Source organism: Colletotrichum chrysophilum (genome assembly GCF_026319265.1).
Source record: "Colletotrichum chrysophilum strain AFK26 chromosome Unknown scaffold_144, whole genome shotgun sequence".
Lineage (NCBI taxonomy): Eukaryota > Fungi > Ascomycota > Sordariomycetes > Glomerellales > Glomerellaceae > Colletotrichum > Colletotrichum chrysophilum.
In genome coordinates this window covers 1-119,809 of record NW_026517431.1, presented here as the reverse complement: position 1 = coordinate 119,809, position 119,809 = coordinate 1, and the positions used below count along the sequence as shown (strand labels likewise).

The 119,809-nt window shown below is 54.0% G+C and overlaps 23 protein-coding genes across 23 annotated transcripts; 11 read left to right on the top strand and 12 right to left on the bottom strand.

Annotated features, from left to right (window-relative positions):
* Window positions 1-38,541: 38,541 nt before the first annotated feature.
* COL26b_011592 (uncharacterized protein) lies at window positions 38,542-40,142 on the bottom strand (the record flags this gene model as incomplete). The annotated part of the gene is made up of 2 exons (XM_053184256.1): window positions 38,542-39,911; window positions 39,989-40,142. The coding sequence occupies 2 exons, from the start codon at window positions 40,140-40,142 to the stop codon at window positions 38,542-38,544; spliced, it is 1,524 nt and encodes a 507-aa protein (XP_053031821.1).
* A 1,782-nt stretch (window positions 40,143-41,924) lies between these two features.
* On the bottom strand, window positions 41,925-43,645 carry COL26b_011591 (uncharacterized protein; the record flags this gene model as incomplete). Its single annotated transcript, XM_053184255.1, has 5 exons — window positions 41,925-42,413; window positions 42,471-42,906; window positions 42,957-43,089; window positions 43,143-43,256; window positions 43,315-43,645. The coding sequence occupies 5 exons, from the start codon at window positions 43,643-43,645 to the stop codon at window positions 41,925-41,927; spliced, it is 1,503 nt and encodes a 500-aa protein (XP_053031820.1).
* A 2,129-nt stretch (window positions 43,646-45,774) lies between these two features.
* Window positions 45,775-46,532, top strand: COL26b_011590 (uncharacterized protein; the record flags this gene model as incomplete). Its single annotated transcript, XM_053184254.1, has 3 exons — window positions 45,775-45,813; window positions 45,902-46,235; window positions 46,294-46,532. The coding sequence occupies 3 exons, from the start codon at window positions 45,775-45,777 to the stop codon at window positions 46,530-46,532; spliced, it is 612 nt and encodes a 203-aa protein (XP_053031819.1).
* A 66-nt stretch (window positions 46,533-46,598) lies between these two features.
* COL26b_011589 (uncharacterized protein) lies at window positions 46,599-47,477 on the bottom strand (the record flags this gene model as incomplete). Its single annotated transcript, XM_053184253.1, has 2 exons — window positions 46,599-47,324; window positions 47,385-47,477. 2 exons carry the CDS (start codon window positions 47,475-47,477, stop codon window positions 46,599-46,601), a joined length of 819 nt encoding a protein of 272 aa, XP_053031818.1.
* An 859-nt stretch (window positions 47,478-48,336) lies between these two features.
* On the bottom strand, window positions 48,337-49,881 carry COL26b_011588 (uncharacterized protein; the record flags this gene model as incomplete). Its single annotated transcript, XM_053184252.1, has 1 exon — window positions 48,337-49,881. The coding sequence occupies one exon, from the start codon at window positions 49,879-49,881 to the stop codon at window positions 48,337-48,339; it is 1,545 nt and encodes a 514-aa protein (XP_053031817.1).
* A 768-nt stretch (window positions 49,882-50,649) lies between these two features.
* Window positions 50,650-51,853, top strand: COL26b_011587 (uncharacterized protein; the record flags this gene model as incomplete). Its single annotated transcript, XM_053184251.1, has 2 exons — window positions 50,650-51,352; window positions 51,408-51,853. The coding sequence occupies 2 exons, from the start codon at window positions 50,650-50,652 to the stop codon at window positions 51,851-51,853; spliced, it is 1,149 nt and encodes a 382-aa protein (XP_053031816.1).
* A 9,283-nt stretch (window positions 51,854-61,136) lies between these two features.
* COL26b_011586 (uncharacterized protein) lies at window positions 61,137-61,584 on the bottom strand (the record flags this gene model as incomplete). The annotated part of the gene is made up of 2 exons (XM_053184250.1): window positions 61,137-61,213; window positions 61,383-61,584. The coding sequence occupies 2 exons, from the start codon at window positions 61,582-61,584 to the stop codon at window positions 61,137-61,139; spliced, it is 279 nt and encodes a 92-aa protein (XP_053031815.1).
* Window positions 61,585-63,394: 1,810 nt separating this feature from the next.
* COL26b_011585 (uncharacterized protein) lies at window positions 63,395-65,206 on the bottom strand (the record flags this gene model as incomplete). The annotated part of the gene is made up of 2 exons (XM_053184249.1): window positions 63,395-64,643; window positions 64,704-65,206. The coding sequence occupies 2 exons, from the start codon at window positions 65,204-65,206 to the stop codon at window positions 63,395-63,397; spliced, it is 1,752 nt and encodes a 583-aa protein (XP_053031814.1).
* Window positions 65,207-66,461: 1,255 nt separating this feature from the next.
* COL26b_011584 (uncharacterized protein) lies at window positions 66,462-67,615 on the top strand (the record flags this gene model as incomplete). The annotated part of the gene is made up of 3 exons (XM_053184248.1): window positions 66,462-66,692; window positions 66,754-67,552; window positions 67,599-67,615. The coding sequence occupies 3 exons, from the start codon at window positions 66,462-66,464 to the stop codon at window positions 67,613-67,615; spliced, it is 1,047 nt and encodes a 348-aa protein (XP_053031813.1).
* A 2,810-nt stretch (window positions 67,616-70,425) lies between these two features.
* Window positions 70,426-72,369, top strand: COL26b_011583 (uncharacterized protein; the record flags this gene model as incomplete). The annotated part of the gene is made up of 1 exon (XM_053184247.1): window positions 70,426-72,369. One exon carries the CDS (start codon window positions 70,426-70,428, stop codon window positions 72,367-72,369), a length of 1,944 nt encoding a protein of 647 aa, XP_053031812.1.
* A 2,432-nt stretch (window positions 72,370-74,801) lies between these two features.
* On the bottom strand, window positions 74,802-78,519 carry COL26b_011582 (uncharacterized protein; the record flags this gene model as incomplete). The annotated part of the gene is made up of 4 exons (XM_053184246.1): window positions 74,802-74,828; window positions 74,866-75,351; window positions 75,573-76,894; window positions 77,022-78,519. The coding sequence occupies 4 exons, from the start codon at window positions 78,517-78,519 to the stop codon at window positions 74,802-74,804; spliced, it is 3,333 nt and encodes a 1,110-aa protein (XP_053031811.1).
* A 911-nt stretch (window positions 78,520-79,430) lies between these two features.
* COL26b_011581 (uncharacterized protein) lies at window positions 79,431-80,381 on the top strand (the record flags this gene model as incomplete). The annotated part of the gene is made up of 1 exon (XM_053184245.1): window positions 79,431-80,381. One exon carries the CDS (start codon window positions 79,431-79,433, stop codon window positions 80,379-80,381), a length of 951 nt encoding a protein of 316 aa, XP_053031810.1.
* Window positions 80,382-81,527: 1,146 nt separating this feature from the next.
* On the top strand, window positions 81,528-82,445 carry COL26b_011580 (uncharacterized protein; the record flags this gene model as incomplete). Its single annotated transcript, XM_053184244.1, has 1 exon — window positions 81,528-82,445. The coding sequence occupies one exon, from the start codon at window positions 81,528-81,530 to the stop codon at window positions 82,443-82,445; it is 918 nt and encodes a 305-aa protein (XP_053031809.1).
* A 1,252-nt stretch (window positions 82,446-83,697) lies between these two features.
* On the top strand, window positions 83,698-84,150 carry COL26b_011579 (uncharacterized protein; the record flags this gene model as incomplete). Its single annotated transcript, XM_053184243.1, has 1 exon — window positions 83,698-84,150. The coding sequence occupies one exon, from the start codon at window positions 83,698-83,700 to the stop codon at window positions 84,148-84,150; it is 453 nt and encodes a 150-aa protein (XP_053031808.1).
* A 744-nt stretch (window positions 84,151-84,894) lies between these two features.
* On the top strand, window positions 84,895-86,364 carry COL26b_011578 (uncharacterized protein; the record flags this gene model as incomplete). Its single annotated transcript, XM_053184242.1, has 2 exons — window positions 84,895-84,986; window positions 85,065-86,364. The coding sequence occupies 2 exons, from the start codon at window positions 84,895-84,897 to the stop codon at window positions 86,362-86,364; spliced, it is 1,392 nt and encodes a 463-aa protein (XP_053031807.1).
* A 429-nt stretch (window positions 86,365-86,793) lies between these two features.
* Window positions 86,794-88,293, bottom strand: COL26b_011577 (uncharacterized protein; the record flags this gene model as incomplete). The annotated part of the gene is made up of 1 exon (XM_053184241.1): window positions 86,794-88,293. The coding sequence occupies one exon, from the start codon at window positions 88,291-88,293 to the stop codon at window positions 86,794-86,796; it is 1,500 nt and encodes a 499-aa protein (XP_053031806.1).
* A 4,466-nt stretch (window positions 88,294-92,759) lies between these two features.
* COL26b_011576 (uncharacterized protein) lies at window positions 92,760-93,988 on the bottom strand (the record flags this gene model as incomplete). The annotated part of the gene is made up of 3 exons (XM_053184240.1): window positions 92,760-92,847; window positions 92,960-93,444; window positions 93,626-93,988. The coding sequence occupies 3 exons, from the start codon at window positions 93,986-93,988 to the stop codon at window positions 92,760-92,762; spliced, it is 936 nt and encodes a 311-aa protein (XP_053031805.1).
* Window positions 93,989-94,646: 658 nt separating this feature from the next.
* Window positions 94,647-95,682, top strand: COL26b_011575 (uncharacterized protein; the record flags this gene model as incomplete). Its single annotated transcript, XM_053184239.1, has 2 exons — window positions 94,647-94,841; window positions 94,900-95,682. 2 exons carry the CDS (start codon window positions 94,647-94,649, stop codon window positions 95,680-95,682), a joined length of 978 nt encoding a protein of 325 aa, XP_053031804.1.
* A 2,426-nt stretch (window positions 95,683-98,108) lies between these two features.
* COL26b_011574 (uncharacterized protein) lies at window positions 98,109-99,003 on the bottom strand (the record flags this gene model as incomplete). Its single annotated transcript, XM_053184238.1, has 2 exons — window positions 98,109-98,187; window positions 98,228-99,003. The coding sequence occupies 2 exons, from the start codon at window positions 99,001-99,003 to the stop codon at window positions 98,109-98,111; spliced, it is 855 nt and encodes a 284-aa protein (XP_053031803.1).
* A 1,188-nt stretch (window positions 99,004-100,191) lies between these two features.
* SPM1_1 (Subtilisin-like proteinase Spm1) lies at window positions 100,192-101,938 on the bottom strand (the record flags this gene model as incomplete). The annotated part of the gene is made up of 2 exons (XM_053184237.1): window positions 100,192-101,418; window positions 101,561-101,938. 2 exons carry the CDS (start codon window positions 101,936-101,938, stop codon window positions 100,192-100,194), a joined length of 1,605 nt encoding a protein of 534 aa, XP_053031802.1.
* Window positions 101,939-106,606: 4,668 nt separating this feature from the next.
* On the top strand, window positions 106,607-114,707 carry COL26b_011572 (uncharacterized protein; the record flags this gene model as incomplete). The annotated part of the gene is made up of 5 exons (XM_053184236.1): window positions 106,607-109,214; window positions 109,263-110,186; window positions 110,233-113,676; window positions 113,724-114,619; window positions 114,675-114,707. 5 exons carry the CDS (start codon window positions 106,607-106,609, stop codon window positions 114,705-114,707), a joined length of 7,905 nt encoding a protein of 2,634 aa, XP_053031801.1.
* Window positions 114,708-115,129: 422 nt separating this feature from the next.
* On the bottom strand, window positions 115,130-115,453 carry COL26b_011571 (uncharacterized protein; the record flags this gene model as incomplete). The annotated part of the gene is made up of 2 exons (XM_053184235.1): window positions 115,130-115,176; window positions 115,264-115,453. 2 exons carry the CDS (start codon window positions 115,451-115,453, stop codon window positions 115,130-115,132), a joined length of 237 nt encoding a protein of 78 aa, XP_053031800.1.
* Window positions 115,454-115,993: 540 nt separating this feature from the next.
* On the top strand, window positions 115,994-117,517 carry COL26b_011570 (uncharacterized protein; the record flags this gene model as incomplete). Its single annotated transcript, XM_053184234.1, has 3 exons — window positions 115,994-116,135; window positions 116,219-117,033; window positions 117,092-117,517. The coding sequence occupies 3 exons, from the start codon at window positions 115,994-115,996 to the stop codon at window positions 117,515-117,517; spliced, it is 1,383 nt and encodes a 460-aa protein (XP_053031799.1).
* Window positions 117,518-119,809: the final 2,292 nt, after the last annotated feature.

The window sequence follows — 119,809 nt, the reverse complement described above, 5'->3', positions numbered from 1 at the left end:
ACGTGACCTGTACTATAGTTCTTCCGTTCCGAGTGAGTCCCTGTTGTTCCCGTGATCCTGCAGTACAAATGTCCTGTCCTAGCCGCCCGACGCCCAAGTGGGTCGGTTAACTGTTATCCATGCATAACGGGTCGTAACATTAGAGTAGCCTTTAAGCTTAGAAATACTATATATAGGAGGTAATTAATTAGATAACGCTCAATTTAAGGAGCGGGAACAGTGTACAGTAGATTTATAGATATATAGGCCTGCCCTACACGACGTATACCCTAGGGAGCGATCGGAGCCTAGCTCTGACGTCGGAAAATAGAACAACAACAATAACAACAACAACAGTACAGTTCTTCTACGAAGAAGTAGATGTTATGTGGATCGTTGATGCGATAGAAATAGTGTTGTTGTAGACGAATCGCCTTGTAAGGTGGTGACATACGCGGGGATTCTTGGAACTGTAGCTTCTCAGAATACATGGCTTGTTTGGTTTTCAAACAGCTTTACTGAACGCCTAATGGCTTCCGCAGCTTCCCCGAGGGGCGGCGGACCGAAGTTGCAATTTCTTGCGTAATATCCACAGGTTTCTAACGACCTCATGTGAACTCCGTGAAGGCGAATGGTCAGCGTCATCGCTGATCATCTTGTTTGCCTGCGCGACTGCGACCGGGGGGCGGCAAAGTTCCCACTGTCATAATACTCCCCCGGTGGAGAAAAACCAGTCAAAGTCTCCGTTATCGCCAATCACAAGACCACCTACGTGCTAACCGACAAGCATCTAAGAAGAGCTTCATCTGTGGCAAGGCGCATACGCCCGGCCATGAACGAGCTTCGCCCCCTCTTTTCAACTGCTGCTGGGTGTTGTCACTGTATCCAGGCTGGTTGCAGGCGGGCATAGGTACACCGCAAGTACCTTAGCGGTTGCGGTGACGAGAAAGCTATAGCAGATGAGTGCGTAATAGACCTCGTTGCCTGGTATTGACGCATCCCTTCGTGCTTCTTTTCGTGGCGTGACTATCGTGTCGAACATATGGGAGATCTTAAGAGCGCTGGCCTACTCCGAAGCAAATGCCAGACCTAAGACCGAGACGCCTAGGATCCCCACGACAGAAGCTTTCCGCGGCGCGAGACGCCAGAAGTGTCATTAAAGTCGAGTTTCCCACAGTCTATGCAAGATGTAAGCCATCGCATCCTTGAGCAAGGGAGCTTAAGGGGCGTCACGCTTCGCGGCGGCTTGTTGGAACCAGAGAGGGCCCGAGTCTACATAGAGCTTCCTGGCCACCAGCGACACGAGTTCGTTGTTCGGGCCCAGTGTATCTTCTCGTAAGGGCATGTTGGTAGAATCCGCACGATGGCAAAGAAGCGCAAATAATCATGTGACAAAGCCTGACGAAAGTGAGGAGATAAGAGGACGACGAGAGGCATGGCGACAATGAGACAGGTACAATCCCGAAGATCCCACATGCGAAGTTAGTTGATCCGAGCGAGCACATACAGTATGTTGAGCGCAGCCAATGATCCAATCCGTTCTCTTGCGCTTGCCCTGTCTCGTTCACGATGCCCATGAAGAAGAGATGCAGCGCTGACACGTTTACCGAAGTAGGCAATTGGGGCGTCCAGAGTTGCCTTGGGGCCCGGGATTAATTGACGCAGATGATGAGTTGTCGTTATGCTCATGGATGTGGTAGAGAAACAAGGAAGCACAAAAACCGTTGGACGGAGATGGCGAGTCCTAATGCCCTTGCTGAGCCAGATTGGGAGGTAGCAAAATGTGCCCCATTTCTAGATCTCATTCAAGATCCACGAACCATTGCATCTCCATTGTCCCATAGTCGGCAGGCCGATCCCCTTCTTATTGAAATAGGACTTCTTCAGCGTCCGCTAGGGCCCGAATGATGGGGTCCTGTTGTTTCGTCTGAAAGCAAGACATGCTGCACTTTCACAACACGGAAGTTCGTCAGCAACTTCAGCGAGGCTGATGTTGCTATTAGGGCAGACAGAATTGAATAGTGCTGCTGTTGCGGTGGCGGCGTCGAGCAACAGGCGTCATCGTAGTATGTCTGAAAGAAAGGTTGCCGCGCAGCGTGCTCATGAGCAGCTTGTATAAATCCCGCTCATGCGGCGGTAGTTAAGGTTGCCATGTGTAAATAGTGTACCCTGGAGGCCTCTGTTTGAATGTGCGGGATATGGTTTACTTGGGATCAAGAATAGATTGGCCAAAATGAGCAGCGCCAGCAGAAACATGCCTCCTCCGAGGCAGCGGATAAACCGGAGAAAGCTACACGGTCCGCTTTGTGACAGACTCCGTGTGTGACTCCCTGGTGAAAGCATTCAGCAAGGCCCTTAGAAAAGCCCACGGAAGAGTCCAACCCTAGAGTCGAGGAGCGCTCCTCGGATGGACAGCGTGAATCCTGGCGGGAGGCCACACTGCGAGCGACCCAGTCCACGCGCGAGGACTGGCAGCAAGGCTTGTTATAGGAAAGCTAAGTTTCGCGCTAAACGAGATGATGTGCTCCGGTTGCTTGATGTTGCCTACCCGAGATCGATGCGGAAGTGCAGTTATTACCGAAAGCAACGCCGGCGATAACGCATTCGGGAGACGCTCGAGGGCCCGGCCTAGTCGCAGGCGTATCTGCGCGCTCGGCCATCATCGCCGTTGATCCCACCTGCGTTGCCGAGGTCACGGCTTTTGTACTATTGTTGAAACGCCAAGAGGCGGAGGAAAAATGGGTAGTTTTCTGGTGAGGTCCTTTTTAACTGGACACTCAAGTCAAAAGCTGATGAAGTCGTCGAGTCCTTCATCACTGAACGGCGGTAGAGATCAGGTGGATGAGAAAGGCACTCAAGTGACTATATTAGACCCTTAGGGTCTCTGGCATTCTTTGTCTTTGACCATGCCGCATGATGCTGCACATATGATACTGGGCACTGAGGTGGTGGAAGGAGAGGGTTTGGCGGACTTGACCTTGTCGAGTTAGTGAAATGGTTGACGGTCAAAGCTTCAGCAACAATCTCCCAACATCCATCAACGTAGTTACCAGGCTGACTGTCTCTGTTGGTAAACCTAATAAATTCTCTTTGACGGTTTATGTGCCATTTGGGGCACATAGATAATATGTTGAAGTTGCGGCAGGACAGGTGGCATTCAGATAGGAACTGAGAGCCCTCGGTATGATGAGTGGTATGGATCCGTCTTCAAGAAGACATTTCGCTTACGCTGACGATACTCGAAGACCGAAAGAGGACAGTCGATGACGTCCACATCCTGAGTCGCAGAAGTTGCTAGTCGGCGCTATGCTGCTGTGCTAGGAAGACTGACTAGTTCTCACAATCAGTTGCTGCGTTGAGTCTTCAAGGATACGATGAGCCATAGAGCGAGGTATGCCGCACCTCTGGCAGATGAAGTACAGTCGGGGTGGTACCGGCGGACTCGAGGGCACACCTGCAGCTGCCGCAGCGCTAGCTTGGGTACCGGGACCTCGCATGAGAGTGGACAGGAAGGGTGTGGGAGATGGCTCGATGTTCGATCTGCGAGCAATGCGATGTTCTCTCTAGATGTTGATCTCTATACACGAAGGTCGCCACATCCATGCCCCGAGGGACGTTGAGGAGTTTACGGCGAGCTTTCATGGCCTTCCTGACAGACAGGTTGTTGTAGAACCGGTCTGACTCCAGGTTGGGCAGATCACCCTGGCGCTGGCTGCTGATCACAGCTGCCTGGTCGAACAAGCACAGCCCGTCCTCCCACAATATGCTGGCCAGTTGGTCGTGGACCGGGCTGCAGTGTCCAGCCAGGTGGCCCAGCAAGGTCGTCTCTATAGCGCCTCGAGGAAGACTGAGCCAATACTGTCTGTCAGCTCAACACATCGGATATGATGTTGGAGGATGTAGCCGAGCACCTGCATTAGCAGGTGCAAGTTGCCAGCGTTTAGTGGAGTTGCCTGACGAGCGTTCTTGCAAACTCCCGTGCAGTTGGGGTTATGCTATATCTACAGAGTATTAGCAGTGAGCTTGCTTCAAGGGAACAAGTTAGGGTACCGCCGTAGCACTCACCGTTGCCGAATTGCGTCACTCTCCGCCCTTCCGGGCTCAAGCTCAGCGTTTCCGGCGCCTTGCTCGGCGTCTTCAGCGCCTCCCTCCTCCGCCGACTCCTCAGCATCGCTGAGATCGAGGGAAGGCGGGGTTGGCGGGGCCACGCCCCCTCTTCTAGGCCTATTATACAGGAATCTGATTAGTATTAAATTAACTCTGCCGGTTAAGAAAGTGCAGGTCCCTACCGTCTTTTGATCCCCTACTCTCTCATCGCCCTGTGGGGCTCAAAATCGCTCCTATACTCATCGTCGACCTGGCCTTAAGGCGCCATCGCGAACTCTGTGGGGCTTATACTTGTTGTGGTTTCCCACAACTTCCTGGGGGCTCTCAGGGGGAATGCAGCATCAACTCCAGCCGCCATTCCGCAAGCTCAGCAAGAAAACAACCGCGCGTGATTCCCTTTCAACTGACAGGAAAGATTGTTTGTCGATGCACTCCGGTAAGCCTGTCATCCCCAGGAGTCCTTATTGAACCAAGTCGGCAACGAAGATGCAAGCCCGCGTCGAATTGCTGGACCAATGGCATCCCACCCACACGCTCAGTCGCCGCCATATTTCTTCCCACACAGCGTGGTCTCTCGCAGGTCCCCTGGACTCCAGAGGTCCAATTCACGTAGGCTCAAGCACGGGATTGGGCGCCGATAGGTTCTACCGATGGTTTCATCTCGACCACGGCGAGAGGTGACGAGAGAGGAGCTGGGAGATGGCTTGCGGTAGCTCCGCGATGTGGAATCGAGATATCGGGCTCAGCAGTTGAGCTCGCGCGCTTCAGGGCAGCTTCTCGCTCTCGATTATGTGTATCACGACATTGGCCATCGAGTACTTTTGATGGAAAAAAGAGTCATCAATTCGATGACCGACTAGTTGTCGAGCTTCGGGTTGCTTCTGATGTGTAAAACCCGCCGACAGCAGGATTACATGCCAGGCGTACCTCACAGACTGATACGCCGCTTACAACACCCTTCCCCGTTGCTAAGAGCATCATTGACGCAGCAGGAGCCCTGATGGCTCTTGTATGCCAACGCTCGAGTCGTCAAAGGGTGGCATATCATGCTGGACACACGAAGAGGAGGGCAACAGAGTCTACTCTGTAGCTAACAGCGGGCTGGGTCCGGCGAAGTAGTGAACTCGTCTTTGTCGAGACCCATGGCCTCAAAAAAGACCGAACCAATATTGTCGGTTGACTACATGGTTCATAGCCAAATCGTTGCTTGAGCAGCTGCCCATTTCCGGCGAGAAATTAAGAAGGCGAGTTGCCTCATAGACGTTGTTACAATACCGCCGGCTCAGATTACCCCTATTTCCGTGCGGTAACCGAGCATGAAGGCGGCCAGGACTCCTTCGCAAGGTTCTTACTGGGTGTCCCGGGTATCGTCAACCTCATTAGAGCCATGAACCCCGAATCACTTCATGTTAGACCAGTCAAGATTGGTGGCCAAATGGCTATATATGCGATCGAGCCAGTCCAAATGGGCGCCGCTACTACTGTAGTCGCGGTCAACAGAGTGCCGATTGATTCGGTGTATCACGCGTCGGTTGAACCTGATTTCTATGAGCTACGCTCTACGCGAGGCATTCTAGTGTTGGTATCCGTGGTCCGCGTCAGCCTTTCTTTCGTTCTCAGTAGAAGTTTGATTGACGAGGTTCTCTGCCTGGCTGGATGGACTGGAGGCGACGACTTTGGCGGTGTCGACTGATTGCCACACAACCCGTATCTCAGCGCGCGTACATATCCAGTGCGGCGTAAGACAAGCCCTATGTTTGTCAGGTGTATCCTGGGCGGAAACTGAAATGCTAGGTTCTTCTTTTCCCGAATTGATGGGGAGTGGCTTATAAGGTTACCATCCCCTACTACGGACCATCCAAACAGCCCCAGACCAGCCCGCAAATGTATGCGGTAGCAATACTAGTCCGAGTTAGAGGGACCACCGTACGCTCACCCCCAACCAAGCTCATTGGGCCCCAGGATTTGTAGTCGTGCTTCACAGCAGACTAATGGCGGTGCAAGCGAGTTCGGGCCCGAGTACAAAGTGGGAGAACCTCGAGTCTTAGAACGACCTCGCCGACTCACCAAACTCCATAGCTGGCCTACGCACGTCACACCGGCCAGCATCATCAAGCTGGTCCGTCGAGAGGACCTGACACTTTGGCCGTAGTTTACAGAGCAGTAACAGGCAGCGGAGCAACGACAGACGCAACCCATTGTTGGAGAACTCTGATGAACCAGCTGTCGCGTGGGCAGCAACACCCATAACATGATATGGGCGACGTCGGGGACTAGATAGGAGAAAGTTTTGGCAGTGGAGGGTACCAGGTCCAGACCCATGCGGCTTCTCCGGACCCCTCGCATATCGCGAGACTTACTCCAACGATAGCGAGCGCTTCTAGCCGCAGTATTTTAGAGGTCAACCCCGCAGTGATATACATCATCTCTCTGAGAGCCAGGACTGCAATAGTCGGTCTTGACTACTCGGTTCTGCCCTTGAGCGTCTTGCCTGTATGAAGGGGACGCCGGTGGATATAAGGCGGTGCACTTCCAGCTTGTTGCGCCAGGTCAGCCTCCAGAGTATGGACAAAATCTAGCAGCTTGGCCTTTGCTCACGCGGGTTTCCACCACCGCGTAGGCAGACGGTATTGCGGTATCAAGCTATTTGTCGGGTACATTGAAAGAGGGACCCAACACCGCCTTTTACAAATCGGTGCTGGGTCTTCTAACAAGCCACGCCGGCCAGTGACCGCGCGGAACCTGTGGTCGAACCTGCGATCGCTCAAAGTGGCCCTGGAGGTAAAAGTACGATGAGTAGGGGCGGCGGTCTGCGAGGAAGAAGCAGAGATGGCGGGAGTTGGAGATTGTTCGTATTTGCTCCAGCAGAGGTGAAGTTGCGATGGAAGCGGAGGGCGTAATGAACAAGGGAGTCGTACGTAACGGATTGTTAACAATAGCCTGCGATCCTTCTTAAATCAATGAGCCTGCGATGGAATCGGAAATTGTTGCTGAGTAAGGGAAGCGTAAAGGATTGTTGATGAGAAGTTTGCGACGATTCAAAAGTGTGAGTACATGGGTGATTGATCCACATAACCTGTGGCAATGTGCTTGCCTTCTAATGCTGAAATTGACATCAATCTTCCATGAGATCCACGAGTAAGCCTCGAGACTACAGACATAACATGCCGTCATCTTCATGGACAGTCCCTACGGCAGACCAGCGACAAAGAACCAACATATGAGCCTGCTCTCTAGCGTCGCTGAGCTGTACAAGTCGAAGATGGCATAGTCCGAATCTCGGTCGCACCAACATCCCCGCGCTTGAAGGCCGGTCTCCAAAACCAGGGCCGTAAGGATGCAGATGTATTGCTGGCCAGCCTTTGATACACTCAATCAGGCCTTAGCTTAGGAAGGGTTGCCGGTCGCTCGAATATTACACATTTCCAGCAACTCTCATATCAGAAGAGGCGTATGGTAGGACTGGAAAATGCGGTCTCCAGGTCGACTCTCGATACTTCCACCAGTTGTAATGGGATCAAGATTTTGGGCCCGGGGGCAAGACCCTCGCACAAGGTTACCAGAGAGGTAAACCTCAACCCGGGCCCCAGAACGGTGTCTTCGGCATTCATCGTTGGCCATGAATTGCAAGTCAATGTAAACGCAGTTTTGATTTTGTCCTTGGCCTCAGATCGATCAACCTTAAGTTGCATGAACTGAGTCTTCGCGAAGGCTTCGACGGAGTTGTCTGATTGTGAACTCTGTTTTGAGCTTCCGTTCACAGAGTTGATCCTTCAGATGCGTGTCAGAGCGATCATCTTTGGGGTAGCTCAGTTATCTTCATTGTTGCGTGTCAACCATACACCCGTAGGGTAATTTCCGGACGAAGAATTGGCAAAGAATCTGCTGAAAACCTCCTCGACAACGGCCTCGGAAAGAAGAAAATCCTCGTTTTGTTCGACGGTTTTAATGGGTCATGGACCTTCCCCCAACAACAGAGCCTGTATCGAATTGATTCCTGCTGTCGAAAGCTCTTGATGAATTCTTGCTCGTTGAACGCGGATTTCGAAGCTCTAGGCTGGGTTGCTCGATGCTCCTGTCAATAGGCGACCTGACATGAACGGACCCTGGTTCGAGACTCGCGCTGTAGCGCTGGGCTCATGAGCGACTAGCTTGGGCTTATTGTTGTCGCCAAGCGGGGTTCTCGACACGGAAAATCCATCAGCATCTGATCTCTAGTTTCCGCGCTACTGCCGACCTGGTACTGTCGGTAACGCGGTTCCACTCGAGGCCCTTGTTCTTCATGAACGTTCGTTAGACCATCGACGTGTGAGTGCTGGGAGACGTGCCACAAGTCTGTTACCTCCACGACCGAAGACGAATGAATACTGGGAGAGCCTTATGTTGGCTGTCGCCCTGCACTTCCTGGCGCAGTGTTTGTGGAGGATGGGCGTTGAGGCCTTTGTGTTCCCTGATGGCCTCCGCGATCTCCGCTTTACGCACCTCCTGACGCAGCGCCTGGTCTTGATATGACCATGAATGCGTTGTCAACAACTTTCACACCAAGCTCATCCAACCATCTAGGAATTTAAGCTGAAAGCGGTAGGTATTGCCTGTGGGACCTTTCCGCTTCTGCTGATACTTGTGGAATATAGTCGTAGCGACGAGGCTGGGAGCTCGTCCTCGTGAGGCTGCGTCTGCCACAGGTAACATCCAGCCAAGGGCACAACCTGGATCCACCGAGGTTTGAAGACATGGATATGCTCCACCCGGCATTGTGTGCGATATTACGCTGTCTCTCAAACAGTAACGGGGGGATGGCTGAGACAGTCGCGACGTGTTGCAGAATATCATAATCTCTTATTGGGCTTGAGCCACGAGAGAACCATTTAGGCAACTGAGGCTGGTAATATGGAACCAACAGGCCCATGCAAGTCTCCTGTCATCAAAGATCTCGGAGTCTAGAGGGGCAATATCTCCTGGCCACTTCAGATGACTTGATCCTGAAGAACCTCGTTCTCGGGTAGCGTCTCCAAATCAGTTTCCATGGGCGTGTGTGAGCATCTCATATCTCATCATAATCTTGGCCAAATGCGCGCCGCCAAGTATCGTGTGTGGCAACTCCGTCGGTTGACCCGATGTCTTCCCGGGAGCGGCGCACATGGATTAGCCACGATCTTGGGCTGCCCCCCTTCTCCAATCCCCAAGCCCTTCCTGATTCCCATCGATTATCTCATCGGGTTTGACGACTCAGGATAGCACCTCCAAAACGCGGTCCTGGCATGATCGTCGACGAGAAGATAATCCGAATCTCGGGAGGACGTAGCCAAATGAAGAGGCCGCGCAGCCTTCCAATTACAACAGTCGCGATGTAATTACGGCAAAGTCTCCACCTAAGAAGAGTGCTGGCACTACTTCCTCGGGATGAATGGTGATGGATGTGACGTTTGGAACAATCTGATTGTCCCCATGGTCAGTCTATCACGTGGCGAGAAGTAGCCGAGGACGATCGGGGCCCGGGGGAGGCTTTCGAGGGAGTTCTGTTGGAGATATACATCTCATTGGATTATTAGTATTTGTACGATCGTCTTCGCTTGCGCTGCTATACTGGTGTGGTTGGCCATCTTGAGATTCGGGTCGCCTGGCGGCCTATCCTCCGTGTCCTGAGCAGAACAGAAGTCTCGCAATTACATTTCTGTTGGCGCAGGCAGCCCAAAGCAATCGCAGTAGAATATGCGGACAGGAGTGGGCTCGATTGTTTACGCTGCGACGCTTACTCCTCTGTTCAACTATCTGCGCCTCTTCGTACCCCTGGGTGATGTTGCTGTTCAATCGCCAGTTCGTCCTGGTATCAGACACAGGGCGTCCGCATTTAGCTGCATAAGATTGCTGTTACTGTGGCCCGCGTCGATCCGCATCCCCTTCGCGGGCGATGTGAGGTTGCCGGCGGTTGACGTGACGTTGGCGCCGTACGGGTGGCGCTTGTGCCCATTACCTCATTGCCCATCTGCAGACGAGCTTCCAGACCGCCCCAGGTAACGGACTTTAGGTTGGGTGGGGGGGCCAACTATGAAGACGCCGTATTCGAGACAGGCGATCAACAAGATTCTTTCTTCTGATTTGTGCCGGTGTCCCCGCCGGGCCAGTGAGCTAAGCAATATTGTAGCCTTCAGTACATGTGGTTTTCGATTTTTTGACGTAACCATTGAGTTTTCTTCTGGTATCCGGAAGGGACCCGGCAAAGACCGGTATGGCCGACAACAGCGAACCAAGGGAACCTAGGAAATTTGGGGAACTTTCCCCAGAGATATAGGCGCGTGATGAATTTGACACGCCGCAGCGCGCATGGAAAGGTAAATGCAGTATTCTACCCTAAAGTCCCCCGGGATGATACAGAGAAGATATGTCTTGAGAGTTAAAGGCCACCGCAATAGTGCAGTCGCAGAAGGTGGGACTCGGGGAATTGGGGATGGGATGGCGTAGAAAGAGCCGCATATTTGCTTCTTCCATCCTACGGTCTTTGGACATCATTTCCATGTCACCGCAGGCAGACACCCCAGAAATAGCAAACTGGGCAGCATCGCAGCCAATGCAGAGCCAGCGAGATAGATGCCATCGACACCGAGCCAGCGGCAGACCTTATGGTACTGGAACATGTCCAGGCCTCAAGTGTCTCGTGCTCCGACAAGGCTCGAGAAGTCTTTGATATACGCCGAAGATTGCGTTTCAAATGACGCATTTTCTGCTTCCTGCTTACTAGCCGCCAACTTCCGTTTTGCAAACGAGGCCTTCTGCGGCATGACACTGGAAGGGTCTACTGAGGGCTCCAATGGGAAAGTACCGTCGTCCGTCTAGCTCAGACACTTCTATACGGTGTCCCTTGGACGCGGCTCTGGAGGCCTTTGCGTGTTGTTCATGTCGACCATGTTGACAGGGGCATTCGCGGACCACACAGGAACATGATCTCAGGGAATGCAACGCACAACATTGGAGTCCCGAGATGGTAGTCATTGTGGCCCGGGGACTAAAGATACGTCGCCCGAGACAGAGCCAGGTGGGATATTAGCTTCTCTTCTCGTGAAGAGGGCATTGGCCGATTCCCATTGGTTTGTTTGTCTTCCATTCTCTTCGCAGTGACGCCTCCACGCCAGGCCGTTAGCCACATTACAAGCCATTTGCAGTCCTAAATCCTGGTCCTCGATCAGAATCAGTCTGCGCTGCATCCCTCTTGGCTTCTGTGCAGATTCTCTCTTCGCCTTTCTTTCCAATTGTGAAGATGAGAACCGTGGATTGCAGAAGGCACCAGGGTTGGCTTGGTTGTTTGCTGGAGGTTATTTGGAATACCCACATATGTCCGGCGGGTACACCAGCCTCCCTGCGAGATGTCTTCATCTCGTAGCCAGCCGCCAAACCAATGACGAAGCGATGCCATGGGGAGCGATGCCGTGGATAGCAGCGAAATAGCCTTCACAGAGGCTAGAAGATATTCCCAGGCTCTCACCTTGTGAGCCATGGGCTAGAAAGCCCCCACATCAGCAGCTATGAAGCTCTTGAGAAATCCGCTTGAGGTTCCCGGGGAGGCCAAACATAATTGCGTGGACGTATGGCTGCCTTCGGATTGGACATATCGGAATATTAGAAAGCCTCGACCTTGTTGCCGGATTTGACCATCGTCATTTATTTTCTCGATGTCGGTGACTCGGTGTACAGGCGGTGTATACCCATAGAACAGCAGACCTTCGGCGTGAATCCGAGCAGCGCTTCTGCGAATCACATCCGAACTTCACATCACAATGGCGGAAGTGCACGCATGATGTCTTCACCTGTGTGAAAGCCCTGAGCCGGAAACAACGACGAGTCCCAGCCGGGCTAGGTAATCACGTTGTGCGTAGCCCATAGGGTTGCTGTCGGTGTCTTCAAGACAGCCAGGCATCAAAGATGCATGACGGGAACCTGGGGTGTACCTGACTGGCCAATGCTTTTGTGAGAATTGGGGGCAGCTCTATTGAGAGTTAAAGACATGCGAGGTCTGGCGCTAAGAAAGCACAATCGGCCGTCTAAAGCTGATGCAGAGCTCTCCTAGGAATGATGGCCATCAAGCTCTCAACTGCATCATCGTCTCGGTGAAACAGTGTCATCATCCAACATTAGACAAGAACAACAAGAGCGAAGCCGTTATAGATGACTGTGCTTCCAATTTGCTGAGACGTTGGGGAGTCGGAGACACGAAGTTGTCGAAAGTCCAGATGATCGCAATTCAATCTTCGGGAGTACCATCCTCTTTCTTCTTAGGGCTTAGCCATACGCCATACGTCAGGTCCTCAAGTTGTGGAATTTCCTTATGCGGAATATCCAGATTCCATCTTGTAGTAATCTGCAGATAGGAGCTGGAATCTGTCGGGGACAATGTAATCCGGATGATTCCAGCCCAGACACCTAGATCCTTGACTTTCGCGTACGCCTCGTCATAGATTTGCAAATACATTGCAGAGAATCCAGAGTCGTATTGCGGCTGTAATTGGCGGCCCAGAGCTAGCATCTCTCTTCTTCCATTGACGGTTGCAACTCTCCAGGGCCCAGGGGCGGAAATAAAGTTTGTTGCTTGGTGTTAGCCAAGGCATAGTCTCAGGAGTTCCAGGCGTGGAAGCAGATTGGTGTCTTTTGATCTGATTGTGAAACGGTGGCCGTCATAGATGCGGTGTTGAGTATTCGTTGAGACGAAGAGGACTTCAACATGTCTCGATGCTCCTTTCGTGGCGATTTTGCTTGTCGGGTTCATAGACTTTACCCATAAGGACAACCTAGTAAGGGCGCTTGCATTCGGCCGAGACTGCATTGGCCCCAACCACGGCCCAACCGATTCGGCTCCCACTCTTCGCTTGTAAATGCAGCGATGGAGATGCGAATAAACCAGATAAGGTACATGATTGTCTGTGTACGGTCTGGTTGCCGAGAAGATCAACTGGCTTCATCATGTCGAGACACACGGGCTCGGGGGAAGCCTACAGGGTAGTGGTGATGGTGCCCACGGAAGGCAAACAACCAGCGACGCGGCGAGGAGCTGTAGCGCGCGAGAGAATTGTTAAAGGCAACCTGAAGCTCACTGCAGAGCAAACCTCGTCAGGTTGGTTGGTTCTGTGTCCGCGACGCACTGAAGCAGGGCCCACCGCCGGACCAGAGCATGGCATAGCTAAGTGAAAAGCAAATCAAACCCGAACGACTGAAAAAGCTTGATCCTCGGCCGCCATTGTATCTGGCCGCCATCGTTTGCGGCCGCTGTTATCTTCATTGTCGTCTCTACTGTTGTTGTAGGCTTTCTTTGAGGCGACCCTGAACATACGACTGACCGGGATACCCACTTCACGAAATGCATCATCGTATTGGTAATGAAATTGTTTGCACAAGGGCCCCGAGAGACCATGACTACAGCCGTTCAGTTCTCGCAATACTGCGTCATGATGACCTCCGCGCAGCTTGTCTTGTTTGGGCGAGGCTCGTATCGGTCTTGTCGGTGGTATCGCACGGAGTGAAGAAGGTTTCCCCGCCATAGCCAGACACGGCTTGGTTTCTCTGGACAAGTAATTCCATCATTTCGTCGTTGGTACTGATACCGAGACTGAGGTACGCAGATGTAGTCACCAACTGGAGGAACAGGCGCGATGGGGCGTGTCCAGTTCGGCTCCTAACAATAATGATAGTATCGAGGCAGGTAGGGGTTGGCTTCGAAGCGTTGTGGACGACTTAGACTGGGCGATTGGAGTGTTACCGCAAGGCCCCAGGTCTAGGAAGGCTGCATTTGGTCTCGGGGCGTGATCGACCGGTGACGGGTAGCTGTTGCCTCGAGGGTATCCAGGGCAGCTTCGGAGGAGGCAGCTCCTCTGGTCTTATTGATGGGGATAGACTTAGCAAGAGCTATATCAACCGCCTACCAAGTGCCTGCCGATGCGAGTGCCATGGCTGCGGCCGCGCCTATGGCCGGCGTGCTTTGGTCCGTCTTGCTGGAGCAGCGGGCCCGCGCATCAGCCTCGCCACGTATGCTCCCTCAAGTATTCTAAGGCCCGGGGTATTTTCTCTTTGCTGCATCGGAAGGTTTTACTGCATTATAGCAGCCGGACACTAAAGTTGTAGTGCCTTGTTGTAGTGCCTTTTAAGTGTAAATATGGCCGGCCATTGAGGGAGTCGAGTAGGTGGCTGAGCCTTTGAATAAATTGTTGTGCCTGCCCGGTATGAGGTGATGTCCTCCAGAAGGCTACTTTAGAGCATCATCTAGTTGAGAGCTCGGAAGACAACCTAACGGGCTTTGTAGAAGGTTCGGCAAATGCATCTGTCGTGCTTTGTCGGAGCTGGGACACATCTCTAATGGCGGCCCTGACGACCTGGGGCTAGGAGAAGTAAAACCGGTTGCCCTTCCTCGAGACGAGAATTTGGAGGATTGTCGTGACCAGTGAAACCACCACCATGAGGGAAAGGCCCAGGTACCCATTTGAAGTAGGTGACAGACTCGTCGAGTTCCTCCGCTGGAGAAGCCGAATATGGGAAGCTTCCGACGCACCCTAGCCTCAGCGACTGGCTCTACCTCAGCTAGTGGCAATGGCAGATCGCGTAAGCCGCCATCGGGTACCTTGTGATGGTTCAGTATCTCGTCATCATGAAAATCGTCCCCAAACGATACAAGCGGCTAGTTTCCATGGAGTGACGAGCTTCAACCAGACATGGAAGCGTTTGACAAAGACGAAGGACATTTCTACATCTTTCCCACCCTGGCAGACGCGGCCTTCTGCATATTTGCGGTGAGGCTCAGCCCAACGTTGGGTGGCAGATTGGGAGTCCCAGCCTGCGTTTGCTCTCCTGGCGAGGTTGAGCGAAATGAAGCACCCGCCGTTTCGTCTGGACAGGCACGAGCGACAGTGTGTCATGGGAACTTCTGCGCAAACGCTTGTTCAACCGAGATATTGCAATAAATGTCCCAAGTCCGAACGAGTGGTGTAGCTAGCTGTGGATATTCCGTCCCAAGCCGCCGAGATAGATGATCGCCGAGGTAGCGTTGTCTATCCTGCTTAGAAGCCTGCACCACATGAATGTCTGGGGTTGCCGGCTGCCTACAATCTTGTAGTCTCTGTCGTTGCCACGTGCGTACGCCAGGTCGAGCCAAAATAGACTATTCATCCCATGAGAGGACCGCAGGAAACGTCGAGAAGCTTGGGGGCCAATTGAAGTAAAGCGGGCAGCTCTACTGAGCCACCGAAAAATGCGGCAACGGCCGTCGTGGCCGAGGAGTATATTGTGGCCATGACCAAGCGTATCTCAAAGAGAGGGAACAGGTCATCCTCATGCTGCGGTTGTCAACTTTGTGAGAGGAGGCGTGGACGATAAAGCCCACGCAAACGTCTATTCCTCCTTCACTCACAAAAGCCCACCAACGGACGCGCCGATGATAGACTCAGAGGAGGTTGACGGCGTCAACGAGCGTGCAACCCGCCCTCGTCATCTGCAAGAGCGAGCTTACACATTGGGCGGCTAATACACTGGGAAGCTTCCGAAATGGAAGTGGATGATCATCCCGTAGAGTTGTAGGCCTGTGGTGTTGCTCAGCTAGGGGGCCGATGCTTCTACTAGTTGGCAAGGCCAGCAGAAGCAGCTTCTGGAGCAGGTCGTAGTCGACGCACTTGACGTTCCAGCCTACGCAGAGCCCGCGTCTTTTGGTCGCCCGTTGCTCCTCGCCCATACTGAGTGATCGAGGCCACTACATGAGGCATCGCAAGGTCTCCTGACCAAAGACGCCAGCGAAGACAACCATACTACAAGTCGTCATGGGCCCAGGGTAGTCGATTGCATCACGCACAGCGCCTTGTGACATCACTGCTTCGTAGGTTAACAAGTCGACTCCAGATGGAGAAGGATCCAGAGTGGTCCCCCATAACGCCATCTGCGACCGAGCTGGTACTCAAACCCGGCTTCCTCCTCACACGGACACAGTTGTAGTCTGCTTCAAAGGCCGCCTTTCAGGCCATCTGGTAGATCACACACTTTCCTGCTTGTCTAGTAATTATGCCTCCAGCAACGGGTCGAATGTTGCTGTCTCGGCGGAGCTAATCTTTGCATCATCTCGAGCAGCGATTTCGCATAAGACTTCATGAGCACGAGGGCCCACACAATAATAACAGAGCCAAACATGCATATCTACGCGAAGGTAGATATTTCCCCAAAGGTCTGAGTCGTACCAGTATGCGGTGTCGCAAGGCTGGTCGAAGATGGTGTCCGTGAGGTACCGGTAACGGTGTCCTCAGCCGCGGAGGGCTGGGAATAATACGTAGCGGGCGACCTGAATGGCCTCGGGATCGATCTTCGCCGCGAAGAGCTCGAGTCGTTTCTGGCCGTCTGCTCCACGTGCCCTCTTCTGCTTGTTGCCCTAGTGGTAATGCCCGCAATGCCGCATGATGTAGGCCTCGGCGCCGAACCAGTAGCATGCCTCTCGACCTGAAGGTCGACGTGCTCTGCTACTGCCACTAGCCAGTTATATATGGCGGATAGTGATACCCAGCTTTCAAGCGCGAAGTAGCCCTTCCCAGCCTCAGCCTCGCTCTGCGTTCTCGAAGCCTTCGGGTTAGGGACCCCTCCCTCCCTGATTCGTTGGGTTTGAGAGACTGTGCGGCGAGTGGCACAGTCCTCTACCCAGGCGCTTGAAGATTCGAGGTCGAGGCAGATGTCCATACCAGGATATAACACTGGTGATTGACTTAGACCAGATATCAATACGTTGGGCGAGCAGAGAAGGACGCCGACGTAGCCTTGCATCTTGGTCCCGGGGTGTAAGTGGTTGATGTAAGCGTTTGCTAGGTCGGTTATGTCTCGACTATAATCTCGATAGGTTTCTGAAAAAGGAAGCAGTAAACTAGCGAAAGATAGAAGGCTAGAGCCCCTGGGAGTAAAGATCGTGTATGATTGAGTCATGAAAAGACAGTATTATAGTATTAGGTAGGTATATCCTCATAACGGGAGATAATTTCGAGTTGCGTGCCTCGACGGCGTTAGGGCCAGCAACTTTCAGAATAAGCCCCGGTATTGGTCAAAATGCATCGGGCCACCGTCAATGCCCCTCTCTGCTTGCCGTACTGTCAGTGTCTTGGGCTTCCTTCCAGCTGAAGTGATCAACGGCAACAGGACGGTGTAAGTAGGGCCGAGCTGCACGATTGAGCTCTTTTCAGCGACGCGCTTAGTCTGGCTACCGGTTTCGTCCTCGGCAGTAATGTTGTCCTCGCCCGTGATACTGTTCTCAGCCGTATCTTCGCTCATGTTCTTCACGGCCGCCTCATTGCTCCCGCGACATCCAATTGGGATACCAGGCCTTTTCCTCAAGGAGTCTGAGCAGCACACTGACGCCCCCCGCTGGATAGCACTGACAATTGTGTATCTGCATCTGCGTTGAAGTATTGTAACGCATCTACTGTTGCGCTAACCGGTGCTGTAGCATCTGAAATAGTATCACAGACATAGGGGGCTACTGGAAGCCATCCGTCGACAGGGTCGAAAGTTGAGTATGTCTCGGGGAAATTGAAAGAGCCGGTTGAATGCTGTACTGATACTGTGCCATGAAGGACATCATTGAAGCCGTTTACGCCTGGGGATGCATAGCCTGTCTTAGGAGTGTTGCCCAGGCGAGCATCTCGTGGGTCGGATGCTTGCCGTGGTCGAACTCGAGCCAAGTTTGAGATGCGTACTTTTTCCAACACAAAGCACGCGTAAAGTCGAACATCCACAGCAGCGACCCCTTGTTTATTGCTCCGACGCCGGCGATAATTGAGAACTAAAGCTCATCTTTGATGCTGCCAGGTACCTGATATTTGGCTTGTTGTGGCGGGCTTGTCGCCGCGGGGGAGTCGGGACGGAGATTTGACAAGGGTGATGGGATATCGAGAAAACCTCCCAGAGTAAGCCATGGCCTGTTCATCTCATAGAGGGGTCGGGTGGTGTTGTATGAGGGTTTGCTGGCTGGAACACCTGGGCTAGTGGCCAGGCCAAACGTTGAAGCTCAATCTATGCCTCCTCTTGTAGCTATCGGTGTGCCACGTTGGCTGTTGAGACGTCGGAAGTCGTCGCATTTCCAGGGGGCGTGGCATCGTCAGAGATGTCAGGTGCCGCGAAAGTGAACCATCGAAGCTGGCAGAACTTTCAGTGGTTCAGAGTGAATTCCAGGTTCGCTTTCTTCGTGAACGGCTGAACCTGTTATACAGAGAATGCCGGTCCCTGGCCTACATGAGGGCTAGACGAAAGCAGAGACAGATGCTCTGGTACTGATCAACGACATTCCGGGCCCGGCTGGAGAGTGCACCGCGCACAACGACTTGTGTCGAACAGCTCACAGTTCAGTACACTGATCTAGAGTCGCGGCAGCCATCTTGTGAGGCTTCGTGTCCCAGTACGAACGTTGTTCGAGGCCCTAATGAGCGAACGCTACGTCCGCTGATATTACTAAGTCCGCACGAAAGCCCATTGTTTTTGATTCTAAACGCGAAGTTCTTTTCCGGCGCCTGGGACCTTTGATATGTGTTGATCGTAGGAAGATATGAGGGGAGGTGACGATGCAGATGGTCGGGACCAGACGGTCGGGTTCGTGGTGGTCGTTCTGTTTGAAGCTTGTCTTGTGTTGCAGCTATTTACTCCTCAGGTCGAGAGATCGCTATGCCGGTCCGACCCGATTCTCATGCCGTAGGGGAGGCAGCAGTTCACGTACATAGTTACGCTATGCGATGTGTGGCTTAATTGGCCCACCTCAGCGCATGAGTGCTCAAGAAGTTGCTCCCGAAGGCTAGCATTGGGACGTGATTCCTCGCATTCGTACCTCCTAGGCGGCAGATGGATAATCAGCGGGAGGAAGTCATTGCGGATAAGCGCGAGTCCTCAAGTCGAGAGACGCTTTGCCCCATTTATAGTCGGCGAATTGATGTGACTGAAGTAAGAAGCGACAGTCGACTGCATCTCCTGAGGCCACCACCTCCTGAGCCGATATTCTTTGTGCTAGGCTAGACCCAAGAGCACATGCAGAAGTGAAGTAGCTCCGCTCGCAGGGTTGTCTTCTATTGAAGATTGCCTGAGGTACGAACCGGCGAAGTGACAGGAAGCCAGTGGAAACGGATTTCGATTCCGTTTTCTATCTCCAGAGGCTCCTCGTCGTCCCCAACATCTCCATCTCTCCAGCCGTGCTCTTCGCCGAAGCAGAAATCTTCCTGACGGGTGTCGTATATTTCGACTGATCTGATTCGGAAGATCACTTGATAGCCTTCGCATTGTGTGAATAGGCCGAGGGCCCCAGGTGCGAGATCCACGGGGTGCTTGGGGTCCTGATCACTGCCGGTGAGGTTGTAATCATGGTTGTGGCTGAACCACTTGGACCTGCGAGGGGATAATTGGATGCCAAAGTTGGTTGGTGGAATCTGTCTTAACCATTCTGTCAACAGTCACCTGAAGACGAGAGAGGACAGGAAACCGCATAGGCTGGGTCTGACGAGTCGCTCTTTCAGCGGCTTGAGTACCCGTCATGAACTGGCAACATTGTTCACTCCGGCAACGCGGTCTTCGCCGATGAAACGTGGGTGAATTCTTCCTCATTGTTGGGTCTGGGGACGAAGGGATGAATGGGTTGAAGACGCTCAACAGCATAGTGAGCTGGACTAAGGTCTGTCCTGCTGGCCAAGAACTTGAAGAGCGGGTGTGACTTTTGGCTGTTAGCCGTGGTGTGTGAGGGTTGACTTGACCAAGAACTTTTGGTTCCGTGGGATCATCTCCTTCATATGGTTCGAGACAGGTGGCTTTTCGGCGTGTCTCTACTCGGCGAAACGCACGAAAAATGGTCAACAACTGATCTTCCGAGGGCTGAATGACCCTGTTGACTTGGGGAGGCGCCGGGCGATAGCCGGAGGCCGAGGGCCCGGGAAGAACAGCACCGCGACTTATAGTGCCTGGGATCAGGCCAGTCAATGAGTGATGTGGAAGTTGGCATGCCACTCGAGGTGGCAGTAGGCATCCTGAAGGGCATGCTGCTGACTGACACGGATAGCTATCTTCTCCAGAGGTCTACCTCTGAGGGGACAGTGCCATAGCCCGCCCCTTCGAGAACACCAAGGGACCAAAAAGACTCGGTGGCCTTTTCAAGTCTCCCGCTGTCCACGAATCCACGAGACAGAGTTATGCGATCTCTTGATTGAGTCGAGGACGATGACCGCCATGTGCTCTAGATAGGATAGGGACCGGGGCCGTCTGCCAGGGCAACAAATACGCGGGTTCCCATGGCGGCGCCTGAAATACTGAGAAGCAATATAGAACGACGACGACGATCGATTGACACGATAAAACACAACCGGTGGTATTGTCGCATCGTCCGCAGCCAGTGCTATTAGATGATCCTCGGCGGCGTTTGCATCGTCGGTTTCGGACTTTTTGAGGAGCTTGAGGGATTGCTCCTACGTCAACTAAATCAAAGGTCGAGTTGGTCGACGAAGTACGCGAAACCTCGGTCGGGGAAAGGTTTAGCACTCCTGGAGAACTGTAGCCTTCTCCATTGTGAACGGAGAGACCGATGGGAGAGTTGCGTTGGTTATTTTGACTTTGGTCGGGGCATGCGGAAAGTAATCGCAACAGTGGGGTGATCGTCAAGATTGCCGCCAGGCACGCTTAAAGGCCGAGGACGCGCGAGCCACGACGGCGGTAGGAGACAAACCGGAAGGAGTGCGCCTTTACTGAAGATTTAACCGCTGGGCATTAAGAACGGCTGATGCATGATCCCTGTGTGCGAAAGCGTCGACCGCTCCGGACAGCACTCGCGGACACCTCGACCGCGAAATGCACCCTGAGAGTCAAGAGGGCAAGCAACTGACGGCTCTCCCGTTTGCTCTTCGATTCGATCCGTGCGTCTCCATGACCTCGATGGTTCCAAGGATCTAAGTCGGAATGCTGCTTGTGTCCAAGTCGTGACAAGCTTGCGCGGGATGAACTGAGACTGCGACGCCAATACCATCTCGGCCCAACTGTAACCCACGCGCAGAGGACGCGTTTGGGAGAGGATCGTTGGCACACCAGAACCTGCAGCAGAGGCAAAGAAATATGCCACGACGCCTCAAAGACAAGAGATAGCCTGTAGACGACGACAAAGCACAGCTTCGAACGTTCTCCTGCGTCCCGTATGGCCGGACGAACACGCCGAAGGAGGAAGGCTCGTGGCCCTAATGAGCCCCGTACAGCGGCCACATCGCTGAGCTTTGTGCGTCTCCTTTTGTTGGCTGGCGTTGAAGGCGCCGGCGGCTTGATGTGGTCGTTCACAAATAGTGTGCGTCTCGCTGGGTTGAAGTAATACTGCGGTGGTCTTGCGGGTTTGATGCCTGCGTCTTCCAGTAGCCCCGTGACCCCAATATCTTCGCCTGTTCGTCTTGAAGCAGCCTCACCGCGTAGAATCAGTGGAAGCCCATTCCAACCTCTACCCGGGCTACGACCGGCTCTGCGCCGCAGGTCACATTTTTGGTGGTGTCCCTGCATAACATCCTAGCTCAGAGGTCTGCCTCTGAGGAAAATCGATTGCAGAAAAATTCTCAACGGCTGTATGTATAGTTTCGATATCTTAGTGTTCAAGATCTGTTCGTCTTTTATGATGACCATTTCTGGAAGCTGCGCCTGAGCCGGACTGCTCTATGAGCAAACCACAGCCGCCGCCGTGTTGTCCATCCCCGAGACGCTCGATGCTGGATGGCGAGAGACAACCTGATGTGATACTCAGCGCCTTAGTAGGAATTCCGCCCCGGGCCCGGCCTCAAAAGTTCGATAATCTTTGTCTTCCAGGCCCCGTGCGCCAGAAACACTGCTCGGGTGTCATCGCGTGTTCAGAACCCATCCTCAAGCAAGATAGTAAGCGTTTGCCTCGCCGCCGAAAATAGTCGCCACGATGTGTCAGAGCCGAGAGCTTGATCATGATATGATACGTCAAAAGTTGACTTTCGTTGGATTAATAAGATACCGAACAATGTTTGTGCAGAAAGCGGTCGAGGCATTTGAGACAGCTGGCTGTCGAGCTTGCTGTCAAGCTGCCCATCGAGCTGGCTGGTCGCCGGCATGACAATGGCCGATGGCTGGTACTTTACTCCCGGGATACCGTGGTTTGCGGCCGCCGTAGCCATCGCCGTTCCCGCCAAGTACCCAGAGGCGAAGCAGGGCTAGTGCGATCCATAGGCTACCTTACTGTTAGCCCCTTCTCCCACGGGCTGGGCTCCGCCGTCCTCCCGCGTGGCGAACGGTAGCTGCCAGTCGTCTGGCTGGGCGATATCGACCTCGGGCCACTCCCCCGCAAGCTGCGGGTAGTAGTGGAGGCGCGTGGACGCGCCCAGGTCGACATTAGCACCATGCCTGGCTTGGCTACAGAGGGAGGTGCTTTAGGATGTCCCACCAGTGGTTAACTGCTCCCGGGGAGCACACCTCGTACGAGGGAGCTATCTCCCGTTCCGGCATCACGGAGCACACCCACCGCAGAGAAGACCTACTCCTCCACAGGGGCGTGCTCGCCGAGATAGTCGCCATCACCGGGACAATGATAGCACAGCCGAGGATGCGTCTACGCGTGCTGACGCCCATAGAAACGCGGTGTCGTGGATTACATCGACCATAAGGCAGGGCAAGTTCGCGATCCTAAGTAAAGTTGGTGAGGGCCCGGGGTACATTTGTCTTCAGTGTCATCCCCTCTAAGAGCTGCGTCACCAGTCTCACAGATTGAGACTGGCGTTCTAGCATTGGCTTTGAGCGATGTCGGCAAGGAGGACGTCTTCCCAGACGCACGCCCTGTGCATCTCTTCTTGAATTCCAGCTGGCAGGCAGCTTCTTCTGGAAAGACGAACTCTGGCTTTATGTATAGACAAACGCCATGCAAGGACTTGAAGTCTTTGATTCCCTATCGTAGAGGTCTGCCTCGGCGAGAATCGCTGCAGGTGCTGGTGCTACTGCACAGTTGCAAATGCTTTCAAGTCCTGCGGTGATTCTCCATTGGGGTACCTAGGATTGAATGGCTTCTTTGCCTTTGGGGCGAACTTGCGCACAGCGATACGATAAGCGAGTTCATCGATTTCCTTGCCGTCTTTGAGCAGGAAGTCCTTCGCCAAGTTGACCTGGGTCATCGACGGAAATGCGTTTCGTGTGTCTGGGTAAGGGTTAGGGAGAGGCGGAGGTTTGCATCGTCCAACACAAAACCATCTCTCACCCGTATTTCCGACCAAGCGTCTCAAGACGTCCCCATAGGTTCGCACGTACCCGGACGGCACAGAATCTCATCGTCTCAAATTTAGCTTCTTCAGCTTAGCGAGGCCGCAACCAAAGAGCAAGCATGACGTGTCTTTTCGGCCATCTCATCCGCGCCCTTTCATATCGGTTCTTGAGATCCGCCTCGACTTGTGGCGGGCATCTTCGACAGAGTAGCGTAGCGATACCAGCGATCGTAAGCCACATGAGGTCAGTCAGCCTTCGATTACCGATGTCTGGACAGGCCGATGGCTGCAATGGCCGTGACGGTACGGAATGCCACCGTCTCCTCTAGCTTGCCTGCGCCAGAAACCTAAGGGCTTTGGGTCTCGGGTTGCTATGGCCACCATTCGAGAATCATGCATTCGACCCCTGTATGCCTGTACCCGCACCAGAGTGTATTCGATTGGTAGGGGGACAAGGCAACAGTCATATCCACGGGGAATTCAAGGACGGCTTTCCGTAGGTGGGGGAACACTTGACGTCCGGAGAAACGCTCTGTGTTTGCGGTTGATAGGTGTGTAGCGATGGCCACACAGGGAAGCAACCATCTGCTGATACTGAGCCTGCTGTCGATCAGCAGTCCACCTATGTGCTCTTCGATGGTTGGCCACTTGTGAGTCGAGGTTTAGTTGCGACAGGAGAAAGAACAATTCATCTCGTTCTGCAGCTGATAGCCCAATGTGAATGCCTGCTTGTTGGAATAACCTCACGCACTGCTATAGGCGGAGTTACAGAACGACGATGGATACTTGGGCAGGTCGACGGCCAGCAGGGGCAAAGGCTTTTTGGCATCGTTATATGAGCCTTCGGGGCCAAAGTGTGGAAAGAGGGGAAGTGTCCGGTGTGAGGCAACTTCCACAGATTGTGTCACATCTCTCCAGGCCCGTCTCCCCGTTGTCGTCGCGTTTTATCTTGCCATCGTTAACACAGTGGTCCATCCCGTAGCAGCAGCGCTTCTGGATACGATTGCGCACGCCATACCAGCGAACCAGCTAGAGCTTACATTCGTCGGGTGCTCGTTCCTTGTGAAGCTTTTATGTGAGATCGATGGCCAGGGAGCTGTCGTCGACCCAGATCAAGTCGGGCCCGGGGCCGAGGCCCGAATGACGGCCCGAATCCTGTCTTGAAAGAGTTAGCAGTCGTAGCACCTAGCATTCATAACTAGGCCCAGACTGCGTGGGAAGCCGAGATGAGCGCTCATTGCCGATGTGTGATGCTGTGTGATACTTGGATACTGGCCAATCATTCCGTTTGGGAAGATGACAGCTGATCGAGCACCGGTCTTTGCATGTGGCTTGCCAAGAGCTTCCGGGCATTTCAAACACATAGTGCGGTGATTGAGCTACTTAACGCGCCTAAAGAAGACGATGATAACAATCTTCTCGACCGCTGGTTTCCAACTTGCCACATGGGAAGGATCCTCGTAGATAATAAAAGCATCCAAGAGGACATCCAAGGAACAGAGGTTCCGTGTTGATAGTCTCGCCCTCACTGATGCCCGGCTTCTTAATTGCCGGCAGTTCAGTCTGCTGAACAGTACCGGCGACACTCTATCCAGAGGCACCTCTACACGACCCATATCTTCCATGGCCATTGCAATGGCGAGATAATCAAGCCAGAAGGACGCCTACATTAGTGGGGCCCGCAGTCCGACGCGTGACTAATACCCTCAAGGAGCTAGAGCGATGTCGTCTCTGACTGCTGTCACGACTGCCAGGAGTGAGACCTGTGAAAGGAGTATGCTTGGGTCCATGGTCGTAGTACTCAGACGGGAATTATGTAGGCGTTGATGAAGATGCTGGCCAACCTTAATCCAGAAGCAAACATATGTTGCTACGAAAGCAGCTAAAACCAACAACATGCAGGGCAATTCTCGAGAGGGCGGCTACGCATGTAACCAGATCGGGCCGGGCTGCTCTGCCAATCTCGGGAACATGAACCTCGCCGAGCATATAGGCCGAATCACCGCGTGGTTAGGGCGCTTGATCTACCAGGCGATACGACTGAGATTGGGGCACCATCATTTGGTCCTTAAGGGACGACATCAGAGTTGAGGACGACTTCAGAGTTGAGGACGACTTCAGAGCCGAGGACGCAATTAAGAACAAGGAGAGTCGGGACCGAACACTGTCTTGTCTTCAGCTCTCACCCGTCGTCGCGACAGGAACGGGCCCTGGGCGCGAAATTGCGAACGGTGACGAGTCTAACTCATGAAGGTCCCAGCCAGCCTGGGGGGTTCCGGCAGATGTCCGTTTCCAGGAAGCGAATGGGCAAAGAGAAATGGCGTTACTTCGCCGTACATCTCTTCTAGCAGTAGACTGTTCATGCGGATGACCGCATCGTCTTTGAAGTCTTAGTGCTTTTTGGAAACGCAAAGTGAAAAGAATGTGGCTACCACCAGTTGATAGTAGTTGCGAGCTTGTCTAACATACCAATCCGGGGGGCTTCAACGCCTCCGGGCATACAGGCCGAGCAATCTGACAGTAGCGCGGTCATACTCCAGGTCTCCCTGCATAGCCACAGCAGTGATGCCCTTGATCTCCCATGCGACGTGAAACAGATTTGAGCGACCAGCCGTCTGTCGAACTGTCGCCGATAGTCGTGACAGACGCGGGCCCGGCGTGAGGAACCGCGATCGGTGAGAAGACCATGCTACAGAAGTCCACTTCTGAAGGGTATTGGGTATCATTCCCATCCCAGAGCGCGAAGCAGCCATGGCCCATGGGAAATTCCATGTTCTCTTGCTTCGCCTTCGCCCGCTGTCAAAGACATCCTTCGAGCGTCCGCGGTTAGGCCAGCGTTTGGGTTGTCCCGGTTGATCTTGTAAGAGCATACGAAGGTCTTCGGCTCCTCATCGAAGTGGATACTGTTGAGTTCGTCGTCACTGGCACTCGCCGGCACAATATGTGGCCTCTCGGTACCATCGACGTCTGTGATGGTTTCAAGATTGTGACATAGTTGCCATTCAAGGCCAGCCGACCGAAGGGCTTTCCAGCGTGGAGTTCTTGACGTGCTGAAACTCAAGGGTGCAAGCCGCGCGGAGTCGACGCAGAGACTTGAGCAACGAGTCTGTAGCTACTATCGACCGTACTGAAACCATGAAATGGGATTGATCTCGCAGCTCTATGGAGCCTGATACAGCGGCAACACGTAAGAGAAACGAGTGAGAGATGTACGTTTCAAAGAGGTCTACCTCGAGGAAATGGGTCGGTCGAGCGTCAGACGCCGTTGTGATCGGCCGTGGTAGACTTAGACCGATACGCAGGCCTTGTAACATTCTTCCACGGGATGCTTCGTGGAACATGACCCTTGCTCGACCCAGATGTAGCATCTGTTGAGGGAGTGTTGTTCAAAAAGCCGTTCAACTTGGAAGTGCGTAGACGTCGGCTGTTTCTCAGGCGGGCCCTGGGCTGTTATCAAGTCGATCGGTCTATTTCTGACTGTCTTGGGATATTTGACCGTGAGATTCTAAGTATTGTCTTCTGTAGGGATAACGATTGCTGCGCCAATTTGGCTGAAAGTGTCTCGCACTTTAGCAGGTTGGCGTCGGATCGCACCAGCCCATTAGCTGAAGTCCTTCAACATGCGGTCACATACGTCCGCACAACGTATCGGTGCACCCCTCAGGAGCCCGCCCGTGCAAACAGCCAACCCGAGCGAGCATATAGGGCATGACGAGGGGATCCACCTTGAGCTCGCAGCGTCTTCTCATCTCATTCACGATGCCCACGGACTTCACATGCGCCACTAGTCGTCCGGCCGGGATCCGGTCAGAGGAATCACGCGCATCGCAACGTCAGAGTCTACCAGGTTGCGGGCCTGGTGTCGGTATCTCTCACACGCAGCACGAAAGTCTTCATACATAGGCCGCAATTAGGAGCGTACTACCTCGCTATGCTACCCCTCACGGTGACCTGCTATAAAGCGGGAGGCGGTAGTGTGCTTGGACACAGAAGTGTCTGAGACGTCCGAAGGTAATGTGCGGCGGTCAGGAACGGGTTCTGGGGATCGTGGAGGCGTTCGTCGTGACTGAGCTCTGCTCTGCCAAGTTTGCGTCGGGGTGAAGCGCGTAGTGTCACGCCCCAGACTCTCCCGGGCGAGTGCCTGGAGTTTGTCGTCGGTACAGACCTCGCAGTTCCATCGGTCGGGCGGTCTGAAAGGGTGAGACTGGTAAGTGAGTCGGCTCGCGAGGAAGCCCCGGGATCTAACGCCGTGTCGTCGTCCGTATTTCAAGTAATCCTCACCCGCAGCGGCACGCGCATTTCTGTGCGCTGCTGAATAATCGTGTGCACGGCGATCACGATGAAGCCATGGAAGATTCGGAAAACCAGGACCTCGTCGCTGGTGATGCAACTTGCGCACACGGCGTCTATACTCGTCATGAGCCTCTATTTCAGGCCCTTGAGAGAGCTGTCCTCCCGAGAGCGTTATACAGATCCTCGCGCAAAACGGCAAGCGTTGGCTTAAGTCTTGCGGAGCACAGCGGCATCCATGGGCTCACCAAAACAGCTACAACTCTTCCGACACGGTAAGATGCGTCACGCCCCCATGAAAAGTCCGTGTTCGCTGTGACTGTGTTGGTTGCTTGAAGGAGCCCGTGGCAAGACCAGGATGAGGCGGAGGATGCCCAGGCTGCGACAAGATGATTATGACTTGTCTGAGGAGGGCTTCGGTTGGACAAGCTGTCGTAGATTCTGATTATGGATCGCGACTGGCGACCGCAATTAGTTGCCGAAGTTCCGATCGTCAAAGCCGGCAGCAGCTTGCAATGTCAGTTGCGAGATAGCCAACTGATCGTATATCAACGCTGCCCATGAGGGACGGATAGTATTCCTCGATCTCATAGACCCGGGACTGTATGTTGAACACCAGACCGGCCCGGGGTCTATCCTCGGCAGCTGGTTCACTCAACAGGCGGTTGATTCCCCAGTCAACACGAGGCCGACTGCAGCATTGTCAATTCATTGAAGACGCATCGCATTAGTCGAGAGGTTGTACAGGTTGATCAGGTGAGACGACTGGTTTTCGATTCGGAGTGATTACGGAGGCGACCACAACAACAGAAGTGAACGAGGGTAACGATGGGATCCATTGAATAGATGGCCCTTGCTGCGAGTGGAAATACTTTCAGCAGCGGAGCCTCTTCCGCTCTATTGAATGCATTGTGGAAGTTTTCGAATTCCTCATCGGTATGCAGGTACGTCCAGAGCCGGCGTGCCTTGTCTCAAGAGTCCGGGAACAGCATGGTCGGCTCGAGATGTCAAACCTATCCTCTTGCTGCAAAGCGCCTACGCCACAGTTTCAGGACAGTCCTTTTTGAGTACTACGCCGAGACAATCGTACAGTGTTTGTCGATGTAGGGGAGCCTATGGACAAGGTTGATGCCCTGGAGATACGGGTGTGCCGAGGACGCCTGGCTCTACCGAGCCTTATTGCAGGGCGCCGAATGATGAAACGGGGATGCAGAGGCCTACCTCTTGACGGATCTCTGATGTCGGCATACGTGCACTCTGATATCCCTGCGTGGGCCCGATTCCGATTCTAAGTGCGTGGTTGAGGAGGGGGATCGCTGCTTGGATCGAAGATTGTCTACACAACTATCCACACAAGCGAAAGCCGATGACCCGTAGTCTCGCTCGGCAACTGCACAGTCCCGGGCTTTTCTATCCCCTTCGACTTGCCTTGAAAGGATTTCACCACCCGGTGATGCACCTCTCTCTCGGTGGCAGGCTGCGTCCTTGGTAGCCTCCCTTTGCAGAAACGTAAAGTATGCAGGGATAGCAAGGACACAGCCAAATAGCTGGACGTTGGAAGTTTTCTTTCGGATACGGCAAGCAGGAAGGTAGATATCTCTTCGGGCAGAATTGTCTCGCCTAGAATATCGTAGGAGCCCCCTGTGGTTGACCGCGGGAATATTCGACGAGACTTTCGTCCTCTACAAGCTTCCCATCGCAACTCGTTTGCCTAGCTATGCGAGTTGCCCGCATTGTCGACGAGGTATGTAGCAGGCTGGCTAGCTTGGCTTGTCTTCGGATGTCCTGATCTAAGAGCTGGAGACCTCGACATGGCTCAGAGCGGGAGCATAGCTGCGAAGACCACGCTCAACGCAAGACCATGCTAGCCCACCACAAGCGAGACGCTGAGTGTGATGCCTGCGGTTATCCCGACCCCCGCGCAAGGGCAAAGCAATCCGCATTGTCGTCCATCATTTGCTGACTGAAGGCCGCCACGAAATCTGTATCGAATGGCCCCGTTCAAGCCGACAAGCCGCCCCAATAGACTCTTCGTTCCGGCGAGCCTGTCTCATAGATCACGCCTCGCAGAGCCACGTGCGTTGGCCAGGAGAAAGTGGTTGGCACCGAGGACTCGCAAAATCGCCTTCTCCGTCGCGAAAGGGCATCCGGGATGAATCTTGAGAATGTCAATGGCGTCGAATACTCTACCTTTCATCAGGGTCCCGCTGACCAGAGTCTTCGCCTTGGCGTCAAGCGCCGCAGATGCCTTGTTGAGGGTCGCTTCGGGAATTTTGTATGTAGCCCCGTGTGCCTCATTCGGCTCTACTGAGTCTTATGATAAGACGCCAGTCAAAGGCCTGTACGACGTGGGAAGTCGCAACAGCCTGGAGGATCATATACCCTGTACACCCGTCGAAGATGTGGAACGATGCAAATCCAGCTCATGCGGAGCGATGACTACGTGAGCAAATTGGAGTGCGGCGCTTGTGGCTGTCTAAAACCGCGCAAGAGCACAACAATAAGTCAGGTACGACAGAGAAGGCGGCAGCCATGCTCTGAACATCTGACCCAAGACGCGAATTCGCCACATCATTCAAGGAGGGATGTAGGTCATTCCTTGGTGGGAGCTAGGCTGCTCTCTGCGTAAGGGTGCTCCAACTTCATCCACGGGAGCTCGTCCTCGCCATCCTTCGAAATCTCCATATATTCTGCTGTCGCTTGCAGGTATCAGGGTATTGACCGACGTAATGACAAGGGTTAACCGCGTCTTTGAGTCACGTTCCTCGGACTTCTACTTCCGTTGTAGCTCAGCGAAACTCATGCGACCCTTGACGGTGCATCTTTTGCGGTTCGTGGGCGTATTGTCTTCGTCCTGATAAAGTATATGAATGGTGATCTTGTCGCCAAAGAATTCATTGATAGCGTCGAAAATCTGATCAAGAGTAGCTGCGGGACATGACCGATACGATGGTCCAAACTTGTGTCCAGAGACTTTTCAGGATTCGCCAGTACCTCGGCTATCACGTTGAGCATCGCTTTGTACCATGCGCACAGACTAGTCAAGGTCCTCCCGGTACCGCATTCGTTTGGTTTGACCCCACTATGGATAGACGAGCACATGCTCGAGAGGCGAGACTGCGATGCCTCTTCCAGAGGAGTGATTTGACGCGCCAGCCATCGACCAAGTATGAAGGTAGTTGTTGGTAGATGTTGATGGATGATGGTAGCTATTGCCACGAAGGCACCAAGACGCAACCACAAGCATTGGTTCTGGGATCTGTTGCCAAGCGACGTTGCCGAGCGTCTGTGGCGGGCTCATTCTTCGCGGCAATTCTGGCCTTTGGACTGCTGCCCGTAATGTCACCCATGGTTGCATCTAGGAGAGATGCGCCGTCTGCCATGAGGACATCTTTGTCGTGGATCAAGTTACCTGAGGGCCGGGTGGTGCTTGTTTGGCGACACTTGGATGTAAAGCAGTGTAGCAGAATGCGAGATCTTGACGGGTGGGTGACCGAAGAGAAGATCGCGGCGGTTCAAGGAGAATTGTGTGCCAGCGCCTCGCATCGCGAACGCATATCGTAGCATCGTTGCTGTCGGTGTAGATGAAATCTGAATACTGGGATGCTCCTCTTACCAGTCATATAAAATCAGGTACCCATAACCTCGATGGGATCCCCGCGCTGCAGTGACAGGGACGGCAAGGCAGACAGTACTATCTCGATACAGAAGGTGTTCTCGGGAAGTGCTAAGATTGGAAGTTCTCTAGCTCTGCTGAGGATCTATAAGCGCCGACGTATTTGGGCATCGGCGGTAATGGTCCCCCTCCCTGCTGCCTCCGGTGATTCGGTAGTCATTGGCGCAAAAGGTCGAGGCGGCGGTAACCCGAATCGCATCGAAACGACTATTGATGGCTTAGCTTCATCGTGCGAGGCCATCACTGAACGCTGACAGAACCATGGTCGTGCATCTGCGAGCGCTGCCCACCGCCACCCAACAGTGCATGATGTTGAAAGGGTCGCCTATGAGTTGCAACAGCGGTGATGTCAGGTATAGTGGTGTATCCTTCTTGTAGTGCGCGTTGATAAGGTGAAGTCTGACGGTATCATTCCTGGAGAATGTTTCGTCGCAATGAACACACCGAAGTATGTGAGCTCTTCCGGGCGGTCTGCGCGAGGCACTATGCCTGAGGTGTGTTCGAGATGTACTACGTTACACCTAGCTGCCATTACTGGCGGTGGCAGCCATATACTTTGGACGTCAAGCCCAGGGCCCGAGTCTGCATGGCCATCCTGGTCCCAGAACCAATGCTTGCCTTGGCCTGGGATGGCTGATGCTGGGTTGGCCACGTTCCAGGGACATCGTTAGCTGTCATGGTCGGCGGCAGGACTTGGAATAGATGCGGCTCAATTTCGGATGGCTGTGACTGGGTTTGCGAAGATTCATAGATAGTGCTGGTTGCCATGGCCGCCCGGGGGAAAGGGTGTAAGTGACCGCCATGGCCTGCTTCCATGGATTGTAGCTGACAGAGCCCTGAGCAATCGGCTGTTTGTTGCCCACTGCTCAGGGTGGGCCATTCTTCCTCTCCTGAACCCCCTTAGGAGATGCTAGCTACAGGCTAGTAGACTTGACCGTGATAGCGAGAGGATCCTATGGCGTGAAGAATGGCCATGTAACGCACAAAAGTCCAAAGGGGTTCCCTGCCCGTAAGCGACGGTAGCGCCAGCGGAAGTCTCTTATCGTTCCGTTCTTCCCTCCTATCTGAAGCATCATCACGGTCTTGAACTACCTGTCGATGCTTCCAACGTGAGGATGATTTTGTTTGTGTCCCTAATCTTGATAAGAGAGTTGAAACAAAGAGCTAGGAACAGGTTTAAGCTGTGCTCAGGGTCGTGAGCCACTTTATAAAGGACCCTCGACATAGCCCTGCTAGCGTGCCTAGACGATCGTGGACGAGGCAAGTCGCTGGCTTCAACGATAGCTACCGCGTACGCCATGATGTCCGAAGGGATTTCTGTGAGCTCCAGCGCGACTCGAACCTTGCCTCGAGGACGTGACGGAGGATGGAGCCTCCGATTTCGCGGGATGCCCACTCTGCGAAGGGGATTCGCGGTCGGAGACTCGCGACACTCAACAACACGAAGGCTCCATAGGTTGCCATCGTGTTGCCAAGTCCGCAGATACAGTAGAGCGATGTGGCCTATACTGAGCCTTTCTTTCTCGATCGACGAATACCGCAAACATGCGTTAATCATGCGCCCTACGCTTGTCATCTCACGAAGCTGAGAGAGGGCCCGGCGTCAGCATGGATGGCGATCCTTGCATAGTTCTTTTTCTCCTGCCTGCCGGTCCCGCAGCGCCAACTAGACGTCCGCAACACCTAACTTCCGAGCTAAAATGTCGTTCAAAGGTTCCCATAGCTTTGGAACCTGCGTTGCTAACCTGTAGGACAGGCAGTCCCGGTATGCATCGCAGGTATGGTGATGATGTTTGTGAGACACACTAACCACATATCCGCGACCGTGTTGAAATTACAGAAGCGAAAGTCCAGATGTATGACCGAGCGAGAAGAAGGGCATGACGCCTCAGACCGAACCATTCATCTGTGCCACACCAAGGAGACATCATGATGGTCCTTCGCTTCTGCCGTACACAGGCCAAGATGTCGGTAAAGATATGAGGGCCCGCGGCTCTAATGAGCCTGGCAAAGCAGCGACATTGATGCTTGAACAACCTCCGTCATATATCTCCTTCCCAGAGGTCTGCCTCCGGGGATTCAGCGGTCAACGGAGCAAGGCAATGAGACGGCGGCAATCAGAACTGCGTCTAAAATGAAGGTTGGTGGACTGATGGTTTCCGGCGCGAAAGAACCAGTTTGATGTTTTTCTGTCTCATGAGAATAATGTGATCTAATTACCGATGTTCAGCTGCTATGTCCTCTGCGGTCGTCCTGAGCTCACGAGTTCTCCGGTGATACTCGTTCATGAACTGCCCGAAGCAGAGTACACGGGGCTGTCTTCGATTTTGGCGAGGACCCAGCCAAGCCAGTGCTCGCACAGCCATGAACTCGGTGTCTCGATATGGAGAGGGTCACACCGATGAGCGCTTCGGTCTCATGAGTCCATCCCCCGACGGTGGCAATGCGGGACCAGTGGGTGGACAGACCATCGGACAGGAATACTTCTCCCACGCAACATCGTAGAGTTGGATGACGGTAGCAGCAACGACCATAGACAGGTGCGCAAGATGAAATACGTCACACCTAGCTACCGTCTCTGTGGGCGTGGTAAATAGTAGATATCAGAGAACCAGGAAGCAAACACACGCCGACATGTGCCGGGGTAGGATGCTGGTAACCAGCCAGTCTTGGCGATGGGTTCGGCGATTAGCAGTTAGAACAGCATCCTGTTCTTCCGGGGCCCTAATGGTGCCTCTTCGTGTTGCATACTTGGCGAACTGGCATCTCAACATATGTCCTGTTGCGCAAGTGACGTTGCCTCTACCGCCACATCGATTGCCGTGTCTCTTCCGAGGTGGTCAATTCCAGAAGTGTATTTGAACCTATACGCCAACACCCAGCAAGCCATTGGGTTATCGCCGATCGTTGATGCACTCCAACCCTCTGAACTCTTGCCAAATGCTACCAATAATCCTTGGTGTTGCACAGCGGGCAGCCCAAAGTGTAGCGGACAACCCAAAACGTCTGGGAAAAGACGTATGCTCCCAGCGCGTTGCGTCTGTCGCCACATTCGTTGCAGCAGATGGCCACTTTGCCAGACGTGCGTTTGGCAAAGCCCTCCGTTGCCCAACTAGCGTAGGGAAACGAACGTCAACAACCAGCGAGCCTTGCGGATGTCTTCGACCGCCGGTACTCCAACCCTCTGAATTCTTACCAGCTGCCACCGATGAGCCCTGATATTCAGCAGGAGGCAACCCGAACAGGCCGATGGGACGGCGCAAGCTCTGCAGGTTATTAGTTTTCCTGCTGCCCGTAGACGCGAATGTCAACCAGGTCTGCCTAGTGATACTCCTCAGCTTCTTCCGCGAAGCGCAGACTCTCCACAGTTGAGCAAGTGACACTCACGGCGAGATAGAAGATGAGTCCTGGGTACAACCCGCAAAGCTTTACAAGCTGCAGAATATGTCCTCGCCGACAAAGACAAAGTATTGCGGCGCAGGATGCGGCACAAGAGTGTCTACCTCCAACCGCAACATCGCCGAATCGTCAACCGGCGCAGGATGTGCATAATATCGGAGAGTAGAAGGGGCCCGGCAATCGGATGCGAATTGCCAGCTGATATACCAGCTGTGCGGGCAGTTCTAAGTGACCTCAGCCCCAGCAGCCAATACCCCGACGCCGAATGTTTGGCAAGCAAAGAACACTGATGTCGCAGGCCATGACATACTTGGAATTAGGATGTCCCGATCATGGTCTGCTTCGTAGTAGTGGCAGCGAATGTCCGCAGACTTGTGAACACGGCGACCGCCATAACAAAGCCTGAATTGTCGGGTACGGACCCCAACCAGGACGGAATGCCAGTAGTCGGTGTATGATCAGCATTGATGGCGTCTCTGGTTAGACCAGCCCAGAACAGCACCAAGGCGTGTCGCTGGTTGGTTGGGCCGCAGCAGTCTGTATCTCCGAGAACCCTCATCCGCGATATTGGGCTACCACTCCGACAGGCGAGAGAGCCATAGTAAGCCACTTCGGTGTGGAATTGGGCCCGGGGGCATTCGAAGGAGTCCAGTAGCATACTCAGCCTCCGGACCGATATAACGAACATCGTCCGCAATGCTGTCACTAGTACCAGCGCGGCAACGAAATGGAGTACCTGGTGTCGCGACGCGCCTCCCGAGGAGAGACACGGTTAGTCTACCCTTCATTGGCTGTCTCGGTGTGAGTGACTTAGGACATTGGCCGATATGGGCTTAGCTCTCTTGGCCAATTAGTTGTGAACAGGCCATGGTCGTATATCGATGACGACCAGAGAAGATCGTATATAACGTGTCGCGAAATATGGAAATCAACGCGTGGCGGAACTTCGCAGAGAAAAGACACACAGAAGGCCGTAACGATAAGCAGTACTCCGGATTCCTGGCTTCCATCTTTAGGTTGCCATAGTTGGTGGGATCTGGGTAAGGTTTCGAACGCGAAAGCACGAGACGTCACACTTCCCACAAAGCGAAAGCGATGAACTGTACCGAGTACCTTCACCCCAAGAGCCAGGCAATGCAGTCGGACTCATTGCACAAGCAAAGAGACCACACTGTCCGTCGAACTTGCTGACATACTCGTTGTCAGGGTTACCTTCAGGGAGAGCACCAGTTGCATTTGTCTGGATCCCCAGGGGCAGCGAATCGGGATGGTAGTCGCCACGCCTCCCCCCAAGCGAGATGGGCTGCGTGAAACAGCACGACGGTCTGATGATCCACGATTTCGTCGCTCGCCAAGTAGCATTTGTCTTCCATTCCCTCTTCATAGAAGGTTGTTGAAGTTGGTATCATCTTCACGATGACCCACACGCAACAGCAGCGGAACGCAATCACGCGCCACGAGATGCCAATCGTACTGATTGAGCCAAGCCTCGCCGGGGACAACAACGCCAGAGAGGCCATGGTACTGGGTGGTAACGCAGCCAGGACCTACGTGCCATCCTTCGGCACACTCTTCTGAGGGTCAACGTCATACTTGACGTGACCATGTACCCAGCCTAGATCGAGCCAAAGCCGGCGCAGCACTCGTCTGTCCCGGGTGTAGCTTTCCTCGAATTGGCCTTCCACGCGAGGCGCAGTCACCAGTCCGTGGAGTGGTGCAAAAGCTTCAAAGGCCCGTATTATTGGCCAAATCGTGATCGACCTCTTGTTCACCGACGTCTTCGCCGGTGTCAGCTTGAACGACTTTGGAGTCTGCTCCCTTGTCGTAAATTTCGACTGATCCGACAGAGCCGAGGGCGAAAGCCAGCACAACATTGCCTTGCCAGGTTTTCGCCGTCGGCTGCGCTCAATGTCGCTGAGGTACGGGCCCGGGGCTGATTGACACGAACACCACCGTCTTGTGGTAATCGGACTGGTCAAGCAGTCCCAGCTCGGTTTCCCCGTTGAACAGGAGGTCGAGGGGCATGAGTGAGTAGACTGACCGGTGACGAACGAGATACGCATAGGTCCGCACGACGAGTGCGTGAAGCAGCGAGTAAGTGGGACGAAAGTAAGAGACGATGGTGACAAGTAACCCGGAAGCTCTTACACAGGCGAGCTTTTAGATGTAAGCCGAGGTCGTGTAGCATTGAACGTAGTTTCCACTGAGGCTACCGAAGTATACAGGGAGAGCAATTTGGGAGCAGGGGCTTGCTTGGTGAGCGAGTCGAGAGTCGGACACCGTCTTGTAGCTTTCCTCAACAGACTCGACTGAACTGAATGCTAAAGCCGGCGAAAGACGTAGGATTCATGCGACTTGCGTCTCTCGGCCTTCGCGGCCTCTTCCTAACGCTCCTGGCATTCCATGCCTTTCGCGAAGGAACGCCTTTCCCTAGCCAGCTTCCCGCTGCCTGCTACAGCTCAACATCACCGAGGCATGGGCTCGGAGCTGAAAGAGAGCAATCACGCGCCGTTATCGCGGGATGGCTCGAGGAGTCAAAGCTGAATGCGATAGCCAGGCCCTGGAAGTCCCAAGACACGAACGGCCAGGACACCGATGACACTGGATGCCGCGCGCAGTCTTCTGCGCGTGGACAGTGACGCATATTGCACACAGTGATACGACCGCGATCGAGCGCAGTAGCTGCGTTCGAAGGACCCCACGGGGTTGGGAGCAGAAGCTAGAACACCGCGGTGATCTGGCTCTGTGACTTCACATCACAGAGGCATGGGCCCGGGGTTTTAATAAAGAAAACATGCGCTATGGCATTGGAACCTGCCAGGTTGAGCAACCAGTCGCAACTGAAATGCCTCAGCAAGCCCTGGGAGCTCCAGGGGGTGAGTAGGAAGAGCAGTAATGGCTCTGTATGCCGCATCTGCGGGTTGACAGTCAGGCATGTGCGACGCGACCATGAGCGGATCCATCCATGCCCTCGTTTGAGATCGAGCCGCCGCGAGGTGGACACCGGGATGTAGTGTCGGCCTTATCGTAGACTTGGTTGAGCCGACGGAGGGAGCCAGCACAATACTGCTCAGCAAGTTCTCACTGTCGGCACCAGTGCATGCTCCCAGCGGGAAGGGCCCCGGGACTGTAAGGGGGCAAACACCCGCCATGGCATTATTGTTGGCATCGTTGAGCGAGTCTCAACTCAATTGATCCCGCATCGTCAATCGCGGGGCTGAGGCGACTCCTTAGATACCAGCCCCAGAGCAACCCGCCATTGCCCGCACATGTTTTCAATGGCCCTTATTCTCGCCACCATCGCCTTCTGAGTTGAGCCCGGCGTGGGCCAGAAAGGCGTAGAGGACCTTCACACTCTGGCTGCCGCTCCCCGGGCTGCAGATGGAAGTTCCGAGAGGGTCAAAGGCAGAGCGCTCTTGTCTCGCGATGCCCGGCGCAGTCTTCTGCGCGTCGACGATGAGGCATCTCTATCACAATCATGTTTACGGCCTCATCCGGCCGCAGCTGGCGGAAAGAGCTGGAAACCGTCGCCCTGGCAAGGACGGCCAGCGGCCAACGAAGTCGACGAAGCCGGGGGAAGAAGCCAGAACACTACCACAACAGGTACGTGCTGCGGCTCGACATCACTGGGCCTTGGGTCCGGGGTTGGAAAGATACGTAAATAAGTAGACATCAACCGTCATGTGGGTGATACAGACACAACGTGCACATCCGAATGGACGAAGTAATGGAAAGATGATATCAAGGCATGTTGGGTATAGGTATAGTGACAAGGACTGACTACTGCCATCAAAGGATGTATGTGGATGTGTATACTTTTGCGCAAATGGATTGCTAGGATCAAAAAAGGTTGGAATGGTGGAATTGGTAAAGAGGTCATAGCTTGGCATCATCCGGCGTCTTCTTCTCTTCCGCTTCTGAAGCCTTTGGCGGCGCCGCCTCCGCCGTCTTGTCTGTTGTTGTGTGTACGTCCTGCGTCTCCTTGGATGATGTGGATGGGGTGTCAGCGGGTGTGGACTCCGATGTGGTAGCCGGCTCTGAAGATGTCGTGGGCTCGTAGCGCGCTGGGCCGGAGGTAAGTGCCTCATCCGCGGCGGTGTCCTTCTTGGCGGCAACGGGCGCGTTAGGGTCAAAGACGACGGCAACCTCGTCGAGGGGTGTCGCGGCACCCTGCGCGGCAAGCTGGATCTTCTTCTTGGCCTCGGCGCGGAAGTCGGTGGCTTCCTGCGGTGCGCCCTCGGAGCCAGAGACGGTATGCCCCTCGCGACCGCGGTCGTCCTTGATGTCAGTGCCGACCTCCGCCTCGAGCGCCTTGGTGACACGCGAGACGGTACCCTTGGGGATGGTCTGCTGCGCATCCTCCGTGTCGCTGCCACCGTCCTGCCGCAAGGAGGCGCCGACGACATCGGGCTCCTCTTTGTCGTCGTCGAGCTTGAGTGCAGAGCCGACGTTCTCGGTGACCTTGCGGATCTCCTCCTCGAGGTCCTCGTCACCGTCAGCGGCAGCAGAAGCAAGCTGCCTCTCGGCCTCCTTCTCGCCAACGATGCCGCGCCACATGTCCTCGAGCTCGTCGCGCCAGCCAAGGAGAGAAGCAAGCTTGCGCACGCCAGCATCGCACGTGCCCAGCTCAACGACATCATCCGCACGGCGACCCATCTGGCCCACGCGCTCCCTGTTGAGCAGCAGCCTCGGCACACCCGACCGCGACGCCTCAGCGAGGCCGGCGAAAGGGTAGACAGACAGACTGGTGCCCATGACGACAATGAGGTCTGCCATGGCGGGGAGATGTGTGTTGTTACGGAAGGCCTCGGGGAGGGCCTCGCCGAAGAAGACGATGTCGGGCTTGACGAGGCCGTCGCAAGTACCGCAGCGGGGCACGATCTCGGCCTGGACGTGCTGGAGCATCTTGTCGTCGGGGAAGGGGGTGGCGCACTCGATGCAGCGCTGGGTGGCGAAGGAGCCATGGGCCTCGATGATCTTGTCGTCCGGGACGCCGGCGCGGCGCTCGAGGCAGTCGATGTTCTGGGTGAAGTTCATCTGGAGGAGGCTCTTCTTGGCGAGGAGGGCGATGAAGACGTGCGAGACGGTCGGGAAGAACTTGCCCGGGTAGAGCTCCTTGGCGAGGTAGTAGAAGGGTTCGGGGTGTTTGCGGAAGTAGCTGATGTCGAAGACGGCTTCGGCGTAGGGGAGGTTGAGGCGGGCGAGGTTGGCATAGAGGCCGGTGCCGGGGGATCTGAAGTCGGGGACTGGAGGGGTGGCATGTTAGCTGTGGTCTGGAAAGCGAGAGTGCGTTGGCGCAAGGAGGGTAGTGGGAGGAACATACTGCCTGCGGCGGTCGAGATGCCCGCGCCGGTCATGACGGCGATGCGCTTCACCTCGCCGGACTTGATGTAGTCGGCAATGGCGCCCAGAGACCTCGACTCGAGGGTCTTGGGGTGGACGCTGTCGTCCAGCATGGTGGATTCTTCATTGCCCATCTTGTTGCGCGGCCGGTTGGAGTTGGGCCGGCCCTTGGGGTGTTTGTCGCGGCGTCGGCGGCCTATGGTGGGCGATGGTGGCGGGGTGGTAGTGGGGGAAAGAAAAGAAGACCAAAAAAGTCTGCAGGCGTGGGGGCTGGTCGCAGCGTGATGGGATGTTCGTATCGATGATCAGCGGTGATTGAGAAGCGTCGTCGCCGGCTTTTGGGCTCGTGGAAGGTTGTTGGTGCCTGGGAGGATGAGAGGCGACAGTTGTATGTCGATATTGATGATGGTAAGAAGCGGTTCGGGTCGGTGGTGGCTGCCTCGCCGGCCGGATGGCTCATCGCTCAAAAAAGTCCGATGGCTCGTTTCGGTGTTACATCATGCGGCAACCCCACCCCCGCCATCCTGGAGCTCTTATCGCACGGTGACCCTTATCGCTACTTGCGCGGACGGACCAACGGGCGTGAGCGGGAATAAGCAAGCGAGTTGGGGGCGATGTGAAGGATGATCTAAGGAAAAGGGTCAGTGAGTGGTCATCATGGAGGGGGAGAGAGGGTCTGACCAACAACTTCTGTCGTCAGGACATGGGCAAAATCATATGTCCAACACCATGGAATCGGTGATGAAAGACGAAGACGGCGATGAGAGAAGAAGAAACCAAGCCACGTAAATGGGCAACGCGGTCCATGGACTGAGCAAAGGGGTCAGCGAGTGCTCATCACAGAGTGCAGGCAAGAGAGGAACTTTACAGTGACTGCTGTCGGCAGCTTCGTACAATTGAGGGCGGAGGATGAAAACGCACCGGTCGCAGGTAGAAGACAAAGCGAGAGCGAGTGGCAGAGAGATGAGACGAAACTGGGCCGATGGGCTAAGGAAAGAAGTTAGCAAGTGCTAGCCACAGAATACGGGACACCAGAGAAACTGACCAAATGCTGCCACCAGCAGCGCTTTGCAGAGGGCAAAGAGGGAGGACCAGACAGTAACCACTGAGTGGTACCAAAAAGAATAGGGTGACGAAGAGTGACGGCAGGAGAAGAGAGTTTGGGCCAGACAGAGGAGACAGGAGTTGCGCTGTTCTGGCTGTGTTGCTGTGAGGTTGGTGGGCTGTGGAAAGTAGTCAGCTATAGCTCATGACAATGGGGAAGAGAAAGTCTAACCCAACACTTATCGTCGCAGATGAAAGAAGTGGGAAACAGGATGGGAGAGGTGAGAAGAAACTTGGTCGGTATGCTGAGGAAAGAAGTCAGCAAGCGCTCACCACAGACGATGCAGAGGGAATCTGACCATATACTGCCATCAGCAGCGTGTTCAGCGAAGGGAGGAGAGGAGCAGAAGAGCAGGTGGACGACCACAACTTAACGGTCTGAGATGGAACACGGAGAGAGAAAAAGATGAGAGAAGGAGAAAGTCAGGGACAACTGTTCGATGGGGGTTTTACACATGAGGCAGATGGCTCTCTCCTCCGGTCATCTTCTGGCTTGTCAGGGGCTGGTAACAACCGCCTCATCGCGGGCATTTGCATGCAAAATACGAAGACAATCTGATTTCTCATAGTCCGTGTGTCCTGGACGCGATTGCACTTCAGCTTGCAGACACAGGATGACTCTGGCTTCCAATCAAGCATACCCAAATCAGGACATCATGGGCCATCGCCCTCACCGACGGATAGCCGTCTGAGACCAAGCAGCCAGCACCCGCACCATCTCCACATATCACAAAACAAAACATCTAGATTCTGCATCTGTAGCCTAATTACCGCGCCACGCCATGCATGAAACCAAACCCAATCCCAACCTCTCAAAGCAATTTATCCCCCGGCAAATGGTACCCAAACACCAGCACCGTCCCGCACACAGCCATCACCGTGGCCGCCATATACGGCAACCCGACCCACGCCCCTCCAATCCTCGTCCCCGCGCGCAGCAGCGCGGAAATCACCGGCGCCGAGACCAGCGTGCTGAGCTGCTCGACCCAGCCGATGGCCGTGTTGAGCGTGCCGATGGTGTGCGGCTCGACGACGGCGTTGAGCACCGCGCGGCAGATGTTGGTGTACGTCGCGCCCATGCTGAAGATGACGAGCGCCGCGATCAGGAACCACGGCTTGTACGCGACCGCGACCATGAAGCAGCCAAGGCTGAGGAAGATGCCCGTCATGCGCACGAGCCAGAGGTCGCGGATGAGCGGGTGCAGCGCCGTGCGCTTGGTGATGTACCAGCTGAGGAAGGGGAGCACGGCGAGGAGCATGGTCATGTTTGTGATTGTAGAGACGGTGCCGAGCAGGGTTGCCTGTGTGTTGCCGTTAGTGGCCGGGATGGCATTCCGGAGGGAAGGCATTTTGCTTACCTTTGCCCAGGACCATCCAAACAGGTTGTGCACGTACTGCGACGTGATTTCCACCTTGATGTACTTGATAATTACAGTGAGGTTGAAGCCCAGCACCAGCGGGAGGATTCGCTTGGACTTGATGAGGAAGTTGTAGACGTGGTTCATGTCGTTCTTCATCGAGTAGACAATCTGCTCCCGCAGCGTGCGCTTGGCGCTCTCGGCGCCGTCCGCCTCCTCCGCCCGGTGGAGCGTTTGCTCGACCTCCACATCGGCAGCCCGCCGGAACTCGGACGTCTCCGGGATGAAGGGCGGCAGGCAGGCGCCAAACGTGAGCAGCGCCTGGCCGAGACAGAGCGGGAGCCAGGGGGACTTGGTGAGCAGGGCGGCGCTGATTGGGGCGACGACGAGCTCGCCTGTCAGGGCTATTGTGCCGACCTTGTAGTACACGGATGTCCTGGCGGGGTATTAGATGGCTGGAAATCAACACTCGTTTGCGGCACTTACAAGTTGGAGATTGGGACAACGTCAGAAATCATGGTCCACACCATGGCCTGGACTATGGCAGCGCCGCCGCCGATGAACTGGAAAACTGCGCCAAACCAGACCGTCCAGAGAGGCAGCACGTTGGGCCACAGCACTGTCTCGCTTTAGCAAACGAAGCAAACGATACGTCTCGGGTAGTGCACTCACGCGGCTGCAGCATCCACATAAACTCCAGGCACAGACCAAACATGGCCAACGTCAAGACGGGTCGACGGCCGTACTTATCCGCAATGATGCCGTACGGGATGGACGTAATGAGCGCTGGACCACGTCAGAGGCCGTATTCTTCACACATGCAGCACGGCACAGGACAACTCACGCGGGATACAGTCAAACGAGTTCAACCAGCCCTTCACCATGGCCAGCTCGCCCGCCACCTCGGGCCCCTTGCACACATCGTCCGCTGCGTCCGTCGCGATGTGGCCGGGAAAGCGCTTCTCGCAGATGATCTGCTCCATAATCTGGTACGTCGGCGGGACCTGCAGCAGCGCGCCGACCTCGACAATCACGATGAAAATCATGGAAATCGCAATAACCTTGAACTGGTATGCGCGGCTGGGCGCGACCGTCGCGGGGAGGTCGTGCGCCAGCAGCGGCGTCTCCTCCTCTGGCCGGCGCTCCACGTCGCGATCGAGGGTTTTGTTCGTCATGTTTGCGCCTGTTTCTGTAGTTCTCTGCTCGCAAAGGCGAGGTGGGCCAAAAACAAGCAGCTCAAATGCTGAAAAGCCAGCCCAGTGGAGGAAAACCAACACCCAAAACTATTAAACCAAACGAAGTCGAAATAATCAGAAAGGCAGGATAGAGAGTCGGGTATGGTGGTGAGACTCTTCCTAAAGCAGTAATGCAAACCGCTTGTCGCCAAAAGTTCCGACACAGGCTAGGACTGCACCACGTATGTGAGAGGGAGTGAGAGAAATGGCACAGCAGCTGGCGTGGCGATTCCTGCGTCCCAGAGAGGAAGCTCATTAAAATAAGGGACCCAACCAACAGCAGCAGAGCCGTTTGCGATTGTCGCATGCGCTGCGGATGCAGCAGATACAGACCCCGGCCGTTAGGGGTCCAACAGGATGTCAAGACCACTTCGCGGCCGGCACACCCCTGCCGCGAGGGAAAGGCTCCTCCCCTGTGGCCGGCTAGCCAGCGGTTGCGAGTCAGCCCAGCATCTCCGATGTGCTGTTGCCGCTGCTCTCGCGAAATCTGGGAGGGCCGCACGCAATCGCGAGTGCAGCTGATAGCGGATTCCGATGTTGTCGTTGGCCTGCTGGCGGGAGAAGTAGCGGTGCTCCCTGCATCTCTCAACCGCAGCGATGGGCCGTTGCGGTTTTGGGTCGGAGTTGTCAGCGAGAGCCGAAAAAAAAAAAAACTCCCGGGCAGCTGGGACGCGCCAATCGACCGCATCGCAGGTTGCTTCGCCCCAATCAACGGCCAACACCGTGGCACAGGAGCACACCCGCCGCAACCAAGGCTCCTCGTCATCGCCCGTCGTACAACCAACTCAGATGCATCGCCAGCACCTCGCGAACCCACAACAAAACATCCAAGATGACCAACTTTTTTCTCGTTTCTTCTGCCTCTCGTGACTCGGCGCGTCGCACCATCTCCTCTTCATTCTTGCACTTCGGAACTCTGTTCCTGCAGAAGCCTGGAAGGCTCATTCTGGAAGGCTCCGGCTGAGGGCTGTGGGTGTGCTGGCCGGCTGTCATGTCCATGCCGCCTGAAGGTCAAGTTCGTCCCATCGTCCCAACTATCAGACGTCCGGAGGAGGGCCAGCAGCGATCGGCAGCGTGGTGTGATCTGCCACTGACAGTGCTGAACGGCGCAGCCTGTGCCCTCCATCCCCTCTCAGCACGATTGTTGCCCGTCTCTTTTTGCCGGCGGGCAGCCGAGTCTGCCAGGGATCCCTTCCACCTCGTCAGCCTTGAGACGAAAAAGCCCCAAAGCTTAAACCCGACTGACGCGGCAGCGGTGCAATCTAATGCGATGTCGTAAATAACACAACCCACCCAGAATAATCTCGGACCGAGCTGCTTCGAGCTTGTGTATGCGCGGGTGGGGATTTCGAGTGATTGCACATACAGATCCTCGGAGAAATAGCGACGTCGTTGATAAAGGTCACTGACTCGATTGCCGACCGGTGTGTGTTGTCTTCGTGGGGTTCTGGCGTCGATCCGCTCTGATGTAGGCCGTACAGCCGGTGGAATTTCGAGATCCTTGGCAGGTGGGAGTTGGCGGTATCAGGTCGCCGGCGGGTCTGGCGGAGGTTGGATGAAGAGGGGATTCGGTGCCGTCGGCAACCTGCCTGCCACACATTGACAGTCCGCCTTCCATCCATCACGATCCAGCTTGCATTATCGCATGCTGTGTCTCGCCAGATGTCGTTGAACGGCACAGATTTCTCAAAGTAGAAAATCTACTAAGAAAGGAAAGTCAACTCATCATACATCAGACTGCAAGATGCCCCTAAGTAAAGAAAGGAGATAGTCTGCAGACGTTACTTTCTGCCAACGTCCGCGATAAGAAGCATAAAGTGTAAAATCATATTCAGACCTTTCCTTCTGAGGGCATCCCCCAAAGTCTCCCTCCCTCCCAGAGTCCCACTGAGCTTGTGTCGGCACTAAGAATGGCTGACTCAGCCTATGGACCGCGGGGTCGTCCCCGCCAATTCCAGCGTCAGTGAAGCGAAGCCAAGCTACCCCGCCAAAGCTCCGTCTCCGACTCCGTACCTTCACGTCACCCTCCAACACCGCGACACACGATACCGAACCCGATATCGCCCAGCATGTCCGGCAAAACCAAGGTGACCGCCACGGGGCCTCTGGTACGTCATATATCCTTCGGGCAATTGTTCCCACGCTCTCCCGCATCTGTCCTTCCACAGGTAGCTAACCAAAGCCCCAAACCGACAGCCCGACGCAGAAGCCCGCTGGATCAAGCTCTCCAAGATCAACTACACCGACCAGAACGGCACCCCGCGCACCTGGGAGTCCGCCGAGCGCCGCACCCGCCCCAAGTCCGGCGACATCGACGGCGTCGGCATCGTCGCCATCCTCGAGAAGCCCTCCGGCCCCGAGATCATCCTGCAGAAGCAGTACCGCCCGCCCATCGACCAGATCTGCATCGAGGTCCCCGCGGGCTTGGTTGACGAGGGGGAGACTGCCGAGCAGGCTGCGGTCAGAGAGCTCAAGGAGGAGACTGGGTACGTTGGCGTCGCGTCGGAGACGACGCCCATCATGTTCAACGGTATGCTACTTTCTATTGTCTATTGTTTGCTGGTTGATGCTGATTACGAGTGCTTCAGACCCCGGCTTCTGCAACACGAACCTCCGCATGATCCACGTCACGATCGACACCTCCCTCCCCGAGAACCAGAACCCCGTCCCCCAGCTGGAGGAGAGCGAGTTCATCGAGGTCTTCACCGTGCCCCTAACCGACTTCTGGTCCGAATGCGTCCGCCTGGAGAAGGAAGGCTATGCCATCGACGCTCGCGTGGGCACCATCGCAGAGGGCATCGAGCTAGCCAAGAAATTCAAGCTATAAACGCCCTCTCCTTATTTCGCTGTCTCGGATACTTCTTGTGATGTCGTGACCTGAGGCCCGTGAGAATCACACCTTGCCTTCCCTCCTCAGTCCCTCCCACAACGCCACCGCAGCAAGACACTTCGCATCCCTCGCCCCCTCCCTCCAAAGCTCCCCCATCGGCACAATCTTCAACGTAATCTTCTCCCCCTCCTCCCTCAACCCCGTCAACTTCCCGCTCCACTCCTTCAGCTGCCCCCTCGGCACCCGCCTCTCATGACTATAAATCGTAATAAACTCATCACACCCGCCCGCCGACGGAAACATCGCCTCCGCAAGCCCCTCCTCCTCCCCCTCCGTTGCCCTCCCCGCGCCCGCCAGCTCGCTCAGACACGTCAGCTCGTCCTCGTGGATCTCAATCCCGCACTCCTCCTTCAGCTCCTTCGCCGCCGCGCCCGCGAAGCTGCCGCTGTCGTCGACCATGCCCGCCGGCAGCTCCACGAACGACAGGCTGCCTGCCGGCACGCGCGGCTGCATGGTCAGCACGGCGTAGCGCTCGTCCGGGGCGTCGTCGGGGACGAGCATGAGTAGCATCGCGACGCTGGGCCCGCGCAGGAAGACGCTTGCGGGGAGGGTCTCGCCGGCGGCGTTGGAGACGTCGGCGGTGAGCTTGAGGAAGCCGATAGGCGAGGAGCCGAAGATGTCGTAGGTTTGGACGGTGATGCTGCGCAGGGCGTAGGGGTTGGCGTGGAAGGGGTGGGTGGCGGTTTTGGATTGGAGGGTGAGGGAGGTTGTGAGGCGGGAGAGCCAGTTCTGCGGTGTTTGTTAGAATGTGCTGCTGATGAACGAATTAGAAAGTGGAGATGAGCTCACGTTGAAGGGTCGGAAGGAGAGAAGCTGGGATTCGGAGAGGCCTTCCGGCAGCTTGACCTGGATGCCGTGATCTTTGAGGGTGATTGTCGACATTGTTCTGACGAGTCGGGAGTGAACCTGGTTGACGCGTTGAGAAAATGTGGCTGGTCTCAGAATATTCCTGGGTGAAGGAATGAAGTTATGTGGAAAGCGTTTTAAAGCAGGCGCGAACGTGCTCATACTGCCTCGCAATTGACCTTATTGAGTTGCACAGGTGTTGTCGAATGTAAGTGTAAGTGAATGAAAGGCTGACTGACGTCAGACTTGAAGTGTTGGTTTAGTGGGGTCTTTCTGCCGATGGCGTTGCGCCAAAGGAAGGTACGAAAAAATGTAAAAAATGCAGGATGATAGTTCGCCGCGGTACATATCATAAAACAGATTGATATGTGTGTGTATTACGATTCGTAGAACCTTTCATTCATCAGTTGTGCTTTTCCTGCCTGCCTTATGCTGTTTATGCTATGCAAATGCGAACCGCCCTCACCCCTTCCTCCAACTCCCTTCCTACACTCGCGATGATGATGTAACAAAAGGAAAAGAATCATTTCCCACACACCGCAACCACCCGTAATCGGCTTCAAACCTATTCCCAGAGGTAATTTGAACCTCGTAGATCACTTCGGTAAAAAGCAAAATTGCAAAAAAGACAAAAAAGTTCGGAATTGAACTGGGCGTCCCCAGTTCATTCCTATGAAAAACAGCCGAACTGTTTTTGCGCCGAGGGTACGTGTTCGGCCACCCACGCCCGTCGTCAACTGCGTGCTAGTCTCTGGGGTTGCGGATGAGAGTGATTCACTGCTAGATAAAGCCTTCTGCGGGTCGGATGGGATGAAAGGGTCGACGGGTGGCCGGAGAGGTGGTCGACTTCAAGGTGCGCGCGAGTCTTGTTGTCCAAAGGTGAGGACCCACCCAATCAGCCCAAGAAGTTCTTCAGATTTCCGCCGATGTTCTTGAGGTCCAAGAGGAATGTATCGTGACCGAAGAAGCTCATCTCCTCGCTCAGCTCGATGTGTGCCACGTTTCGGTTACCCGCCAGCTTGAGGGCCTGCGCAACTTCCCTCTGCTGCCACGCGGGGAAGAGGATGTCGCTGGCAACGCCGATGACGAGGGCTGGGGTGTCCCTCAGAGGAGAGAGACCAGCGATCAGGTCCTCGGGAGGTCTCGACGACACTTCGACGGGCTGATCTGATGCACCGGCGTTCGACTCCGGTTGTTCCTCGTAAGGCTTCTCGGGAAGTGTCAGACTGCAAGCAGCATCGTTCCTCGTGGGCTCGACACCAGACTGCAGCAGCTTCTCACGCTCCGCTCTCCTTGCGCTGGCAGCCACCTGGTTCTCACGTCCGAGGTCGAAGAGATCCATAGCCTTACTGACGTACAGCAAGCTGTTAGGATCGTAGGTCAGGCAGAATTTCTCGCCGGCATGATCAAGATACGTCTCGATCAAGAAGTCTGGGCACAGCGCTGGTGGCTTGCTGGGATCTGCCCTCCTCCTTCCGAAGCGCTGCTCCCACTCTGGTCCCGAGCGATATGTAACCGTCGCGATCTCTCGCGCCAGCTTCATACCAGCGTGGGGCGGCACTCTGCCGTAGTAGAAGCCTCTGTTCCAGTTCGGGTCCATCATCAACACCTGTCGCTGCGTGTGGCGCATCGCAATGCTGTACGGGTGACTCCTCGCGCAACCGCTGATGGACACAATCCTGCCTACGCGGTTGGGGAAGAGTGTCCCAGCAGCAAGCGACTGCATCCCACCCATACTAGAGCCAACGCTGGCATATAGCTTCTCTACGCCGAGGCCATCCAGCAACCTGAATTGCGCGCGCACCATGTCCTCCATTGTCAAGATCGGGAACCGTGTCGCATATCGCTGGCCGTCCGCAGGATCAATGCTACTCGGTCCTGTCGAGCCATAACATCCTCCAATTACGTTTGTGCAGATTACGTGGTATTTATCCGTATCCAGCGCAAGCCCTGGGCCGATGAACTTCTCCCACCAGCCAGGCTTCGGGTTGCTCTCCGTAGAATGCGCATGCGACGACGCAGACAGACCGGTGTGGAGGAGGATTACATTCGACTTGTCCGCATTCATTTTACCCCACGACTCGTACGCGATATCGAATTCAGGCAGGACACCGCCCCAGTCGAGGAGGAGGGGCTCTTCACAGTGATACGTCTCCGTCGCGCCGGCCGTGTACGAAGGCTCGTTGCTCGACTCGAACTTCGCTTCTAGTGTCGCGGACCGGTTCTCGAGGGCGTCGAGGCACGGGAACGCCATCGCCGGGTTCGAGGCATCGCCGGGGCTGTTGGACGCTTTGCGCGCCGGCTTGGAGTGGAATCGGCGCGTGGGTTGTTGGGAGCTGAGAGCTGCGGCAGAGCTCCGAATTGCGGCGGGGGTGCTGGTGCGGGGAATTGGGGCGCGAGCCTGGCGCAGGGCCGCTGAGGCGAGTCTTTGGCACTTCATGGCGACAATTGTGACGGGATTGAAGCTATGGAAAGGCTCGAGAGAGGGTCATGGGCCCTTAGCAAAGATATAGCGGCGTTTCTTGGTGTTTCCCGCGGCCGGGTTTGTAAGCTGGAGTTGCTTAGAGCTCCATTGTCGGCGGCGACGATGGTGCAATCTCACGTGACGATAAGCGATAAGCGTCGCGATGAGGGGCAGTTTGACTTTCTTTCCAGCGGCGTTTTCTCAAGGTTTCTAACGAAGACTGTCAGTACAGAAAGACATGTCTCAGCCAGCCACCCGACGCCAGTAGCTTTTCCTCGGTGACCGGTGACGTCGTGTGGTAAGTTCTCTCCATAGGTAAGCAGATCTGACGATGTTGGTGATGTACGCGTGGCCGTTGCTCCATAGGCTCCGTTGTAGGTATGCTTCGGAATGGAAGACCAGTCAGCTACTGCTCGGTAGAAACAATAGCCACGATACTTCAATGTCCAAATCACAATGACTTTCACCATGTGAAGTTGTAGCATGTGCTTGTCGCAGGTTCCAGACCGCAGCTTCCCCGCTGTGAATCCCCACGCCGCACTGACGTCAATTTAACCTTCCCGTTTAGCTAGTGGCACCAGTGCTCTAGCGGCCTCCCATCGACCCTGAAAGTGGCCAGCACAGTGATGAACTGACGTCGCCTCCGTCACACGTCAACCGACGCGTACGCTACTCTGGACCGTTACCTACATTCACTACCCCTCCATCCGCTCCTCAAAAGCACCTCTAGTGACATACATACCCATGTCGAACTTCTTCTCGACTTTACAACAATACGCCAGACCTCTCGCGACAGTTGCAGCAGGTGCGTTCCTCGCTAGAGCCATGGCGTTCCCCGACAACAACGGCCCCGACGGCCAATCTTCAACCCAACAAGTTCCCGGCGAATACAAACCTACGTTGGCCGATGTCCTCGTTGTTAGAGTCATGCTGGAGAAAGCTGCCAAGTTTCCGCCCGAGCTCCTCGACCTCATCTTCGACCAAGCCGAGTACTGGCCGCACTCCGAGGCCTCCATGGCATGGCAAGTCAACGTGCCCCGCGGTGGCGCCGGAATCGTCGGCGGAGACCCCAATGGCGAGAACAAGCTCCTTCTTAGATGTCCCCCGATCGGATTTACCGACTACCGCAAGGTCGGGGAGGCATTCAAGACGGCCCCGCTCCCGCCCAAAGATGTTGACGGCTCGGCCGTGGAAGGGCCTCTGCAGAACTTGACTCTCATGGAGCCGAAGTCGAGTCCGACACTGCCTACGCGCGAAGCACCGAGGGAATACTTCGAAGGGTCCATGACGCAGCCGCCCGCGCTGACCCACCCGGTTCGAAAGATTGTGTTCAAGTTGCGGAGCAAGGACCAAGGTTGGGGTGGCAGCCACGAAGATAAGGGCACGTACAGGGGATCGTGGACTTGGTTTGAGGCGGGATTGGAGAAGTTCGACGAGGGGCGCAAGTGTAGGTTATTCCTGTTGCCCAAAAAGATGACAGCACACTGACATTTTGGATACAGGCGACGGTTCTTGCAAACGATCATCACCGAGCCCAACCCCCGAACCCGAGGCGTCGGAGAGCAGCAATACACCTGGTGGTGGGGCTTCGAACTTCTGCACCTGCGGTCTCCAATCCGTGTATCCCCCCGTTGTTTCCACTTCTTCAATGACGGCCTACCATCACCACATGCACGCCCTGGATAACCTCAAGATCCAGGCCAATAAGACAGCGCATAGGGAGTTTGTGGACCATGAGGTGATCTGGTCATGGACGGACGATATCCACCCAGATTCGCCCGAGGGCGACCGTCTGGCGGAAATCGGTCGCGGGAAGGGTACGGGCACAGGCAACTTTGTCCGCAGCTTGAAGCTGGGCGATGTTGTCACCGTCTGGGGCAAGGCTCGGTTTGGTGGTTGGCGCAATAATGTTGAGAGTGTCAAGGTGGAGATTTACTGGGCGATTTGAGCGTCTTTCGCTTCCTTTGGACGGGGTCTTTTCCTGGAAACAATTAGTTAGTAGTGCTTATCTGGCATGGCGTTTTGGTAATGAGAAGAATCAGATATGACCGTACGCGCCACAAGACCACAACTAATACTTTCCGCACTACATTGAACGTGCTGAAACAGTTGTCTGCTGGGCATACTGCATCTGCTAGAATCGCAGAGGCGTGTAGGATATTGAGACAGTGTGCGACACACGGCAGACACATTACTAAAGTGCGTTGGTGGTGTGAGCCTATGGCGTGGCGCGAATTCACGCGTACCGTACCTTTTGGTCGGTCGGCTGTATGACGCAGCTCAGCTGATATGACCTAAGCCACAGGGTGGTTTTGAGCAGGCTGGTAAAAGCCTTTAACCCCTTACCCCGTCACCTCTCTGGTATCAACCGCAACCTTCGATTCATGCTCAAAGCCCATGGCCCCGCCGCTTTCGGATGGCGACTCTGCGCGATGCCCTCGTACAAGAGCTTTGCTGGCAGATTTCCGTCTGTCGGGGTACTAAGAAAGTGCAACTGGGAACAGAAACGGATGGCCGAGGCATAATCATCCTCCAGAATGAGGGCGAAGATTACATCCGACAGCTACAGGATCTACGAGGTTAGCTCTTTGTGGCGTCTCCTTTCTGTGCCGGAGGCTTACATTCGCACAGGCCACTTGCTATCTAACGACCTCTATCATGCGACTTCTCTCCTACGTTTTGAGAAGGATCTTCTATGGAAGGTCCTTACATTTTGTAAAGCGGACTTCCGTTTCATAGACCCTGTCTATGTCAAGGAACGACTGACGGCCTTTATCGATGTCGTCGAAAGGCGGGATTCGCTCCTAGGTTCCCAGCTCTACAACCAATTGTGGGCGCATCCATAGATTGTCGCCTGGTTGAAATCATCCCGGCCGCAGGTCACTCGTGTTGATATTGAGATGGATTTGCGCACACGAAGTTTTGCTCTCGAGCTCATAGGACATTTGGGTGCATCCCATCCAGTTCTTTACCTGCTGGATGGCCTACCGCCTTCAACCGCGCCAAACTCACGTCAACCTAAGCTGAACATCCGTGAGGCTTTCGAACAGCTCACTGGCCAGTGTCTTCGTCACATGCAGCCGCTGGATCCCACTGGATTTGTTCATGAAAATATCCAGTCATTCAAGCATGCTAGCTGCATAAACGATTGCATTTCCCTGTTTCAGCTGGTGTGTGCGAATTTGCGCAGAATATCCGTCGTACTTGACCGCAGCATACTTTCTTATGGTTGGGAAGAGGGCGTGGAAGATTGGGAGGAGAACCTTCAAACCGTGGCTTCGGAAATTTCCAACAGGCCAACAGCCACGCTACTTAAAGTTTTATTGATCGGACCCGAAAACGTTCCTCAGAAAACCTCATCTAGGAGACCCTTCGATTCGATAGAACCTCCATCTTACCATGGCGCCGAGGACGACATGGCTCCTATGCTTTCGGCTTATCTGTCTTCTGAGATTTTTCCAGACAGGTTGTTCAAATCCATTCGACATTCGCCTCCAAGCTACGAATTGACGAGGACGCCAGAAAGAGACACTAGTATCGACAGGGCAATCCCACAGACGGATGCAAGCAAACTAGACTCTTCATTCCCACCGTCATCGACACCTTCATGGCTTCCGAGGACTTCACCTGAAGTTCCAGAAGGCTCCGTCTCACGTCACACCATAGATGTTAGCAAAAGCCGGCATCATATCAAGATTGCCATCATATGCGCCTTGACTCTGGAAGCCGATGCCATCCATGCCCTCTTCGATGAGCACTGGCATGTTACAACCTCAATGCAAATGAGGTCACCTGGAGATACTAATTCCTACTCGTTTGGTGTCATATGCGGGCACCCTGTCGTGCTTGTGCACATGCCCGGTATGGGGAAAAGCAATGCTTCAAGTGTCGCGACCAACTGCCGAAGCAGTTTCCCCAATGTCAAACTCGCCTTAGTCGTCGGTGTTTGCGGGGCTGTCCCGTTCTATGGCGATAAGAAAGAGATTATACTCGGTGACATTATAATCAGCGAGGGTTTGGTGCCCTACGACTTCGGCAGAAGGTACGCTGACAAACTCATCCGGAAGGAAGTCCTAGCGAAGCCACCTCCCGAGATTAGGGGTCTCCTCAATAAAATTAAGGGATGGATGGGTCGGCCACGTCTGAAAGCAAGAATAGAAACGCATCTAAAGACCCTTCGCGAAGCTTTTGGAACAGGCGCAGCATATTTGGGTGCTTCTGAAGACTGCCTGTTTCAAGCGACATACGTTCACAAGCACAACGACCCTGGAACATGCGACGTATGCGTTATCTCGGACAATGTTTGCTCCGATGCTCGAGCTGCCACATGCAGTAGCCTTGGATGTGATCAAGAACGGCTCAGTTATCGAAGCCGACTTGATTTAATCAAGATTACATCAGCTACTTTCCCTCCTGAGGTCCATTTCGGTCAGATAGGCTGTGGCGATCAGGTTATGAAGTCAGGAGAGCATCGAGATCGCATTGCGAAGGATGATGATGTAATTGCTTTTGAGATGGAGGGAGCAGGCGTATGGGACAAGTTTCCGTGTGTTGTCATTAAAGGGGTATGCGATTACTCAGATAGCCACAAAACTAAAAAGTGGCAGATGTATGCAGCCTGCACAGCAGCTGCTTGTGCGAAAGCCTTCTTGCAAGAATGGTTTTTGTAAAGGGAAAGCAGTTATATTCGCATGCGTTTCACCTAATTACTGATGTACCGAAAAACCCGAAGAGCGCACTGTCTACTACACACCAACAGAGAAAAGAAAGAAAACGAAACCTCTCCGGTTCTTTTGTCCTAGATATCACCGTACTGAAGCCGAGTCCGAGCTAATCACAAACTTGCAGGACCCTCAGGAAGTGGGCCGACTAACGTCGCAGAACTGTCATGGAGTGCTGAGACTTCCAGTTGTTTTCTGAACGCAACTTTGCTTTGCCTTCGTGGCAAATATACCGCCTGATCCGACTTCACTGACTTGCCCAATTTACGAGCTGAAGACCTTCCCGAGCTGATTATGTCTGTGAGTTGATATGTGCTAGAAACCATCTTCTGGTTTTGAGCACTCGATGCCGAAGCCGCATCTGTGGCCGACTGACCCGGAAGTTCTTTGCCGATCGTAATACTCGATGGCTCTATGTTGGACAGAAAGTGCGGCTTCATTCCTGAACGGAATTTATATTTACACCACCTCTGGAGTAGTGGCGTAAAGTCGACTTTCACTGGACGTATTCTCCGACGTAAAACTCTTCTGCGCAGTCCGAGAAACCAAGGGTTCGAGTTGTCCTGAGGGGATGCCCCAAGAGAGCGCGTCTTCGATGCCACAGGCGCAAATTGCGCTACTTTACGAGATTCACCGTCATTTGTGCGGTCTCTTGAGATCGTGTAATGAACAGCTTGTTTCGGCTGCATATGTTGACCCACGACGGCGTTTAAAGTAGATCCTATCCGCGAGTTGTGTGTTGTCCATGGTCGGTCTCCGAAAGCAGAAACATGCCAAGATATACTGTCAGAAGCCAGTGGACTAATTGCAGCAGCATGGGCTATTTCCGGCCCTCGACCGTTTCCGAGGTGGGCGACTAATATCGCGTCGCCTTGAACAAGTTCGAACTTGCGGGGACGGCCGGACCTTTTTCGCTTAGTGCTGAAATCGGGGTGGGAGCTGCTGTGGCTAAGGTGTCCGGGGAAATGAGACAGCTTCAAGGGGCGTTGGGCAAAACCAAAGACGGCCTCCGTTCTAATGAATAGCAGAAAGACCTTTCTGTACGAGAGCGTTGCGTGGATGAAGGGTCATGTCGCAAGGCTGCGTGCGGGCATGGATTCATAGGCAAATGCTGGGAGACGGCCGATGTAGACCATTGCTGCAGGAGGCCACGTTCCTTTGGTGCCTTACGGTTAGGCCCTGGTAACGTGACCTCTGGAGCGAATGGCGAATGACCTGCCGCTGCTTACGCATTGAAGGTTGCAGACCAATCGTCATGATTTACAATGAGGCAGTGACACTATTGAAAGTTTGAACTCATGGATGATGACGAGCAACAGTGTTAACCCAAATCACACGAATAATATCAATAAAGTGCACTTGGTACCCGAAGCATTGTATCATTCTGACTATCGCTCGCCTCGACCCCTCCGAATATCATCAGCTGTGTAGCCCTTGCTTATCTCTCGCAAGTACTCATCGAACTTAGTCGCCTCTTTGATCACAGAATTGATATGCTGGTAACCTAGAGGCTTTCCCTTGTAAACGGCTAATTGACGAGCAGTCGAAATCGCGTTTCGGATCTCTCGGTCGTTCAAGTTTGTTTTCGCCAGTTCTGTAAGATGATGGCGGATTTCCTCAGCGTCTATTCCGAAGTCTTGCTGTTGACCGACGTTGGCTTTGCACAGGCCTCCTGAAGGAATTCTCTGGGTATTGAGCTTCTCAATCCGATCTATAAAATTTGTCCAGATCTGAAAACGTTGCTGTTCATTCAAGTTTTGATACCTGAGATTGAGCTGGATGCGAGATTTGAAGGCTTCATCGAACGTTCCAACCCGGTTGCTCGTCAAAATCAAGATACCTCAAGAGTACGTGAGCGATCTTATCATATCTATCTCATCAGCAGATGACATACCATCGTAGTATTCCAAGACGCGAAGGAATACTGCAAATTTGTGAGCTCAGAGAATATGACATCCAGTAGATAAGTGGGCACAGGTGTTAACGACATACCGGATACAAGAGCATTTCTCTCAATATTCTTGAGCGACCGTTCCTCTAGGAAAACATCCGCCTCGTCTAGAAGGACCACTGCAAGATTCAGCACCACCAATATAATATAACCAATTTTGGGATGTGTTACCGCATCCCCAAGTTTTTCCAAGCAGCAGGACGGACTCCAGATACTACATGGCTGCATTAATATCCAGCACTTCCTTTAAGAATTGGCACTCACCTTCTCCACTATCTCCGCTGAAGTTCCAATATCTCCACAGGTGACTCTGTACAGTGGCTTCTTGGCAATCTCGGCCACACTGCGAATGTTAGATATGGAGCATGAAACTCCAGCTGGTCATTGATCACAAACCTTTCAGCTGTCAAGGTCTTCCCAGTTCCCCGGCCCCTTGAATGCTGTTAGAAGGTGTCGGGCTGTGTTGAACGGCTTAGTCTGTTTACGTACCCATGCAGTAGTATGAACAACCCATTTCCTTTCCCCCGAATAAGATCTGTGTTCTCTTCAGCTTTGAGTTGAGTGGTGATCACTGCCTGTACTAGCTCTTTGGTGTTAGAGTCAATCACCAAATGCTTAAAGGCTTCATCATTCCACCGCACATCTTCTAGGAAGTCGGCTTCCAAATCAACTGCATGTAGCCGTCAACCTTATTCATTCCTTTCATGTTGTGGAACTTACCCCACTCCTTCTTGTGCATGTTCAACCCAACCGTTTTGGCAGGAAGACACATGAAGAAAGCATCACCGAGGTTAGGCTCATCCTGGGACATATCTTCATCCCCAAGAATAATCGCACTTGGCTTCTTTTTCCTTTGAGGGTGCATCTGGTTGAAGGTGCTGAAGTCTATCATGAATCGTGATTCGGCCTGGTCGTGGTCAAACTCTAGTCAGTAATTAATAGACCCTGTCATAACAAAATTGATGTCATACTGAAGGTTGCATGCCATCACCGGCGAAGCCAGTGTATGATACGTAATGTTGAAAGCGACATCTCCAAATCATTTCCCCGCGTTGTTTTAACCGCTCGACGATTTCTGGAGTCGCATACCTGATTGGATAAGCTGGGAAAAGATCCTGAATGGCAAAGGATCCGTCCGTTTTCGCTGTTGGAAGGGATGCAAAGGATGCCTTTTCTTCAGTTCTGAAGAAGGAGCCCCCAAAGTCCCATGAAGTGACATTGATGGTTGCAAAATCTCGTGGGTCGGATGGGTCTACGTGGATCCAGTCGGTGACAACGACTCCTCGGAGCTGATGGCGTTCGACCCCTTCAGCCTTGGACACCAAGATCCCTTCGGGAACCTGCGAATATTAGCATAGCCTAGAATCGGCCAAGAAAAGCGTACAAAAAGGTATTCGAGGTACTTGGCAGTAATTCTGCCTTCCATAAGCCATGAGTCGACCTTGCGCCAGTCTTGTCCCAGTCGATCTTGTATGTACTGCTCTACTAAGGCCACATGAGTTCGGAATTCGGTATCGAGACTTTGAATAGCAATTCCAATCTCAGTTCGGCGATGAAACCACCACAGATACGGAAAAGCTATGGCCTCGTCATCATGTAGTCGTCTGTTGAACTTGGGATGCTGGATATTGGCCAACGCTAACTCGGCCATTGCTCTCAGGCTTTCAACTAATTCCTTGGCGGAGGCTGCCCGCAACATTCGAAGTTGCGGTAAACAATGAATTTTATTTCCTTGTTTCTTTCCAGATGAAGTTCAAGATGAGAAACCTTGCGACTTCCTCTGAGATGAGCTTTGTATTGACCGCTTTCTACTACCCAGGGCTCGTCTAGGTAGAGAATCTCTGATCTGGCCTCACGACACCAAATCTTGTTGATGATCTCCCATCTCAGTGGACCATGGTGTTTCGAAACCGTGTATCTAAGCCTTTCAGCCTCTCTCAGTGTTTTCGAGGCAAATTGTATCGCTTTCAATAGCTCTTCGTCTGTCTTGTCTGGCAATAGATCGAGTAGCTGGCACAGCTCGCGTCGCCAGTCAATTGTGGTATGAGGGTAGTACTTTGGTTGTTGTTCGCAAGCCTCTGAATCTGCCGCCATCCATGTGTCAGTTTCAATCAAGGTCTTGTGTGCTCACTTACCTGATCCCGGATCATCAGGGGTCGCTTCGCGACTGGATGGGACCGAGGAGGTTAACGGGAGTTGACGCTTGTCTCTACGGCTAGATCGACTTTCGTGATTTTTCGGTGAATTCGAAGCAGACTGGCGACGTTGCGATGATTGCGAGACCCGTGGCCTCTTGTGAGGCCTGTCTGAACCCGTCATTTTGAGCCTCAGACCGCGGTTGAAGTTGAGAGGTTTTGCGGATATCCGCAACCCGTTTGTCGTGTTGTGCTACATGATGTGCCTAAGCCAAGCCTTGGGCGCCTATCGTGTCGGCCTCCCATAGGAGCACGTGCCGGAGCGGATGCACACAAATGTGCCGCATAGCTGCAGGCGAGAGAGAGCGCGCTGTTCATGCAGCTGGTGTAAAAACATTATTCCGGAATGTTTATGTCGATCTGCTGACCAGTAGGCCATTGTTGTAGAGAATCGTTTTCGGCTACTTGGAACACGACGACGCCTAATGAATCTCTACTTCGCATGATTACCGCACGACATTTTACCAGTATCAGAGGAGTTTCTGCAAATGTTTCTGCTCGTGGGCTCGTGATCCACGCGTGCAGCCGGTGTTATCGTTATGACGATCTCAGACCGTCCTCGACAGTCTTCACGTTCTACCAATCCGATCGGTCCAGCGTACTCGTCACCGCACTTCGCTATCTTGGCCCTTGGTGGATATTGATTGCGGACCGTACGGGGCGAGCGCCACCGTTATAAAGTGTTCCAGACAGAAACATATGGTACCTTCATAACGCAAATAGATGTGATCTCGAAGGCTAAGTGGCTACAGAATAACCTACCGACTTAGCATGTGCATCGATACGGGCACAACTGAATCGAATAACGCCATGATTTTGCGAAGGAGCACCAAACCTTTGCAGCAAGTTTCGAAGCCATTTAGCGATACCTTCCCTAACCCGACATCAGAAACCAAAAGAACGAATACCTAAGGGCTGTCACACTGAAGAAAAGGCACACTTGGTGGAGGAAATCTAGTGTAGAGGTCTTGACGGGACCAGGATCGAGCCTCAGACGCTACTCCTCAACCAAGCACTGAGAAGGCGTGCAGACGGCAGCAGAAGTGCTTTCAAATCCTTCCGTACGTAGCACCACGTCTGGATGATATCAACATGAAACACAGCATGAGCCAGAAAAAGACTACCGAGTTCAAATCACATGAAAACAACACGTTCTCGCAGCCGAGAAACCGCTCTTTAAATACCAATAGGGTATCAAAACGAGAGAGTTCGAGTTCGTTAGGCCGCTTGACGAATTCGTCCCATAGCCCGGTCGAGCTGCGTTCTAGGTTTCTGGGCCGTTGGATCGTCTCAGCCCTCCGAGAAAACCCCCAACAACGTATTTACACGTCCGGCTCATTCAGCCCCGCCTCACCGCTTAGCCGCCTAGGAGACGTCTCGGGCTTTGTTGAGGTCGATCGTACTATTTCGAGAGACAATACTGGTGGGGATCGTGCACAAGCGGCTCGCCTAGCTTTATGTCAACTGCGCAGGCAAGAGTTCCAACTAAGCGATGCAGTGCCAAAAACAACAGTTGCCGATGAGCGGACTCCTGTTATTCCAAATGAAGACGAAGAATACCATTTCCGGGGTTATACACGCGATGCCTTTTCATCACCTCAGAACACCAGTCCGGGTGTTACTTACACTGCTTACGAAAATAGCAATAATGCCCATGTACGTGAACGCCGCAACTGTTACCTCGACGTTTCACCGCCGGTTTGTACTAATTTGGTTAACAGGATGGCTTCAATGAAAGCTTTAACGGCAATTCTGGTCGCAGCCTCCCCAGGAGAATGTCCGGCAGACGGCCTGGGATTCTAAAAAGACCTGGTCGACATGCTGAACATAAGAACTATTACAGCAACATGGGAATGAGAGTTCCACGACCACCGCCACCGCCACCTCAAATGGGGCATCCACCACCACTACTACGACGACCACCGCCACCACCACCACCGCCACCACCGCCGCCAATGGCGCGTCGAGCGAAGAGTATCAGGGCAGGTTCCGACTCGATTCCTTTGCGAGCTTCTTCTCGCTACTCTCCAGTTCATCAGGCAATTTGAATGAATTTATAAATTTACCTGGCCAAGTACAGACTCCTCCACGACCACGACAGAGCCGAGAAGTGGGGACTTTTCGCCGCTTGAGGCAACCGGCGCTCGCTTCCCAGGGGCAGCAACACCACCAGATGGCGTGACATGCAGAACGATAATAGAATTAAGAGAACGAAGGAAGAAGCCTGCAAAAACAGCGATGACAAGCAAGCACACCAGTGTCCTGTATTGACACCATACCAGTAATGTGAGCGCGCCGGGTTCTTGAGAATACAAATTCCATCCTGCCATCAAAGCCACAATTATCCATGTAGCCAGTCAATATCTAAAAAGGCTCGCAGTCCTTGCAAGGGCCCTGGAAGTTGGCAACAGCCCCAAGGCAGGCGAGATCAGCCACCGGGTCTAGACATGTCAGTTTTCAGTCCCATAAAATATGGAGTTTTGGCTTACTGAGAAAAAGCTCGTCAACAGCAGCTGCGCAAGTCGGAATGACCGCGGCAAAAGCTCCAATGCAGGCTACGGCAGGATTCAGTAAGCACCATGATCACACACTGCAGGAGCCAGAACTCACACCAGACGTCACAGCCTCTGGCCTCATGGCCTCGAAGTTTGGTGATGGCGCTGTTGCAGGCACCAAGATCGTTGGAAGTCTCGCACTGGTACTGCCTCTGCCTCTTGGCAAGACTGGCGTCAACGTTTCCCTCAGAAGGTGCGGCGGCTACCAAGGGCATGGCGATGGCCAGGAGAGACACGGCGTTGAAGTTGATCCGCATGTTGATGGCGAAAGAAAAGGGGTTTGAGATGAAGTTTTCAATTCAATGAGACCGCAAATTTTTGATGCAAGAAAATAGGTTGATCATCATGGAAACCTCCGGAGTATTAATAGTTGTCGATGTCGGAGCAAAAGCTCGACCTCAGGAAGCGGGCTCTTCGGACGAGAAGGCACAGTCTGATTTGGATCACAAAACTCGGCATCTTGGCATAATTCCAGAATGAGGCTGATGAGCTCGTGTTCAACCGACTGATCGCCAATCACAGCCTGGCATTTGTGCCCGAGAAGGGAGAATGGATTGAACGAAGTCTGATCAGGCTGAGATGGTCTCTAAACTAGACGGGTTTGGACGCCATGGTTGATAAAACAAAAACTCTCTTAAATTCCCAGCGCTCTAAGCTTGCTTTGCAAACTTTCCGTGGTATCCGTTTCGGATTCAATTGATCATCGATGGGTATTACACCGCTCTTTGACAGACTCTTGGTTTGTCATTCGATCTGGTTGTTGATCTGCGCTCTTGGCGACGTCTCCGTAGTTCATGATTGTCTTTCCGAGGGACGTGTTCAACGTGGTGGGATGCCGTGAATGGAAACTAGCACAACTATAATTAATTAAGACTGCACGGGCCTTACCCGACGTACTCCAACCAATCAAGCGTTCTGTCTCTCTTCTGAGAAACCTCAAAACTTTCGAAAGTCTTCAAGTTGCCTTCTGTTAGATCCAATGCAGCCGATGCACGACTGGGTCCGTCGTTGAGACTTGATTGTTGCCGTCCATAACTTGGCGCCAAGTGCCGCCTCGGCCTTTCTCTCAAATCACTATTTTGACTCGGAGTCCTCGGAGGCGAGAGGTGAGTTTTCCGAGTCATGAGTTCCCAGGAGTAACGCATGTTTAGGTGACTGAATGGAAGGATGGCGTGAAGTAGGAATATCCGTGGAATCATTCGTGTTTGAAGTGTATACAAAAGGATTACCTCTCACCAACTTCGTGACCAAATTCCCTCAACCATCCCAAGCCCTCGACTCATTTTCTAACCCTTACCTCTCCCCATCTCAGATTCAGCTCCTAAAATGAAGTTCAACATCGTCGGTCTCGTTGCCGCGGCATGGTGAGAATGCATCCCGCAGCAGACAATGAAACATGTGTTGACCGATTCCAAGGATGCCGCTCGTAGCTTGCCAGTTTTCTTGCCACTGCCAGGTCGCCAACAACGGAAATGCCGTCATTGCTGCTATTCGACTTTGCGATGAGGTCGGTGGAACAATCTGCTACAACTCTGCCGGAAATTACAATGTTGTACGTGTCATCCTGCCAATGTGCCAACTTTTTCACCTTGGTTTTACGGCCAAAAAAGGTGTCAGTGCTAAGAGACCTCTTCGAACAGTGCAAGACTAGCGCTGCGTGGACCGATGAGCAGTGCAAGAACACGTTCCAGGGTATTGACCAGCCGAATGAGAGATTCAGGGCTGTTTGCACCGCGTACAACGGCGGAGGATGCCCTGCGTAGTTTGTTGTGCCGCGTAATAGCTGGTCTACGGACTTGGACACCACGCCTTGCCACTAGGTCGTTGCATGAAAGCAATAAATTTTGACTTAGCAATACATTTCTATGCTTAGAACGCTCATTGACATGCCCGGTCCGTTGCTGTTATTCTGGAATGTGTACATATGGCACTTGCAGATTGGAATATCGCCACAAAACAACGTTGAATCTTCCGGTAGATAACCACAGAACCTAGACGCTGTTTGTGGTATGTGGCAAAGATCTGCAGCTATTCCAATAACACCCATGCTTTGTCTTCAAAATCTTCCTAGTCATCTCCCCAAACCTTATCCCATGTTCTCAGGATTACATTCTTCTTCACAAGCTCTTCGTTTCGATGCTCCTCCTGCAGACCTTCTTCCCAGAGGCGGCATTCGTGATCAACCGCTTGCTTTCGTCCCTCGGCGTAAATATCTACAGATCCGGGATCAACAAAGCTTGTGCGCTTGTATATCTTCCAAAACACGAACATGCCAACAAACCAACCAAGACCAAAATAGCTTGTAATGAACCCTTTTGTAGACCACGGGGAGAATATGTCGAACCCAATGAACAAAGAGATGATCGAACCCAGGATCATGCACAAATAGGGAGTCCAGGAAGCACCGGGTGCAATGTAGGGGAAGATGATTGTCTCCGTCTGCGTGACCGATTCCGCGCTGTTGTCTCTGTCAAGTAATGAGGCCAGCCAACTCTTCTTGCTCGTGCTGATTTGGCGAATTCCTTGGGCTTTCAAAGCTCGGCGCCAACCAAGAAAGACCCAGGACATGCAGGTGAAATTGACGACCAGTGAGACGGTTGTCAACTCCAAGAACCAAGAGAAAACCTCACTTGCTTCATTCGACGCAACCAAAAATGACAGAAGAGAGATGAGAGTGACTGCTGTCACACAGACCCATGGTACCCCGCTCTTGGTGCATCTCAGAAAGATCTTGGGTGCTTGTCCATCCTGAGCAAGAGAGTAGAGGGTGCGACTAGATGAGTAGAGAAAGGCGTTTCCACAGGACCAACCCGAAAGTAAGATGAGAAAGTTGATTAGTCCTGGCAGAAACCCTGAGATGCCATGGCTGAGGAGTCCCAAAACCCATGGTGACGCGGCGGCTCCAGCATCGCCGGAATCGATCGCGCCCAGGAGGCGTTCATCGCGCGAATTGCATATTATGCCAACCGCGAGAATACCAAAAATGTAGAAAAACAAGATGCGATTGATGATCATCTTGGAGACTCGCGGGATGGTCTTTCGCGGGTTCTGAATTTCTCCAGCTGCGAGAGATATGGTATCTGGTCCACCGATTGTGAAAGCAGCGTAGCGCACTGATATACAGACGCTGAGGAAAACGCCAGTGGCTCCATCTGCATAGTAAGCGTGCGCGAAGTTTCCATTAGACCAGTTTCGAAAGCCATAGGCATCGTGCTTCGGATTCCCGCCCACCATGGTTATGAAGGTCGCCATCATAAGGCCGAGAAGCAGGAGGACCTTAGTCGAGCCCATGACAAACTCACTTTCGCCGAACCATCTGTCAGGCTAATTAGCAAATAGAGTTTCTCGTGTCAGAATTTCACCAGCCTTCACTTACTTGACAGCTGCCATGTTCAGGAAGTAGCATACTGCCAGAACCATGGCAATCCACACTGCTGGATTGACGTCGACGTTCCAATAACCCATGACTGTGGCGACCGCTGAATATTCCGTACAAACAAGCATAGCGCCGGCGAAGAAATAGGTCCATCCCATGGCGAAGCCGAGTGCGGGATCCACGAAGCGAGCGGCAAGCTCGTAGATTGAGCCTCTGATCGGCAGCCAAGCCACCATCTCAGCAACGTTCAGGGTGGTGGGCCATATGAACCCCACGCCGTAGATGATGTACCCGATAATGAGAGGCAGGGGTCCCGCCTTGGACAGGACGCCGCCCACGCCCACGAAGAGGCCGACGCCAATGCCTCCGGCAATTGTCATGAGCTGAACATGGCGTGGAGAGAGACCCCGTTGTGTTTGGGGAATCGTGGCCTCGGATGTTTGGCCCAGGCGGGTAGATGAGCTGTCATCTGCGATGGCGTCTTTCACTGCCGGTCCTGCCATTCTCGCAGATGGATTTGGCGAGGAGGGTCGCTGGCATATGGTAATCAAAGAGAGAAATTTGAAAGAGCGGCACAAAATCCAAGCGTTTGGGAGGGGCTTTACAAGCGATGCGACTCTTAAGTTTTAGCTAACACCTGTTGCGATGGTGGCAGTGGCCAACTTATGAGAGAATCCAGGCAAGTACCGTTCATTCCCACGGCAAGAATCTGTGATACCGTATATCGGATGAGCCTTCCTATCTCAAGTCGTGACCCATGACAGCACCAACCGACCTATGCATAACAACTAAGATAACATATCACCCGATATCATCACAGCACTTCTATCTGGTGTGACCTTTGCTAGAATGCGATAACACAGTAGCAAGACGGAGGGGTCCATTAATAGCATCTGGAGTGGGGACGCAAATTGGCCAGTTGGAAGTGGGAGCTGACGACCCCTGAAGATTAGATCGTATTCGATTTCCTAGTTGGGATAGCCGATAAACCACGGCTCAGATCGTATTCATCCGCCTCTTATGGAAAGCAACTAGACTTGGCACAAGCTCGGAGTTTGACTGCCGTTGATTTTGAGAATTCTCAGTACGCAATGGTTGCAAGAGCGAGTGACAGCTTGGACAAGTTGCCGAGGAGGGGAAATGACACACGCGCGTCGCAAGACATACAAGTCAGCGTGCAGGCGGACGCCGATGAAATAAATTAAAACATGCGTCGCCAATGTGTTCTGCAGAATTCATAATTACCTATTTGATTCCGAATACGATTTGATTTTATACTTTGCTGTATCGAGAGTCGCCGCTGGGCCAGGCAAAAGTATGGCTGATACGAGAACTCGGAAGGCGAAGGACCGGCTCTTGGCTGTCGCCAAAGGCCTCCAACCGCAAGACTCAATGCCGAAAGACTTCATTGAGAGACTGACCGCGTGCCTTGTGGCTGACCCTCTACTTCCGAGGCCTAATCCATCGATTTCACTCTGGCAAGAACCCCCTCACCCCACCTTGGCAACTGTTCAGTCCACCAATCTCCCTAGCTACGCCGACTTCGTTGTCATAGGCTCAGGGATCACTGGGTGCAGCGTCACAAAGGGCCTATTGGAAAACGAGGTCTTAGGCTCCGGTGATAATCCAAGCCAAGTTGTTGTCCTAGAAGCTCGGAATCTTTGCAGCGGTGCCACGGGCCGTAATGGGGGCCAGCTCGTCAGTCCCGTCGGACATACGTTCGCGGGTCTGGTCGAACGCTTTGGCACAGCGACTGCGATGGAGATGGCTCGATTTAGCCTGATGAATATTGAGCGTGTGATGGACATGGTAAGAGATATGGGACCGGAGATCCAGACAGAGAGCGAAATTCGAGATCTGGTCAAAGTTATGGTACCTGAGACCGAGTTCGCGTGGCTTGAATCACTGAGCTCGTTGGAGGAATTCCGCGAAGCGTTTCCAGAGCACAGATATCTTCACAAGGTTTTCGAGCAGAAGGAGTTGATCAAGGTTTGTCTTCTACACATCAGTCGATATTGACGATCACGGACACTGATGAATGTTCTCTCAGGAATGGAATGTCAAGGTTGGATTTGGCACGATCGTTCACAAAGCAGGTGCCATATGGCCATATCGATTGATCACTGGAATCTTTGAAAGTCTTCTGGGCCAGTATCCCAATCGCCTGTCCATCGAAACGAACACTCCAGTTACCGCCATTTCCCAGTCTTCCTCTCCTCAAGAAGAGACAGCCAACACGACATATAAGTACAAGATTACAACTCCTCGAGGAACTGTGCATGCAAAACAAGTCATTCACTGCACCAACGCCAACGCTTCGCATCTTCTGAAGCCTCTAAGAGGTAAGATGTACCCGTACAGAGGCACGATGTCAGTCCAGAAAGCCGGCAAACATCTGGAGAATGTCGGGAACAGCGCCTCCTGGAGCTTGCTGAATAAGCCTACGTTGGATCACAACACAGGATTGTATGATGGCGGCCTGTACTACTTGCAACAGAACGGGTTGACGGGAGACATTTGGGTTGGAGGGGGAAGCTCGAGCATTTTCGGCACACTCTCGTCTGATGACACGTCGGTGCCCGGTCAGGCTATGAAGGATCTGGCGAGGTTGCTTCCTAATTACTTTTTCAAGGGATGGCCCCAGGGAGAGGAACCCGAGATTCGGGGGATGTGGACCGGACTTCAATGTCATACATCGGATGGGTTACCCTTGATCGGAAAGATTCCAGGGTCCGCTTCAGGTCGTGAGAGTAGCGACGCCGAGTGGATTTGCGGAGGATACAATGGATACGGTATGGACAAGGCCTGGCTATCAGGCGAGGCACTTGTGAAGATGATTGCTGGCGAAGGTGTGCCTGAGTGGCTTCCGAAGGTATTTTTGATCACAGAGACCAGGTTTGAGCAAGCCTTGACCCTCGAGAAAGCACTTGATAGATGGATTTCGTTAGCAAGAGAGTCGAAATAGTAGGAAGTGTCAATTTGGTATATTTTAAACCAGACAGCGTGTTGGTTGTATATCGGGCGTCTATCCAAAGAGGGTACTCAGCCTTTTCTCTACGCAAACGTCCAACCAATACACATTCTTCTTCCCCGAATCTAGCGCTGCCCAAGTGTGATGCACCAATTCCGAGATGTTCATCACCTTTCGCAAAGGCAGGACATTACGGTACGCTGAAAGCCTTGCTGTAATGAAGTTTCGCGCGGTTGCTATTCTTATTGCGTCATTGCCATGAAATCGAGCTTCCTCGTTATCAGCGTCCATCGATAGGACTGCTTGAGTGCCAACGCGAAGTTCGCCGGCAACAGCTACGAAGATGAAAGGCTGAACACATCGAGTTCGAGACTCGAACGGAATGTCTCGGAGCAGATCAAGTGTATACATGGTCAAGCTCGTCAGCCATGCGTTTCTCTCTGTTTCTGTTGGCCTCTTGCAGGGTGGCGGAGCGTCGTAGAGGTCAACAGCATTCCATGGGTTATATCTGTCAGACAACAAGTCTGGAAAGACGCGATATAATTGCAGCAGTCCTGAACAGATATAGGCTTCGTCTAACTTGGACAGATGAGCTAGAGTAGTTCGCGGATCTTCCGGATCGACCATTTCGGAAATTTTGGGTCTCTTGTGAGCTAGCAGTCTCCGTTCGACTTGCCGAGCCTGGCGGATATCCTTTCTGAACGAGTCGAGAAGTTCTTCTGAGATAAACCCGCTTGAAGCTTTTTTCCTCCGGTGGTCATGAATCAGTCTTCCCACGCGGGCTAACAAGCTCATTGTATCGTCGGATATGCCTGTGAAAGGGTGGGGTAGATTGCCACACGGTTGTGGCGGGCCTATGAAGCCGGGTGAATCAACTGTAGTTGAGCAGGTTTCAATGAAAAATGATAGAAGCAGTTCCCAGTACTCGACTGCAGATTTAAAGAAACGGAATGTAACAGCCGTCTTGGAATCTGGCACCCAGTTTCGGAGTGTGTCTTGCGTGGCTGTGAACTTCTCCAATTCCAGGTCTGAAGGGTCATGCCAGCTTGCAGTGTGTCCCAGCAATAATCCAGACATGAGATTGATGTCTTGTTGATGCCAAACAGAAGATGCATACCCGTTATCGAAGACTTGAAGAGCAAGATTCCTCTCCCTTACAGCGACACAACCGAGTTCAGGGAAGCTTTTCATCAAGCAAGCCGCAGCCATACTCTGCATTGTATGGAAGAGCACTTCCGACGATTGCCAAGAGCTCTCCATCAGGATCCGCATATAGTTATGCTTGCTATCCCAAGTACAATAAAGTGGTATCACTTCTTGCATGAAATAGTCTGACAGAGCCGTGGGGAGGTTGGTCAGTCTGCGGGGCCAGCCTAGCGGATTCTGAGAAACGCTGTCTGAGCTTTGGAGAAGATCGTCAGGCTCTAGACACCGATGGCCGCTTGATGGATCTCCATCCGGGGCCTCCACAAACAGGTAATCTAGACTGCCTGTGTAGTTGAAGTCGGGAAACTCGAATGGGGATGACGACGTCGAAAACTGATGATCTGAGCTAACCACATGATTTACTGTTTCTTCAAAAGATAGCCATGATGGGTTCTGACATCCAAGAAAACCATCAGCAGGGCGTAGAACCGATTCCAAGTCTTTCAGGAGTGAAAGACTTAGATCAGCATGGCTATCACCATTCCTCTTGCTATCACTGACTCCATCGGGAGGCGAAACGGCTGATGGCTCGGTAGACGGGAGGCTCGAAGTATTTTTGGGTCTTTGATTGCTGTCATTCATTCCTTCCGGGCTTCTTGGCGGAGCTGATCTTTTCGCATGAAGTTGGTTAGCTGGGGCCCAGCGCACGTTCAACGGGTATCCAGGACAATTCGAGCCATATTCCTCGCAGCGGACGCAACCAGATTTTCGTTGGTCACATTTGATCTTCTCTAACAATTTAGCTGCATGAAACGTTGAGCTGTATTTATACGCTTACCCGTCTAGTTTTGCACAGTGTGCATCCAAATCTGCTCTTCTTGTGGGATATTCTGGTTGACATTTTCAACTCTTCACGTATGATGCTAATTGCAAGGCGGGGGAAGGAGATACCGAAGTGAGATAACAGACGGCAGATTCACCCGGGGCGGCTTATCATATCCGTGTTGGAGGCGTTCATGCTACATCCCTACCTCATTTGGCCAACCACCGTTAGTCAGCCGGGAACCCGAGAAGAGCTACGTTGGTTGACAGCCAAGAATCTATAGATGACAAGTGACAAGCCTGCTTGGAATTGGTGTCCTTTGAGCAAGATAAGTCATAACCATTCATTTTATTGAAGTCAAAACCCGCTGAAAAAGTGGACGTGTCAACCCGCTCAAATAATCTTGTCTCAGGGCAGTTTCCAAAGTCATTGCATTATTCTGAATAGGGGTCAGTGATCTCAACCAGATTCGCATTTCATGCTCAGAAAGAAGTTCCTAGGTTCGCCTTAGCATCAGTGCTCTTCATGGGGGCGAATGTTACTTCAATCATGCACTTTAATCCGTAAGGTGACAGATGCATGCTGACATCTTGGTGGCCTGATGCAATGATGCCCGATACGGTGGGGCATGTGGCCGCATGTTGTTGGCCAGCAACCCCTCGTAGGATCTCTCCCTCCCGAAAAGAATTCTCTCATCTGCATCTATGCTTGTCATTCTGTAAAAGACGATGATCTGAAAACACTTCTGTCATCTGCATTTGAGAACGACATACGACTCAATCATGCCTGAGGCGGCCTCGAATGGCGGCCACAAGCGGGCGCTACTGATCGGCTGTCCCGTTGCGGGACTCAGGGCCCCCGCCCAGGACTTGGAAACTATGAGAACAATACTCGAAGTTTACGGATTTTCCTGCGAGACGGTACAAAACGCCACTAGAGCTGACATTCTCAACCACTTGGAGGATATCATCGAGGCCACGAACGCAAGCGATGCTGTCGTGGTCTACTTCTCAGGCCATGGAGGCCTTGTAGAGCAGACAGGCGAGATCAACGCGAAGCGCCCAGTCCAGTTTCTCATCCCGTATGACTTTTCAGACACCACCGAAGGTGACTTCAGAGGAATTACAGACGTGGAGTTGTCACAATATCTGCGCCGAATCACCGACAAGACCGAAAATGTCACCCTGATACTGGACTGTTGTCATGCAGCCCGCATGGCCCGACTCAAGGCCACCGTCAAAAAGATTGACCCGCAAGTCTATGCTGTAGTTTTCTCACACATTCAAAAGATGCTGCGAGATGGCACGCTCAACGGAGGCGGTCATCATGAAAGAAATCCCCGACTTCTCACCATTGCAGCGTCAGCGCAGACTGAGAGCGCTTACGAACAGGCCTTCGGCGAGGAGCAGCGAAGTGTGCTCACAGAAGCTCTTGAGCGTGTGATGCTCCGACGGGATGCGTCTGGTAATCCGTCAATAAGTTGCTGGCGCAGCGTCATGCGCAGCGTTCGAGACCGCATCAAAGCCACCTGTCCTCAGCAATTTCCGCAAATTGAAGGAGACGACACGCGGTTCACCTTCAGCCTTGACAAAGCGAGTCTTAATGCCGCACTTCCGTTCTCATACACTCCGAAGGATGGTCCTGTCTTGGAGGGTGGGAGGCTTCACGGTGTTGTGGCGGGAGATACTTATGCCGTCTTGCCGGGGCTTGATGAGCGATTTGACTTGCGTCGCCAGATTACTGAGATCACCGTTGATGCTGTTGGGCCTGTGAAGTCGCGGGTCATCAAAGACAGCGACCTCATCAGTCGGGTTGAGAAACATGCTGGATCAGACATGAGAGCTTTTCCAAGAAAGAAGATTGGTAGATTGCCCGTCGCAGTTCAGCTTGGGGAGGCCTCAGAGCAGTTAAATGGCCGCATTGATGGATCGCCTTTTCTCTGCAAAGCTGAAGACAACGATCCGTCCCCATTCGCCACAATCGCGCGCGGGGATTCCGAAGTCGAGCTCTGGAGTCAGGAGACTGGTGAATCCTCTCTCCTGGGTTGCTGGCAGGCGACAGGGGAACATGTTGATGCCCGATGTGTCTCCGAGATTATTGACAGACTGGAGTCCATGGCGCGGTCGAGACACCTTCTCTCGCTTGCTCGGCAAGTCGAGCCGATTGCACTGTCACAACAAGTCGGTGTGCAGGTCGGCCGAGTCAGATGTGGCCAACCGGACACCAGCGGCCAAGAAGGAGGCCTCGTGGTCACCGAAGGGGACAGGATATTCATCAAACTTTGCAACAATGGCCGATCACCAGTTCTTGTAACGATTTTCGAAATTTGCGCTGGATCTGTTATGATGCTTACTTCCGCAACACCAAGCGGCCGAGAACTTCGTCCCAATGAGGAGTACATCTTTGGCGAGTTGGACATGATATTCGGAACCCTTGAAGGGTCTGAGGTTGATTGGCCCGAGAGGGTGCCAAAGAAATGCCCCAGGCTTTTCGAGAACATTGTTGTTGTGGTAACACCTAATCGACTCGACATGGATCTTCGGTGCCTTGAGACGGGCCCTGGAGCGGCCAAGGGTGCAGACAGGGGGGCTCAAGAACTCGATGCGCCAAGTCTCAGTGATTTCATCGATACTGTCGGCTCGAGCTCTACCAGAGATTTCAAAACTCGGCAGACTTATGTCGAATTTGGCATGCGTGTAGTCTCGTTCGAGCTGAACCACAACTGAAGCAGCTATTTCTCAATCATCATACATAGGCACAGACAGCTTGCACAAGTTATCTCTTCAAGCAGAAGTACTCATCGTGCACCTGAAGTTATAAGCACTTTCTTGTTGGTTTGATGGTTAATGTCGTGGTTTTGTGTAGTACTGCGTCAGCGATGGTGATCGGTCTCCTCCAAGGTTTTGATCCTTCGATCAGCTAACGTCGACCCGCACTTCAGTTTCACACCAATTAAGACCTACTATTCCTCGGGATTCTATCAAATGAGCTCACTTAACCATTGCGGTTGCAACAACGGCGACCTGCAGATGCAGCTTTACGTGGCAAAAATGCTCCGCCCGCTTCTCGGTTCCATCCCCCAGCTGTTGCCATTTGCCTCTTGCCACAGTACCATGCTAGTAAAATGAGACATTATGAGGCGATTGAAAATCTTGCTCTCGTACAAGATATTTCCGTGGCTCTCAAAAGTCACCCAAATTTGCACTTCGTACTTCATTCATTCTGGTGTTCGGTCGTCTTAGGGTCTTCAACATGGAAATACTGAAAGCTTTACCCGTACCACAGGAGAACATCTTTCTCCACACCACGGATCTACCCGTCGACGGCTGCGATCTTCCCGGCCCCGAGAACCAAGTTTCACAAGAAGACGCTTGGTGGGGGGGTGACATCCCGGCTTCCGTCCCAGGGGGCCCGGTTCCCAAGGTGAGAGAACACACCATCTTCTTCCGGGTTATGCGTCATGCGAACTGGCGAACCGCTGACAAGGCATCCAGGGGTCCTTCGGAGCCTTGTTAAGGAAACTGAAAGGAGTGCCGGCTTGCGTGTGGGTTGTGAACCAACATGATGAGGAGATCACTGTCGTTGTGTCCAAGCATCGTCCTTGCCGGATGCTCACGGGTTTTGAGGTCAATCTGTCAACAACAGGGGGAGGAATTGGTTTGAGCCAAACAGTACGTTTCCCAACTTCTGTCTAACCTTCTCTTCGGTATTGATATTGATAATTGGGCCAATAGACATACGTAGGCCCTGCTACAAAGAAGACTCTCCAACCCGAATCGAAAACCAAGTCGGAATCTAGAGCTACGTTTCCTCTGTGGACGAGCAAAGACGGCTTCGCTGTGATCACCGTATTCATAGGCGAGGAAAAAAGGTTGCATATTGAGAACGATCGAATACTGGCTGGCGCTACGGCATATGTTGGACATGGGCCGGATTTAAGGATTGAACCGTATGGGCAGGCGTCGGATTAGAAAAAGGGATTTTGCATTTGTATTTTGGACACAAGGCTAGCAACTTTGACATCGTTTTCAAGGACCAAAGTGAACGTAAGGAACCCACCATGACCTCGTGACTTCAGGCCTCCTTCTTCTGATGTCCCTTGTAAGACCGTTTCCGTCCAATTTGACAGGTGCCTCCATTTCCACTTCTTCCTCGAGTTGAGTTACCGTCTCTTGCTCCACATTTGACCGGCTTACTTTTGACCTATTGCGCATTTGATGGCTATGAACCCAGTCGTCGCGAAGATGCCGGATCGTGTGATGGAGACTTTGGCAAACGGAATCATCAGTCATGCCCTTTTCCCACAATCCCTCGTAAGTCATCTTCGCCGTATTCACACATAAGCTATCTTCAACTTCCCACAGTGTCCCAATTACATGTCGAAAGCCAGCAAGCTGAAAGGCGCCGGCCAAGTGAATGCTTTCGTCAACTGACTTATAATCAAGGATCTGGCTCGTTCCACATGCCGATAAGTATGCCAGAAATGGAGAACTTTCCCTCAGATTTATCTCCAAAAGGTTGCCAGCTGTCAGAGATTGATCCTCCCAGTCTTCCAGTAGCAAGCGACTCTGCAGAGGGTCGACGGAGTGCGTGTGGCCGTGTCCAGCAAAGTGGAACACCTTGCAACCACTATTTAACGCGGCAAGTACATCTCTGTATCTTCCAGCCGCGTGAGTGCAGCTGATTCCCCTGGACTTGCAGCCCAACTTGACAGCATCAATTTCGCTTGCAGCATACTGCAGCGTTTTCATGCCCGGCGTCTTCGTCATGGAAACGAGAACGAATTCTGAGGTAGAAGTGCCGTCGCCTTCCTCTCGTATTGCGCCCCCTGTGTCGTTCTGGATCACAGAGCTGTAGGTGGTTGGCTTTCTAGCGTGGAGAATGGCATGAACGGATGCACTGTAAGACGATATCACCCTGTCAAGCGCTGTCCGTTCTTGACCACCAAAGTGATCACCAGCAGCATGCAGAGGAAAGCCAACCAGCGGGCCGGTCAGAATCCACCAAATATGAGGCCAAGCTTTTGCCGCGTTCGGCGTGTCCGTAAAACTCAGATACTCGAGAACAGGTCCAACAATGACATTCCATAGCCAGATCAGAATGTAAGAATCCCTGACTTCACGAGCCTTTGACTCGATGATTTCGTAGGTAACGTGGTTCAATGGTAAAGTTCGTACGTGATCTTCTTCGACAATGATAGCATCGCACCTGAACCGACTAACATTGACAACAATAACGGGGCCTCTCGAACCTGCTCGGAGCATCTGGTCCTCAGACATGGTGCCGAGAAACCCTTCAAAACCGGGCTGTTGCTGTATTTTTGACAGCAGATTTTCCATTCGAGCAGTGGCAAGGTGGCGGGTGTCGGCCTCGATGGACGACTTGCCGGAATCACCATGGCTCGCATTGGATGAATCCATGAGATTACGGAGTTGGTCAAAAGCCTGGGCCAACTTTGGATGCGAGCGGTGCAGCTCCGATATGTCTGCGCGGATCTTCTGCAGGGAATCGGCGATGATGCCTCGGCCAGTCTCAAGCAGTTTGAGGGCCTCGGTCGGGCCTTCGCCAGTCTCTATGGCAATTGCAGCAGCATCTGAAGCTAGTCCGACAGCCTGAGTAAGCAGATACTGTTTATCTGCTGGACGCAACGAGAGCGGTGCTGACACCGGGACCAGTGAAATTATTTGCTTCGCTATGTTGAAGGCTAGCTGTGTATCGTTCAAGGCATCTGGAGTTCACAGGAATTGTCGGCCAGCATCGATACGCAAGCTGATCGGGGCTTGCTTATGGCCCAGAGTCGACACAAAGTTTGCCCTTGCATTCCGCAAGTCATCTAGCTCTCCGACTTTCGAGTATCTGTCCCAAAGCAAGCGTCCAAGATTGAATGTTGCTGCAGCTCGTCAGGATGATCATCGGGGCAGGTATTTACCGCTTTGTTGGCAGCGCTGATACCCAACTCAAGGTCATCCAAATGTTGCATTTCAAAATGTCGAAATTTGAGACCGTAGAACTTTCCCTGGTTGTTCAAGTACTTGACCCGATCGGGGCGGCCTTCAGGCGTGACTTGCACAGCTTTGTTGATGTGACTGATTGCCATGTTGAGATCTTCGACCTGTCCGCGCTTCGGATGGGTCTCTCCGGAGTATCGGTCGATCAGTCTGTTTCCAATGGTGCTCAAGATTGGTCCTTGGTTGGGGTTATTTTGTGGAACAAGTGTTGCCAAAGCTTCTTGGGATACAATGATAGCTCTGTCAAGATCGGTTATTTCTCTTTTGCGCTCATACCTATCACTCAGAGCATTTCCCAAGTTGTTCAAATAGTCTGCTCTGTCGGGATGAGTAGGAGGCACCGTTTTGACCGCCTCACCATGGAACTTGATAGCCTCTTCGAGATCATCTAGCGCCCCGGCATGAGAGTATCTGTCAGAAAGCCGGTTTCCAAGGTTGTTCAAATACTCCGCATGTCTAACAAAGTGGTCTTGCGTGCCCACTAGCGTGGCCTTCCTCGCGAATGCGATGGAGTCGTCCAAATGTGAGAATACATGAGAACGGGCATATTTGTCGCCCAGTAGACTTGCTAGCGCATTGAGACGAGTACCCTGAGCTGGGTGGCCTTCAAGCGTAGATTGAACGGCTTCTTTAGCAAGTTCAATAGCTTCTTTCAAGTCCTTTTCTTCTCCTGTTCGCTGATATCTATCGCCCAGTCGGATTGCTAGATTAAACAGCTGGTCGGTACGTTCCGGGGTCTCCGTATTCGTAGAAGTGGCTTCTGTTGCCTTCCTTGCTAGATCAACAGACTTATCGAGATCTTTGGTCTCACCAGTCCTCAAGTATCTGTCTCTCAGACGGAGTCCCAAGTTGTTCATCCTGATTGATAACCGAGGACCATGTTTTGTAGTAGCCTCCAAGGCCTCCTGGGCAAGTTGAGTAGACTCCGTCAAATCATCTTCGTCGCCATTGTGAGTGAATCTGTCACCGATGCGGTTGCTTAGATTGATGAGAAAGTAACCGCGGTCTGGATGATCCGATGGTGCAATCTTCATGGTTTCTCTGGCAGACCTGATGGCTTCGTCGAGATCCTCCCTCCGTCCATTTTCATAGTATTGTCGTCCGAGGTTCATGCTAAGACCATTCAGGTAGTCTGGGCGCATCGGGTGCTTCTCGTGAGTTGCCTTGACAGCGTTTCGGCTCATCAGAATTGCTTCACTCAGGTCCGATGCTGCACGCATCCCGATGGCAGAGTAGTGCTCGCCTAGTCGAGGCCCAAGTTATGGCAGCGTGCTGTCCAATATGGGCTAGATTCCGAAGTTTCAGCAAGAGCTTCTCGCGTGAATTGAATACATCCGCGTAGATCATCGGTAGTCCTGGTGTAGAAATACTTGTGGTCGAGATGGTGACTGGGAGTATCCAGGAGTTCTGGACGCTGTTCGTGGCCTTTCGGTGTAATGTTGATAGCCTTCTTTGCCGCAAGGATACAGTTTCCAGGTCAGACATCGCTCCGGTGCGCGAGTACTTCTTATCAAGAAGGTCGTGAAGGACGATGATGCGGGAAATCCTGTCGTTGATTCGGATGTGTGGCCCCGCGAATGCATCGTGAGCTTCTCTAGCAAATCCAATGGCTTCGTCTAATTCACCGGCGTCCAGAGTCTGAGAGTACCGCTTTCCGAGTAAAGCTCCGAGATTGCTCAATACACTTAGTCGCTCTGGTACGTCTCGGGGAATGATCTCAAGGGCCTTCCTCGCCGCATCTATAGCCAAATTCAGGTCAACCAGGGAATTTGAGAAGAGAAACTTCTCGCCAAAACGAAAGACAAGGTTCCTCAGAAACGTAGCCTGGTCGAGACTGTCGTTTGAGGTTACCTTGAGACCTTTCATGGCGATCTTAATTGCCTCATTTAGGTACTCCCTTTTGAGAGTGCTTTTGTACCGGTCTTCTAGCAGGCTCCCAAGGAGATTAAGACGGTTGGGCAACTCCAGACTTCCGTGCGGAGTCAAAGATAATACCTCTTGGGTTATTCGTGTTGCCTCATTTATGTCGTCCTCGGAAGCTGTCAGCGAGTATCTAGCTCCGAGACGTACAGCTAGGTTAAACCACCGATCAAGTCGGCTAGGATGGTCCGGAGGCACAGCTGCAGTAAATGCATCAATGGCATCTTTGGCCAAGCTAATAGCCTCTTCCAAATATTGGCGCATGTCCGTGTAGACGTATGTAGAGTATAGAACGTGCCCAAGGTTGTTCAGTCTATTCGATCTCTCACGGTGGTCAGCGGGTGTGGCTTCGACCGCCTCTCTGGCATGGCGAATCCCATCTTCCAAGTCTTTGGACTCGCCGGTATGTGGAAATCTTGCTGTAACTAGGAACGCAAGGTCACTCCGCCATCCAGCGCATGTAGCTTCATTGTGTATGCCCGGGGAAGCTTCTATAGCCTGGTCCGCGGCTTGGATCGCTTCCTGTAAGTCCGACAACCGGCCCAAGCGCTTGTATCTTGTATGAATCCGATGTGAGAATTCACTAAGTCTGCTGGCCTTATATTCGTCATCTTCCGGTGTCAACTCTGCAGCTTCTTTGGCAGCCTGAATGCTTTTGTCCAGATCCATGATTTCGTGAGTTTCGTGATACTTTTCCAGCCAGAGGGAGTGCAAAGTGGCGAGGAAGTCTGCCTGGTTCGTGATCAGGCCCTTCTCTGCCGTGACCTTCACCACAGCTTCAGAGACTCCAATAGCTTCCTCAAGATATTGCATGGACTTGGTTTGGCTCCATGCCCAGTCGAGCAGACCTCCGAACTTTGCCAAATTCCTCCATCGATTCTCGTCGTCTTCAGACACTCCCTGCAGCGCCTGTCTTGCGCGATCCACAACGTCGTCAATACTCTCCATCGGAAAGAGACTTTGGGTACGCAGAGCACTTGGTACTGTGGTACCAGACGAATCTTTGATGATTTAGCTTCAATAGTGCCGACAGAATTCAGGCGTGAAACATTGCGTGATGTGGGACGGGAGCCTTGCGGCTCACTTGCTTATCCACCCCATATCTCCCTCAATCGCCCGCAGAGCCATTCTTTCCAACGGAAGCGCCAGCCAATCTCCATGCAATTCGCGGGAATGCTTAGGAGCAAGTGACAAACCTATGTACCCAATCGCAGTGCTTGAAACACCCCTGCATATGCATCCTCAGAACCAGGCCTATTTTGTTCGACCGGCAAGCCTGTTCTATCTTGTGTGTTGGTCCTACGTATATGTGGAAGACCGTGAGAAAGGGGCTTTAAGGCCATGAGAAACGGTAGAGTGGACGATACAAACGCTCATTAGGACGGGGACGGGTGCCACAAGCTCCACATGCGACGTATTGCACCTGCACTGGCGGATCGTATCAGATGTGCACGCATGTCTGAGGAAATAATCGGCTAGGACTATTGAAAATCAAATGTAAAGATATCTTTCTGGTGAAACAAAGATCACTTCTGTTGGATTACCAAAGTCCGCGTCTTACATCTCCAACTCCGCCTTCCCGGCGGGATAAATCTAGCGGAGCGCCGCTTGCATTTGTAATCGTCATTCAGACTAATTGAATAGTCATTTTCCGCCATAACGTTATGCGACCAGCTTTTAGAGCTAGAGTCATCATAAATCTCATGATTTAGGTCGATATCGACAGAACCTTTTCAGATCCTGGTGAGGATAAAACCAGGCACACTGCATGACTTGATTGACGCGATCAACCCGCCCAAAAGAACGTACACCAGTCGCACACTAGCCACACTCTTCCTTCTACTGAATTCATTCAAAACATGGAACCAACAATTCTTGTCGTTGGCGCCACCGGTAACACTGGCCGCGGTGTCGTCGAGACTCTGTCAGAACTTCTCAAACCCAGCACCACCTTCTCTAACCACAGAGTCCTTGCTCTCACTCGATCGCTCAGCGGAACTGTCGCGCAGAAGTTCGCTCAGCTGCCGAATGTCGAAGTACTTGAAAAGAACTGGGTGGACATCACCGCGGATTGGCTGCGCCAACACAACGTTGTGAGGGCCTTCATTGCCGCTCACAACGAGCCCAACCAATTCTCCGAAGAGTCAACCTTCCACGTCGCTGCTCTCAACGCTGGTGTCGAATACGTGGTGCGAATCTCGACAACTGCCGCAAACGTACGGCCCGACTGCCCTGCGTACTACCCAAGAACCCACTGGGCCATTGAGTCCATGCTGAGCTCGCCGGAGTTTCAACGTCTTCAGTGGACCTCGCTGCAGCCGAACATCTTCTCGCCTCTCTACCTTTACCCTGCGGCGGAGCTGGTCAAATCATTTCGCCAGACGGGGAAGCCGCACACGCTGAAGTTGATTGCTTCTGAAGACGCTGCGGTCGGGATCATCGATCCTTTCGAGGTCGGATATCTAGCGGCACACCTTCTCACTGCCGAAGATGTGAAGCCTCACGACAGGGCTAAATACGTTCTGAACGGTCCCGAAGACGTCACCGGGCGTCAGATTGTGGGGATGGTTGAGAAGTCGCTTGGCACAAGGGTTGAGGATGTCCAATTCAAAGACGTGTCCTTTGTTGAAGACATGGCAGCTCAATCTCAGCAGTCAAAGAGCGTCATTCGGTCGATCAAGTACGCTTTAGAGACGGCTTGGGAAGGAAAATGCAGCACCTCCACAACAAGCCGAGAAATATTCGACATATTTACTCCGAAGGTTACGCTGGCCGAGTCTTACAAGAGGCTGCTGGAGGAGGAGGATTGATTGCCGCCATAGCAACTTTGTTGTCTTTTCAGTCTTCAGAAGAATTGGAGTTTTAATCTTCTCTTTCTTGCAGACTGTAAAATGATTATTTTACTTCAAGCCAAATACAGGCTGTGCTGGAGAGTGGAGGAGTTGGAGACAAGTTGACCAGGAAGCAACGTAGAACCAACTTGCGATAGATAGTCGGGCTTGCGAGGTTGTCGAGGTAGTATGTAGGACTCGTTTGTAACAGAAAATCAAAAGACGATTACTTGCATTGGCATTTACCCTTCTTGACTAGCCAAGTTCTCAACTAAAATTTCACCGCCTCCTGGTACTCACGCAGTTGGGTGAGCTGTTGAAAGCAATTGCTGCGATAAAACGATTGAATTTAAGATTCAGCCCCTGCATGCTTTACTTTCTTTTCCTTCTTGATTAAGGGATGTGACTTCCATCCACCCACTCATGAACCAACGACTGCTTGTTTTGCTGAGCTAGTCGTCTTGGCGGCCCCCAAAGCTGAAATTCAAAAGCCGTCATCTTCTCGGTTGATTTGGTCCGAGGCAGTGCAGGTCACGACCAAGGTCCCTTTGGCCGGCAACAACCATTTTATGGAATATCCGGGATATGACCGACCCGAGGGAGCGTCTGCCTTGAGAATTTTACGAAAGTCCAAATCCATGAATTACCCCTGAATCGATCGTTCGCTTAAATTCTGGAGATCGATATCACCACCTCTTTGTTCTCATTGTTTGCTGCGGGACACCCCTGCACATGCATCCTGCGGCGGATTCGCTTACCAGGACTTTATCAACTTGTTTCTTGCTTCTTCCTTCTAGGCAGAGAAAGCTAGCAAAGATGCGTGTGGATCCCTCAGCCGACACCTTCAATCTCACCAAAGTTCGCACTTTCTGCCTCCCAACCGACGATTGAAGCGTTCTCGTGGCGATGACGAGACTGCTCGTGATTGGACAGCATACGATGATTTGCGAGAACCGATGACTGTGGAGGTGCCGCGCCAGTCCCGAGTGGCGGCCAGCGGGCGTTCAATATCGGGATGGGAATATGCTATATAAGTCTAAACCTCGTCCTCATGCCAGTCGTTCGATCTCATAGGACCAGTCCAGCTGCAATCTCCCATCTTTTCAACTTTTCAACTTGTCAAACATGCGGTCTCTTTTCATTGCTACTTTCGCCACTCTGGCTGCTGCGCAGAGCACTCCGTGGCCTTCCTTCGGCAACTGGACTGAAACCGCTGGTGGCTACGACTTCACCCTGTCAGGTCCCGCAAAGCTTGGCACCAAGGCCGAGTTCGAGCTGGACAGATGTCACTACGTCTGGAACTTACTCAACGAGCGCACAAACTGCGACGAAAGGGCCCCGAGTGATGCCACCGAGTGCATGGACCAGCTCTTCCAGCGCAAGACTGAAATCGGCGACCAAGGATTCCTGGACATCTTCGAGAGAGAGATCATTGAAGCCAGGCAGTTCTGGTACGAGGTGAACGACAAGTCCGAGCTGGACAAGCCAGAGACCTGGAAGGCCGTCGAAGCGCGCGCGGTCGTGTCCTTACCCAACATCACTGCCTGGGCCTTCTCGGCGTGGTCGTCGTCGCCCAGAGCCGACGCGGCCAACAACAGGGAGAACGCGGAGCACTACTTCAAGCACTCGGACTTCACCACCGGCAGCGGCGTCTCGCGCATTCTCGAGGGGTGGGGCGGCACGATCACCAACTTCACGATTCCCAACTACAGCGCTGCGCTGTGTGCTGAGAGAGCCATGGTTCGGCCGCTGCCGGAGTTTTTGATCAAGGCGTGTGGCGACAAGAATCTGGTTGACGGCAAGGATACCAACTTTGGCGTGCTCAATATCGCGGCACGGGATGTTGATGGTGCGTCGTTTGGACAGCCTGGGAAGAAGGGCATCGACATTTACGCGTCCATTTGGTATGGCGGCGCGATTTCCGAGGAGCACCTTGAGGCGGAGCGGCAGCATGTGATCATTGAGATTGTAAACATGAGTCTGAAGGCGCAACAGGATATCGAGACTGGCACGTTCACGGTTCCTGCGCCACCGACATCGTAAGATATTGGACTGCACGAAATTTGAGGTTGGGGTCGGGGGATGTCGACTTTTCAGTTTGCGAGTCGAACATCAGCCGTTCATCCGCGAAATCCACTTCTGCATGTACATAGCTTTAACTAGACGGCCTCTTTGTGTAGATATGGAGGTCTTTTACGAGTGTACATAATAGGATTGTTTGCTTCGAAAACATAATGCCCTTGTACGTGTGATCGGGATTTTTGCCGCGGCACTTGGTCTCGGGGATGAGATCCTGCAGGAACGTCATTTGTTCTTTTACGTTCTTGGAGTTGACAATTTGACCTGGATGTTCGAGTGTCAGTTCTCATTCGTCAAGATGCGAAGGCGAGATGTCCAAATAAGGAAAGTTGCCGGGGCGGCCGGGGTGTCTGCCCTGGGGCCATTATCCTTGGCATTATAACTAGGGCGGAGCATGTAGAATATCCACGCAAGCTGACAGTGTTCGATCATGTCATCATCCAGGCATCAGTGCAAGTTTTAAATCATAGCCGATTTGAGGCTCTCATCACTTGTTAGCACTAGCCCTGAAAGGCTCATCTGGCGACTTTGTAGGCATCCAACACAGCAAGTCCACCTACAAGATTCACGATACTTCAACCTCGCGAGGCTTGAGCACCAACAAACGCAGTCTCTTTCTCTTGGACTCTCATTCCACGAAGCTGAGATTCTTAACAGCCTCGCGTTTTCTTGGACTTTTTAACACCACTATAACTTGAAATCCAGTGTATGTGCGACGTTGCCATTGGGCCGGGATTAAACCCCGCACTTGCCTTGACTCCGTGTAAGTGACGGCGCTGGACGGAACTATGTCCGCACGGGGGCTTTCGGCTTTTGCGCGGAATTACAGCCTGCCAAAAAGGGATGGGACTGAAGTCAATTATCTCATTGATTTGATGTCTCAAGTCAAACAGTCAATCGAGCGAGGATTAAATTATCATCAAAACATCGCCGCTCCTTGAAGGTGCATAACTTCATCATTATAGCAATTCCGACTCGTTTGAGACTCCAGATCCAACGAAGCTGAACCAAGACGAAATTTCAAGCGATTGCCGCCTTTTCAGGAAATGTCGACCAAATACAATAACTCGCTGGGAAGCATGTTCTGGTTATCGGAGGCTCAACCGGCATCGGCTTCGGCGTCGCAGAGGCCGTTCTCGCGGCCGGCGCCAGCGTGACCATCTCCTCCTCTTCGAGCAGCAAGCTTTCGACCGCCGTTGCAAGTCTCCAAGCCACGATGCCATCTTCCCCCTCGAGCCCGAAGATCCAGAGTTTCACAGCAGACCTCTCAGGACCTGATGCCGAAGAAAGGCTGGAAGCCGTGTTCAAACAAGCAGGGCCTCTAAACCATGTCGTCTTCACAGCCGCCAACTCGCTCTCTCTGATGATGCTACAAGATCTTACTCCCGACAAGATCCTGGCCGCATGCCAGATGTGCCTCGTCGCCCCTCTGATGGCAATCAAAGTCGCGTCGCGGTACCCTCCGAAGAGTAACGAGTCGACATTCATCATTACCAGCGGTAGCGCGGCACACAAGTCTACACCCGGCTGGTCTGTCGTGTCGTATTTTACGGCGGGCTCACAGGGGATGGTGAAGCAGCTGGCAGTGGAGCTGAAGCCTTTGAGGGTCAATGCTGTTGCTCCGGGCCATGTTGATACTGAGCTATGGGATCACATGAGTGCGGAGTAGAAGCAGGCAATGGTGAAAGGCGTTGAGGGAACGGTGCCGACGGGTCAGTTGGGAGGGTTGAGGATGTTGTTGAGGCGTATCTCTGGTTGCTGAAGGATCGAAATGCGACTGGTACCGTTGCTGCTACTGATGGTGGCTCTATGGTTGTCTAGGATACCGACCTTTCGACGCTATGACGCCATAGGGAAGATGCAACGTATTCTGAACGTCCATCTCGTTGCTGGCATGCAATTTATCGTACCAACAGTGTTTCCTTCAGATTGACAAGGTGACATGGACAAGACTGAGGAATTGAAGTATTGAATTCGCAACGCTCTGACTGGTGGCTTTTGATGTCAAAGTGGATCGCCGGCACATGTGTCAGCGCACGGCCCCTAAGCCACTGGGTACCGTCGGACCCCGGAGCAGAGATATCCCGTGGTTGCTGGGCCACCCCCCGGTCAGCTACTTTTCGCATGGGAAAATCATCGCCAGCTGCAGCAAGCATCGCATGTGAAGTCGACACCTCTCCCCAAGAGCTCAATCTCTTTGTGTATAACCCCCGCAGCGCCGAAGGCAACACAGCACCTCGACGAATACCCCCGACGCTCCGTTCAGGACTTTCCTTCCTTTCGTGCGCGTTCTAGTGTCGATTCCTTCCGCAACGAAACACACCGAATACATCCCGACACCGACTTCGAAGCTTCGAAGCTTGCCGCGTCCGACCCTTTCGAGGCAGCGACGCCTTTAATACCTCCGCCCACAATGGCGCCTCTCATCCTCCACAATGTTCCCGACGAGGAGCTCTACATCGGCGACGACGGCATAAAACGCCCTTACGCCATGGTCTTCCCTCAGTACGTCCCGACGCGACTTCAACCCTCGAAGGGTCCTACCGCGCAGTGACATCCAGCTAACAACTTCCTTCCGCGCAGACAAGATGGCCTCCCCGGTGCTAGAAACCGCCGCGGCGCCCCAGAGACAGGCTCCTTCGGCAAGTCCACACGCCGCTCCCGCTCCCGCACAGGGACACCCGCCCGCCGCGAGAACCCAACCGTCGCAGCCGCCGACAAGATCTTTGGCGACTGGATCTCTTCCCAAGCGAACGTTACCGCCCTCAACACAGCCGCCAACGCCGGCACTTCATCACAACAACCAGGTACAACCACCAGCTCCTCCGCCGCCGTCGGCACCCAACGCAAAACCTCAGGCCTCTCACAAGCGCCCCTCCTAGCCTCCGAAGAAGCACCTACGGCTGCCGCAACTGGCCCCCGCCTCGCCCGCCGCGAGCCCACCGAAGTCATCCTCCGCGGCTACCGCTCCCCCTCCCAGCAGTACGCCGCCCTCGCCCACTACGAACAGCTCGCCGGCCTCATCTGCGAAGACTACCCCCGCGAGCCCCCCCTCGAGCAGCGCCGCTACAAGTCAGAGCTCCGCGACCCGGCCTTCACCCGCCGCCGCGTCCTCACCCCCGAGGAGCGCGCGAAGGTCAACCGCGCCGACGGCGGCGAGCACTGGGTCAAGGTCACTTTCGAATCCGCAGACGCCGCGGACGCCGCGTGCTACGCCAGCCCCCAGCGCGTCAACGGCTACCTCGTCTACGCGGAGCCCTACAGCGGCTTCCCCCCGGTCCGCGACGAGCCCATCCCCGACGTCGACTCTCTCGTGCCCGCCCACGATGACCTGCACCGCTCCCAGTCCGTACCCGCGGGTGCTTTCGGGAGCCACGCCACGCCTCGCAAGCGTCTCCAGAAACCGAGCAACCCCTTCGCCGTCAACGCCCGCACCATGTCCGACCTCTCCCCGCCCACGTCCCTCACGTCCTCCAATACGATGGACACGGCGACAATGTCTAACATGTCCTCCGCCACCGTGACCATGACCGATGCCCCGCCCCTCGAGCCCTCCTCGTCCACGTCCCAGTCTACCGCAGTCCTGCAGATGACAACCGAAGACAGCCTCTACTGCCGCCGCATCCCCACCGCCCGACGCGCCCGGCTCCTGCCCGCCGAGCAGGCCCTGCTCCCGCAGCAGAGCTACGCCCAGCGCCTCGTCAACGCCGTGCCCTTCCTCAAGTGGTTCAGCGGCTCCATGATCGGCAACGAGGTCCCGCGCACCGACACGGGCGAGTTCGACTGGAACCGCGCCAGCCTGTACTGGAAGGTCATCTGCTGGCTCGACGCGACGTTTGGGCTGTTTGGCGGCGAGATCCTGACCGCCGACAAGGACGACTAGATGTTTTCCGTTTCTTGAGATCAGGAGCCTTTGGGAGGTTTTACGTCACGGGCAGGGGATGGGGGGAGAGGCGTTTGGAGGAAAAATTTCATTTAGCATCATGAATACCACGCACTACTGGTTCTCCTTTTTTACTACTACAACCATACTAGACCGACGGATGACAAGATTGGAGAAGCTGCATGCAGTCTTTTGGAGCAGGGAAAACAAAAAATACCGAACTCGCGCAGAGAGAGGAATAAAAGGGATCAAAGGTTCTGTATGACCAGTTGTAAGACTATGCCGCGCCGAGGAGGGGCGTCCCTCAATTTTTCTTCTTTCCATAGACGCCTCTGGATGGGTATAACAAGAAATAATTCATGACTTTGGGCCGCCGTCGAACACAAACAAACACACACAAAGACTCCTTCAAATCGAACCATCAGTCTGCTAGGCGTCTTCCTCATTCACACTCCACCGCCTCTCCCGCCGCCCCCTCTCCTCTGACCCCCTCTCCTCTGACCCCCTCTCTTCTGACCCCCCGTTGACCGACGACTCCACCACCGAGCTCCCGTCGTTGCTCTGCCCCCACGGCGTCTGCCCGTGCTGCTGCTCCTCGTCCTCCTCCTTCAGGATGCTGTACCGCCGCTGCTCCGCAACCCGCTCGTCGACCTGCGACGACTCCTCGCTCAGCCCGACGCCCAGGCTGTCGAACGTCACGTCCGTCGCGTGCCGCCGGATCGGCTGCGGCGAGAACGGCCGCACGCCCCGCGACCGGTTGAACGTCGTGTCTGAGAAGATGCTGTCCGCGTCGTTGTCGTCGCCGAGCCCGGGCGAGGCTACCGCCGCCCCGAGGCTCTGGTAACGGTCCGAGTCGCTCAGCAGGCTGTCGTCCCGCGCGTGGCCCCCGCCCTGCCGCGTGACGTCCGAGGCGGCGTCCGCGAGGATGCTCTTGGGCGGGAGGATGCTGAATAGCTTCGCCGTCTCCGCGGACCCGCCGCCGCTGATGCTCGCGTGGTGCAGGTCCGCCACCTCGTCGCTCGCAAACAGATCGGCGCCCTTCTCGAGTAAGTCGTCCAGCCCGCCGCCGCTCCACCCTTTCCGGGCGAGGCTCTCGAAGATGTCGACTTCCGCCCGGACGAGGCTGCACGAGGCCTCGAGGATGCGGCCGCTGGTGTCCTGGCTCTCGCGAAGCAGTGTGCGCGCGTGGTCGCCGTGCAGCGCGGTGAGGCCGTCGAGCTTGGTGGTCAGCTCGACGAGGTATGCGCGGAACTTGCCGACGTCGCGGCGGCGCTGCTTGTGCAGCTTGAGCCCGTCCTTCTCGAGCTTCTGGATCTCGCGGGAGCGCGCCTGGACCTCGCGCACGTAGACCTCCTCCTCGTCGTCGACGCGCTGGCGCCACTTGTCGAGCTCGTGGAGGAGGGGCACCTCGAAGTCGCGGTAGACGGTCTCGGAGAGGATCTGCTGGTGGTTCGCGACGAGGTGGTGGACGCCCGAGGCGGAGAGGAGGAGGTTGGCGGTGCAGGCGGTGCTGGGGCCTGCGCCGGGGAAGCTGGAGGAGAGGAGGGCGGCGCCGCCGTTGGGGTGGGTGCTCGCGGAGAGGGACTCGGCGCGGGCCTCCTTGAGGCGGGCGCAGGACTCGAGGGCGGAGCCGAAGGCGGAGGCGGCGGTGGAGAGGGTGGCGAGGGCCTGGCGGTAGGCCTTTGCGGTCTGGAGGAGGTCGGTGTAGGCGGTCTGGGACTGCTCGAGGTCGGCCTTTGTGAGGATGGCGTGGACGGGGCGCGGGGGCGGCGGGAGCGGGAGGTTGAAGGAGGAGAGGGGGTTCGCGGTGGAGGCGAGGGAGTAGACGGGGGAGCCCGGGATCGGGGGCAGCTGGGAGGGCGTCGGGGTCGCGGGGCGGGTGTCGGAGGAGCCGTTGGCGGCGGCGGGTGTAGGTGGTGAGGTTGCCATTTGTGTGAGGTTTCGGTTTTCGTTTGGAGGGGGTTCTTGCTGATCCCTCCGGAACGGCGGAGGGGGAAGATGTGGAATGGAGCTGCGTTGAGGCTATTTCGGGATGCTGTTTATTGTGGCAACCAACGCTGCGGGGGTTCGCACGCTGCGTTGCTGTGGCGGGAGCTCGGGGTTTTGTTTCGTTTGTTTGGCTAGCTTATCGCGCTGAGCCGGGCAGTCTCATCGTCAGGTCGTGATGTAGGACAGGGCGGACGAAGGAACGGGAACCTGTCAAAGGTTGAGGTCTCTAGGGAGGGGAGGAGGAGGGAGGGAAAGGGGAAAGAAATGTAAGGAATATTTTAGGCGCTCTAAAAAAAAAAGATGAAATCGCTGAAGATGGTTCTGCAAGATGCTGCAAAGCTTCCTTGGAAAGGCGATTGCGGTTGGCGCATGTGGGCCGCCGCCATGGTGCAGGTAACAGCACACACGCACAGCAGCCCAAAGGTACTTCACAAGTGTTGGAGGCCCTTGTGATTCGAGGGGGCAACTGCTGACCGCAAGGTGGAGTCCGGCCGTTACCCGGATAGGCCCTGTGCTTGCGTGCTGCGGCGCCACCTCGCGGACGGTGCAGCCGCGATAAGACCCCTGGCTGGAACCACTTTGGGCTTTCGTTAGCGTCATGGGCCGTTTGAACGGTGTGTCTTGCAGGACGTGGACTTAGGTAAGCCGGTGGTCGTTGGGGATTTTTGGAGAAGACAACTGATCCTGTTTGTTGTGATTGGATTTCTGAGACAAGAACAAGTGCGTGTGATGTCGAGAGACTGAAGGCGGCTGTTAGCTTGAATCCGGAGTAAATTGAAAAACTACTGGTATTCCCGGGTGTATGGGGCCGCAAAGTTGGTCTCAACCACGGAGGTGAACCCGAGCCCGGCTCGACGAACAACACATGCAGCCGCCAAGATGAGTGTGGTGGGTCTGAAAGGAAGTACGGAACCCGCAGAACACGCCTCATTTTATTTTTGCACCATCCGACTTTCCCATGTTGACTCGACGACGCTGTTACGCCAAGTTGGTGTAGTAAGCGTGGCCCGACATCACGGGCGTCAGGCAGTTCTGAGCCAGTCGTCGGTAACTAGTGCAACTCGATTCTTATGAGACCAAAGAATGTAGCAGAAGATCAGAGCATCTTCGTTAAGCTATGTTCAATCCTCTCGTTGTTGACCGCGAAGAGAAGTCACTCTCATATTATTTTAATTGGTGACTTGGGCAGGCTCTATGGTCTCTGGTGCTTATTTGGGTAAGGTATGATTGCTAGATGCTGCCTAAGCTCTGCTATTCATGTTTTTTGTCATGTTGGATGAGCAATGAAGTGTCAGGACTGATAGACCTCAGGCATCCAAAGAGGCAACCATCTAGCATATGCTTTTCAGGGAAGCTTCTGAGGGACATTTCACAGGTCGAGGACGCGACGAGCTTGTGGTAGCGCGAATTGATGCTGCGTAACTCAAGCATGCTGCCAGGTACAATGTCAAGCAGTCATGGTTACCATTCCTCAACCGAAAACCAGGATGCGTACATATCGGCTGTATCAATGGACATATGAACATGAGTTGAACTTCTCATGTCTTACGTCGGTTCCTACCCAATCGCTTCAGCAGAAACGTTTAACAACGTTTGTCAAACGTGACAGTTGTGACACAATCTTTCAGCCTCGTAGTACATATGAGAAAACATAAATAATCGCACCCTCTCTCCCCAAGTTTTGCAGAAGTCTACATCTTGTTTCCCGTACAATGGCCTTTTTGTTCCCGCTATGGAGCCTCATTCAGAACACACTTACGAACTCCTACCCTGCCCCTTGGCGTCCAGCCGCATACATCTTGCAAACGGGCTTCAAGACCTTCATACAAACCCTCGGAAAAGTCTAGACACTTTGCAGCAAAGAGACACAGATCATGCCAGCTCAGAGCAGTTGATTTCTCCGCCAGAAATCGATGAAGACCCAAACACGAATTCAACAGCGACCATCTGTCACGAAAGAGATGAAAGTTCATTACCAAAGACTGATCCTGGCCGGACTCAATCACCCGTGCATTGGAATGGCTTGCCATGGTCCAGATTTTTTGGTGACATTCTGGCCATTGCACTTTCAATTTGCTTTCTTGGTAAGTTTATTACCCTGAGTTCACGGCGAACGTTCCACTAAGACATGGAACAGCTCTGGGTGTATGCATTTGTTCTCTCCGAGGACAAGAGGAATCTGAGTGGTCAAAAGCAGTGATTGCGGCTACGGCATTGGCACCCTCATTCTGGCCTGTCATCTTTTCAGGCGTTATAGGCAACACTCTGAAAGCATATGCAAACTGGCACCTGGAGCGCGGTGTTTCATTGAGAGTAATTATTTCCTCTACATTCAATAATTTTCCCAGTCTAACAGCGACGAAGGCTTTAGAACAAGTTTCAGGGTCTTTGACGATGGCTAGTACGGTTCTATCCGCTTATTCCCTGTCTATGATCAATATTTGGACTGTCTGTCTGCTCTTCGTGTGGTCATTCAATCCTCTAGGCTCGCAGTCTGCGTTTAGAAGTTTATACCTTCAGAACCAGGTGAGGAATCTCGATGGACGTGTAAGCTACCGGATCTACACACTCAAGACCATCGAGAAAGGCGCACTCAATAATGAACACCCATGGACATATTATTATGAGCCCGCAGTCGATGCCGTGTACCGCAGCGTCCTCCGCGCTACAACTTCCTGCACACAGTACTGCGATAGTACTTGCTTCGGTTATGACGACCTGATAGCAAGACTAGGTGGAATTCAGGCAGCAGCTGCGCAGACGGCGATCGACCCGTGGGGCAGTCCTCGAGTTCCAACCTTGAAGCATGTAGCGAGCTTTGACGCATCAAATCCAGAGAAGTGGCTGGCTGTACCATGGAATCAAAGTATTCAAAACTATAGTAGTCTCATTGGAAACCGTGTTCATGGGATAAATACCGACCTAATTGGAAACGTTTCGTTCCCTATCAACGCCAGCTACATCGAAATGCATGATGTAAGTTCTGAGTTCAGCGTTGTTCACAAACTGCTAAAAGAACAACTTCAGTGTTCCAAGTGGCTATGCAAAGACGGTTTCTTCACAAATGAAGGCAATCAGGTTAGTCAAAGTCCGTGAAGAATGTTCTTCAATTCTGCTTCTCTGTACGTCGAAATTTACATACTTTAAGTCTCTTATTGATTGGTTCGCTGCGAACTACAAATCGTTCACAAGAAAATATAATGCGACACTCGATCATCCACCTTACGGTAGGGCTCTAAGGGACTTTTTCTGGGGGGACCCAGGAAGCCCCGATCCCTTTGATACCTTTGGTTTGGATTACAACACCACTTACGGACCAGGAACTCAGGAAAAATCGAATACGACAATATTTGTAGGGTCTCGAGACGGATGCGGTTATTGCATGACGTCATGCGCAGTAAGGACTGTCCATGTAAACGCTAAAGTCTTTTGCGAATATCATGACATCGCTGCACAGTCCCAATGCAGGGTCGACTGTATAAGACAACTACCAGAGCCGCCGCTGTCGCCTTCCGAGGCAATTTTTAGTCGAAAGCATGTTCACCGCATCATACCTGATAGTCTGATGATTCGGTTCCCTGCCGCGGAGAGTTCTAGCCGCGGCCTCTCGAGCTTTTCCCAAATCTTTGTCGAGAATCCTGTCCGGACTTTCAGAGCGCTAATGGGCCTATACGGTGTACAATGGTGCGAAATCCCCATGGAGCTTTTCGCAGATCAATTTGGGTTACTCCTGAACACCTTTTTGGATTCTACCCTTGACCCCCAGACCATACTGGGAGCTGTGCCAAAGGACACATCATGGTTGCTAAATACAACGTCCGCGGTAACAATCCCACTCCCCGCTACTTACGCCCTTAACACTGTCTGGATTGACATTTATTTCATCTCTACTACCGTCATGCTCATAGCCGCAGTCGCCGGGTTGGTTTTCCATTACCACACTACCGCGCCACAGACACTAGGTTTTGTGGGAAGTTTAGCGAAAACCTCACCACACTTCGCCGTTGGAGAAGCGGGCGGCAATAGCACTGAGAGCGGTGAAGCGGTGTCCAGACGTCTCGGGGATACGAAGGTGATGGTGCTTGATGAGAAGCCTGACGAAGCAGTTGGAAGAATTGCGTTCGCTCCGATGGGTATGGGGGATAGAGTGCAACGAGGAAGGTGGTATGAATAAAAGGGCGAAGTGACCGAAGGGCTGAAATAGGTAGTGTGCGGGAAGGTCTTGTTACAGCCGGCACAATCGGTCCCTATGAGGCGTCATTGTAATGCAGGACAGCCGACGAATCTGAAGGTTTCTTTAGAATATCTCATGAGCGATAAACACAGCTCTACTGTGTCTTTCTAGCCATTCGGCAAAGTCTCCCTTCTTAGGATGTAGCAACGTATTTCATCAGACCTCTTTCCATCTACTTCTTCTCAGTAGGCGGCAACTGCTTCAACAAAAACGCCTCGACATCGTCCAGCTCCTCCAAGCAAGCAGAGTGGCCCATGCCCCTATGAGGTCTCAACGTCAGCATACACAAACCCTCCAGGCAACAACCCATCAACCAAACCAAAACAGGGCACGAGTAGTACTCACGGGTAAAGCGTCCTCGACACATCATACCCCAACTTCTTCAACGCCTCCATGCTCAGCGCGCCCAGCTCCGGCCTCACCAGCGGATCCGCATCTCCATGACCCATAAAGATCGGCGTCGCCTGGTTCGGCTTGTAGGCCGGCACCAGCGACGCGAAGCGCTCGCTCAGCAGCAGCCAGCACGACAGGCCGACGATGCCGGCGACCTTGTGCGTGCCCGTGAGGCCCGAGAAGATGGCCATGGCGCCGCCCTGGCTGAAGCCGCCGAGGACGATGCGGTCCGCCGGGATGCCGGCGTCGACCTCGGCCTGGACGAGGCTGTGGAAGTACTCGTTGGACGCGAGGATGCCCGGCGCGTCCTCGTTCTCGCGCAGCGACTCGACGGTGCCGTCGAGCTTTTTCTGCAGGATGGCCGCGGTGGTTAGGGGGGACGGACCGGGGGGGATGCGGTGGCGGTCTAGGATGGAGGCGCGACTTACAATGTCGAACCAGCCGGGCATGCGCATGCCGAAGTTCTGGGGTGAGGGTTCTTGTCAGCGGGTTTGATCATCTGTGAATTCCCCCGCAGACGTCTCTCATGAATATCATCCAGCACCTCTCATTGCTCATGCCGCATGATGAATGTGATGAGACGAGATGAGATGCGATGAAATGGAAATGAGACGGACAACGGGGATGGAGAGGGGCGCAACTCACACAGGTGATGGGGATCTGCGGCGCGTGAGGCAGGACGAACTTGACCTCGTCCAGCCTCTGCCTCCGCCTCCAGTTCTCAACGGCGCTCGCCCAGCCGTTGCCCGTGTCGCCGAGGCCGTGGGCGAAGATGACGGTCGCCGTGTGCTTCCCGGCGGCCGGGAACACGAGCGGGGCCGCGCGGCTGATGGACGACATGTCAGCTGCTACAGGTGGGGTTCCGCCAAAGAGGGAGTCTTGCGGGACGGCTGCGAGCGGAGGGTGAGTGTCGCGGTCGCGGTGTTGTTGAGGTTCGGAGACGGTGTGGTGTGCGAGGTTGGCGATGACGACGAGCGTTGTTGCGATGAGCCCGCGGAACGAGAGCATTGAGAGCAAAGGGCAAACTGGAGGTCCAAGCTGATGGGCCGGATGGGAGAGCTTGAGGTGTCCACTTTTGGTTTTTTTTCCCTGGTGGCTCCGTTCCGATGGGTGGGGTCGCTGATTGGGAAGATCTGTGGTGTGCCGGCGCGGCGTGTAGATTCGTCTGGAACGCACTGTGAGGCGGATGGATGTCAGATGCGCGATACAAGATGCAGTGTTACGGAGGCTCGCTCATGGCAATTACCGAACTACTTCTCTCAATAATAGCTACATAGGGAGTAGATATCATGCCAAGGAATCAAAAACTATACAATCCGGGGAAGACGGGGGCCTTCCTCGGAATACCACCGGCACAGCGGATTTAAACTCACCGTCAGCCCACGAGCGGATCCCTTCAGCGCATTCCCGCCACTAAATCACCCCGAAACACACTGTGGACCCGGCCGCGCGCGACGAAAACCACCCCGCCCATCACCACGCCGGCCCCTCCGCCTGGCCCTCCGTCCCTCACCCGGTTCGGGTAAGGGGTCCTCACCGACGTCCGATGTGCAGCGTGTCACTCATATAACTCCCAGCCGACGAACACACCACCGACAGATATGACCATTTTCCCCCTTCTAAGTCCAGCATAAACAAACCACCGAGTCTGGATTGAACCCTCACCATGGCCCGTCTAAACCCAATACTCCTCCTCTCCCTCCTCGTCGCCCTGCTCGCATACATGTTCTCCCCAACCCTGCGATCACTCCTCACAGCCGTGACATCAACCCTCTCAAACTCATCCCAAATGGACCCAGCCACACCATCACCACCGCCAAAAAGGCCCCGTATGCCAGTCTACTTCTTCTCCCACGGCGGCGTAAGCTTCCCCTCCCCCCTCCCCTTCCCCTTTCCCCCATCCCACTAACACCCTCCAGCCCGACGTAATGTACAACAAAGCCCACCCAGTCTACCCAACCCTCCAACACATCGGCCACGAAATAACCTCCCTCGCGCCCTCCGCAATCCTCGTCTTCTCCGCCCATTGGCAATCTCGCTCCCGCACCTACGTCAACATCAACGCTGCGCCCGGTCCCGCCCCGCTAATCTACGACTTCTCCGGCTTCCCCCTGCACTACTACTCCGCCTCCTACCCCAACACCGGCTCACCCCAGCTCGCGTCCCGGACCTGCGCCCTCCTCGCCGCCCACAACATCTCCTGCGTCCCCACCACCGACCGCGGCCTCGACCACGGCGTCTGGGCCGGCTTCCACGTCGCCTTCCACCCGGACACGAACCCCCTCGGCTGTCCCTTGGTGCAGGTCTCGCTCTTCGGCTCGGAGGACCCGGATGCGCACTACCGCCTCGGCAGGGCCGTCGCCGAGCTGCGCGACGAGGGCGTCGTCATCATCGGCGCGGGCATGTCTGTTCACAACCTGTACGACATGGGCGGCGGTCCGGAGCCGATGCCGTATTCTGTCAGCTTCGACGACGCCTTGAAAGAGGCTGTGGAGAGCAAGGTGGAGGAGAGGCAGGAGAGGATGGCGCAGGTGTGTAAGAGACCGGATGCTAAGCAGGCGCATCCTTGGATGGACCATCTTATGCCTGTTCACGTTGCAGCCGGCGCCGCGGGAGACGACCTCGGGAAGCAGCTATGGACCATGCAGGAGGGCAGCTTTGCATGGGCCCAATATCGGTTTGGGTCAGTACCCCAGACGTGACGGAAGCTTTCCACATAAGCGTAGCACATCTGTATTATTATCATTGACTCGAAATAACTTCTACCACGACATAGAGCATAACACCCTTCCCAGGCACTCAGACCATTGGCTCATGTCTCAAGTAATAAGCATGCATACTCATGTATTAGGACGTTGCCTTCCTGGTATCGTAACCCCTGCCGTCGGTCCTCCATCTTCATTATCATAACGCTGTTGTAAACCTTCCCACCGCCGCTTGCTTGCCTCGACATTGACGCTACTTACTAATCACAAGAATGCTCTCGAATGCTCGCTTCTAACCATGGCTCGATGTCTGTCGCTGAGAAAGTTCTCAACCATCTGCTGACTACCAAGCTTCTGAGCCCTCCAGTCATCAGAATTAGTCGTGTCTGAGGTGTCTGTGCTGTTGAAGTCGCTCGAGTCCAAAAGGCGACGACCACTGCCACTTTGCCGTCTCTCTCTGGGTGAACCCCGATTGACCTGGTCACTGCCCAGCATTGGGCCGAATTGTTTCTCCACCGTCATGCCAAGTCCTGGGCTGGAGACTGACGGCTTGAGGCTCTTCCGTAGGCCAACACGCCGGACCAGCTTCATAGGGGATCGAGTCTTCGGCTTCGTCTCGGCCGACGTGAAATCAGGCATTGTATCAGAGCTGCGCACCTTCGACGTCGCTCTGTTGGGTGACTTGACGGGAATGTTGCTCTGGGATGAACGCGACTGAAGAAGTGGCATTGACGGAATTTCTCGGAGAGAGCTTCGGGGTGGAATCGGTGGTGGTCCGTACACACGAATATGGCCGTTTACACGGCCCTCTGAGTAAGGAATCGCATTCTCATTGCTGTAGAGTGTGGAAACCTTCGGTGGAACTGCACCCTCAGCACGGCTGGCTGATGATGCCTGGCGATTGTGGCTCATTGTGCGAAGTGGTGTATGAAACTTGATAGGGCCTGCCGGTTTGTACAACTTGGGCTCATCTTCAGCGTACATCTGAGCCCCCTCGCGTACATGCCCTTTCGGCATGCTGGGCTTGGCGTATCTCACCTCCATCATCTGTCTAACAGGCGCGTGAAGATCACTATTGGATGCGTTTGCCGAGAGATAGGTCTTCCATTCAACAGAGCTGGCATATGACGCGGTTCTGGCCTCAGTGTCGATGGGCATTGTCGGTACGTGTGTCAAAGGCTCACATGGCGTATGAGACCGCGACCTTCCGTGGGAGCCAGATCTAGTGGATGCGTTTGCTGCACGCTCAGTAATGTCCGAGTAGCAACTCTTAGAATGCGTGAGCCCGTTAGTCCTGGAAGACGACCCGACACTCGGACGACGAGGACGAATAGCGCCGGGAGCAACTAACGCCGACGTTAGAAGTTCCGACGAGAGAAGCTGGGGCGACAACAGCCTCGGTGACACGGGTTGGTCAGAATAGATGCTGTCCGAATAGGCCAGACGGGGGTCATCGCCAGAGAGACTTGGATGGCGTCTCGTGGATACCAGATCCAGATTCAGCTCGGGAGGCGCAGATGACTCAGAGCTGCTCTCCTTCATTGACTTCTGCAATGCTCGACGGTAAGGACTTGTAGTCCGGAACAAGTGGCATGTCGGGCTGCCAAAGAAGGCCGAGCTTCGAGTAGATAGCGTTTTCGGAGCAGCCGAGACCTCTCTAACGGTGACAGGCAGAACCTTTTTCTCGTCACCTACTGCAGGTCCAGGATACGGGCTGTAATGTGCGCCCGTGGGAGCGGTCCTCGTGGGATAGTGGATGACGCTCCCGGATTCCGAAAATGAGCCATCTTCCGTCGTCTCCGCAATGCCGACAGGAGGAATCTGAGTCGGCGGACCATCCCGGAAAACGTCGTCTTCTGGCCGTACACATCTGATTGTTGGCGGGCTGTCATCCAGAGACCTTCGTAGTTTCTTTGCCTCCTGCTTCTGGAAGTCCTCGCCGCTGGCCTCTCGCATGTTCTCTTTTTGGTTAACCTCATACAGCCGATTCATCAGCGCAGAATACACCCTCTGGCTGTCGACTGCTGGAGGAGCAGGCGGGCCACTCGGTTTCTCAGGAGACACGGTCTCGAACTCGTAAGGGCTGCGTTCGTCTATGGTCGGTCGACGAAACGATGACGATGAATAATGTGGCCCATTTTCCTTGATGACGGACAGCCTCTGTCGATCTCTTTCCCCGCCCCAAGTGCTTTGGCTGTTAAGAGTGTGCGTTCCTGAGCTTGTCCAACTTGTGACTCGAGACTTTTCATCGGACTGATCATCCGAGACTTTCCTGAGGCTTTCGATGCTCTCTATGCTGCCTTGACGAGATCGAAGCTGCTGAGCGGACGATGAGGCATGGAGAGAGGGTACGCGTGATGGAACCTGGGAGATCGAACACTCGTCCAGCACTGGGTCGTCAATATCCATATAGGCGTCCTCGTCTATGTCTCTGTCGCCTTCGTCGTGGCTTCCGACCCCTGCTTGTGAATCCATTTTCCCCTCTGGCCCTTGCCCATCATTCTTGGTGAGCCCGAAGAAAGACTTTAGCCTAGTTTTGAACCCACTGGAGACTTTTCGGGCTTTCTTGCGAAGGGAGCCGTTGCGCTTCGGAACCGCAAGGTTGCCTGCTAAGGGATCTCTCATGGATTGACGAATGCCCTCCTTGTTTGAAGTGAACAACCTCGAGGTACGGCTTTGAAGGGGTGCTTGTCCGTCTCCACCGAAGTTGTTTCCGCTGTTTTCGCCTTCACTGGCATTCGTCCGAAGGTTGGATCTTGTTCCCGCGGACTTCAGGAAGCTCATGGACTTTGGCGCTCTGAGACTGCGGTTTCTTTTTGGTGACTTGTTCTCCTTGATGTTCTGCATCGACTTCCGCCTGAGTGCAGGTGTGGGATTTCCTTGCTCCGGAGAATTGCTGAAGTAGTACTTTGGCGTGGGAGTCTGACCTGTTGGGGAGAACATGGATCTAGACTTGCGGAGCTTCCTGTACGAACCTGGGACCGATGCGCACTCGTCTACCGGTCTGTAGGACTCGGCAGGAGGCAGAGACTCGACAAATTTGGCTGTGAATGGGTTGAAGCACGGCGATTCATCGGTCTTCTGGGCCGCTGCGCAATTCTGCTGGTTTTCGATACGACCCAGAACACTTCGGCGTCGGGAGATGCCGGTGCCATTGGCGGCATCGTTCTTGCTTGACTTGGCAAACCGGACGCTCTTCTGTCGCCGGAGTCCGTTCTCATCGCAGGTTCCGTCCAGCGTCCCCTGCTGGCTACCAGAGTCTCCGGAGTACTCTGTGAATACCGATCGCAGTGGAGGATGGTGTGCCGTTGGGACCATGGTAGGAGCGGCCTGACACCAAGAGAGAGTAGCAGCAAGATGCGCGTCTCTATCAGCAATGGCGGGGTCAATATGTTCCAACCTCTCCAGGGCTGAGCGGAAAGAAGTTATCGATCTGGCCGACTTGGACCTGCTCACCCCCGAGGTCGACTTATTGCTGTTGCTCCGACGCATCTGGGCCGGCTTCTGTAGGAGAAATCAGAGGCAGGGTAAGAGAAGAGTACAGTAGGTATGGAGGTGGTGAGCAGTGTAGAGAATTCAGATGAGGCTGCTGATGGTTAAGTGCGATGGTAGCTAACCAAAAGCGAACCGCGAGAGCGTCGGAAGATCGAGGATGTTGTATATCGGTTCATGGAGGTTGAATGCGGGAGAAGAAGAGGCGAAGTGGCGGAGTGGTTGTAAGCCAGGCAATGCAATGCCTTGGGGGTGACGCCGTGTAGGACTGGGAAGGAACTCCATGATTGCTCTTTCCACGGGGCTGAGTGAACTCTGAGAGAAGAGACGAGAATGGAAGGACCGTTCAACCAGCGCCAGAGGCAGGAGAATGGCAGAAGGGGGCCTGATCCCTGGTTTGAGCAGGCATGAGGTGGCGCTGGCAAGCGCCAGCTGTTGTGTCATTCCTTCCCGTGATGGAAGACACAGCATTCCAGTCCCAGCACGCTGTTCAACGGGCAAAACGGCAAAGTGTAAACCGACTTATCGATATGGAGGATCGATCATGTAGAAACCATGTGCTGCCGTATGTCTTACGCAGAGTATTCCAGCCCTCTCGAAGGGGGTTGGCGGCGATCTGAGAGAGTCAAGCATGACCCATAAGGCTGTCCAAGCTGACCATCACCAAGCCGAATGGGGACAACTGCCTGGCGGCTTACTCACATAGTTGAACAAAGTTTGCCAACATCATGCTCAGTTGGTTGGCTTGGCTGGGGTTACTAAGAGAGTTGGGACGAAGGGACTACACACCTGCCACATGTCATCACAGGTTCACAACTCAATCACTGGTTCAAAGCGCGTCAAGGTTCTGATAAGTAAGGAGACTTAATTCGTGCTGTGAGATCTGTATGTAGCCATGAAGCAATGCATTCCCATCCTAACCCATCCTGCAATGTAACCCTATGCGTACACTGTCATTGACCCAGAAAAACGTAAGGAAATAAATTAGACCAGTCTAGCGTTCTATTTAGACGCTTACAAGGAGGTCTCCTTGAGGAACTCCTTCAGCTCCTCATCCACGAGCTCGTGGATCTTCTTAGCGAACTTCTCAGCCTTAGTACCGACAGTCTTGGCGCCCTTGACAACCTTGCCGGAGAGAACCTCGAAGTCCTCCTCAATGGCCTTCTCGAGGTCGTCAATGGTGACCTCCTTGGCCTGCTGCTTGACAGTGTAGCCACCAGCCTCGACGATGGCAGAGTAGTTGTTGCAGCCACCGCCGTTCCAGGCGAGGACGTTGGGGGTGTCGCGGGGAATGTCAGCGAGAGCGCCGACGGTACCGACGGAGATCAGAGCCTTCTTGAGCTTCTCGGGGGTGATGGCAGCAACAGCGTACTCAGAGTCAGAAGCAGGCTGGAGAGAGAGGTAGTAGGCAAGGAGACCGCAGATGTGGGGGGAGGCCATGGAAGTGCCGGAGATGGTGTTGACGGCGTACTTGGAGCCAATCCAGGTGGACTTGATGTTGGTGCCAGGGGCGAAGATGTCAGTGCACTTGCCGTAGTTGGAGAAGTAAGAGCGGCGGTCACCGAGCTCAGTAGCACCGACGGTGACGGCCTTCTCGGCAGCAGCGGGGGAGTAGTTGCAGGCATCAGCGTTGTCGTTGCCAGCGGCGACGGCGAAGTGGATACCAGCATCGACAGCAGCGTTCACAACAGCGTCCAGAGCCTGGGTCTTGCCACCACCAAGAGACATGTTGGCGACGGAGCCCTTGAAGCCCTTGCGCTTACCGTCCTTGGCAGACTGGACCTGCTCAGTGTGGGAAGTGGCAGCCCACTCAACACCCTTAACGACGTCGGACATGGTACCAGAGCCGTTAGAGCGGAGGACCTTGACGGCGTAGACATTGGCCTTCTTGGCGACACCGTACTTCTTACCGGCGATGGTGCCGGAGCAGTGAGTGCCGTGGCCGTTGCCATCGACGTCCTGGTCACCAGAGGGAATGGTCTTGCCCCACTTGGCACGGCCCTCGAAGTCGACGTGGTCGACGTTGGTTCCGGTGTCGATAACGTAGGCATCAACACCCTCACCGGCATCACCGGCGTACAGGTACTTGTCGTAGGTACCGAAGCCCAGAGACTTGCGGTGGGAGATACGGGCAAGACCCCAAGGAGCAAGCTTCTCAAGCTCGCCGTCGCACTTGTCCTCAACCTGGGACTTGACAGGGACCTGGGTGTGGACCACGGAGTCGACCTCGATGAACTCGACCTGTAGATGGAGTTGTCAGCGATGGCTCGATAGCAAGGTGATAAGACGACAGCCGAAGCTATCCGACCGGAGCTCGGTGATGCGCCGCCAAGCGAGGGTGGGTCTCGCGGTGTTTGGGCAGTGTCAGGATGGTCGGACTTACGTCAGGGTGTCTGCGGATCTTCTCGATGGTGTCCTCGTCGAAGTGACCGGCGTAGCCCAAGAAGTCCTTGCCGATCTTGTAGGTGTGCTTCAAGCCGTGGAAGACGTCAGAAACCAGAGGCTCTTGGCTGCGCTTGCGAAGCTCGAGGCGCTCGTCCTGAGCGGAGGAGTGAATCTGCTGGACCCAGGTGTGGTGGTCTGAGGCACCGGACTCCGATACGTGCTTCTTGAACTTGATGATGTACGAGTTCGGGACGGCCTCGGCATTGGTGGCAGAGAGGACGGGAGCCATGCCGTCGTGGACGGTCTGAATGGAGAGGGAGGGGGTGGCGCTGGCAACAGCAGCCAGGCCGGCAACGGCACCGACGAAGCCTCTCATGATGGCGGTTGCGATACGGTAACGAGTCTAGAGTCTACCGGAGACGTTTGCAAACAAGACGAAGGAAATGAAGTTACTGAAAAGCCGCCCTAGAACGACGAATACGCGATGGGTTGAGAGAGGATGGAGTCAATGGAAGAGAGGGAGGGGGATGAGAGAGAGATGGAGCAAGCAAAATGGGGGAAGCTTCGGAGAGCGGGTGCGGGTAGATATAAAGGGAAGGCAGCGACGGCGGTTGCGTGCGCACAGCTGTTGGTGAGGTAAGGAACCTGTTGCGATGGATGGGGACCTGGCAGGTACACTACCTCCACTCCCACACAGCGAGGTACCTCCCTGGTGCAGGTCGCGCAGTGTTCGTGGAGTCCGGCGCAAGCAAGTACCTTACCAGGCTGCTATCGGCCGGTCTTAGGACGGCTGCGCGCCCTCCCATTGTGACGCAGCCGACTAAGATAAGAGCTGGGGAGTGGCTGAAGAGGCCGAAACCGGCTTAGCGTTGGGGCGAGGGAGCCAATGGAATGACTCGATAGGGTTTCCTCGGCGATGCGATAAGGGAGGGTCGCGTTTGGGGTTTCCCTGGGACGCTCAGCAAGGCACCTGGTTCGATACGGAAGGCTGTTTGGGATGGGAAAGTGCGTATGGACGATAGCGAGGTACTTTCTCTGCGACTCACGCGAGTGCCCTTTCCGTCAGGTACACCTACCTTGCTACCTACCTTCCATACCTGTTGGGGCAGGAAGCACCCACTGGTTGACGTCCAGTTGCCTCCTTCCACGGCACCGAACGGCCATGGAAGCTTCATCTCAAGCTCCCGTCCATCAGTCTGATCAGCCAACAGTTTCTTTCTTTGGTCTATTCATCTGAATCAGCCTCGTGATTCACTGTTGGGGTTGCGATAAGCCAACAATTCTCTTGCTCTCACGCTCTCTGGGCTCGCACAAGCAGCAAGGTCCGGACAAGACTGCAGCTGGAGAGTCAGAGTCGCAGCCAAAACCCCCGACGTCATCATACTCTGTACCCCGACAGCCAAGGCGGTCGCGAAGTTACTGCGGCAATCAACCACCGCGTCGAAACATGGGCAGGCAAACAGCGTGGCCGAACAGCCCTGGAATCCTCCTCGACCCATGCTTCTGACAGCGTATCCTAGCATCGTCAAGGAGCTATTGAATGCGGTGTCGTCCATCCAGACGGTGTCACCCTGGAAAGAAAAAGCAAGCAGACGAAGACAGCTCGACGCCAACGCAAGGTACCTGCTCTGCCAGCCAGCCAGCCAGCCAGCTCACCACAACACGGCCTTCGCCGCCGCCCAGCCTCGGACACTTTGCTGCTGCTGCAGCCAAGTCATGTACCGCACTATCAGGTCTCCTCATGCATTCTTCACCCAGCTTGGAGAGCTCTCCCCTCCCAACCCACCAGGGGCATCCACACAGTCCGCATATCCCGCATAGCGCTGCATGCGATAACGCGCAATGGGCGATTCACATTCACGCAGCGGAGAGCGAGGCAGATCTATCCGGAGGACCCTGAAGCTTAACAAGCGCTGCCATCCCGTCTTATCTCGACACTCGAAGCTTTCGTCGTTTCGTTGAATTGTGCTACCGACCACTCACAGGGATGGGGAGCCGCATCGCCGTCGTGTTCAGAAAACCAGACAGTCCGTATTACCCTGTCACCGTCTTTTTCACCTTCAATCTACCTTCCTGGGCCTGTTGATCTGACCTCGGAAGGGCGGAGGGACAGGGCATGTCGGGCATGTCACTGGGAGTGCGACTGCGGCTTCGGTCAGCGAGCTACCCTTAGCTTGTTGTGCGGCACCGCTATGCGGCCAGCACCGTACCAGCCAGGGCGGCGAGCAGCAAGTCAGGCTGCGTATCGCACCGCCCGCCCCATTGAGCATGTAACTTGCTCAATGATGATGTGATTAACTGTAATAAGGTATCCGGCGCAAATGGGTCTCACGGGGTCTCACGGGGACACTGCCAGGCCGGGGATTGAAGGCGAGGCGGGAGAACTCAAGGTCTGCGTAGCCACTGGAGCTCTCGCTGTTCGTCTCACCCGCTGCTGTCCGGCGGCTGTTGCTCAGTGCTGATGCTGGGAGCTATGCTCAATCCTCAAGGTACCTTTGCCTCGGTCGCCTGCTAGACGAGCTGGTCAAAGGGCAAGCTCCGGCCCAAGAGGTACCTTGAAGGGGCGGCGAGCTGTCTGACTGGAACATGGAGGCGGGGAGGCGAGGCCCAGCACCAACGCTACGCTGATCCGAGCTAGCCCACACGCCTGACCCACTGGTCAGATGGTACGCCCCCGTGTGTGCCTGGCACGTGCCTCACATTTCCCCTGCCTTCCCGTCATCGGGGGGCATTTGGCGTGAGAGCTGCCTGAGCTGCCTGAGTGAGAGGGACCTTGGTGCTTGGCTGGGGAGCTCCCTCCGAGCTGGATTGTCCCTGTTTGCCCGTAGCGAGTGGAGGAGACGGAACGCCGAGCAAGTCTGGGGTCACTCGAGGAGTCATCCAGGTCCTCGAGGGACGAATGGCGAAAAGGACGCGATCAAGGCCGATTGCGTTGCTCCTCCGGTCCTGCAGGAACTGCCAGCAACGACTTCGACGCCATCAGCAACTTGACACTTTGGAGGCGAATAAACATTGTTTACCGCGCGCGGTCGTGCTCAGAAACGCCATGAGCTTGCGAGTCGTTGTCAATGCGAAAACCGCATCTCACCACACCATCTCGTCTCACCCAAAGACATAATTGGGCCATTCGCGCCGACTAGATATGGATGCAGCCAGTACGCGTGTCGTTGTCCAAAGGCCAGAGACAAGGACAATGACCCGGATTGACACACCATCCAGCTGGCAACACTTGATGCGGACTAGATCCATGCCATCCATTCTGGCGAACAGCGAACAACGAAGGTGTTGCCGAATTCCAGCAACCATCTGCCTTTGGATCTGTGCCAACCATCGCTGAACACTCCATCCTGCGCTTGGTGAGTCTCGTGTCTTGGTGTCTGGGAGGAGGCGGACTGAAACCACCCATGTCGCCCAAGCTTCTTCCCAGATGCAGCAGGTGTGCAAGTGTTCAGCAATGGCAACTGCGCTTCAAATGCCAACGGCAAGATCCCCGATCCCCGGAACCGATGATCGCTCAAGCAACCCCCGGTCAAGGGAGTCATGACACATGGCCATTTGACCCGACTTTGTCTCTTGTTCGCGTCGTTGCATTATAATTGTAGCTAGCGCTGGATACGATGGTAGATGGCTACTGACTCAAAGGATACAAAGACTGATAGGCCGTCACGTACTGATTCGTGTTTCCAGCACTTCTAGCTTTTGGAGGGTTTCATGCATCAAAGAGGGTGTTCAGTCGAAATACCTTGATAAAGGTCACAGTACAGCCCAATGGCTCTTTCGCCTGCCAATCCAGGCAGTGAAGACACTGGCGTCAGCTATCAAACGGTCAAACCTCAGGCCGAGCTGATGGTCGAGCAGGACGTCGTTGCTCAACTTGGCACATGGAAGTAGCGCGCTCGAACGGGATTGAAGCAGTCATGTTTCATGGGTTCCACACTGCTGTCTACTGGAAGCTCTCACTGCGCAGAACCGCTCCGGAATGCGTCCGTCTATTCATGTGTCAGCAGCAAGGCGAACCTTGTTACGGACCGAGCACGCCCAGCTCGGTTTCTAGAATATTTCGCTTTTCTTGGTACCGATTCAACACGAGGGCGTCCGGCTGTTGAGTTCCTATGTGTCAAGTGCTGACCAGCAGAGATGCAATGGTTTTGGGATGATGGCTTCTTGTAACATGCTCAACCCACAGTGACGTCCCGCCAAATGCTCTGGTTTGATTGTCAAAGCAGCAGTAGCAGCAGCTGTGCCATTAATAGCACGGCGTATCGATATGGTCTCTGAGCTGAGCTAGGTGCCTTTGCGACGGAGACGAACCGGGAACAGGGACCCGACGTCAACGCGGGCCTAGCAAATGGGCTCCAAGTGCTTCAGTGGTTGACATGCCGAGTGATGGTGACCGCAGTGGCTCGTTCAGTGGAGCTGGCCTACTCGGCAGGTCTCAGTAACCGGGACAGAACGCTGAACACTGTGAAATCCTTCAGCAATGCACCGCCACCATTCCTACCCCACTCCCGGCTCAGCATGCGGTCAGCACACTGCACCGACTGGCAGTGGGCGCCAGACCTGCTCCTGCCCGCGGGCTGCCGTTGAGTGGTGCCTCCCACGTCTGCCGCTGCGTCCCGCTCTTGGACCCAACGAGGCGGCCACTGAGAACGGCCCAAGCCACACCGCGCGCCTCGAGGCTGACACTCGCAGCTCGCCCAAGCCAGCTCCGTCTCCGTCTTCGTGATAAAGCGCAGCTATTGGACGTCATTGGAGCATTTTGAGCTCGCTCTATTTTATCGTCATATCCACCGACTGCACTCTTATCCTTGGGCGGGACCGGTTCGAAAGTCGATTAATCCTCTACGCCTGCGTCTCCCTCCGAACCCGACACCCGTCCGTTTCTGAGCCTCGAGCTGCGACGCCAATCCAAAAGCCGTATCCTACTTCGATGCCGAACAGTTTTGACGACTGCCTGGACCCTCGATGGGTGCTGGGAGCGAAGAATTTGGAATGAAAGGATCGTCGACTTGAACACCGGTAGCCACAAGAAATATTTCAAATCATGGCGACGCTGCAAGTATCGAGGAGATATCGCTCCTCCACCTCTGCGTCCTCTCACGCAGTTACCTCCAAGGCTACCGAGATCCTGCGCGGCATGCTCGAAGATTTAGCGAACGGCCTGCGACAACGAAAATCGACCGACGGCTACCCCGAATTTCCCGTACTGCTCAAGAGCCTTCGCCAGATCCGTCAGCACATTGCCGCCACCGAACCGCCAAGCCCGCCCCAAGATGACTTTCGACACCTGCGCGGCTTCACGCAGCTGCTCGACGTGCTGCGATCCTTTTCGGGATTCTACAACCCCCAGCGACGAACAGATGAGGAGAAGAATGGATTATTTGGACTACTCGAGGCCGTGCTGGACGTCTTCGCCGCGGCATTCCACGACCACCCTGGGAACAAACGCTATTTCCGTCATCGAGTCGAAGGAGGTGGGTGGGAGGCTATCGAACAGACTATCGCCAGCGTGGGGCTTGGAGGCAGCGACTCGGACCTGTGGACAAATTGTCAAGTGTTTGGCAAGCTTCTGGCTTTCTCGCTGGGCGACAAGAAAGTGGACGCTTTATGCCAGTCGATTGCATCTACGCCCACGACGGTCGAGGATGCCAAGCCGGAGCCAGAAAAAGGGGCCGAGGACGATGCGACAGAACAGACAACGTCAACACCCCAAAAGACGAGAGACTATGCCCAGGAGGTACGCGACATCGTCCAGAAGAAGGCCGTCTTCCGTAATCCCGAAATCCTGCGCGCCGTCGTCGGCTTTTGGGAGTCAATACCAAGAGCGGAGGACATGCCGGCCAACCCCTGTTCGATGATCGTTCTCGAGATCATGTCAAGTGTGGTCTCAATCTCCCTTTTCAATCTGTCCGCGCTACATACCACTGGCGTTCTCTCTCGCTTCTTGAGGGTCGTCTTCGACCCCGAGCCAAGATTAAGCCAGCCTGAAAAAGACAAGCTTCTTATTCTGTGCAAAAAGCTCATGTACTTGGGCGTCAACCAACCATCAGACACCCAGTTCCTACTAGCAAATCCTTCACCAGAGGCATCAGAGTTCTGCTTGGAAATGGCGTCAAGCTACACTGGACCCCCTTTCTTTCAATTCGACCTCTCTCTACATGGCCACTCTTCCATCGAGCTACCTACGCTGGGCCGCTCATTTCCGCCAAGCTCATCCCCCGGCTATACCTTTACAGCATGGATACGCGTGGACAGATACGATCCCGCAGCTCACACTACACTCTTTGGTGTCTTTGACGCCACCCAGACATGCTTTCTTCTGATGTACCTCGAGAGGGATACCCACAACTTCATCTTGCAGACCTCTGTTACGTCCAGTCGCCCAAGTGTTAGGTTCAAGGGTATGGCCTTCAGAGAAAAGCAGTGGTACCATCTTGCCCTTGTTCACAGACGGCCAAAGACAATGACTGCAAGTAAGGCTTCTCTGTACGTCAATGGCGAGTTTGTTGAGCAAATCAAGTGCTCCTACCCCTCTCCACCACCATTCACAAATGGCAGCACTGAAAGCTTTGCCTCTTTCGCATCTGCCAATGCCAAATCGCATCCTGTTCAAGCGTTTCTGGGTACTCCAAGAGATCTCTCCAGCCAGGTTGGCGCAGGATTGGTGTTTTCCAAATGGTCCCTTGCATCTGCGCATCTCTTCGAGGATGTCCTCAGTGACGACTTTCTTGCTGTTCACTATGGTCTATCGCCAAAATACCAAGGCAACTTCCAAGATAGCCTCGGCGGCTTTCAGACTTACGAAGCCTCCGCCTCTCTCGGCTTGAGGAATGAAGTGTTCCATCCTGGCAGAGACGAAAGCTCCGATATTATTAGGGCTATTCGCGATAAGGCTGGAAGTCTACTACCAGAGGTGAAGATTCTGCTCGGCATCGTTCCTGCAGGCGTATTCAGAGAGGATGGCGTGTATCAAGATACCCAGCTGTACCGCGCATTGCCTCGAAGCGCGGCAACCAACCTCATCCAAATGACTCATAGGACCGGCTCGACCATCGCGGTCAATACTGCTCTGCCCTGTCTTCTTGACGCCTTGGCACGATCCCATGGAATCGCTGTCATGACCGGAAGCCCTGTGGCCGCCACGCCCTCCTACTTCGATGATAACTTCTGGAGGTTGGCTGGGTTTACTCCACTTGCTCTCAAGATCGTGGAGCGTGCGGCTACGGTAGAGGAGACTGTGCGGGCAGTTGAGATGACATTTCTCTGCATCCGGAAAAGCTGGAGAAACAGTGAGGCCATGGAACGCGATAACGGCTACGCAATCCTCGGCATGCTTCTCAGAGCCAAACTAGGCTACACCGTCAACCTCGGTGCCGATAATGCGAACTTGCGGCTGCCTATCTCGAGCGAGGAGCGAGACCGTTTGAGCTTTCAGCTCTTGAGCCTCGTCCTAGACTTTGTGGGATACAAGCACGCTGAGCCCCTGGAGTCATTCATTGTCAACCCTCTGGCATATCGCATCCTACTCATTGACTTCGACACTTGGCGGCGGTCGGCTCCAATCACCCAAGAGCTCTACTACAAGCAGTTCGTGACATTCTCCGTCAAGAGCAAATACCATCAGTTCAACAGCCGGCGGCTGATGCGTATGAGTAAGTTCGAACAATTGCTGACATGTAGATCAACACTAATCCCTCTAGGAATCGTTAAACGACTACTTGATGCTATGAAGGCAGAGTCAATTTCAGAAGAGGTGCTGCCTCATTTTATGAGCGCTCTGGAGCACCTTGTCAAATGCAACTACACGGCGGAAGTGCATCGCTCTCTCGCCCTTTTTATCACATACGCCTACCACTCGCCCATCGCATCTCTCGTCAGGACCCCCCGACCCGCCTCCGCCATCACTCGATCCCCCACTCCCGGATTTGCCAGAAGGGCTACATTTGATTCTAACAGTGCCTCGAGCAACACAACATCTAGATTCCTCACGAAGAAGCAGTTAGGTGCCAAGATTCTTGGGATGTACTCTATTCTCCTTTGTGAGAAGGGTAACAAGGCCAACATCAGCAAGTTCGCCAGAACAGTGACCAATAAGGTGAGACCGCCGCCTGACGAAAACCAATTATATTTATTGAGCATGGACCAGTGGTTACTGTATCTCTTGGCGAGCGACGACTCCGAGACTGTAATGAATGGCACCAAGATCTTGGCCAGACTGCTCGTTACCCACGGCTCCACGTATACGTCGAAATTCTCGGGTAAGACGGGCGGCTTCACTATTATGGCGCACCGTTTGAAGCGCTGGTGGTATATACCTTCCTTGTGGCCGATTTGCTTCTGCATCTTCTTTGGCTTTGATGTGGCTGAGATCGACTTGGAGCGGAACTTTGAGTTCTCCAGCTTGCTTGAGACGTTTGGCAAGTCTAGAATCACCTACCCGGAGAGCCTCCAAGTCATCACGTCGATGCTGCAGCATGGACTCAAGGATGTCATGAAGCATCAGGAAGACCCGAACTCCCCACACTCTCCTCAGAAACTACAGAACCTTCAGGCAAGCGGCTTCGAGGGATTGGAGACCCGACCACGGGCAAAGTCGATGGAGACGAGAGGCCTCGACTCAAGAGGTATGCGCGTCCTCCAGCGACTCTCGGCGTAGCTAACAACCTGCAGAAAACGCCCAACGCGAAAGCGAAAGGATATCTAGCAACGCGCCCATGCTTCATACGGTCATCCGGTTTATGGCAGACCTGCACTCTCGCTCTCAGGAGTTTAGGGACTTCGCCCTCACGTCGGAGTATGTGAGATACCTCCTTTGGGCCGCGTATCCGATCATCGTCAGCACCGACGCCGTTACACCGGACACGGAACTCAACTCGCGGGACTCTGCCTTGACGTTTGAGGGCGGCGACGTGATGATCCGTCCTCTTGCTGGCTCCCAGCCTGGACCCATTGTCCGCACGACAAGCACAGATGCTGTTGCTACTCTTGCAGGCAATCCGCGCGGAACCCCTCTGCGGAAAGCATCCGGCTTCGTTCTGCTCACGAATCAACAATCTCCCAAGGCACCCAGTTCTGCGAGATTCGCACCAGTCATGTCGCCAAAGAAGAAACTTGCCTCGCAGCAATCAAGCAGCGCGACCCTGGACGGCCTATTGGAGTTGGTCATTAGCGTCTTCATCGACCAGGTCTTCACTCGGAAAGAGTTTCCAGGCTTTGGTTTGTTCCTGAAGATTCCGCCAGGCTTCCAAGAGCACCAGGCGTATTTTGAGTCTTTCGTGCTTAGAAACACGCTCCAGCGCCTCGGGACTCACATACAACCAAACCAAAAGGTCTTGTGTGAGCCCAAGATCCTCACCAACATGGGCCGTCTCGCCGCTCATGTCACGGAGTCAATATTTGAGGGCTGGTTTATTAATGGCACAGAGCCAATGTTGGAATTTGCTGGCATGGTGCTGGAGTATCTCCAACGGCCAGAGGTCGCCAGCGTCAAGAGCGTTCGTCTCTGCAGCCAAGCAGTGTCTACAATACGCCAGTGCTTCCTTAAGCTTCTGCTCCTACGCTTCTCCGAACTGGATGACCCCGATACGCCGGACTCCGGCGCCAAGGACTTCATGAGCAAGATTCTTTACTGGCAGGCGCCTATTCTCGGCTGTCTTTCTAACGAAGAGGAGTTTATGAAGCTCTTCTGGTACCAGCTTTATACAAAGCTTGTCGACTCGCGGGCCTCCATTCGGTCTGCCGCGGCAACCATCATGCGCATCATGCTGGTTCAGAAACCAGATGAAGCCAAGGTTCTCTTCCGGCAATGCGTGCAACCGGACCAACAACACCTTACGAAGGAATTCGCTGTTAAGCTCACTGAAGTCGACGATGACACGTTCATCGAGTGGGTGGACAAGCACCGCGCTTCGTTGGATGCCTTCTTCTTTGGGGGGATATCAAAAGCATGGGAGGAGTTTGTGGCTGTCGAAAACCAGCGAACTATAGATTCGGCTAAGTACCGTTTGGCAAAACGCAGGGATCGGCTCAAGGCATGGCAGACAGAGTCACTGACTATGGATAACGTGCTTTTGCGGCACGACATGGCGAACGGGGCCTGGATGAAGAGCATCTTCAACAGCGAGCATTTCAAGCACCAGCGTCTTACTCAGGACCAACAGGATGACATGGCTTATCTGGCTGCGGCATTCCTGAAGATGGACCTGGATCTCAAACGGCCCGGTGCGGTCTTTGCTGAGCAGACTCAGTTGAAGTGGAAGCTCGATCGTACCGAGGGCCGCAACAGAATGCGGTTGAGACTTCTTCCGGATTATTCAAAGAAACACTCAGACTACCAGCCAAAGCGCAGAGCAGGTGAAGCTCCGTCAACGCCATCCTCCCTCAAAGTCAACACCAACATGGCTCCGGCCCAGATATCCCCGTCTCCGGTTAAGCCAGCCACGCCAGCATCGTCACAGCTACAGCTTGGCCTTGATGGCGCCAAAGATACTACCGATTCGCCCCCGGATACAGAACAGGAAGAGGAAGCCAACGAGTCCGCTGTAGCCACTGAAGAGGACTTTGAGTTGGTCGACGACCCCAATGATGCCAACGAGGGTGACGATGGCTTCGAAGACAAGAACCGCAAGGTTATGAGGCGACTGGAGCAAGGAGATCAGGTCCAGGCGGTGTACAACATTTCACGCATCGTAGGCTTGGAAGGGTGTGAGGGTATCCTCATCATCGGCAAAGATGCCCTTTACATCATGGATAACGTCTTCCAATGCGCCTCTGGGGAGATTGTCAACGCATGGCAAGCTCCCCCTGAGGAGCGAGACCCGTTCTCTGAAATCATCACGGATGCGAAGACTACAGAACAGCGCCAGAGTTCCAGTAGAAGCGAACAAGAATCGCGGAGCTGGAGGTGGTATGACGTGATCAGTATCTCAAAGCGCAGATTCCTGTTCCGAGACGTCGCCATCGAGGTCTTCTTCACCGATGGTCGCAGCTACCTGCTGACCTCCATCAACCCCAATATCCGAGATGAAGTTTTTGGCAAGTTGATGAGCAAGGCGCCGCACACCAATGCTGCCAGCTCACTGCCCAACCCCGAAGATGCCTGGCGATTGGAGGCGCTGAAGGTATCTGAGGAACAGCCCCAAGGCTTTGGTTCCAAGTTTGGAAGTATTTTCAATTCGACGCCATGGAACCCAGCAATGAGGAAATGGCAAAAGGGCGAGATGTCCAACTTCCACTACCTGATGCTCGTCAACACTATGGCCGGTCGCACGTTCAACGATCTCACCCAGTACCCCGTCTTCCCGTGGGTCTTGGCCGACTACACGAGTGAAGAGCTCAATCTCAACGATCCAGCGAGCTTCCGAGACCTCTCAAAGCCGATGGGTGCCCAGACATCTGGTCGCGTCTCAGGTTTCAGAGAGTCTTATGATGCTTTGGCAGAGATTGGCGAGACTCCTTTCCACTATGGAACGCACTACTCCTCTGCTATGATCGTGTCATCGTATCTCATCCGTCTGCCTCCATTCGTCCAGTCGTATATCCTCCTTCAGGGCGGATCATTTGACCACGCGGACCGTCTCTTCCAGTCTATCCCTCATGCCTGGCAGTCGGCCTCTTGCGACAACAAGGCGGATGTCAGGGAGCTGATCCCAGAGTTCTTCTGCTTGCCAGAGTTCTTGACCAACATCAATCAGTACAACTTTGGTAACCGTGAAAGCACCGGCACCAAGGTCAATAATGTTGTCCTGCCGCCGTGGGCCAAGGGTGACCCGAAGATCTTTATTGCCAAGCATCGTGAAGCTCTCGAAAGCCCATACGTCAGCCAGAACTTGAACCAATGGATCGATTTGGTGTTTGGATACAAGCAAAGAGGCGACGCTGCCATCGACAACCTGAACGTCTTCCACCATCTGTCGTACCGCGGAGCAACTGATCTTGACAACATCAGCGATCCCCAAGAGAGGAGAATCACTGCCGGCGTCATCCATAACTTTGGGCAGACGCCTCACCAAGTCTTTACTCGGTCCCATCCTGCTCGTGAGCATGCATCATGCCCGATCAGGCGTCTGGATACATCCGTCTACGCCCTGACCAGGCTGTCCCACCCCCTCCTTGGTGAGTTATTCTTTTAGGGGGAGAAATCCAGCTAACACAAGGAACAGAATCGCACGAAAGGGTCGCATCACTCATCTACTCCCCCAAGATCGACCGGCTCATCTGCGCCTCGCCTTTCCGCCTGAATGTTGCGCCGTACGACAAGTTCCTTGAATGGGGCTATGCTGACAACAGTGTCCGGTTCTTCTTCAGCGACAACAGGAGGGTAAGAAAGCCCGGTACTTTCTCTGGACGAGCCTCAACTAATGATCAGAAGCCGGCGGGACTATTCGAAAACCTTCACATCGGCCAGCTATCTTGCGCCACTTTTGCGGACTCCAAGACCCTCATCACCGCCGGAGAGGATTGCGTTATTTCTGTCTATGCGGTTCACACCGCTCCTGGAAAGGTCGTGGACCTACTCCCTCGGAAGTCGCTCTTTGGACACCGCTCTCCTGTGACCAACATGGCCGTTTCCAAGTCGTTCAGCACGTTCGTCTCCGTGTCGACAGATGGCCAGGCCTTCCTTTGGGACCTCAACCGGCTGGAGTTCATTCGCAAGTTACCCCTCTCAAGAGCTGTGGAATGCGCTCGCATCAACGATGTCTCTGGAGAGATTATGCTGGGATCCGGGCCTAATGTGGTACTTTACACAATCAACGGCACAGTCATCCTCGACCAGAATGTCTGCGCCGAGCCGGATGACTATGTGCATGCTTGTGCCTTCTACGAGGGTGCGGGGAATGAGTGGCTGGAAAGCTGCCTCATATTCACGGGCCATAAGAGAGGCCGCGTGAACGTCTGGAAGAAGACCGCGAAGAACGGCAGGTGGATTCTGGAACTGCTTCGACGGTTAGACCATGTGGACCCACGATCGGAAGTGGGCGCCAATTACGATGCAGGCATTACATGCATCACTCCCATGCCGCAATGTGTCTACACCGGCGACGACGACGGGCGAGTGGTAAGATTTTTCCAATAAGTCGTGCTACAGAACGAATCACTGACAAAAATCGCAGTATGAGTGGAACTTGGTTCAGAGAGATAGATAGAGTCTACCCGATGAGCAATACCTCGACATGGTAAGCAGAGGTGACCACCGAAAAGCAAGCTGGTAAAGGGAAGCATAGCGGCGTCTACACGACCCGGCATAGAATTGGCGTTATCTTTGTCTTGTTTGATAGCCCTTCACAATAGCGAATTGGAGAGAGATCTAAGCGTGCTCCGCGCGCGCAAGAGAATTGATAGAACTTTGCATATTGGGTAGTGTACAGCTTGAGCACCGTGAAATGTCGGCGTTCCCCCAGTGGAAGCAGGCCTTGTCCTTTTAGCGACGTGATTCTGGCTCGGCATGCCTCCGGCCACTCGCTCTTTCCTCCCTGCTTTGCTGTCTAAAGCCCAGACGCCGCCGTATTTACATGTTGTGATTTTTTTGTCATTCGCTCGGATGAAGCCAGGTATCTTTTGGGGGTGCTCATTCGTCGTCGTAGCCGGTCAACTGCTTCCTAGGTCCCGAAGGAACTGCACCATTGTTGTTAGCACTTCAGAATCGTGCTGGGACAGAGCCCAGAATCGAGGTTTGCATGGCGCACATGCGGTCGAACTCACCAGGGTATGAAACGGGGATGGGGGGCGCGTTGTAGTCGCCGACGAGGTTCCTCAAGGGGGGCACGACGGCCACGGAGATGGGGCCGAGGGCGCCGAGGACGACGGACCAGAAGTAGGCGGGCTTCTCGCGGGAGGACCAGCGGAGGTAGCGGATGGGCCCGGCCCAGAATCGGGGGGATGCGGCGGACATTTTCGGCGCTGAGGGAAGTTAATTAGCTTCTGCGAGGTGGGAAATGGCGGGGGCCGGGTTTTGCGTACTCAATTGACCGTGGGGGTAATGTCGTCGGGTGCTTGATGCGATAGCTGGGGGATGGTTTCGATGATGCCGAAGCTCAGAATAGAGCCGCATGGCCGGCCGGAGAGTGTCGGATTAACTGTGGCCGGATTAACCTCAACCTCGAGGGTTGTCCCAACCGGGGCGGGCGCTATCTCCACTGGCCGCGACTGCTCTACCCCTGTTGGCGACCACACTGGTGCGCCAGCTGCCGACTCCCACCCACTCTGCCGTGGATTCTCCGACAGTCTTGGCAACGGCTACGTATCCCCAAGCTTCAAGACACATGCACCAAAAGTGCTGAAGCTCTTCCCGTCGCAGCGCTACGCAACGCAACCGCACCACAGCTGTGCGCCGACTTTCCCTTTTTCTTTTCCTTCCCACCACCCACGAACAAATACCCCCAAGAGCCAGACCGCAGGCTTGTTCTTCCGTTTGTTTTTGGCCAATTGCACAATGCGGTCTCTTCTCTCGCTTTGTCTGCTGTTCCTGGCCGCCGCCGTGCACGCTGTCAGCGTTGCCGGCGGCCGGCTGCTCGCCATCATGGACGACGTCGCTGAGAAGGAGACGTACTCCAAGTTCCTCGGAGACTTGGAAGGTGAGCTGCCTCTCTTGCTTATGAGAGCTTGAAATCAGCTGTAGGAAGAAGATTGGCTAACCAATTGGTGGGCAACCTTGCAGGCCGCGGATTCAGCATCACATACGAGTCGCCCAAGAGCGAGTCTCTGCAACTCTTCAAGCTCGGCGAGCGAGTCTACGACCACGTCCTGCTCTTCCCCTCCAAGATCAAGGGCCTCGGCCCCAACCTGACCCCCAACATCCTCCTCCAGTTCATCAACGCCGACGGCAACATCCTCCTCGCCCTCTCCTCCGAGGCCACCGTGCCCAGCTCCCTCGTCAGCCTCCTCGCCGAGCTCGACATCGCCCTGCCCGCCGACCGCACCGGCCTCGTCGTCGACCATTTCAACTATGACGCCCTCAGCGCCCCCGAGAAGCACGACGTCCTCGCCCTCCCCGCCCCTGCCCCGCTGCGCGCCGGCCTCAAGACCTACTTCTCCCAGGACGGCGAGATTGTGGCCTTCCCGCACGCCATCGGCCACGTCCTCGGCGCCGGCCAGCTGCTCACCCCGATCGTGCGCGCGCCCAAGACGGCGTACAGCTACAACCCCAAGGAGCAGGCCGAGGCCCTCGACGCGGCGGACCTGTTCGCCGCGGGCGAGCAGCTGGCGCTGGTCTCTGCGTTCCAGGCCCGCAACAGCGCGCGCTTCACTCTTCTGGGATCCGCGGAGCTGCTGAGCGATGCGTGGTTTGATGCGAAGGTTAAGCCTGCTGGTGCCGCGAAGGAGGTCAAGACCTGGAACCGCGAGTTCGCGAAGAGGCTTGCCGGGTGGACGTTCAAGGAGATTGGCGTTGTTAGAGTGAATGAGATTGAGCACCACCTCAACGAGGCTGCCAACGACACGAACCCTGAGATTTACCGGGTCAAGAACGAGGTGGTAAGTCGAAACCTGCGGAATGAGAAAGACTGCAAGACAGAATGCTAACCAAAGGCAGACCTACACCATCTCCGTCTCCGAGTACTCCTGGGACAAGTGGACGCCCTTCACCGTCCCCGCCGACGACGAGCTCCAGCTCGAGTTCAGCATGCTGTCCCCCTTCCACCGCCTGCGCCTCGAGCCCAAGGCCACGACGGGCGACGCGTCCACCTTCGCCGTCTCCTTCGTGCTGCCCGACCAGCACGGCATCTTCAACTTCAAGATCAACTACAAGCGCCCCTTCCTCAACTACCTCGAGGAGAAGAACACCGTCTCGGTCCGCCACATGGCGCACGACGAGTGGCCGCGCTCGTACGTCATCTCGGGCGCCTGGCCCTGGCTTGGCGGCATCTTCGCGACCGTCTCTGGTTTCGTGCTGTTCTCTGCCGTGTGGATGTACAGCGCGCCCACGGCTGTTGCGGGACAGGCCAAGAAGACGCAGTAAGCGAGTGAAGAATAAGTCAGTGGATGAGTGTGTATGAGGCCCCGGGAATGTTGTGCAGAGGGGCGCTCTGAGTTGAGAGTGGCAGTCATGATACGAGGATAGAAAAATGGACCCGATGACGAGCCTTATCTGGATTTGCGTCATGAAGTTTGAGGTGGTCTAGAGGCTTGTAACTGTAGTGTACACATCTCGGCATAGGATGCTTCCCCGACAGATGCGGGGTGGCTTTGCGAAAATGACTTGTTTTTACGTTTAGACTGACGTACTTGGTCTCGTTGGTTTTCTGTGATTGTAGTTCTTGACTTGGCTCTATGTCATTGTGTTCGGACCCTCACCGGATCGGTGAATGCAGCCATCGTGATGGTGTAAAAGAAGTCTTCGAGTACGTGTTAGATGGTCGGTAATGAACTCGCAAGCTTGCACGTAGGTAGAATGCTGCATCATCTACTCAGCTTCTCACAGGAGGCAGACCAGCACATGACGCCGGAAAAGAGGCCAGTCCCGGTGGAATGTCTTGATGTGTGCTGTCCTCTGGCTGGCGAGGGTTTCTCTCTTGAGGTATACTTTGGAATAAGCCTGGGATGGCAACCACGTGGTGACGATTGGATGTTTGGTGGGTGGATGGGTTGTGCTAACACACTGCAGCTTGGTTCTCAGATCTGGCGTTTTTCTCTAAATTCCCCTCGTGATCCAAACAAATTCGCAGCGATCCATTGTCTTGTTCAAGACCGAGGAAGCCATGAGGCTGTCGGATATATAGCTGGCCTGCAGTGTTCAGTCTGGAGGTCCTAGGCGGGCGGTGCGAGCTGGAGGGTATAAGTAGACTGAGATATCTGCTTCAGACTTTGGGCGAGCCAGAGGCAACAATGCATCAATATTCCATTACTAGATTGTCTTTGGAGAAAGCCTAGCAAGCGCATAATCTTTCTAGACAAGACATCTTGTTGTTGTAGATGCAGCAAATAACTCGGATCTTCGGGAGCTTACTGCGTCATCTGGTGTGATGGTTTAAGTGAATACTCTCATAGGAAAGGTGGACAGGGACGAATAGAAATCGGTTGTCTCGAAACAGACGAGGTGTTCAAGTTAGAAAGTGCTCTAACGAGAGATTGACAAGTCGTGGTGTAGGTAGACATGTTAATCTCCGATGTACTAAAAGGAAGAACTGGACCCATCCATTTGTCGTGAACTTCCTCTCTCAGACAAGTCGTGATCACCCTTAAATAAACCCAGCGATGGGGTGGGATCTGGCGTTGCGGGAAATGGCCATGTTACAGGCTCCACATGTCTGTCGTTCGTGGGGAAGACGGTGAAGAGCATCTTCCGGGCCGGCAAGGTGGCACAAGCTTTGTTCTTTAACGGCTGGATATAAAAGAGCCTCAAGGTGCATATCCATAATCTTTGAGCAAATTGAACCGGTAAAAACCTCGTCTATTCATCACAAGGGAAGATTCAGCCTCCCCTTGGCCAATGGTGTGTGTATGGTCAGACTTTGACTATCAGCGCTACCCAGTAGGAGTCATTTTAATGCTAGTCACTGACACTCATCTTTCATATATTCGTTGTGGATACATGTTATAAGGGAGTACCAGAGGACGGACGTTGCTGTCGTCTGAAGAGTCTTGTGAGCGAGTCTTGTGAGCCCTTATTTCATCTGGGGCAATCTACTTGCTGCTTGCAGAGGAATGGAATGAGGAGAAGAGCCAGAACATGATGCATTGTGTGGCTAAAGAACAGCGTCCCCGATCGGTCATTTGAAATTTATTACTTACTGCCATGTCTACTGTCACGGCAGGGCAGTTGCATATTGTTTGGCTAGTTAATCTTCCCGGTTATCTTTATGTTTTCCAGTCGCACTTCACTCCTCGACCTTCACATACTAATCAGCCGATGCCAGTATAAATAAGTGTGCAAACATTGAACCAAGGACGGTTTCTGGGCCAAAATGTGTCTTTTGCCATCTGGTTCGTGAGTGCCGGGAGGTGGACATCCCTGGTGGCTGAGGGGCCGAGGGCAATCAAATGCGCGGTCTCAGGCTACGCATGACCTGTGAGAGGGATTGAGTGCCTTCCGTAGATCCGAAGTAGCGTCATGGTCTCAGTGTCTGGTGTCAGTGGGTCTTCCTAGCCTATTTCGATGGATAAATGGTGAGATAAGTCAACGTACCCACTTCCGAAACACCCCCCCATGCGAAACAATAAAAATGCCTCACCGCCACCACCAACCTCCCACTTTCACTAACAACAATATTTTGAATCCTCATCCAAATAACCTCATCTTTCGCACAGCAGT